Source organism: Oncorhynchus masou, chromosome 2 (assembly GCF_036934945.1).
Source record: "Oncorhynchus masou masou isolate Uvic2021 chromosome 2, UVic_Omas_1.1, whole genome shotgun sequence".
NCBI lineage: Eukaryota > Metazoa > Chordata > Actinopteri > Salmoniformes > Salmonidae > Oncorhynchus > Oncorhynchus masou.
The window spans coordinates 50,745,450-50,861,425 of record NC_088213.1 but is presented as its reverse complement, the minus strand read 5'-3'; the positions used below and the strand labels follow the sequence as shown (position 1 = coordinate 50,861,425).

Genomic DNA, 115,976 nt, shown 5'->3' with positions numbered 1-115,976 from the left:
GGCAAGCTATAAATAGCAAAGTAAAGTTCTGATACCCCCCAAAACTCCTTAAATATTAGTTCAAAGTATGTTTACTTAAGTCATTTACCCTACTGTTATTTTCAAAATAAAAATTCTAAACTTCAGTTTACAAAAATAAAATGGATTCGACAATGCTGAAAATCCAATAACAAGGTGTGGAGACCAAAGTTTGTGATTTTTTTATTTCAATTTGAGAAGAAACAGGGAATTATTTAAGAAAAGTGCAAGGGTGCCAATATATTTGGCCACTACTGTAGAAATATCCTTACACCTTTGATTAAAATACCACACACCTTTGTTTTTACCACACAATTCATACTTTTTGCTAAAACTAAACTAAAGGCTATATGCCTCCACTTTTCTTTATCCCGTTTTATTTAAAAAAAGTTACAAATACATAAGATTAGTCATAAGATTAGCAGTGTGGTTGAGATTAGGTTTAAAATCAGATATTAAGAAGAGAAATTGTAGAAATGTGCGGGGTTTATGACTTTGTGACTGTGGTAACCAGTGACGACCTTTTGGCATAGATAGTTAGCTAACAGTCATAAGTAATATGCCTTTTCGTAATTATATTATTCCTAAACCATACCCGGGGAAGAGGCCAAACTCTTTGGCCATGACTTAAAGTAGTGGGACGGTTCTTCTCTACACCAATTCCAAGAGGGTTCCTAAAACCGTTGCACTCAAAGAAGCCGGGCTGCTTGTAGCCGGAGTGGCTTTTTGGTTGAAGCAGAGACGAAGAGGAAGAGAGCCCAAACTCGTCTGAAGATTTGTCTCCCTCCACAGTAGGTGGCGCTTTTTCGCCGACCAAGGAAGGAGTTTTTGTATGCAGGTCGATGAGAGTGTCGAATTTGGTCACCAAAATACGAGTGTACTGACATAAGTAGGACACGTGACATCCTGGCAACTGAGAAAAAAACACTTAATTTCGGAGTTGTTTCGAGAATGCATATTCATGATTGAGGCAAGTAGCATAGCGTCTCTCTCCAATGAACACAGGAGGTTGACGTCAACAACCCTCATCGAATATTTAAGTTAAAGGCACAACGGGGTGTGGTATGGCCCATATACCACCACGGCTAAGGGCTGTTCTTAGGCATGACTCAAAGCCGTGGTATATTAGCCATACACCACAAACCCCGAGGTTCTTTATTGCTATCATAAACTGTTAGAGTTGCGTAAATTCGAATCTGGTATCAGGATAAATATAAAAATGAGTTACCGATTTTATACTATGTATTTGCTAAGTAATAAATGGCAAATGCAACTTCCGTATATAGGGCTCACTGTAATACCACGCAGGGCAGAACAGGGAACTGACAGGATGTATGTAAACAGTATTCTTTATACTGTGATAGACAGTTCCAACCCGTCTGTTTGTGAGTAGAGACTGGGCGTGGTTTAAACTTGCTCAGCCTATTGCAGGCGCTCAGGCGGGTCCCCGCGCTTCTGTTGATAGATTGTAATTGTTGCTCGTGAAGAACATCCAGGCTCTCATGCTCCATACCGTTATCTCGCACCTGGCTCCTGTTATCTAACAAAAGCCCGCTTGTTCTCGCAACACCCCGCTCTGAATGTGCCCCCCTCCCAACTAATTTGAACAGTTCCTGTCTTCATGCTTCTCTGTATTTTTCCATCATGAGAAAGTCCCATGGCCCTGATACTTTTAACAATGTTTCAAGTCAGCTATGTTGCATAACACATACATACATCCACACAAGCCAACAGCAGATAATATTCAATCATATATATGGTAATGGCTACAATGTAAAATACAGGATCCAACAAAACGTAATTAGGGCAGTAAAAATACATGTTTTGTCACACTCATTATATATGGTCTGATATACCACGGCGGTCAGCCAATCAGCATTCAGGGCTCGAACCACACAGTTTATAATTCAAAATAGGTTACAATAATTAGATGTATCCACCAATCCAAAGAAAGGATAGGCGGGAGCTAAACGGTGCGTCGTGCCGCTTTGTGGACAACGACTGCCATTGTTCAGGCGGATAGACAAGTCTCTTGTCAGTATATCCATAATCTTTGCTTGAAGAGAACGTTGTCAGAGAGCAGACTTTCGAAAAGCTTCTGGACAGTGCCTTCACGAACAGAAAGGGAAGAGGAAGCATGGCTTTAAACCTTACCATCAACAGTAGCAACCCTCCTTTAGGTAAGCGTGATAGTATTGTTTGCTAGGTAAAGCTAAAATATGGATAAGAATCTTTGGCGAGTAAAAGTAAGCTATCATGTGTCGCCTGACAGTGAGGGTCCGTGATGACAGTTCATTATAGCTACTGAGAGCTAGCTAGACTTCTGTTGTCGTGACACAATGTCGAAACTATCGCCAGGAAATAAGTAATTATATATATATGTGTGTTGATATTTAATGTAGTAAATTGATCCTAGCTATAGTTAGATATTTCAAGTTCTCAATGCATGCTGTAACAATAGTCGTTGGAAATGTCAGCTAAATAAGTCACAACACAGCTAACGTAGCTAGCTAGCTTAATAATGAAGCTACGCTAGATGGGAAGTGAACCAGTATTTGGACCGACGATGAATATGACGAGATCTTTCTGCCCAGAATGCTTCTAGTCATCTAACCATTAGACAGCTCTGCAAGCGTTGACTTACTGTGTGTCAACGCGTTCGTTACTCACCAAATACCTACCCTGCCTGCAACTATCTTCATTTACTTTTGTTTCACCCGGTACAGTACCTTCAAATATTCACACCCCTTGACCTGAACCACATTTTGTTGTTACAGCCGACATTTTTAAATGGATTACGTTTATATTGTGTCACTGATCTACACACGATACCCCATCATGTCAAAGGGGAATTATATTTTAGAAATGTTTACAAAATAAAATAATGCTGAAATATATTGAATCTGTAAGTATTCAGCCCCTTTTATGGCAAGCCTAAATAACTTAAGGAGTGAAAATTTGCTTACAAGTCAGATAAATTGCATGGACTAACTGTGTGCAATGGTGTGTAACATGATTTTCTTTTAATGACTACCCCATCTCTGTACCCCACACAAACACAGCAAAAAAAGAAAGGCCCTCACTGTCAACTGCGTTTATTTTCAGCAAACTTAACATGTGTAAATATTTGTAAGAACATAACAAGATTCAACAACTGAGACATAAACTGAACAAGTTCCACAGACATGTGACGAACAGAAATGGAATAATGTGTCCCTGAACAAAGGGGTGTCAAAAATCAAAGTAACAGTCAGTATCTGGTGTGGCCGCTAGCTGCATTAACTACTGCAGTGCATCTCCTCCTCGTGACTGCACCAGATTTGCCAGTTCTTGCTGTGAGATGTTACCCCACTCTTCCACCAAGGCACCTGCAAGTTCCCGGACATTTCTGGGGGGAATTGCCCTAGCCCTCACCTGCCGATCCAACAGGTCCCAGATGTGCTCAATGGGATTGAGATCCGGGCCCGTCGCTGGCCATGGCAGAACACTGACACTCCTGTCTTGCAGGAAATCACACACACAACGAGCAGTATGGCTGGTGGCATTGTCATGCTGTAGGGTCAGGTCAGGATGAGCCTGCAGGAAGGGTACCACATGAGGGAGGAGGATGTCTTCCCTGTAACGCACAGTGTTGAGATTGCCTGCAATAACAACAAAGCTCAGTCCACTGATGCTGTGAATACTCTGCCCCAGACCACGACGGACCCTCCACCTCCGAATCGATCCCGCTCCAGAGTACAAGCCTCGGTGTAACTCTCATTCCTTCAATGATAAACACGAATCTGACCAACCGCGACTCGTCAGTGAAGAGCATTTTGCCAGTCCTGTCTGGTCCAGTGACGGTGGCTTTGTGCCCATAGATGACGTTGTAGCCGGTGATGTCTGGTGAGGACTTGCCTTACAACAGGTCTACAAGCCCTCTGTCCAGCCTCTCTCAGCCTATTGCGGACAGTCAGAGCACTGATGGAGGGATTGTGCGTCCCTGGTGTAACTCGGGCAGTTGTTGCCATCCTGTACCTGTCCCACAGGTGCGATGTTCGTATGTACCGAACCTGTGCACGTGTTGTTACACGTGGTCTGTCGCTGCGAGGACGATCAGCTGTCCGTCCTGTCTCCCTGTAGCGCTGTCTTAGGCGTCTCACAGTACGGATATTGCAATTTTTTTTTTTTTTTTTTTTTTTTTTTTTTTTTTTTTTTTTTTTTTTGATGAGTTTACAAATATCTGTAAGGCCCTTCAAAGTCATGCCGGGATTTTCAAGCACAGATTCAACCACACACCAGAGGTTTTCTGACAGCTGGTGCAATTGAGTCAGGTTTGTGGGCCTACTTGCTCGCACATGGTTTTTCAGTTCTGCCCACAAACTTTCTATGGGATTGATGTCAGGGCTTTGTGATGGCCACTTCAGTACCTTGACTTTGTTGTCTTGAAGCCATTTTGCCACAACTTTGGAAGCATGCTTTGGGTCTTGGTCCTTTTGGAAGACCCATTTGTGACCAAGCTTTAACTTCCTGACTGATGTCTTGAGATTTTGCTATAATATATCCACAACATTTTCCTGCCTTCTATTTTGTCACGTGCAGCAAAGCACCCCCACCCCCACAACATGATGCTGCCACCCCCTTGCTTCACGGTTGGAATGGTGTTCTTCAGCTTGCAAGCAGCCCCGTTTTTCCTCCAAACATAACGATGGTCATTATGGCTGAACAATAATATCTTTGTTTCATCAGACCAGAGGACATTTCTCCAAAAAGTACAATCTTTGTCCTTGTGTGCAGTTGCAAACCGTAGTCTGGCTTTTTTTATGGCTGTTTTGGAGCAGTGGATTCTTCCTTGTATTGACATAACCTGAAAGGCCGTTCAGCAAGACTCGTTTTACTGTGTGTATCAATACTTTTGTACTGGTTTCCTCCAGCATCTCCACAAGGTCCTTTGCTGTTGTTCTGGGATTGATTTGCAGTTTTCACACCACGGTACGTTCATCTCTAGGAGACAAAGTGTCTTCTTCCTGAGCGGTGTGACAGCTGCATGGTCCTATGGTGTGTATACTTGCGTACTATTGTTTGTACAGATGAACGTGGTACCTTCAGGCATTTGGAAGTTGCTCCCAATGATGAACCAGACTTGTGGAGGTCTACAATTTATTTCTGAGGTCTTGGCTGATTTCTTTTGATTTTCCCATGATGTCAAGCAAAGAGGCACTGAGTTTGAAGGTAGGCCTTGAAACACATCCACAGGTACATCTCCAATTGACTCAAATGATGTCAATTAGACTATAAGAAGCCTCTAAAGCAATGACATAATTTTCTGGAATTTTCTAAGCTGTTTAAAGACACTCAACTTAGTGTATGTTAACTTCTGACCCACTGGAATTGTGATACAGTGAAATAATCTCTGTAAACAATTGTTGGAAAAATGAGTTATGCACAAAGTAGATGTCTTAACTGACTTGCCAAAACTATAGTTTTAACAATACATTTGTGAAGTGGTTGAAACGCATAGGTTGGAGTCATTGAAACTTGTTTATCTAAACTTCCGACTTCAACTGTAGGTATCTCAGTTGCATATTTGGTGAGTAAATGGCTATCTGGTTAATTAAAACATTTTGCGAAATGTTTCTTGCAAGGTCATAAGATGGCTGCATATTAAGTCATTTTCGCACATGGTTCAAGATGATCCAGCCACCCTAATCATAGACTGTTCTCTCTGCTACTGCACTGCAAGCGATACCTGAGTGCCAAGTCTTGGTCCAGAATGCTTCTTAACAGCTTCTACCCCCCAAGCCATGAGACTGCTAATTGAATGGCTATCTGGACTATTTGCACTGACTCCCCCATCCATTTTTACACTGCTGCTCCTCGCTGTTTTATTATCTATGCGTAGGTGTTAAGTGACTATCTACATGTACAGTACCAGTCAAAAGTTTGGACACATCTACTCATAACAGAGATAAATAATGAATTCTACATTGTAGAATAATAGTGAAGACATCAAGTATGTAAACACATGTGGAATCATGTACTAACCAAAAAAGCTTCACCTGGAATAGTATATTTTATGAGATTCTTCAAAGTATCCACCCTTTGCCTTGACAGCTTTGCACACTCTTGGCATTCTCTCAACCAGCTTCATGAGATAGTCACCTGGAATGCATTTCAATTGACAGATGTTTCTTGTTAAATGTTAATAATGTGGATTTTCTTTCCTTCTTAATGCATTTGAGGCAATCAGTTGTGTTGTGACAAGGTAGGGTTGGTATACAGAAGATTGCCCTATTTGGTGAAAGACCATATTATGGCAATAACAGCTCAAATTAGCAAAGAGAAACGACAGTCCATTACTTGAATGACATTCATGTCTTAAATCTGGAAAATGTCAAGAACTTTGTTTTTTTCAAGTGCAGTCGCAAAACCCACCAAGCGCTGTGATGAAACCGGCTCTCATGAGGACCGCCACAGGAAAGGAAGATCCAGAGTTACATCTGCTGCAGAGGATACGTTCATTAGAGTTACCAGTCTAAGAAATTGCAGCCCAAATAAATGCTTGAGTTCAAGTAACGACACATCTCAACATCAACTGTTCAGAGGAGACTGCATGAATCAGGCTTTCATGGTATAATTGCTGCAAAGAAACCACTACTATAGGACGCCAATAAGAAGAGACTTTCTTTTGCCAAGAAATGCAAGTAAAGGACATTAGACCAGTGGAAATCTGACCAGTGGAAATTACCCAAAACATACCTCCAGGCTGTGTAAGGGCTATTTGACCAAGGAGAGGGATGATGCTGCATCAGATGACATGGCCTCCACATCGCCCGACCTCAACCCAATTGATATGGTTTGGTATGAGTTGGACCGCAGAGTGAAGGAAAAGCAGCCAAAAGCAGAACTCCTTCAAGACTGTTGGAAAAGCATTCCAGGTGAAGCATTTTTGTTTACTACATGTTGCCATATGTGTTATCAGAGTTTGTCTTCACTAGTATTCTACAATGTATAAAAAAGAGATACCCCTGAATTTTATTTTATTTTACTAGGCAAGTCAGTTAAGAACAAATTCTTATTTTCAATGACAGCCTAGGAACAGTGGGTTTAACTGCCTGTTCAACGACAGGTTTCGGTTACTAGTCCAACGCTCTAACCACTAGGCTACCCTGAGTAGGTGTGTCCAAACATTTGACTGTTACTGTACATATTACCTTAACTAACCTGTGGCCCCACCTATAATTTAGCCCAAACAACTACCTCTTTCCCTACTGTATTTATTTTATTTTGCTCCTTTGCACCCCATTATTTTTATTTCTACTTTGCACATTCTTCCATTGCAAATCTACCATTCCAGTGTTTTACTTGCTATATTGTATTTACTTCGCCACCATGGCCTTTTTTTTGCCTTTACCTCCCTTATCTCACCTCATTTGCTCACATCGTATATTGACTGTGTTTGTTTTACTCCATGTGTAACTCTGTGTCGCACTGCTTTGCTTTCTTGGCCAGGTCGCAATTGTAAATGAGAACTTGTTCACAACTTGCCTACCTGGTTAAATAAAGGTGAAATGAAAAAAAAAAATGAAAAAACATTGACTCGTTACCCCCTGTATATAGCCTCGTTACTCGTTTTTTTTTTTCATTTAAAAAAAAAATGTTTTACTTGGTAAATATTTTCTTAATGTTGGTTAAGCTTGTAAGTAACCATTTCACGGTAAGGTCTACTACACTTGTTGTATTTGCATGTGACAAATAACATTTCATTTGAGTCTATATTTTTCTTTGGATAGTTGCTGTCATGGCGTTTGCAATAATAACTTGCTGATGCAGACGACATAAGAGACCAGCTGGAATTACTTGAACTGGTTTATGCATTCCAATCAGAATTTATCATTGGCCTGTTGATGGGAAGTTATTCACAGTTCAAAGCTGTTGAGTACACAAACTGTGAAACCACTTTTGTCACAGAACAATTTTGGCAAGTTTCTTAAGTATGCATACTAGCTAGTCTAAAATGCCAAACACGAGCATTCTGGATGATATCATAATCATGTTTGTTTCCAACATTTAGGGTTGTTTTTCATCAAGAAGTCCAGTTCTGCTTCGTGTTTTGTTTCCTTGCCTTGATACTAACGAGGATCGTGATACTGGTATCATCCCGGCCCTAGTTGACAGACATTTGTCAATTAGACCGACCGCCTCAATTCGGTCTTATGTTGCAACATTTGAAATCATGTTTTTTTCTTTTTACATTGGGTAAAAGTAGATTCAGATCAACAAAATGGTATATCAAACACTGCAGTTGAGGAACAGTGGGAAAGTAATTATGATTTGAAAGGTAATTAACTTGTAACCCTCCCTTTGATAAAAATGGCTCTTGAATGTTTTGGTACGCCTACCGGAGAGCTCTTCTTTGTCTACACCTATTAAGTAGGTGTAGACATGTAGGTAGTTAGCTAAACAGTAAACCACAATCCTAACCCACACCTACAGTACGAACGCATTGTCAAAGCCAGCCACCATGCATGTAACGCTGGAGTATGAATCTGCAGGTAGGTAAAGTTAACACCGAACCTAGTTGGTTAACTAGCTAACGTTCACTAACTTGCTAACAGTACGCTTTAACTTGCAAGCAAAACAACTTTCTGACAAAATTAGAAACTCATAATATCTGAAAATGTAGTTAGACTCTTACCCATACACATGGATGAATACTTCACAGCAGCGTGTCTTTTCTGGGCAGCAATGTTGAGCGCAGTAGCAACACTTCTGCAGTTTTCCATGGCTAATGTTATATTTTTCAAAAAAGCTGCAGTAGCAAGAATTGTCTACACATACTGAGCAGCTAATGTTATAGACAGGGTTGCCAACTAATTTTCAGGGTAAGTTGCTCGAGGCAGGTTGATTTGTTGCTAAATTACATTGTGATGTCATTGCGTGACAATGTAAAACTGCGTCATTATGTAGAATACACAATAACGTTACTCAAATTGACTGGTCATCTCTGCAAAAAAAATATGATTTGACATTTGTTCAGGTACAGACTGCGACTCTTTTCTGTACAATTTTGATTGAGACATGTTGATTCATGTTCTGTTCAAGATCGAACATTCATGACCAACTATATTCATTTGGTTTGGCTCGTCAAACCTGTACTACTGCTGCTGTCAGCAAACAATGATTTGCAATTTGCTGAAATTGCTGCTGGCCTGCTGCTGCCTGTGCACGACCTGAGCGCCTCCTGCTGACGTCACTCACAATGCACTTTTTCAGCCAGGCATGTGACTGAGTGTGTGACAGAGAATTGTTTTTGTGTCATTTAGAGGGAAAATGCGTGCATTTTAGCATTTGAGTCACTTCAAAAGTTCAAAATACAATTTTAAAAGTTGCTAAAATTGTTGCCAGGGTAGTCTGAAAAGTTGCCTAATCTAGCAACAAAATTGCTAAATTTGCATCACTGGTTATAGACCGAAGCGCGCTACATGGCAGACCAATCCGAACTCATCTCTAGGCATGTCCAGCCTATCCATTATCCTATCCATTGTCTGGCACACAACAATGTGAGAACATAACATTTTGTGTGTTTTGGAACTTGTTTAGTCTCTGGGGTGCCCCCTGGTTAGATGGTAACTAAGGGTTATGAAATCAACACACACACTTTCCACTTTATATTTAGGGCACTCTGTCAAGTAATCCATGCGTGATAGGACTGGTGAGGTCTTTAGTTTCCAATTACATTGTGATTACTTTCCTTGCCTGCAGGGGCGCTGTTGGCAGCCGAGCATGTGAAGGGCAGCGTGAACTTGTCTGTGGATGAGGGCAAAGACAACAAGCTCCGTGTCTCAGAGTGAGTACACAACTACCACAACACCTAGCAATGTCTTTTTCTTCACAAATGTTCTCGTGATAATGTGTTATTGATGTGTGAAGAGAGTAAAGGATTTGTTACATTTTATGTTTAGCTACTTGACTGTTTAGTGTTTTTTGCCGAAGTACCAATAGTGACAAGGCTTATATAAGGACGTTTTATAAGGCACTGACTGTGCAATAATCAAGCGTTTTGTCTGGCTGACAGTGGTTATTCTCTCCCTCAGGTCAGTGCAGTTCAGCGACGTGAACTCCATCACTCGCTACCTTGCCCGTGTGACTCCCACTCTGAGCTTGTACGGCTCCAACATGCTGGAACAAACTGAGGTGATAGACTAGCACTGCCACACTGATTCCCAAGTACTTGGGCTTGCCCAAAATTTACCCAGCATTATTAGCTCTCGCTGTGTTATGGCTACTCAACTCAGAGCTTGGAGGCCCCACTAAATACATTTTTTATATCTTTTATTTAACCTCCCTTTTCTCCTTAATTTTCATATCCAATTGGTAATCCCGTACGGACTCAGGAGAGGCGAAGGTCCTCTGAAACAGAACCCCCCCCCCCCCCAAGCCGCACTGCTTCTTGACACAATGCACACTTAGCCCAGAAGCCAGCCACACCAATGTGTCGGAGGAAACGCCGTACACCTGGCGACCATGTCAGCGTGCATGCGCCCGGCCCGCCACAGGAATTACTAGAGCCCGATGGGACAAGGACATCCCTGCCGGCCTAACCCAGACGACGCTGGGCCAATTGTACATCGCCTCATGAATCTCCCAGTCCCGGCCGGCTGAGACACAGCTCGATATCAAACAAGGATCTGTAGTAATGTAGTGTCTTAGACCACTGCACCACTCTGGAGGCCCTCACTAAATTAATTCTGCCATTCACTGCTATTTAATGGATCAACTTATTATTACTTGAGCCTTATCAGTTGCGATGCAGCTATATCCAAGGCATTTCAGATTGTGTGCCATTCGGTCCCCTCCTCCTTACTATTGCTCAACCGGTCTACTTTTCAATACCCTCCCCTTCATCCCCTCTGTCTCTCTCCAGGTGGACCACTGGATGGAGTTCAGTACGCGGCGTGTGTGTGGCCAGTCGGGCCTAGCTACGGCCCTAGCGGAGCTGGACATGGCCCTGGCTCTGCGCACATTCCTGGTGGGCCACAGCCTGACTCTGGCCGACCTGTGTGTGTGGGCCGCGCTCAAAGGTTAGTCTGTCCCAGTGACTCAGCTGACCCTAGCGGGCGTCTAACTACATAACCAAAGATGGATGGGGTCTTGTCTCTGGCTATGATTCAATAATATGACATGCAATTTTATCAAATCTATTACCTAACGTTTAATTTATTACGTGATTTAATTAAATAATGCAACAATTAAACCATTAATAACCTGTGGCACCACGGAAGCATTAAGTTTATTTATATAGAGTGGCTATCTCCTGAATCCACTCTCTTAAAGATACGAATATCTTTTATATCAATAGCAGTTAATTATTAATCGTCACCTCGATAGGTCTCATTCTGATTGTCGTAAGTACTTGGTTACTTGATAACCTGCTTGGTTATTTGCTTTATCTTGGCCAGGTCGCAATTATAAATGAGAACTTGTTCTCAACTTGCCTACCTGGTTAAATAAAGGTGACATTTTATGAAAACTTAGGACACTAAAGAGGCCTTTCTAGTTACTCTGAAAAACACCAAAAGAAAGATGCCCAGGGTCCCTGCTCATCTGCGTGAACGTGCCTTAGGCATGCTGCAAGGAGGCATGAGGACTGCAGATGTGGCCAGGGCAGTAAATTGCAATGTCCGTACTGTGAGACGCCTAAGACAGCGCTACAGGGAGACAGGACGGACAGCTGATCGTCCTCGCAGTGACAGACCACGTGTAACAACACGTGCACAGGTTCGGTACATACGAACATCGCACCTGTGGGACAGGTACAGGATGGCAACAACTGCCCGAGTTACACCAGGAACGCACAATCCCTCCAGTGCTCTGACTGTCCGCAATAGGCTGAGAGAGGCTGGACTGAGGGCTTGTAGGCCTGTTGTAAGGCAAGTCCTCACCAGACATCACCGGCTACAACGTCTCCTATGGGCACAAACCCACCGTCACTGGACCACAGGCAAAATGCTCTTCACTGACGAGTGGCGGGTTTCAAATCAAATTTTATTTGTCACATACACATGGTTAGCAGATGTTAATGCGAGTGTAGCGAAATGCTTGTGCTTCTAGTTCCGACAATGCAGTAATAACCAACGAGTTATCGAGCTAACAATTCCAAAACTACTACCTTAGACACAAGTGTAAGGGGATAAAGAATATGTACGTAAAGATATGAATGAGTGATGGTACAGAACAGCATAGGCAAGATGCAGTAGATGGTATCGAGTACAGTATATACATATGAGATGAGTATGTAAACAAAGTGGCATAGTTTAAAGTGGCTAGTGATACATGTATTACATAAAGATTTATTTATTTCACCTTTTATTTAACCAGGTCGGCAAGTTGAGAACAAGTTCTCATTTACAATTGCGACCTGGCCAAGATAAAGCATAGCAGTTCGACACATACAACGACAGAGTTACACATGGAGTAAAACAAACATACAGTCAATAATACAGTATAAACAAGTCTATATACGATGTGAGCAAATGAGGTGAGATAAGGGAGGTAAAGGCAAAAAAAGGCCATGGTGGCAAAGTAAAGGAGCAAAATCAATTAAATACAGTAGGGAAAGAGGTAGTTTGGGCTAAATTATAGGTGGGCTATGTACAGGTGCAGTAATCTGTGAGCTGCTCTGACAGTTGGTGCTTAAAGCTAGTGAGGGAGAAGTGTTTCCAGTTTCAGAGATTTTTGTAGTTCGTTCCAGTCATTGGCAGCAGAGAACTGGAAGGAGAGGCGGCCAAAGGAAGAATTGGTTTTGGGGGTGACTAGAGAGATATACCTGCTGGAGCGTGTGCTACAGGTGGGAGATGCTATGGTGACCAGCGAGCTGAGATAAGGGGTGACTTTACCTAGCAGGGTCTTGTAGATGACATGTCGCCAAACCCACTGGCTCCGAGTATGAAGCGAGAGCGTACAGGTCGCAATGGTAGGTAGTATATGGCACTTTGGTGACAAAACGGATTGCACTGTGATAGACTGCATCCAATTTGTTGAGTAGGGTATTGGAGGCTATTTTGTAAATGACATCGCCAAAGTCGAGGATTGGTAGGATGGTCAGTTTTACAAGGGTATGTTTGGCAGCATGAGTGAAGGATGCTTTGTTGCGAAATAGGAAGCCAATTCTAGATTTGACTTTGGATTGGAGATGTTTGATATGGGTCTGGAAGGAGAGTTTACAGTCTAACCAGACACCTAAGTATTTGTAGTTGTCCACGTATTCTAAGTCAGAGCCGTCCAGAGTAGTGATGTTGGACAGGCGGGTAGGTGCGGGTCGCGATCGGTTGAAGAGCATGCATTTAGTTTTACTTGTATTTAAGAGCAATTGGAGGCCACGGAAGGAGAGTTGTATGGCATTGAAGCTTGCCTGGAGAGTTGTTAATACAGTGTCCAAAGAAGGGCCAGAAGTATACAGAATGGTGTCGTCTGTGTAGAGGTGGATCAGAGACTCACCAGCAGAAAGAGCGACCTCATTGATGTATACTGAGAAGAGAGTCGGTCCAAGAATTGAACCCTGTGGCACCCCCATAGAGACCGCCAGAGGTCCGGACAGCAGACCCTCCGATTTGACACACTGAACTCTATCAGAGAAGTAGTTGGTGAACCAGGCGAGGCAATCATTTGAGAAACCAAGGCTGTCGAGTCTGCCGATGAGGATGTGGTGATTGACAGAGTCGAAAGCCTTGGCCAGATCAATGAATACGGCTGCACAGTAATGTTTCTTATCGATGGCGTTCAAGATATCGTTTAGGACCTTGAGCGTGGCTGAGGTGCACCCATGACCAGCTCTGAAACCAGATTGCATAACAGAGAAGGTATGGTGAGATTCGAAATGGTCGGTAATCTGTTGACTTGGCTTTCGAAGACCTTAGAAAGGCATGGAAGGATAGATATAGGTCTGTAGCAGTTTGGGTCAAGAGTGTCCCCCCCCTTTGAAGAGAGGCATGACCGCAGCTGCTTTCCAATCTTTGGGAATCTCAGACGACACGAGAGAGAGGTTGAACAGGCTAGTAATAGGGGTGGCAACAATTTCAGCAGATAATTTTAGAAAGAAAGGGTCCAGATTGTCTTGCCCGGCTGATTTGTAAGGGTCCAGATTTTGCAGCTCTTTCAGAACATCAGCTGAACCGATTTGGGAGAAGGAGAAATGGGGAAGGCTTGGGTGAGTTGCTGTGGGGGGTGCAGTGCTGTTGACCGGGGTAGGAGTAGCCAGGTGGAAAGCATGGCCAGCCGTAGAAAAATGCCTATTGAAATTCTCAATTATGGTGGATTTATCAGTGGTGACAGTGTTTCCTATCTTCAGTGCAGTGGGCAGCTGGGAGGAGGTGTTCTTATTCTCCATGGACTTTACAGTGTCCCAGAACTTTTTTGAGTTAGTGTTGCAGGAAGCAAATTTCTGCTTGAAAAAGCTAGCCTTGGCTTTTCTAACTGCCTGTGTATAATGGCTTCTAGCTTCCCTGAACAGCTGCATTTCACGGGGGCTGTTCGATGCTAATGCAGAACGCCATAGGATGTTTTTGTGTTGGTTAATGGCAGTCAGGTCTGGGGAGAACTAAGGGCTATATCTATTCCCGGTTCTAATTTTCTTGAATGGGGCATGTTTATTTAAGATGGTTAGGAAGGCATTTAAAAAAAAAAATATCCAGGCATCCTCTACTGACGGGATGAGATCAATATCCTTCCAGGATACCCCGGCCAGGTCGATTAGAAAGGCCTGCTCGCTGAAGTGTTTCAGGGAGCGTTTTACAGTGATGAGTGGAGGTCGTTTGATCGCTGACCCATTACGGATGCAGGCAGTGATCGCTGAGATCTTGGTTGAAGACAGCAGAGGTGTATTTAGAGGGCAAGTTGGTTAGGATGATATCTATGAGGGTGCCCGTGTTTAAGGCTTTGGGGAGGTACCTGGTAGGTTCATTGATAATTTGTGTGAGATTGAGGGCATCAAGTACAGATTGTAGGATGGCTGGTGTGTTAAGCATGTTCCAGTTTAGGTCGCCTAGCAGCACGAGCTCTGAAGATGGATGGGGGGCAATCAGTTCACATATGGTGTCCAGAGCACAGCTGGGGGCAGAGGGTGGTCTATAGCAGACTGCAACGGTGAGAGACTTGTTTTTAGAAAGTAGAAGTTCAAATTGTTTGGGTACAGACCTGGATAGTAGGACAGAACTCTGCAGGCTATCTTTGCAGTAGATTGCAACACCGCCCCCCCTAGGCAGTTCTATCTTGTCTGAAAATGTTGTAGTTTGGAATTAAAATTTCAGAATTTTTGGTGGTCTTCCTAAGCCAGGATTCAGACACAGCTAGAACATCCGGGTTGGCAGAGTGTGCTAAAGCAGTGAAAAGAACAAACTTAGTGAGGAGGCTTCTAATGTTAACATGCATGAAACCGAGGCTATTACGGTTACAGAAGTCATCAAAAGAGAGCGCCTGGGGAATAGGAGTGGAGCTAGGCACTGTAGGGCCTGGATTCACCTCTACATCGCCAGAGGAACAGAGGAGGAGTAGAATAAGGGTGCGGCTAAAAGCAATAAGAATTGGTTGTCTAGAACGTCTGGAACAGAGAGTAAAAGGAGGTTTCTGGGGGCGATAAAATAGCATCAGGGTATAATGTACAGACAAAGGTATGGTAGGATGTGAATACAGTGGAGGTTAACCTAGCTATTGACTGATGAAGAGAGATATTGTCTCTAGAAACATAATTGAAACCAGGAGATGTCATTGCATGTGTGGGTGGTGGAACTAATAGGTTGGATAAGGTATAGTGAGCAGGACTAGAGGCTCTACAGTGAAATAAGCCAATAAACACTAACCAGAACAGCAATGTACAAGGCATTTTGACATTTAAGGAGAGGCATGCTTTGTCGAGTGATCAAAAGGGTCCAGTGAGTAGAGAGGTTGGTTGGGGGTCATGGCGATTTAGACAGCTAGCCAGGCCATCGGTAGCAAGCTAGCATAGGATGGACGTCTGTTATTAGCCACCTCTTGCGTTCCGTCAGTAGATTAGTGGGGTTCCGTGTGGTAGAGGGGATTAATCCAAATCACACAAAAAACAAACAATAGATATAGTTAGAGGCCCAAGAAGAAAATAAATAAATAATAATAATTAAACATTGTTTTTTTACAAATTGTCCGATTTGTCTATTCAGATAGCTGTCTTATCGGCTGCTAACGGTTAGCAGGCCGCAGATGGGTGTTCAGGTAACGTCACAACGGAGGAGCCAGCCGGATAACTCCTTCGGGTAGATAACGTCGGCAGTCCAGTTGTGAAGGCCCGGTGGGGCTCCGCGTAGGCAGTAAAACGGGTCCGGATAGGTGCTTGTAGCCCAGGAGTGATTGATGGAACTCTTCAGCTGGCTAGCTCCGGAATAATTGATGTTTGCTCCGGAATCGACAAAAGCCGATAGTCACACGGATAGCAGCTAGCTAGCTGTGAGATCCAGGTATGAATGTCCAGAGTTAGCGGTTGAAATCCAGGGACATGGAGAGAAATTGGTCTGGTATGTTCCGTTCCGAGCCGCGCTGCGCCGTACAAAACTGGCGATAGATTTTCGAGCTAAAGGATAGCTGATGACCACAAACCGTGGTTTGCTGAATACTAACGATTTGCCAGTAAAGAGGCGAACTGGCTTCTGAACTGGCTTCTGAACTGGCTTCTGAACTGGCTTCTGAACTGGCTTCTGAACTGGCTTCTGGGCTAGCTTCTTGGAGGATTACAGATTTGAGATAAGTAATACTTTCTTATAAATATAAATTGGTGAGGCGGGTTGCAGGAGAGTGTTTTGAAGATGAGTTTATGGAAAATTAAAAAATGTATGTGAATAAAGTTGATATATATAAAAACAAGACGAGAACAAAAGACGTCTGAACTGCTATGCCATCTTGGAGACATCTACAGATGCAGTAGATGAAATAGAGTACAGTATATATGTATACATATGAGATAAATAATGTAGGGTATGTAAACATTGTTTAAAGTGGCTAGTGATATATTTTACATCAATTCCCATTAAGTCGCTCTGGATAAGAGCGTCTGCTAAATGACTTAAATGTAAATGTAAATTAAAGTTGCTGGAGTTGAGTCAGTGTGTTGGCAGCAGCCACTCAATGTTAGTGGTGGCTGTTTAACAGTCTGATGGCCTTGAGATAGAAGCTGTTTTTCAGTCTCTCGGTCCCAGCTTTGATGCACCTGTACTGACCTCGCCTTCTGGATGATAACGGGGTGAACAGGCAGTGGCTCGGGTGGTTGTTGTCCTTGATGATCTTTATGGCCTTCCTGTGACATCGGGTGGTGTAGGTGTCCTGGAGGGCAGGTAGTTTGCCCCCGGTGATGTGTTGTGCAGACCTCCCTACCCTCTGGAGAGCCTTACGGTTGTGGGCGGAGCAGTTGCCGTACCAGGCGGTGATACAACCCAACAGGATGCTCTCGATTGTGCATCTGTAGAAGTTTGTGAGTGCTTTTGGGGACAAGCTGAATTTCTTCAGCCTCCTGAGGTTGAGGAGGCGCTGCTGCGACTTCTTCACGATGCTGTCTGTGTGGGGGGACCAATTCAGTTTGTCTGTGATGTGTACGCCGAGGAACTTAACTTACTACTCTCTCCACTACTGTTCCATCGATGTGGATAGGGGGGTGTTCCCTCTGCTGTCTCCTGAAGTCCACAATCATCTCCTTAGTTTTGTTGACATGGGGTGTGAGGTTATTTTCCTGACACCACACTCCGAGGGCCCTCACCTCCTCCCTGTAGGCCGTCTCGTCGTTATTGGTAATCAAGCCTACCACTGTGTCGTCCGCAAACTTGATGATTGAGTTGGAGGCGTGCGCGGCCACGCAGTCGTGGGTGAACAGAGGGCTCAGGAGAGGGCTCAGAATGCACCCTTGTGGGGCCCCAGTGTTGAGGATCAGCGGGGTGGAGATGTTGTTACCTACCCTCACCACCTGGGGGTGGCCCGTGAGGAATTCCAGTACCCAGTTGCACAGGGCGGGGTCGAGACCCAGGGTCTCAAGCTTGATGACGAGTTTGGAGGGTACTATGGTGTTAAATGCCGAGCTGTAGTTGATGAACAGCATTCTCACATAGGTATTCCTCTTGTCCAGATGGGTTAGGGCAGTGTGCAGTGTGGTTGAGATTGCATCGTCTGTGGACCTATTTGGGCGGTAAGCAAATTGGAGTGGGTCTAGGGTGTCAGGTAGGGTGGAGGTGACATGGTCCTTGACTAGTTTCTCAAAGCACTTCATGATGACGGAAGTGAGTGCTACGGGGCGGTAGTCGTTTAGCTCAGTTACCTTAGCTTTCTTGGGAACAGGAACGATGGTGGCCCTCTTGAAGCATGTGGGAACAGCAGACTGGGATAGGGATTGATTGAATATGTCCGTAAACACACCAGCCAGCTGGTCTGCGCATGCTCTGAGGGCCCGGCTGGGGATGCCGTCTGGACCTGCAGCCTTGCGAGGGTTAACACGTTTAAATGTTTTACTCAGCTCGTCTGCAGTGAAGGAGAGTCCGCATGTTTTGATTGCGGGCCGTGTCAGTGGCACTGTATTGTCCTCAAAGCGGGCAAAAAAGTGATTTAGTCTGCCTGGGAGCAAGGCATCCTGATCCGTGACTGGGCTGGTTTTCTTTATGTAATCCGTGATTGACTGTAGACCCTGCCACATACCTCTTGTGTCTGAGCCGTTGAATTGCGACTCAACTTTGTCTCTACTGACGCGTAGCTTGTTTGATTGCCTTGCGGAGGGAATAGCTTCACTGTTTGTATTCGGTCATGTTTCCGGTCACCCGGTTTGTCTCACCAGGGGTGATGATCGGATTTGCGTTTATCATTGAAGGAATGAGCGTTACACCGAGGCCTGTACTCTGGAGCAGGATCGATTTTTGGAGGTGGAGGTTCCGTCGTGGTCTGGGTCGGTGTGTCACAGCATCATCGGACTGAGCTTGTTGTAATTTCAGGCAATCTCAACGCTATGCGTTACAGAGAAGACATCCTCCTCCCTCATGTGGTACCCTTTCTGCAGGCTCATCCTGACATGATCCTCCAGCATTGTCCTTTTTGAAGAATCTTTCTGGTCGTAATGTTGTAGAGCGGTTCTGGTAATGTACCCTGTTGTTATTAGGAGTTTCTGTCCTTTCTTGGGCCATGTTGAGTTATCAGCTCCAGCTGTAAGCGTACGTCTAGGAGGTATCACATCTTTAGGGAATAATCATTTAAAGTTCATACCACGTTGCCACAATCAGCGCTCGCTGTATTCTGGCTGGTCTAGTTGAAATGAACCATTTCTGCATGGTGATTGTCAGCTCCACGTTGAAATTCGCCCTATTAAACGTTTGCACACCAGTCCTGATGTCAATGGGAACTGAGGTTGACTTCTGTCAATGAGCTTTTGTACTGGGGGAGAGAAGGGTGTGTTTCATTGGTTGAGAACAATGTCTGTTCACTTGGGCGTGGCCACTGAGTGAGCATAAGTTTACTTATGAAAACAATTCTCTCATTTAGAAGCTAAAATCACATTTTATCTCCTTCCAAATAGTTTCATATTTAAATTGCACAATTCCATGTGAATCTGCTAACTAGAATGTGTTGATTTTCCAAGATACAATTTGTCCTCATATCATCATATATAATGTTCCAGACAACAACTGATCTGACATCGTATTCTTTAAGTACCAACGGACACTTTCAACTGGTTGAGAAAGGGAAAAATTGTTCCATTCTCCAACCTTGTGATGATACCCTACTTTCTCTGTGGTAACACAGGGCTTTCCAATTGTCCATTCTGTAGAGTGGAGAGAAAAGGGGGGAAAGGTTATTTATGGGGGGGGGGGGTTATAAACCTCACCCAACAGGTCAACGTAATGACAGGGTAGACAGTCATACATAATAGCGCAGGCAAATGTATATCTAAAAACTACACTTTGTACTTGTACTAAATGCACAGAGCTATATTGATAACATATATCTGATGTTGAGGGGTCGAGGCTAGGCATTGATCTTGGACTTGACAGTTGTATGTTCTTGCCCTCTCTCTTTCTCTCTCACACATTCACACGTGTGTCCGTACAGGTAGCAACGAGTGGCAGTCAATCCAGAAGCAGGCGGGGGTGTTCTCTCACGTGGCTCGCTGGTTTTCCTTCCTGGGCTCCCAGGTACCCTTTACTGCAGTGGGCAACAAGTATGCCAACAGCAAGGCCCCTCCTCACAAGTCTGATGTAAGTAACACAACTGCCAAAGGTTAACTCGCTGTATGTCTCCTCTTTGCATTGGAAATAATGGATTTCTGTCTGTAAATCCAATGTAAAGAGTGGAGTCCTACCTTGAAATCTGCACACTTCACACAAACTTACACTTAAATCAACCATGCATGCATTCCCAAATCCCTCTGACTTTATCCTCCTTTCTCTGTCTCTACTCTCTGACGAACAGGAGAAGAAGCAGGACTTGGGCAAGTTTGTGGAATTGCCAGGAGCCGAGATGGGAAAAGTGGTGGTTCGCTTCCCCCCTGAGGCCAGCGGGTGAGTGTCACCACTTGGCACAAAAACAACAGTGTTGTGTTCATTAGGAACAAACAGCAGAATGTATTTTTAACATTTAAAAGGGGAAATGTATAGCTGTTACTTGTATTAATATGTCTATTCCTCTCTCTCAGGTACCTGCACATTGGCCACGCCAAGGCTGCCCTGCTCAACCAGCACTACCAGGTGACATTCAAGGGCAAGCTCATCATGCGCTTTGACGACACCAACCCCGAGAAGGAGAAGGAGGACTTTGAGAAGGTATTCCCCCAAATGTCCCTTTTTTATTTTTGGTTAGCTAAATTGTTTCATATCAGTTATTTTCTCTTGATTTATAAACTATCAAGTGCGAAAATACTGTCTACATGCACGTTGAAGAATTGCTTACACATTAAGGCAATATAATGAGAGAAATAAAGTACCACGTCAGTTACAACGCATTTGGGAAAATCTCCATGCTGATACAGGGTGGTATTTGGGGTTGGGCGATATTACGATAGCATCGGTGATGATTGACTGTCTTTGACGGTGACAACATCGATGTGACCGGTGATAATTTAGTGTTTAGCCTATTTGAACTTGAATTGGTCTGCACAGTAAAGAACGGAGTCTTGTAGTGTAGGGCAGCAGACAAAGGCTATAGCTAATAGAAATAGGAAAATTACTATTTCAATAAATATGTTATAGGCTAGAGAACGCAAGAGGGGAATCTCGGCCAGACGGAGCGGAGAAATCCACCAAAGCGGCACAAAATGTCTAGTCAGAAAATATATTTTTTCCCCGCTGTCTGATGCATTATCAGTCGTAGGCTATATCCTAAACCGAACCTAATATTTTTTTATTATAATGGACACTCCTTAACTCTTTTCTCTAGCTGTTTTAAAAAACATGGCCTATATTCTCTTCTCTCTTAATTGGACTTTGGGCTACAGGCTACGCTTTTATTATTTTATGCATGTCTTTCTCCTGATCAAACAATGATTGTAAGGGAGTTCCATCTGTTGTTTGACTAGCCTAACAATGTAGCCATGGGACTAATAATAAGAGAGAACAAACAATATCAATAGCCTATAGAAACATTAAATGCCAAGTTTATTCAAGTTTATGCTTAATTAAGAAAAATGATTCATGCGGCCTATAAAATCCCTCCATGTGCGAGGGTGAAAACCAAATGGCCAATAACCTATCCTCCTCCTAGGCTCTTCATAGAAGATAAGTTAACTCTTAAGGATCTGCAGATATGCATATTCCTGGTACCATTTGAAAGGAAACACTTTCAAGTTTGTGGAAATGTGAAAGGAATGTAGCAGAATATAACACAATAGATCTAGTAGAAGATGATACGATGAAATAAACAACCAATCTTTTGTAAAAAAATAAAAATACGATCTTTGACATGCAAGAGAAAGGCCATAATCTATTATTCCAGCCCAGGTGCAATGTGTGAATGTGCAAAGTTTTAGACTGATCCAATGAACCATTGCATTTCTGTTCAAAATGTTGTATCAAGACTGCCCAAATGTGCCTAATTTGTTTATTATTAACTTTTCATGTTCAAAATTGTGCACTCTTCTCAAACAATAGCATGGTATTATTTCACTGTAATAGCATGGTATTATTTCACTGTAATAGCTTCTGTAAATTGGACAGTGCTTTTAAATTAACACAAATTTAAGCTTTCTGACCATATCAGATATGTCTATGTCCTGGGAAAGTTTCTTGTTACTTACAACCCCCAAACTAATTGCTTTAGCCTAAGTTAGCTCAACCATCCCGTGGGATGGACACCGATCCCAAAGAATTTTATAGTCTAATCCTACAGGTTATTTTCAAATCACGGCTTTGAAAGATGGAACAAACAATATTGTTTATTTACTATTATTTTACGAGGCAAATAAACTCTAGTTGTGAATACAGTCGACTGCTTCTATCCAGCCCATGATGTATAACCTAAGGCTGTTACTTATCAGACTGTCACTGCTCCATCATGTGTGCCCCACGAAGACAAACACTCTCCGTTTCATGCAGAAGCTCCTCCACCAGAAGGGAATATTAAAAAAGATGTGCTGCCATTTAGCCTCTGCCCAGGCTATCGACAACGTTCATTCGTTTTGGGGTAATAGGCCAACTGCCGTTTTTAGATGAGTATTGGGAGAGGGGTTGGCCAATAAGAGGCAATACATTCATCTATCAATGCTTTCTGGGTCCATAATTATAATAGGACAAAGGTTGACATCGCCCAACCCTAGTGCAATTCTGACCTGAGATCCTTGTGCCTTACTCAAATGTTCGTACAAGTCTCCATTGACATGTTTATTTAAACTTGGAATTGGATTCTAATGGCATGTTTGCACTGTAAGAATTGCTTGGCCTAAAGACAGACTTTTGTGTTTCCATCTCTGAGTATAACTGACCTGAAAAAAGACTCTGTGTGCCTTGAGGACTTAGTTTGTAATGAAACCCTTGAAAACTCTATCCACCTGTTCACCTGTTTATCACAGGTGATCCTGGAGGATGTGGCCATGCTGCAGATCAAGCCTGACCAGTTCACCTACACCAGCGACCACTTCCCTCGCATCCAGGGCATGGCGGAGCAGCTGCTGAGGGAGGGCAAGGCCTACATCGACGACACACCCCCAGAGCAGATGAAGGCGGCGAGGGAACAGCGCACCGAGTCCCGCCACCGCAGCAACTGTAAGGGGAATGGGAGGGGAGCAATGGCTGAATTTCACCCTCAATCCGTAGGCACTGTTAGATCTGAACTATTTCATATGATCATCTTCACCCCTCTCTCGCTCTCCCCCAGCGGTGGAGGAGAACCTGAAGATGTGGGAGGAGATGAAGGCAGGCACGGAGTACGGCCAGACGTGCTGCATGCGGGCCAAGATTGACATGGCCTCCAACAACGGCTGCATGCGCGACCCCACCCTCTACCGCTGTAAGAATGCCCCCCACCCCCGCACTGGCAGCACCTACAGGTAGGGGGACACGGCATGCTACCAACATTTTTTTTTTACTGGAATTAATGCACTTTTTAAAGTTATTTCACCTAATGCACTAGCAAATAAACGATTTCTGTTTATTTTTTATAAAGTCTTAAGGACAGGTTTTACAATACCATAAAAAACTCAACAAATCAAACTTTATTTGTCACATGAGCTGAAAACCAGATGTAGAAGGGGTTGACCTTGCTGTGAAATGCTTACTTACATGCCTTAACCAGCAATGCAGTTCAAGAAAGAGCTAAGAAAATATTTACCAAATAAACTAAAGTAAAAAGTATCACAATAAAATAACGAGCTTATATACAGGGGGTACTTGTACCGAGTCAATGTGCAGGGGTACAGGTTAGTCGAGGTGAGGTAATTTGTGCATGTAGGTAGGGGTAAAGTGACTGCATAGATAATAAACAGCGAACAGCAGCAGTGTAAAAACAAATGGTGGGGGGGGTCAATGTAAATAGTCCGGTGGCCATTTGATGAATTGTTCAGCAGTCTCATGGGGATATAAGCTGTTAGAGCCTTTTGGTCCTATACTTGGCGCTCCGGTACTGCTTGTCATGAGGTAGCAGATAGAACAGTTTGACTTAGGTGGCTGGAGTCCTTGACAATTTTTAGGGCCTTCCTCTGACACCGCCTAGTATAGAGGTCCTGGGTGGCAGGAAGCTTGGCCCCAGGAATGTACTGGGCCGTACGCACTACCCTCTGTAGTGCCTTGCGGTCGGAGGCTGAGCAGTTGCAATACCAGGCGGCGATGCAGCCTGTCAGGATGCTCTCGATGGTGCAGCTGTAGAACTTTCTGCGGACCCATGCCAAATATTTTCCGTCTCCTGAGGGGGAATAAGTGTTTTCGTGCCATCTCCTCGACTGTCCTGGTGTGTTTGGACCATGCTTCAAGGAACTTGAAGCTCCCGACACGCTCCACTACAGCCCTGACAATGTTAATGGGGGCCTGTTCGACCTGCCTTTTCCTGCAGTCCACAATTGGCTCCTTTGTCTTGCTCACATTGAGGGAGAGGTTGTTGTCTCTGACCTCCCTATAGGCTGTCTCATCGTTGTCGATATTCAGGCCTACCACTGTTGTCATCAGCAAACTTAATGATGGTGTTGGAGTTGTGCTTGGCCATACAGTCTTAGTTGAACACGGAATACAGGAGTGGACTAAGCACGCACCCCTGAGGGGCCCCAGTCTTGAGGATCAGCGTGGCAGATGTGTTGTTTCCTCAATTACTTCCTGGCGGTGGCCCGTCAGGAAGTCCAGGTTCCAGTTGCAGAGGAAGGTGTTCAGTCCCAGGGTCCTTAGCTTATTGATGAGCTTGGAGGGCACTATTGTGTTGAATGCTGAGCTGTAGTCAATGAATAGCATTCTCACATAGCTGTTTTTTTTGTCGTGGGAAAGGGCAGTGTGGAGTGCGATTGAGATTGTCGTCTGTGGCTCTGTTGTGATGGTATGAGAATTGTGAGTGGGTCTAAGGCAGGTGTGCCCAACCTTCTTTGACGTGAGATCTACTTCATTTGCCATCTTGATGAGATCTACCAGTCTCTCAACCAACCAACAAAATGTATGAAACGCAACACACCACTGAGTATGGACCTGCTGCTATGATACCTATTTGATACCCAAATATAATGTGGACCAAAAACATGTTTTCCACAATTAGTGCAACTCATTTAATTTCCTACCTTAGTGTGTTTTTTGGCATTGGGTGGAGGCAAGTAGTTTTTCATAGTCTGTAGCAGCTTGTTGCAAGTCTCATGCAGGCCACAAGTTGGTCATAGTAAATCTGTACTTGGACTTTATAATCTTCATGTGAGAAAATGCAGACATACAGAGGTAGGTTGATCCAAAAAGGGCTGATAAGTTGAGAGCACATCTTGTTATGTTGGGATACTTCTCTTCTTGCAGTAGCTCCCAGAACTCTTCCTTCATCTCAGTGGCTGGCCTGAATATCAGCTGAATGTCATGTTTAATGGTGAAATTCAGTTTCTGCTTTAGTTGTGTCCAACTGAAAAAGTGATCCCATTTTGGAGGCAATGACTTCCACATTTATGTCTGTGACGAATGGAAAGCACATATAAGTGGCAATAGGCTCAAGTGATGCAAAGTCAGAGAAACTACTGTCAAACTCAGATAAAATACTCTGGACTTGCTCCACGTAATGTGCATTGTAAAGCTGTGTCCTTGCCCTGTCGTTCAAGTTCTGAATGCATGTGTTGACAGAAGTGCAGGTCCTTAGTTTCAGCTTTCTTGTGAACAGTCGTAGTTTGCATTTAAATGTTCACAGAGCTCATCATGTCAGTTACATCTTTTCCTTGCAGTTCTCCATTCAATTCATTAAGCATGTAAGTTATGTCAATGAGAAATGCTCAATCCAGGAGTCACTGTGTGTCCTCTAACTGTGCATATTCTGCATGTTTGGAAACCTTGAGAAACTCCTTGATTTCAGGCAACAACTCACTGAAACTCCCACAACCGTGTGCAGCAGCAGGTCTGTGTTCTCTGCTTTCGTCTCTTCTAAGTGAATAGTAAATAGACTGCTACAAATAATATAGATGAGAACTCTTGGTAGATAATGATGTCCAAGATGGCGTAGCAGTAAGACGTGTCGTGTCCCTTGTCCCGTGTATATTTCGTCTTTTTTCGTTTTTACATATTTTTTCTTTGCATATCTTTTAAAACATTTTGCTAAACCTCAGCTTCCAAATACTCTCCTTCAACCCGCCTCACCCAATGTAGCTATTTTTTTTTCCTAAAGTATTTAGTATTTATATTTACTTCGGAACCGGAACCCCTCAACTGAAGCTAGCCAGCTAACTACCAGCTATGCTAGCGGTCTTCAGCTAACCGGTCATCAGCTAACCTTTAGCTCGGAAAGCTCTCGCCAGTTCGAACAACGCGACTCTAACCAGAGCATAACAGACCTATTTATTTTTTATTTTTTTATCCCCGGATTCCCGCCGCAAACGGAACATCTTTCAGCTGGATCTTCACAACTAGTTATTTAGCTAAACCGCAACCCCGGACGATTACTGCTGGCTAGCGCTTCCACCCACTTAGCCTGAAGCTAGCCCCGCCAGAGCACCTGTGCTACCACCGTAGCATACTCCTGGGCTACAATACCTACCACCGTAGCATACTCCTGGGCTACAATTACCCGGACCCACGACCGGTCTATCGATGTCACCGCATGAAGAGGAATAAACACTCACCCCATCGCGACGTCCCCCAAAGGCTAACTCTCTAGCCCTTGCTATCTCCTTGCTTGCTATTTCGGCCTGCTAACTGCCAGCTTGTTTAGCCCCGGCCTACTAACTGTTAGCTTGTTAGCACAGGCCTGCTAACCGTCTGAATCGCCTCCTCCCAAACACTCACTGGACCCATATTTACTCTCTTATCTCTTTTCGATTTTTAATTTGTTTATACCTTCCGGTAACCTGCCTCACCCAATGTGATACGGAATCGCTATTATTTTTAATTTTTAGAACACACTCAAGAACCTCCAGAAGCTAACTAGCTACAAGCTATTTAGTCATTGTTAGTTTTTTTTTACCTGGATAACACTCACTAATCCAGCTTCCCTGCCCCCTGGACACTGATCACTTGGCTACATAGCTGATGCACGCTGGACTGTCCATTAATCACGGTACCTCATTCTGCTTGTTTATGTTTTATCTGTCGGCCCCGTTGCCTAGTCAACGCCATTTTACCTGCTGTTGTTGTGCTAGCTGATTAGCTGTTGTTGTCTCACTTACTGTTTTAGCTAGCTTTCCCAATTCAACACCTGTGATTACTGTATGCCTCGCTGTATGTCTCTCTCAAATGTCAATATGCCTTGTATACTGTTGTTCAGGTTAGTTATCATTGTTTTAGTTTACAATGGAGCGCCTAGTTCCACTCTTCATACCCCTGATACCTCCTTTGTCCCACCTCCCACACATGCGGTGACCTCACCCATTACAACTAGCATGTCCAGAGATACAACCTCTCTCATCATCACCCAGTGCCTGGGCTTACCTCCGCTGTACCCGCACCCCACCATACCCCTGTCTGCGCATTATGCCCTGAATATATTCTACCATGCCCAGAAACCTGCTCCTCTTATTCTCTGTCCCCAACGCTCTAGGCGACCAGTTTTGATAGCCTTTAGCCGCACCCTCATACTACTCCTTCTCTGTTCCGCAGGTGATGTGGAGGTAAACCCAGGCCCTGCATGTCCCCAGGCACCCTCATTTGTTGACTTCTGTGATCGAAAAAGCCTTGGTTTCATGCATGTCAACATCAGAAGCCTCCTCCCTAAGTTTGTTTTACTCACCGCTTTAGCACACTCTGCTAACCCTGATGTCCTTGCCGTGTCTGAATCCTGGCTCAGGAAGGCCACCAAAAATTTGGAGATTTCCATACCCAACTATAACATCTTCCGTCAAGATATAACTGCCAAAGGGGGAGGAGTTGCAGTCTACTGCAGAGAGAGCCTGCAAAGTAATGTCATACTTTCCAGGTCCATACCCAAACAGTTCGAACTACTAATTTTGAAAATTACTCTCTCCAGAAATAAGTCTCTCACTGTTGCCGCCTGCTACCGACCCCCCTCAGCTCCCAGCTGTGCCCTGGACACCATTTGTGAATTGATCGCCCCCCATCTAGCTTCAGAGTTTGTTCTTTTAGGTGACCTAAACGGGGAATGCTTAACACCCCGGCAGTCCTACAATCTAAGCTAGATGCCCTCAATCTCACACAAATCATCAAGGAACCCACCCACCAGGTACAACCCTAAATCTGTAAACAAGGGCACCCTCATAGACGTCATCCTGACCAACTGGCCCTCCAGATACACCTCCGCTGTCTTCAACCAGGATCTCAGCGATCACTGCCTCATTGCCTGTATCCGCTACGGAGCCGCAGTCAAACGACCACACCTCATCACTGTCAAACGCTCCCTAAAACACTTCTGTGAGCAGGCCTTCCTAATCGACCTGGCCCGGGTATCCTGGAAGGACATTGACCTCATCCCGTCAGTTGAGGATGCCTGGTCATTCTTTAAAAGTAACTTCCTCACCATTTTAGATAAGCATGCTCCGTTCAAAAAATGCAGAACCAAGAACAGATACAGCCCTTGGTTCACTCCAGACCTGACTGCCCTCGACCAGCACAAAAACATCCTGTGGCGGACTGCAATAGCATCGAATAGTCCCCGCGATATGCAACTGTTCAGGGAAGTCAGGAACCAATACACATAGTCAGTCAGGAAAGCTAAGGCCAGCTTCTTCAGGCAGAAGTTTGCATCCTGTAGCTCCAACTCCAAAAAGTTCTGGGACACTGTGAAGTCCATGGAGAACAAGAGCACCTCCTCCCAGCTGCCCACTGCACTGAGGCTAGGTAACACGGTCACCACCGATAAATCCATGATTATCGAAAACTTCAACAAGCATTTCTCAACGGCTGGCCATGCCTTCCGCCTGGCTACTCCAACCTCAGCCAACAGCTCCGCCCCCACCGCAGCTTCTCGCCCAAGCCCTTCCAGGTTCTCCTTTACCCAAATCCAGATAGCAGATGTTCTGAAAGAGCTGCAAAACCTGGACCCGTACAAACCAGCTGGGCTTGACAATCTGGACCCTCTATTTCTGAAACTATCCTCCGCCATTGTCGCAACCCCTATTACCAGCCTGTTCAACCTCTTTCATATCGTCTGAGATCCCAAAGGATTGGAAAGCTGCCGCAGACATCCCCCTCTTCAAAGGGGGAGACACCCTGGACCCAAACTGTTACAGACCTATATCCATCCTGCCCTGCCTATCTAAGGTCTTCGAAAGCCAAGTCAACAAACAGGTCACTGACCATCTCGAATCCCACCGTACCTTCTCCGCTGTGCAATCTGGTTTCCGAGCCGGTCACGGGTGCACCTCAGCCACACTCAAGGTACTAAACGATATCATAACCACCATCGATAAAAGACAGTACTGTGCAGCCGTCTTCATCGACCTTGCCAAGGCTTTCGACTCTGTCAATCACCATATTGTTATCGGCAGACTCAGTAGCCTCGGTTTTTCGGATGACTGCCTTGCCTGGTTCACCAATTACTTTGCATACAGAGTTCAGTGTGTCAAATCGGAGGGCATGCTGTCCGGTCCTCTGGCAGTCTCTATGGGGGTGCCACAGGGTTCAATTCTCGGGCCGACTCTTTTCTCTGTATATATCAATGATGTTGCTCTTGCTGCGGACGATTACCTGATCCACCTCTACGCAGATGACACCATTCTATATACTTCCGGCCCGTCCTTGGACACTGTGCTATCTAACCTCCAAACGAGCTTCAATGCCATACAACACTCCTTCCGTGGCCTCCAACTGCTCTTAAACGCTAGTAAAACCAAATGCATGCTTTTCAACCGATCGCTGCCTGCACCCGCATGCCCGATGAGCATCACCACTCTGGATGGTTCCGACCTTGAATATGTGGACACCTATAAGTACCTAGGTGTCTGGCTAGACTGTAAACTCTCCTTCCAGACTCATATCAAACATCTCCAATCGAAAATCAAATCTAGAGTCGGCTTTCTATTCCGCAACAAAGCCTCCTTCACTCGCGCCGCCAAACTTACCCTAGTAAAACTGACTATCCTACCGATCCTCGACTTCGGCGATGTCATCTACAAAATTGCCTCCAACACTCTACTCAGCAAACTGGATGCAGTTTATCACAGTGCCATCCGTTTTGTCACTAAAGCACCTTATACCACCCACCACTGCGACTTGTATGCTCTAGTCGGCTGGCCATCGCTACATATTCGGTGCCAGACCCACTGGCTCCAGGTCATCTACAAGTCCATGCTAGGTAAAGCTCCGCCTTATCTCAGTTCACTGGTCACGATGGCAACACCCATCCGTAGCACGCGCTCCAGCAGGTGTATCTCACTGATCATCCCTAAAGCCAACACCTCATTTGGCCGCCTTTCGTTCCAGTACTCTGCTGCCTGTGACTGGAGGAATTGCAAAAATCCCTGAAGTTGGAGACTTATCTCCCTCACCAACTTCAAACATTTGCTATCTGAGCAGCTAACCGATCGCTGCAGCTGTACATAGTCTATTGGTAAATAGCCCACCCATTTTCACCTACCTCATCCCCACACTGTTTTTTATTTATTTACTTTTCTGCTCTTTTGCACACCAGTATCTCTACCTGTACATGACCATCTGATCATTTATCACTCCAGTGCTAATCTGCAAAATTGTAATTATTCGCCTACCTCCTCATGCCTTTTGCACACAATGTATATAGACTCCCCTTTTTTGTACTGTGTTATTGACTTGTTAATTGTTTACTCCATGTGTAACTCTGTGTTGTCTGTTCACACTGCTAAGCTTTATCTTGGCCAGGCCGCAGTTGCAAATGAGAACTTGTTCTCAACTAGCCTACCTGGTTAAATAAAGGTGAAATAAAAAAATAAAAATAAATAAAAAGTGTGGTCTACAGCGTATCTTAAGTTACTCTACCTCAGGTGAGCAATACCTCGACTTCTTTAATAGTAGACATTGTGCACCAGCTGTTATTGACAAATAGACACACACCCTCGCCCCTTGTCTTAACAGACGTAGCTTGTCAGGCCTGCCGATGAGTGGAAAATCCCACCAGCTCTATATTATCCGCGTCGTCGTTCAGCCACGACTTGGTGGGCCATAAGATATTACTGTTTTTAATGTCTCGTTGGTAGGATAGTCTTGATCGTATATCATTAATTTTGTTTTCCAATGATTGCACGTTGACCAATAGAACGGATGGTATTGGAGGTTTACTCACTTGCCTATGAATTCACAGAAGGCAGCCCGACCTCTGCCCCCTTTTTTTCTCCGTCTTTTCTTCACGCAAATGGGCCTGTTCCCAAGAAAGCAGTATCTTTGCACCGGACTCGTTAATTTGTTTTTTTCCATTTCGAGGTGATTAATCGCTGTTCTGATGTCCAGAATTTATTTTCGGTCATAAGAGACGGTAGCAGCAACATTATGTAACAAATAAGTTACAAACAATGAGGAAAAATAGCACGGGTTAGGAGCCCTTAAAATGGCAGCCATCCCTCCAGGCCATTCATTGGGCGTGGGTGAAATTGCTGTTTTAAAGCTAAGTTCCTGCAAATCAACACATTTTGCAATGTTATACTGTTACTCACTCAAGCGCAACAAAATCAGTGGGGCATCCCATGCAACAAATTGTTGATTCTCCCCAACTGTCTAGTTTTAATTCCTTTATAGATGATCTTATAAAAAATATATAGTTCCATAATTTTTTATACATACTTTGTATGGTTTTAGTCATTTCAAGGTTACACTGAAATATTTTTGCCTGCCCACCGCTGCTGAATGAATGTAGGGGAAACACTGGTATCACTCTTTGCTCAAGCCTGCCAACCATATGGTATATCCTGTTCAGCAGCTCACAAAGGTGCATTACAGGTTTCACACATTTCATAAAGACATACAGGGGGACAGTATAGAAGCATCCTCCTTTCCAAAATAGTGACTCAACCCTGTCTCTACACCTCCCCCAGGGTGTACCCCACGTACGACTTTGCCTGCCCCATCGTTGACAGTGTGGAGGGCGTGACTCATGCGCTGCGCACAACAGAGTACCACGATCGCGACGACCAGTTCTACTGGGTGATCGAGGCATTGCGTCTGCGCAAGCCCTACATCTGGGAGTACGCCCGGCTCAACCTCAACAACACTGTGCTCTCCAAGCGCAAGCTCACCTGGTTCGTTAACCAGGGCTACGTCGATGGCTGGTGAGTCCTCTAATATCCTTTCTACACGACAGGGTGTTGGGTTCTCTAGGACACACCATAGCAAAATTGTATGTAACTGTAAATGAAGACCGGTGTTCTAATTTGCCAAGTACAGGAAGTACCACTCTGTTTAAAAAAACAATCTCTCTGGAATAAATAGTCGCTTTCCGGTGATGAAGTAGATTTGAGATCCGTTGGTATAAGATAATCTTCACTATTTTCTTTCCCCTCTCCCTCAGGGACGACCCTCGCTTCCCAACTGTCAGAGGTGTCCTGCGCAGAGGAATGACCGTCGAGGGCCTCAAGCAGTTCATCGCTGCCCAGGTGTGTGTGTGTTATGTACAACCCCGTTTTGAAAAATGACTGTCAACTGCTTTCTAGTACTCAGTGGTTCCTCAGATCTTAATGAACTGTGTGTGTGTGTGTGTGTCTAAGAACCTTGGATGTTGATGTTCATCTGTTAAGGGAATTTTTATCAATGATGACTAATTATGTATACATTTCAATCAGGACTGACTAATCCGAATACTATTATGTTACTGTACATGTATGAATTTTCTCTCTTGCTCCCAGTATTGAATATAATGTAGTCAAGAGTTTAGAACAATGACAGTCAGTTCATTCATTTGTACCAAGGAACAATCTCCAGACTGTCTAGAATGCTTATCTACACTGACTGACCTTGGCTCTAGGCGAGGAGGGAAGGCTTGAGAGCTATAGAGCATTTCTACCAGTGTCAAGAAGAGATGGAACATTTAGAAAATGCTGACGTCATTTTCAGTTTATAACCTGTGGTAAAATGTGTATGAACTCAGTACTGTCTTGAATAAAGGCTGTTACTTGACTTTTTAAGACCAGACACTGTCCATTCCTATAAAATAAGGGTCTTACAAATCCTTATGAATTGACAGAGTGTTTAATTTAATCATCATCCCATCTTACTTTCAGGTTTTTGCCTATACCCCCCCCCCCTTTTATTCCCTTGTTGATTCCTTCTTTGAAATCTTATTTTGTTTTTTTCCCCCCACTCACCCAGGGTGGATCCAGGTCCGTGGTCAACATGGAATGGGACAAGATCTGGGCCTTCAACAAGAAGGTATGCATGCATGGACACTGATATTCCCATCCACATACTCCCTACATACCCATTTGGATTGATCCTGATTGAATCCTGCCCCTGGATCCTAATTAAATCCTGCCACTTTGAAACCCACTGTAGGGGTGAAGCTGGTCACCTCACGCCCATCCCATATATGAAAATTGGTGGCATGAGGGGAAAATACATTGTTGGTAGATTTGACAAGACTGTATTGTAGGTTTTTAGAAATGTTCAGTTATTTGAAGGTTTTGGTTGCCCAAATTGGTTGGCGCAAAATGAAATGTTCTGAATCCCTAAGGAAGCTTGTTTTACGTGCACACACACATGGTTCCTTTGATAGGGTGCCTACTCACAGCTTGCATTGCTGCCTTCCTTGTGCTGTTCTTTTTGTCCTCTGCTTGATTCATTTTCCTCCCTTCATCCCCCACTTTCCATCCTTCTGTCCAAGACATTCTACACAGGGACACCTGAAGTCAATCTTAAATGAATTATCCTTTATTGTCAGCAAGCTGAAGATGTTACAGTCAAACTTAGATGCATAAAGTACTGGTCTGAAATGAGCTCCACCGGGGCAGTCCCGTTAGATCTCTTATATTCTGATTACACAGACAAGCTACATTTGCATGATTTAGCTTCTTCATCATTAACGTTTGGTTCATGCATGTGACTGACCAATACTGGTTCATACATGTGACCGACCAATACCTCACGAGGCTTCTTCTCTCCAAGCCGAGACCTTGAAACTGAGAGAACCCTTTCGATTCTCAAAACAATGTTCTGGGTGTACTGCCAAATTGCTTATTCTAATAGTGAGGATTCCTCTCAGGCACGATGAATCAGTCACTTGCATGAACCCAGTCGAATTGGTTATTAGAAAAGCACAAACATATTTTCCTTCACATTCCCTCTTCATGACTTAGCTCTGTCAGTGCCTTAAACTTAGAGGGGCCTTTTAATGAAGAATGTACAACTTCTTCTTCTTACCTTAACTATAAGGGTCGGTTTCATAGACCTGGATTAAAAAGAATGGTCAATGGAGAATCTCCACTAAACTTTATTTTTATTCCACGAATAGACTTAAGGCCCATGGAAACCGACTACTGTTTGAGGAGACTAGGTTCCTGTCCAAATCATTAGCCTTTACGTTTGATTGATGTGATCATGAAGACTCTAACATTCATTGCAATCATATCCCCCTAATTTATACACTCCTCGCTACCTTTCAGAATTTCATGTAAATCTTGGCATCCCATTGTCTGTCTGCATGCAGTAACTGCCTCCTCTTAAATTTGTGCGCCTATGCATCTGGGCTGGATGACGTCATGCAAAAGTGCTCCTCCATGGTTAGGGGGGCTAGGTGTTGTCAAGGTGCCATTTTTTTGTGTCCAATATACAAACACCCCATTCTTCTAAACCATTAATGATTTAAACATTGCTATGTATGTCATATATTATATCTATATTATATCTAAAGACATTTATTTCCCCTCTAAGCCCATGATATTTGCAATGAGGAGGGGAGGGATGTAGTAGATGTACCCGATCCTGTCTGAACTTGTTTTACTCACTCCGAACCTCCAGTCTCTCTATCTCATTTGACATTGAACTGCATCTCACTTTCTGTTTCCAAGCTGCCAATTAGCTGTATCAAGGTACTCCTCCTCCTTCCCTCCATCTTTGTGCTTTCCATCCTGTCCCTCCCCCGTCTTCTCCAGTCTACATTTTTATTAATTCTACAACAATTTTGCTTAAATCCCACTCGGAGCAAATGTTAAGCTCATTCTGGAGTCTGACTCCTAGTCACTTTTGAGAAGAACATCCCTATAAAGTTAACTTTCTTCCCCTACCCCCATACTGCTCTCCTAGACTCTCCTGTCCCATTGCTTATGTGTCCCTGATTTTTCCGGCCACCTCCCATTCCCACAATTGGCAGCTTTGAGGTGTAGAGGTGACTAGCACAAGGAAAACAGTGGATTCCAGTAGTCTTCGAAAAGTGACTATTCACTTGCTTTTGGCAGACATATTTTGGAAGACTACTGGTATCTATAAACTCTGATTAGGAAAACCTTTGGTGGCACCGCCATACCTGTATATAACATGACAGCAGTGCATTGTTAGGCTGTGTTTTTACTTGGCTACAGGATGTGAAACATTCAAAGGTCCTCCTCTCCCCATGGTTATAGATGCTCCCATTTTGCCTTTAGTCTGTGTAGTTGGCAATACATACTGCAAAACTGGCTCCCCCTCTATGTTCTATCCTCCATGTCGTCCCTGTACTCTGCCACCACCCCCCCCCTTCTTTTCTTCCTTCAATGGTGTGTATGGTGAAAGTGTTTCTGTTTACTTGCCCAGAAAAATACTATTTTGACACTTGAGCCAAGCTGTACTGTGCTGGGTTGGGTATGTTCCTTTCACTTTGTTTCCAGCATGGTTCCAACAACTATGGTGGATGCATAACTAGGACAGCACAGTACCCCTCTGCTCTGTAGGCTCAGCTGGTTAGTGTGAAATAAGTTGAAGATGTTCCGGTCCAATTGAACTGTCCTCTGTGGACTAGTCTTCAGTCAGGATTTTGAATGAGTTTTTATGTCTACACAGGAAATCATTGCAATAATGAACCTTTTCCATTTCTGTGTCTGTAGATTATCGACCCAGTGGCCCCCAGATACACGGCCCTGTCAGGATCTTACTCAGTCCCTGTTGTCATCCCTGAGGCAACAGAGGAGATGAAGGAGGCCGTCAAACACCCCAAGGTACCCTGATGACAATTATTTGCACTGAAGTGGCACACTATTCCCGACAAAGTACAATACAAAAGCCAAAAGTAGTGCACTACATAGGGATTATGGCGTCATGTTGGAGAAAGCCTGACAAGATAGAAGTATTGCACTCCAATCTAGTGTTCAGCAGCCAAAGTATAACATGTATATTACTCTGACAATGCTAAAAGAGTTCCCCTCACAATCAAAATACCTCAGCCGAGTTGAGTGTATATGATGTACATTATCAACCAACTTTATCTTTCCCAAATTTATATAGTCAAATAAACCGCCAAATCAACCAAATATAGTCAATCATACCATCTGCTACTAAACCTGGCAAATGTATTTTTTTACCCTCCCAGAACACAGAGGTGGGGATGAAAGAGGTGTGGTACGGACCCAGGGTGCTGGTGGAGGGGGCAGATGCAGAGACCTTCACAAAGGGAGAGATAGTAACCTTCATCAACTGGGGAAACATCATCATCACCCAGATCCACAAGTAAGATTGTGATCCCATCTTAAAGTTCAACTTATAAAGCATACATACAGGCTTCATAAGCACCATACAAATGCTTCTCAAATCATCTATATGAGCATGTCATACTTTAAAAATGGTCTATAAACATTATGGATGTGCATATTTCCCTTTCAAGACCATTTGATACGTATCTAGATACATGGGCTCTGATACGATAACCTAATAAATGACATTGGTTGTCACTCAACTGATAAAGCCTATTTTTGCACAAGCCATTTTACAAATGTTTGAATGCTGAAAGTGACTGGCGGCCAACCTGCCATTGGTGAGCATGCGAAACAGTGCGCAGTTTGACTAGGCTACTGATGATATTTCCTGGGTTGTTCAGGATGCAAAATGACTTGTAGATCAATAACTGTCAACACAGTTACAAGCTTAGTTTGACACTAAAGTAGAGGACACATCAGTTGTCACAGAAGATGAGGGATATTTTTGGAAGGTTGAAAGAAAGTAATACAAGTAACAACAACAACAAAGTAATGTTTCAGTCGATGTTATGACCGATGCATGCTACATTTGGATCAGTTTGGGGTCCCGTGGACCAATGCACTCATCTTAAACATTTGGACTGGGGACCGATGCCTATTGGTGAATCCTTACATCCCTAATAAACAGTGCGTTATGTCAGTAGTTGTCAATCCTGGTCCTGTGGACCCATTTTTGTTTTTGCCTTGGCCCTACACACCAACTCATCATTAAGCTTTGAATCAGATCATTTGAATCATCTGTATAGTGCTAAGGCAAAAACAAAATTGTGAACCCTTTTGAGTCTCCAGGAACAGGCTTAAGAACCACTGCGTTATGTCACATTTGGCAATTCACCCAACCAATCTAATTTTGTTACATGCAGACCTTGCAGTGAATTTCTTTCTTACAAGCCCTTAACCAACAATGCAGTTAAGAAACATACCTAAAAGTAACAAATAAAGAGCAGCAGTAAAAAGTTTAGCGAGGCTATATACATGGGTGACTAAGCATGGATATTAACAGAGTAGCAGCAGTGTAAAAGAGGGTGGGAAAGCCATTTGATTAGATGTTCAGGAGTCTTACGGCTTGGGGGTTGAAGCTGTTGAGAAGCCTCTTGGACCTAGACTTGGTGCTCCGGTACCGCTTGCCGTGCGGTAGCAGAGAGAACAGTCTATGACTAGGGTGGCTGGAGTCTTTGACAAAACAAATTTAAGGTCTTCCTCTGACACCACCTAGTATAGAGGTCCTGGATGGCAGAAGCTTGGCCCCAGTGATGTACTGGGCCGTACGCACTACCCTCTGTAGTGCCTTGTGCTTGGAGGCAGAGCAGTTGCCATACCAGGCAGTGATGCAACCAGTCAGGATTAGAGGTCAACCGATTAATCTGAATGGCCGATTTAATTAGGGCCGATTTCAAGTTTACATAGGAATCGGAAATCTGTGTTTTTGGACAGCAATTTTGCTGATATAAAAATTTTTTTTATATCTTTATTTAACTAGGCAAGTCAGTTAAGAACACATTCTTATTTTCAATGACGGCCTAGGAACGGTGGGTTAACTGCCTCGTTCAGGGGCAGAACGACAGATTTTCACCTTGTCAGCTCGGGGGATCCAATCTTGCAACCGTACAGTTAACTTGTCCAACGCAATAACGACCTGCCTCTCTCTCGTTGCACTCCACAAGGAGACTGCCTGTTACGCGAATGCAGTAAGCCAAGGTCAGTTGCTAGCTAGCATTAAACTTATAAAAAACAATCAATCCATCACAATCACTAACTACTCATGGTTGATGATATTACTAGATATTATCTAGCGTGTCCTGCGTTGCATATAATCTGACTGAGCATACAAGTATCTTGACAGAGCGGTGGTAGGCAGAAGCAGGCGTGTAAACCATTCATTCAAACAGTACTTTCGTGCGTTTTACCAGCAACTCTTCGTTGTGCGTCAAGCATTGCGCTGTTTATGACTTCAACTCCCGAGATGAGGCAGGTGTAACTGAAGTGAAATGGCTAGCTAGTTAGCGTGCGCTAATAGCGTTTCAAACGTCACTCGCTCTGAGCCTTCTAGTAGTTGTTCCCCTTGCTCTGCATGGGTGACGCTGCTTCGATGGTGGCTGTTGTTGTTGTGTTGCTGGTTCGAGCCAAGGGAGGAGCAAGTAGAGGGACGGAAGCTATACTGTTACAATGGCAATACTAAAGTGCCTATAATAACATCCAATAGTCAAAGGTTAATGAAATACAAATGGTATAGAGGGAAACAGTCTTATAATTCCTATAATAACAACAACCAAAAACTTCTTACCTGGGAATATTGAAGACTCATGTTAAAAGGAACCACCAGCTTTCATATGTTCTGAGCAAGGAACTGAAACGTTAGCTTTCTTACATAGCACATATTGCACTTTTACTTCTCCAACACTTTGTTTTTGCATTATTTAAACCAAATTGAACATGTTTCATAACTTATTTGAGGCTAAATTGCTTTTATTGGTGTATTATATTAAGTTAAAATAAGTGTCCATTCAGTATAGTTGTAATTGTCATTATTACAACAAAAAAATAAAATAAATTGGCCGATTTTTAATTTTTTTTTAAATCGGTATCACCTTTTTGGTCCTCCAATTATCGGTATCGGTGTTGAAAAATCATGATCGGTCGACCTCTAGAAAGGATGCTCTCTGGTGCAGCTGTAAAACCTTTTAAGGAGTACCCGTGCCAAATCTTTTCGGTCTACTGAGGGGGAATAGGTTTTGTCGTGCCCTCTTCACGACTGTCTTGGTGTGCTAGGACCATGTTAGTTTGTTGGTGATGTGGAGGCCAAGGAACTTGAAGCTCTCAACTTTTCCACTAGAGCCCCGTCGATGAGAATGGGGGCATGCTCGGTCCTCCATTTCCTGTAGTCCACAATCATCTCCTTTGTCTTGATCACGTTGACGGAGAGGTTGTTGTCCTGGCACCACACGTTCAGGTCTCTGACCTCCCTATAGGCTGTCTCATCGTTGTTGGTGATCAGACCTACCACTGTTGTCATCAGCAAACATAATGATGGTGTTGGAGTCGTGCCTGGCCATGCAGTCATGAGTGAACAGGAAGTACAGGAGGGAACTGAGTGCACACCCTAGAGGGGCCCCTGTGTTGAGGATCAGTGTGGCCGATGTGTTGTTACCTACCCTCACCACCTGGGGGCAGCCCGTCAGGGGGTCCAGGATCAAGTTGCAGAGGGAGGTGTTTAGTCCCAGGGTCCTAAGCTTATTGATGAGCTTGGAGGGCACAATTGTGTTGAATGCTGAGCTGTTGTCAATGAATGGCATTCTCACATAGCTGTTCCTTTTGTCCAGGTGGGAAAGGGCAGTGTGGAGTGCAATCAAGATTGCGTCATCTGTGGATCTGTTGTGGTGGTATGCAAATTGAAGTGGGTCTAGGGTTTCTGGGATAATGGTGTTGTTGTGAGCCATGTCCAGCCTTTCAAAGCACTTAATGGCTACAGACTAATAAACCATAACATAATCCTATAGATTTGTGAAGCATTTATTTTGTGCTTGACGCTTTTATGTATGCTATATAAAGCCTTCATAAATGGTTCTTAATTTAAAGTGTGATCGGAAGATATTTTTTAGATGTGCAGCTTTTTACAGAAGGCTATTCCAGAGGGCTTTGACAAGGCAAGTGTTCACTTAGTCCCAGGAAACAGCAGTACCAGCTAAGCAGTGAAACACTAAATTCAACTAATCAAGATCACTTGATACGTTGTGTGTATATTTATAAAAATATATATTTTATTTCATCTCAGCCCCCGTTACCGCAGGAGGCCTTTTGCCTTCTAAGTAGGCCATCATTGTTAATAAGAATTTGTTAATAACTGACTTGCCTAGTTAAATAAATGTTAAAATAAAATATGCTGTGGCTCTCCACATGTACTAGCCTAGGTGTTATAGCTACACCATGTAACTAATATACAGTGCCTTCAGAAAATATTTAGACCCATTGACTTATTTCACATTTTGTTACGTTAAGGCCTTATTCAAAAATGGTTTTAAAAAAAATAAAAAATCCTGAGCATTCTGCACACAATACCCCATAATGAAAAAGTGAAAAGTTTTTTTGCAAATTTATAAAAATGAAAATAATGAAATATTGCATTTACTTAAGTATTCAGACCCTTTGCTATGAGACTTGAAATTGAGCTCAGGTGCATCTTGTTTCCATTGATCATTCTTCAATGTTTCTACAACTTGATTGGAGTCCACCTGTAGTAGATTGAATTGATTGGACATGAGATTTGCAGGTACACCTGTCTATATAAAAATCCCACGGTTGACTGCCTGTCAGAGCTAAAATCAAGCCATGAGGTCAAAGGAATTGTCCGTAGAGCTCCGAGACAGGATTGTGTCAACGCACAGATTTGGGGGAGGGTACCAAAGCATTTCTGCAGCGTTGAAGTTCTCCAAGAAGTAGGAGAATGGCCTTGGTCAGGGAGGTGACCAAGAACCACATGGTCACTCTGACAGTGCTCTAGAGTTCCTCTGTGGAGATGGTTGTCCTTCTGGAAGGTTCTCACATCTCTGCAGCACTCCACCAATCAGGCCTTTATGGAAAAGTGGCCAGATGGAAGCCACAGTAAAAGGCACTTGATGGCCTGCTTGGAGTTTATCAAAGGGCACCTAGAGACACTGACCATGAGGAACAAGATTCTCTGGTCTGATGAAACCAAGATTGAACTCTTTGGCCTGAATGCCAAGCTTTACGTCTGGAGGAAACCTGGCACCATCTCTACAGTGAAGCATGGTGGTGACAGCATCATGCTGTGGGGGTGTTTTTCAGTGGCAGGGACTGGGAGACTAGTCAGGTTTGAGGGAAAGATAAACAAAACAATGTATAGAGAGATCCTTGATTTAAAACCTGCTCAGGACCTCAGACTGGGGCAAAGGGTCACCTTCCAACAGGACAACGACCCTAAGCACACAGCCAAGACAACGCAGGAGTGGCTTCCGGACAAGTTTCTGAATGTCCTTGAGTGGCCCAGCCAGAGCCCGGACTTGAACCCGATCGAACATTTTTGGAGAGACCTGAAAATGGCTGTGCAGCAACACTCCACATCCAACCTGACAGAGCTTGAGAAGAATGGGAGAAACTCCCCAAATATACAGGTGTGCCAAGCTTGCAGCGTCATACCCAAGAAGACCTGAGGCTGTAATTACTGCCAACGGTACCTCAACAAAGTACTGTGTAAATGGTCTGAATACTTACTAATTTAGAAAATAAGTGTAAACCTGTTCTTGCTTTATCATTAGGGGGTATTGTGTGTAGATTGAGGGTGGAAAAAAATATTTAATACATTTTAAAATAAGGCTGAAACCTAACTGTGGAAAAAGTCAAGGGGTCTGAATACTTTCTGAAGGAACTGTATATTTTCCTTCTGTCTTTTTCTCACTCAATGTCACTGATGTGTCACATTAAAATGCATTGACTCTAAGTAAAATGTTGCCAAATGTATAATGATGGTAAAAAGACATGTCAACTTCCTAACTCCTACCCCCCCCCACACTCTACTTCACTTGATCTCTGTGATCCAGAGATGCCAGCGGTAAGGTCACCTCCCTGGATGGAAAACTGAACCTGGAGAACAAGGACTACAAGAAGACCACCAAGATCACGTGGCTGGCCGAGACCCCCCGTGCGCCCCTGCTGCCCACCGTCTGCGTCAACTACCAGCACCTCATCACCAAGCCTGTCATAGGCAAGGAGGACGACTTCAAGGAGTACATCAACAAACAGAGCAAGGTGGGTGAGCAAGGGTGGGATGGGTCAAGAGTGTGTGTGTGTGATTCAAGGGTGTTTGTCTATGCGATGTGTGAGGGAGTGTTTTTATTTGTAAAAATGTTATGAGAATTAAGTATATTTCTCCTTGGGGGATCAGGTTTTCAGCTTGACCGCCCCCAGCCTCTGGAATGCCTTCCCGGACCACTTCCTTTAAAAAGTGGCCTAATGACCGTTGGAAGGCTTTAGAAAGGCTTTCTGTTGATAGCAGTGCTCCTTGGTGGTGTTATCCCTTGTAGTGTCAGCTGGCCTGTCGAGTTTAAAAAAATATTGGATTTGGTGTTTATTTTATGCACTTTTAGAATATACTGTATAATGAAACGTGCTTGACCAATGTAATTTATTATTATTAAAGCATATCATTCTGAATAGAGCAGATATCATTGACCAGTATAGAGGAACACTCTTCTAATCCTTCGGAAGACTGAAAGGGTTTTCCTATTTCTCCTCACATCCCTCTATCACATTCTTTCTCTTCTTTGCATCTGTCTCACATCCTTTCTTTCTGTCAGCTGGAGGAGAAGATGCTGGGAGACCCTTGTCTGAAGGACCTGAAGAAGGGTGACATCATCCAGCTGCAGAGGCGGGGCTTCTACATCTGTGACCAGCCCTACGAGCCAATCAGGTTCTATCTCCTCTACAAGATATTTCACTCGTTGATTTAACTGTGTTTGGGCCAGTGGGAGGGATGTGTGGGTGGATGGATTGATGGTTTGATAGTTGGATGAGATAATAAATAAATGGATGGATATTCTCTAAAGGAAAAGCACAATGCCTCTTCAAAATGAAGTACTACTGCATTGTTCCAGAGTGTGTCTGTATTAATACACTGTCCCTGGTAACTAGACTAGACTTGGGCCAGAGGATTGGATGGGTGCTTCATTTCCTAAATGCAGAAGCACGTCGTTCCAGTGTCTGTATTACTAACGTGTCCCTGGTGTTGTCACCCAGTCCCCACAGCTGTAAGGAGAGTCCCTGTGTGCTGCTGTTCATCCCCGATGGCCACACCAAGGAGATGCCCACCACCGGCTCCAAGGAGAAGTGCAAGGCCACCACCACCACAGTGAGTCTTAATACTTACTCCTCTATTTCCCCTCTTCTAGAGTTCTCCTTTACTGCAACAGAAAGGAAATAACTACGGCTCATCTCAATAGTCTGAAGTGGCTTCCTCTGCTTGTCTCCTCATTTATCTGCACTGATCTGAAAATATAGGATAAGTCAAATCAATATAGCTGAGGCTCACCTGGAGATGTGCTTTCACCTGATTTTTCCGAAACACCCTGTATTCTTATAGATTCATGTAAATAATTTGATTATTGTAGATTTTGTTACATTTCTGTAATATAAGGAATGAACTCCTTGTCTACTCTTAGGTTCCCTTCCCAGCCACGTGCAAAGGCACTTCTATCTCTGCCCCAGCTAGCGATGCCTGCACTGTTTTCTCTGGCATCGTGGCTCAAGGTGAGAAGGTACGCGATCTGAAAACCGCCAAGGCCCCCAAGGAGAAGGTGGACCAGGTGGTAAAGGAGCTACTGTCACTCAAGGCCCAGTTCAAGCAGCTGACTGGCCAGGACTACAAACCAGGCATGGCCCCACCCGCCAGCTCCACCACTCAGAAGGCCGCAACCCCCGCACCTCCTGCTGACTCCATCTCCTGCCCCTTTGCTTGCATCACCCAGCAGGAGGAGCTGAAGTCAGAGAAGGCTTCCAAGGTTTGAGTATATTTTTCTAGTTTATCATCCTGAGTTGAAATCGCCTGCTACACAATTAGAAGTAGTTCCACTTTCTTCCACGAGTGGAAGATTAAACATTATTAATTTCCTTTTTGTTTTTGATGACTCTGTCGTGGACATTTCCTGTATTTACCAAATCATGAGAGCAAACCACACACAAGTCATAGTTATCACAAAGTCCATTTTTAATTATATGAGCTCCATCACAACCCTGTGACATTGCAACTGAGATCCTTTATAGCAAAGACACACATAGCCAGACAGCATTGGCATAATTTATCATTCAGCTTAGTTTAGGAGACAATGTTCTTTTCTCAAACTCAGAACCTAAACAAATCCTCACATCAACAGGCATATATCAAATCCATCCTATCTTGACAAGATCACATTGACTGGCACACAGACATTGTGGAGCCAAGAGATACACGCTTGACCTCTCCACTCTCTCCGGCCCAAGTAACTTAGTCTTGACATAGAACAGATAACTGCAACCTTGGCCACAGTATTATACAAAAATAAACATTCTGATGAGAAGTAACTTACAAACATATGATGAATATAAAACATCTTACCTATGTTACCAACTAATTCTGATTATTCCCCAACAACTCCTAGTCACAAGTTAAAATATTTTCTACCTGAAGAAATAAAAAATAGAATACTTTTTAAACGCTCTTGTTTTTTTCCTCACCCGGACCAGGTTGATGCTGTAGTCAAGCAGCAGTCGGATTTTAAAGCGGAGTTCCATCAGATCACAGGCAAGGAGTACAAGCCAGGGATGACCCCTCCTTCTGCTGCCCAAGCCAAGACTGCTCTCTCTGCCTCATCCCCCTCATCCTCTCCCTCAGGCCTATATGAACGTGTGACCGAACAGGGAGACACTGTGAGGAAGCTTAAATCTGAGAAATCAGCGAAGGTAAGGAAGACAAGTTCAGTAATGCTTTACTTTTAGCCTGCATGTGTTGGGAATTATGCGGTCATAGTACATTGTAAGACTTGTCTCATCTCTATTTGCTCCAACTGTTCATAACTGTTCTCTACATTTTACCATTGATAGAACATTACATCCCTCTAACCACTGTATTTGATCAATCTCTCTACAAAGGACCAGGTTGATGCTGCGGTGAAGCAGCTCTTGGAATTGAAGGCAGAGTACAAACAGGTGACAGGTCAGGACTACAAGCCAGGAACTGCCCCAGTTCCTGCTGCTACCTCGGTCCAGAGCACCCAAGCCCCCACAGTCACATCTGGCTCAGGCATCTATGAACATGTGACTCAGCAGGGTGACTTGGTGAGGAAGCTGAAAACCGAGAAGGCCCCCAAGGTGAGGCCAACAGGAAGGAATGATAGGCTCACATTCATTAGGCACAAGTTGGATAAAATGATTCATAAATGAATATAGATAAGATAGATATGCTTTATTAGCCCATATGTGATGGAAATGTTCCTTCTGTATTAACCCAACCCTCAGATATACATACACACACTAGTCTGGGGAGAGAATTGACATGCCTGCGCTATTTCAACATTCTTTACAATATGAACCCATCAGAGTCTAAGCCAGGGGAGGAGGTGGGGCGTTTTAAGGTCATACCAAGGATCATTTAGCTATTTGATTTGGAATTTTCCGGCCCCTTGAAATATCCAAAGAAATATATACACTAATTATTTGAGAAAATGATTTTTGGTCTTACTGCTATTAGCCCATACAGAGGCATTGGATAACATATTCACTACATGGAACAACAAATAGTCCTGACAACATATCAAAAGGAAGTTTGTTCTGAAGTGTCTCTTATATCTAAGAGATTTTTTTTTAAGTATCCTGATCTTTCTTATGTATTTAACCCCATATTTTTGGCATTAACAGCTTTATTAATTAATTTACGGTAGTTTAAAAGAAAGTGACATGAACCCTTCTGTTTTTGTCCCCTCCCTCTCAGGACCAGATGGACGCAGCCATCAAGCATCTGCTGTCTCTCAAAGCAGAGTACAAGCAGGTGACTGGCCAGGACTACAAACCAGGCATGGCCCCAGCCACCAGCCCTGCCCCTGTCCAGGCTAGCCCCGCCACCGAGGCTCAGTCTATCTCCTCCGTTAAGGCGCTCTTCTCCCAGGTGTCCCATCAGGGGGAGTTAGTGAGGAAGCTGAAGTCGGAGAAGGCTCCTAAGGTTAGTGAGATTTAATTTCACCTCATGTAAATCTATGCCCAAAAGTGCTGAAAACATGTTGACCAGAACAAGCTATTCAGATGAGGAATGCTGAAATTTTGGCGCATGTACAACTTAGAATAGCTAGCTAACGTTGGCAACTGTAGCTACTTGTACCAATGTTAAATGATAATCAGATTTCAATCTTAATATTGTTATTCAGGGATAGTCCTGATGGTTGAGTAATTAAATGCAACAGACCGCATAACTCAACCAATGTAAAATGGCATCCTTGTAACCAGGACCAGCTGGACGGTGCCGTGAAGCAGCTTCTGGCCCTGAAGACCCAGTACAAGACCCTCACAGGAGAGGAGTATAAACCTGTGGCTTCCGCCGGAGCCTCGGGCGGAGAGGACAAGAACCGCAAAGACCGAGAGAACAAGTCTGAGAAACAGGGAGGTGGTAGTGGCGGAGGAGGAGGGAAGAAGCAGCCCAAAGGAGACAAAGTCAAAGAGGTCTCGTTGGGAGGCGCAGGGGGAGGAGGAGAGGGGGGTCCCAAGAAACAGACACGGTGAGAGGGTTGGATGGGTGGATGAAGGGGAGAGTGGGAAGCAGAGCTGGATGAATAGAGATCATTGGTACTTTAATGGAGTGGAGATTTGAAAATGCAATGATAGATGGCAGAAATCAAGGGAGATGGTGATGAATGTCGGCTGAATGTGGATGTGGTCCTGTGTGACTCAGCTGGTGGAGCTTGGCGCTTGCAATGTCAGAGTAGTGGTTTCGATTTCCTGCTGGGGTCAGCAATACGAGAATGTGTGCACGCGTTATGATATTCTTACCTGTGTGGTTTGATCTGCTGTGCCATAGGCCCAAAACATTGCCCTTGGACAGTGCTGTACCGTCAGAGCCTTCAGAGGAAGCCTAAGAATATTTCAACTGAAAATTAAAGGTTTAAATGATTGAAAATTACATTAGTCTTGTCGATCATGATTCGTCTCTTGTGTTCAGAGTGGTGTCTGTGGTGGGGAAGGGAAAAATGAAAACAGGAATAGCTATCCAATCAGGGTTTTCCGTATCGGTATCTGAGGAGAAATCTTCCCCAGATCCTACCAGCAGGGCCTTGGATTGACGGCATGATTAGCCAATCCGATTTTGATATGTAGTGCCCTGTGACTCAGTTAGCAGAGCATGGCGTTTGCCACAGCAGGGTTGTGGGTTCGGTTCCCATGGGGGACCAGTATGAAATGATATGCACTCACTACTGTAAGTCACTCTGGATAAGAGCGACTGCTCAATGAAATGCTAAAATTGAAATCATGTAAATGTAGTGCAGTGGAACAGTTTATTTATTTTCAATGGACATGTATATTTTGTCATGGCATTTCTCGACTCATGTTAGTGACGACATTTGCCGTCTCTACTTAATCTCATTTCCGTATGTCGGTTGGTGTCCCCCATGGGTGCATTCCCATGGATTCAGGGCTGAGCTAGCAGACGGGTTGGTGCTGAAGTTGAGCAGTTTTCCCAGGCCCAGAGCTCGGTAGCTAGCTGGCTACAGTAGACGCTACAACATGATAGACTTTCTGTTTTCAACTTATTCATGGCTGGCTGTTGATAACTTTTCTACAATAGCATGATTTTTATCTTGGATTTAAAAGCAAAGGACGAACATCTTATGATTCACCATTTTAACTGTACCGGAAGATGGATTTCTGCTGAGTTTTTGCACTGTTCTGTAGGGATGAGTTTGATTAATCGATTTGTCTGTCTAATTCATCCGTATCTATTTGAAATAGGGAATTGAAAAACACCAATTGAAGTGATATTTTCCATTGCTGGGCAAAGTCGGCATAGATTTGACTTCTCTAGATACAATACATGGCTTTCCCTCTGCAATAGACAAGTCACCATGTCTAGTATGCATGCACAGCTCTTCCTATATTTTGGCCCCAGCAACCATGAACTAATCGATAAAATAGAAAAGGTCGTTGAACTCATCTGTAGTATACTGTGTGGTTTTCACACCTGATTGCTGTGTATTTTCCTCATGTAGACTGGGACTGGAGGCTAAGAAGGAGGAGAACCTGTCTGATTGGTACTCTCAGGTGAGTCTGTACACCAGTGCGAGTGATTATTATTTATTTATTTTGCCCCAGTTTTTGGACTAGGAGTCTTAACTCTACTAATGCCAGTAGTTTTGGGATTGTCACAAACCTCTCTTGGACTGAAGCCCAATTCCATTTCTATTCCTTGTACACTCCCCCTGGTGGATTTAAAAGGATGTGAAAAAGTATTTGGGAATAGGGCCTGGAGCTAGGGTGTGCACTTGCACACATCCTGTCCTTGATTTAACAATGTTGGAAAGTCCCTCCAGCCAATGATAACACCAATCTAGTGGTTTTAGATCTATTAGAGGATTGGGTAAAGGGCGGAGAATCGGAATGCAGCCATGGCTCAAGACAAGTGTCTACCTTCACACCCCTCCAGGTGATCACTAAGGCAGAAATGATTGAGTACTACGATGTGAGCGGCTGCTATGTGCTGCGGCCCTGGTCATACTCCATCTGGGAGTCCATCAAGGAGTTCGTTGACCGCGAGATCAAGAAGTTGGGCGTGGAGAACTGCTACTTCCCCATGTTTGTCTCACAGGCTGCCCTGGAGAAGGAGAAGTCCCACATCGCAGATTTTGCCCCTGAGGTGGGTGTTGCGAAGTGTGTGTGGGGTTGGATGGAGGGGGACGGGGGACGGGGTGGTGTTAGTGTTTATCTATCCCTATTGGAAATCCTGGCCCTCGCTTCTCAAGTGACGTGTGATCACCATATTTCTTGTCATACTGAAGATCCCCCTTTAAGTGGTTTGACATATTTTTAGTGAACTGTGTTTGTGTGTGTGCTGCCTTCAGGTCGCCTGGGTGACGCGGTCAGGGAACACTGAGCTTGCCGAGCCCGTCGCTATCCGACCCACTAGTGAAACTGGTAAGACAAACACACCTGACCACTTCTGTCAGATTTTAAAGTTAAACTTGACACATTGAATTTACAGATGCTTTTCACTAGGTCTCAAAGAACTATGTTGTACAGGTGTAAGTCACGACACAACTTATCTATGGATATTTTCATCCAAGGCGCTTACTACTTCTACCCTCTCTATGCCATATATGTATTAATTTACTAATTCACACCCTGACCAATGCATCCTTTGTCTTTTCTTTTTACAGTGATGTACCCTTCCTATGCCAAATGGGTCCAGTCCCACAGAGACCTCCCCATCAAACTCAACCAGTGGTGCAACGTTGTGGTCAGTGTCCAATCCACAAATGATAATTGTCATATTCACCATCACTGTTAGGGTCAGTACAATTTCAAAATGGAAAACCTACTGAAAATAGAAGACTTCAACCCTGTCCAGTATGTCAACTGTCTTTTTTGTCAGAACTGTTTAGGACAGTGGTCACCAACCAGTTGATCACAAGGCATTCCCAGTCGATCACCAAACATTTCTGTAGAAAAGCCAACAATAAAGGCTTGCGCTCCTTTTTTAAATGTTTTATTTGTGTTGCATTGTGAATAGTTGCACTTGATTCAGAAGCCCTGTGCACTGGGTATGCACAGTTTTCCCATTTTGAACCATTTTTTGTCTGAAAAGACAATCCGCCTACCCGATGGACCAGGAGATCTATGGCGAACTCGAGTACGCCTACAGCGCTGGCCAATTGGATCACTCAAATTATCGTGCCTGGAGAGCTTCCACGACCCTGGCCACAGCAAAGTTTGATAGGCTACTAACTACTAGTAAGATTGAAGCACTTAAAACAATGACCACAGAGAGACTGTCAAAGAATACAGGGGGAAACGTGATCTGACTGGGATCATTTTGAATTCCAAGTCGGAAACTGGGGTGTCTTTCTAGAGCTCGGACTTTCCGACCTGAAGATCACTGATGTCGAGTTCCCAGTTGTCTTGAAAGCACCATGACCATCAGATACAGTTACAATCAGTCCAGTAAAATAAAAAGCTAATTATTTCAATTCATGCCCCGCAGTGCCTTGCAAATGCTACTCCAACTGATCTATTTTATTAAAGCTTGAGTTTTGAAGTGTAATATGGTCTGAGAATAATAATATTTGCAGGCCAGGCATATATCCAATATGCTTTGATAATGTATAAGGCCTACTGCCCAAACCTCATTCCTACCGAATTGTTTGTATTAGGTTCATGTTGAATTTAAGTCATGCTTGCTGTTTGACTGCGAATGTATCTTTTCAGGATGTATCATGATTTTTACTATTTCTCTAATTTATCTTTTGCTTTCTCTCACTCACCCCCAGAGGTGGGAGTTCAAGCACCCCCAACCCTTCCTGAGGACCAGAGAGTTCCTGTGGCAGGAGGGACACACGGCTTTCGCCACCAAAGAGGAGGCCACCGAAGAGGTAACGAGGCCAATGTATTATTAACAGTCCATTTTCTCTTATGAATGTTGAGTAAAAAACATAGAACTTGTCATGTCTGGGGAGTGCATTCAAACAATGCTTAACATTGTTTTGTTTTTTTGTGGAAGTTGGATTTAGACGCATGTATTTGAAAGTTTGCAGTCTTGTCAAATTCAGTGTTTCCTTGACAATGGACCGCCCTGACCAAAATGGCTGCCACTGTGAACCTGTAGTCCATGGGCCCTGGATTTCTTTTCCATGGATTCTGGGGATAAATTTGTACTACACCTTGGTTACTGTTGCTAACTCTGACAAGCTTTGCCTTTTATTTTCCTGTGAAAATGGAGAAGCGCATAGTAATAATGCTAAGGGAACTCCCCAATGAGGTACTAAGTAACTTTTGGAGACAACCATCACTTATATCAGATTGGAGCAAACTAAAGGATCCTCAGTATGCCTTTTGAAGGCTGTATTCACAAAAAAATTATGCAGGAGCTTAACACAGCAAGCAAGAGGACTAGGATAGAGGCAAAGTCTACAGGTCCCAGTATAAGAGGGAGAAACACCACTAGCTGACCATCGAGGCAGAGGCAGATGACAAAGGAGGAACATTGTTCCTAAACTGCAGGGTAGGTCTCACAATCATTTAAAAACCAAACTCATACAAACTCAGCTAGCTGTTATGCTAACGTAAACAACCAACGCCCTCGCTTCAACAAATATACTGTTCTATGCTAGCTCCACAGGTTACTGCTCGCATGTTGTTGGGCTGATCCACACCTTGGACCTCTGGAGAGCCCCAGATAAAATTTCCACTACAAGCTTGCCACAACAGTTGCATAAGTCAAGAGGCAAGAAGACTGATTCCTATTGAAGCCTATTACAGCGGTCGGGGTGGCAAAAGTGAGTCGGAAAAGAAGACCAGTCTACTGCAGTTACAACTGATAGGTGAGCTACACGTTAATGTCTTGTTTACAACCTCTAATGCATGTTGTAATCAATCCAACCAAGAGGGTATTTTAACCTGGGCAAGTCCATTATCTTTCACTGTTAGCTACATATCAAAGAAACCCATGTTAGAAGTGGGCAGGTACTTACTGTATTGGCACAAATCTATGGTGAGCAGCAGAAACAGTATGGTATGCATAAACAATGTCATCATGTTTTCACCTTCATGTTTGCATGCTTATGTTCCTAGGACAGTGTCAAAGTGAACAGATTTACATTTACTGATGAATGTGTAGCTGGAAGTTGGACAGCATACTAACCACAAAGCTTATCTTGTTTTATGTTTCCTCATCTGGAATTGGGGATGTTACATGATACTACTTTAAACTTCTTAATTTTGGCTATTTCCCTTTCCACGTGCACCCTATGCTTCAAAATGTTTGTCATCTCGGTATTTGTAGGGAGGAATGTTCAGTCTAAGGCCAATTTCCTCCGTCTTTCTCAGTTACATGCACATAATATGATTATTGTGGATAGTCAGATTTATATAAGTTTGATTAAAGTGTGTACTTCTTTTCAAGAAGAACGATTTCCGTAATAACTCTGAGATCAGGCTACCTGATGGCACTCTGATAAATGCAGACAATTGGCAACCAAGATAAACATTCCACCATGTTATTTTTGGGAAGCATATTGGATTCTGAGTTTGGACATATAAAGTTTGTGAAAACTACTTCTAAGACTCATTCGTTCCGAACTCACTTCAGTCACACTAAAGAGGGAGGCTGGCTCGGCTGGTGCTAGCAAATGCGCAGATCAAACCCACCACTGGAACGCCCACTTAAACTATTTACATGTCCGGATCATTCTAAAGAGGGCTCAGAAAACAGGTGTTTTAATCAGCGTATGCTTACTTAGATTTGGACCTTAAGACAATTCAAGATAAGCAGAGTAAGATGTTTACATGACTATTGCATAATCTGCCTGCTTCCATCGTCAGTTTAATATCGAATTATCACTGTGCATGTAAACATGCTCATTGAGAAACCCCTCGTCTGCCATAGGCCCATCACCTCTCTTAAGGTAGCCACATTGAAGCAAATTTTGCAGTAGCTCTGTGATGTTACTGTTTACATAGGATACATTTCTGAGAGAGAAGTATTTTAAAGGGTGAATGCAAACATAAATGAGCCACATCAGTCACATACTATCAAGAGACTTCTGTGTGTTGATAGACTTGTAGATGGAATAAGTTTGGCTTTGAAGTTTTCAACCTCCACTGAGTAATCCGAAGGTTAGCTATGTTAACAAATACATGTAAAATCCCTTAAACAATGCCAACGAGCTCATTGTAAACTTTTTGTACAGTCTCTGACCTGAAGTATTGCGGGACAGGATACTGCAGGACAGGAAACCCAGCTCAAAGTCGTACAAGTAACAAAGAAATTCTACTAACAGTTTGCTGCACGCACAAAATAAATATTAGACAGCAAGGCTCTTGATCCAGGAGGGGACTCTCTGCTGTTACCAAGGAAATCTTTTTCTGAAGAAGCTAACCGCTTAGCTAGATGGTAATAAATTGACAAACCAAATGCACAACTGCTAAGCATTTAGCACATGTTATACAGTTAACTTCGTTATAAGATATCTAACGAGCTGGCAAACATTTAGTTGTGAATTCCATGCTGTAATTAGATCACCTGGTACATGCTGCACAACAGTGAGTGACTCACAAGGCTTCAGTCTCCTAGTTGTATGCTTGTAAACAAACACCATGTGACTGGGGACTACTGGTAAGCTTCATAATGAAAAATTATGTGACGGGTGAAATAATACAATGTTGTGCAATATGTTATTTACTGAAAGTATCTACAAATATTAAAATGTATAAAAACTTCAAATAAATAGTTTGAAATGTATTTAAAAACCATACCATGGTTATTTCCAAATACCCTGGTATATCTACACCCAAGCCTACTTTGCAGGAGCAATGAGCTTGGTTTCTCCATCTTTTACTCAGTGCAATCTAGTATTGCAAAGGTCGTTGGAAAGTCTCTCCTGTAGTTGTCTGGCATGTTTTCTGTGATGTTGTCCTTGTGAGGCCATACAGACAACTGAGCCTGTCCAAAATAAAGTCCATTGAATAAAGTGCTAACACTTTGTAAATCCATATGAAATGTACACGCCAAGATCTTTCAGGTCTTAAGTTTCATCGGCACAAGCAGAAACTGCATCTGCCAATCTACTCTTGTATGTCAAGGGGATAGTTGTCTGTGGGGATATGTTTCTGATTTGGTAATGTGAAAAATGTGCACAAGTTATTAAACTGACCATAAGTAAACCCAGTGCAGGTTTGGAAGAAGTTGGGGGGACACTGCTGTTATGTACTGACTCTGGCGTTAACAGGTTAGGGGTTTGAGTTTCCTGAAGAGCATGGATTTTTTTTCCTTAATACTAGTCCATTTCCTCATACTTTTGAGCTAGTAGAATCTTTAAGCTCATCCCTTCCTTTTCTTCTTCCAACTGGGGATGCTCCTCTATGTACTCTGGAAACACAAAATACACAATGAAAAAATTTGAATTTCTATCATACATGATTTAAACAAGTTGGTGCTTTGTAAAAGCTGTTTTTCCTCTGTTCTTTTGCAGCTCCCACTATTGGAGAACAGCACCACCACCATCCTCCTCCAACCCTATGGATGAGTTCCCAACATTTCCTCTGCCGTCAACAACCAAGATGTTTCTCTACAGTTCTGAATGAAAATAAGATATTACAACAGTGATATAATGATCTCCCAGTCTGAAGCACTGGAAAAAGAGACAAGATGGCAGAGCAACAACACCCGCCATGGTGTCTGCTCCCAGCCACTTACTTCGTCTTTTTAAGAGGTTGTGCTCCAAGGTAGCAGACTGACAGTCTTGCCACCAGCATGCTGAGGAAGAAGACCGTGCAGACCAAGGCGATGACGATAGACCTGGAGTTTGAGCTGCTGACAGCAGCACCGTATACTGAAGTCACTGGGCACAACGTGTTCCCATGTGGCTTTGTTGTCAACCCCCACTCCCTCCATTTAGGCATCTCCTGACAGGAAAGTCTAGAGAAATGAGAACCTAAGCCACGGCTTCTGGAAATAGTGCCCAAACAAAGTCAACTTTACTGGTAGTAAATCTCTCTGTCAAAGAGCTGATGGTACCTATGCTTACAAACCTAATCATGAGTTCCTCTACCATAGTATGGGACAAATGGGAATCACAGAGATGCCGTGGTGTGATTTTTATTTGTCATGTGTAAAAATGACTTTCACCTGGTGTGTCCACTTTAATGCAGAAAAGTGGGATAGCATAAAAAGCCAGCTGGACTGCTGATTATTATTTTTTTTTTAAGCATTTCTTGCCGGCCCTGTGCAGACAGTTCAACAAGGGAGGAATTATCATCTCCGGGATCCTCTGGTGATTTGGTTGCTGTCTCTCATGTGGCGTTAGTGGAAGCTGCATCTTGCACAGGGCTCTACGCTGACTTTTTTTTTTTTTTTTTTTTTTTTTTTTTTTTTTTTTACAAGGAGCCTTAATTTTTTTTTTTTTTTTAAATAGGCTGGCACAAATTTAGGAGCACAATGAAAAATGTGAGATGTTGAAGCTAGAATCTTTAATTTTTCTAAGCGCACTGGAATTCCTAAATAAAAATTCCAGGTTGCACAGCAAAATACTTAAGCGCATATGCAAGTAAAATGGCCGCACTGTAGAGCCCTGTTGCACATCAAATCTTAATCTGTAGATACAGGATGATTCATGTAATGTTATTCATCCAGATAATTAGTGTTAGGGTTATATTGTTTCAGTGGTCTTCTGAATCAAATGTGTAAATCAGACATTTGCTGCCTACATTGTACTTGTGATTACATTAAGTTGTGTATAATTTATGTATATGTGATAAACTTGCCCCCTGGTGTCTGTCGATATTTGGTAATGTATGATAGGTTTAGCAAAACCTCATATTACAGTACAGCAGCTGTATTTGGGTACTGAAGACTTGGATTCCCATCAACACATTGCGGAACGAAATTAGCCAGCAAAAGATTTGTGATACATGTAGTCTAACAAAGCGAACTAGCTAGCTAATGTTGTTAACAAGGTAGCTAGCTAAGTTAGCAATGTTTAGCTTAGTTATGTAATGTTAAAGTTGTTGCCGACCTTTGTCTAGCCATTTTTTTTTTAAATGTTAAATATATTGTGATATCACACATTATGCAAAAGATTAACATAGTTGCTTACCTTGGAGCAAACATATATGCATCCTTCGTTATTTTGCTTGTGTTCGACTGTGCATGAAGTTGTCCACAAAGCTTTTTCCACAATTAACACGTCTCTCCATTAGAGCTCATGGAAGCCGTGAGGATTTTCTCTGACATGTCCGAGTGGTTGGTTGGTTGCGGTTGTTAAGCTCTGATTGGACAATTGCTGTTCGAGAGCGGCGTTTAGTGAAGGGTTAATTAGGCCGAATACAATTACCATTATTGTCCATTTGCACAGAGATTGACATTGTTGGTGGATGATTTTAGTGATAACTTAATGTTAGGGTAGCTAATACCTCCCAGTTTCAGAATTCTTTTCCAGTTACATGCCTTCTGAATATGGTAGTATTTGTAATAAAAACTGACGACTCTTGTCCCTCCTCCTGTGTGTGTGTCCAGGTGTTACAGATCCTGGACCTGTATGCGCGGGTGTACGAGGAGCTCATGGCCATCCCCGTGGTAAAGGGCAGGAAGACTGAGAAGGAGAAGTTTGCCGGAGGTGACTACACTACCACCGTGGAGGTCTTCATCTCTGCCAGTGGCAGAGCCATCCAGGTACTCTTGAGGTTTGCACACATCACACTGAATGTGGATCTAGCATTCCTATGCCTATCGTTCAGCGTTGTGGTTTTTAGGGACAACTCACTGTAGACGTCTGACTCACAATTTTTTTACTCGATTCTACATGTAAAATCGGTGTGCACTTGGTTTGCAAATTACGTTCAGAGGTGTACGAATAAGTTATTGTTGTGTCTGAACCCTTTGAACGCTCCACTAGATGCATATGCGTTTTGTTTTGCCGAATGTCTTGCCTGCATTTTCCGTACTCGACACACATAATGGCATCAGAGGAGATGACTGCCGTTTTACCGTCTCCAAACCAATTGTGATATTGTGCTTTTTTCGTGTCATTTGTAACTTATTTTGTACATAATGTTTCTGCCACCCTCTCTTATGACTGAAAAGAGCTTCTAGATATCTAAAGTGATTACTCGCCTCCTACTGGACAAGGATTTTTCTTTAACACATCGTACGCAAAGGATTTACTATAGACACCGGACAAGGCCCAAATCCCTGTCATTCACATGAAGAGACTGAGATGTAGGTTGGGGTGCCTTGTAAGAATCTGACGGCGAGTGGGTAACCCACCTCTACCATCAGTCCAATTGGCCAACGTGCAATCATTGGATAATAAACTGGATGAGCTCCGATCAAGACTATCCTACCAACGGGACATTAAAAACTGTAAAATCTTAGTCGTGGCTGAACGACGACATGGACAACATACAGCTGCCTCCGGTAACAAGGGGTGACGGCCTGTGTCTAGTTGTCAATAACAGCTGGTGCATGAAATCTAATATTAATTAAGTCTCAAGGTTTTGCTCGCCTGAGGTCGTCTCGTGATAAGCTGTAGACCACACTATTTACCAATAGTTTATCTACTATTTACCATAACAAACTGTCACGAGAATTTTCAATCCCAATGATAATAACTGACAATCAATAGCTCTGACCAATCCCCGAGATCTGTAAGACCATGGGTTTAATAATAATTAGTCAAAGACTCAGCTTATGCAAAAAGAGAACATTCTAAAGTCCATTATACAAAGACATCCATTCTATAGCTGTGCACATACTTCCACACAAACAGAAGGTATCCTATGCACATACTTCCACACAAACAGTAGGTGAGTTTTATCTCTGTAGTTCTCACCACTGTGTATCACTGCCCAGCCGACAGTTCCATTCCCCTGAGATTAGGGAAACCTTGAGAAGTACTCCCTATGCTATCATAGATTCCTCAGAGGCCTAGCCAGGTAGGTAGAAACAGTTTTAATTGTTCTTCGGTATTTTCCTAGGCACCCACATACAAGTTCAAATCCTAAGCAACACCTTGCTCAGACAGTCTGTTTTTCCACTATACAGATACATTGTTTAACCTAATTCTGACTAAAACTACACACATCAGATTAGAATTTTATGATTCTAATCAATTTCATACAGTTATAAGGATTCAGAGTGGAATTATTTTATCATTATCTTTCAACATATACGTTATTTTATCACAAACCTATGCTGGCACTAAGACCACACTCAACGAGCTGTATAAGGCAATAAACAAGAGAATTCTCATCCAGAAGTGGCCGGGTACTTTAATGCAGGCAAATTTAAATCCGTTTCACCTCATTTCTACCAGCATGTTACATGTGCAGCCAGGGGGAAAAAAACTCTAGACCACCTTTACTCCACACAGAGACAAAGCTCTCCCTCGCCCTCCATTTGGCAAATATGACCATAACTCTATCCTCCTTACTTGTGCTTACAAGCAAAAACTAAAGCAGGAAGTAACAGTGACTCACTCAATACGGAAGTGGTCAGATGCTAAACTACAGGACTGTTTTGCTAGCACAGACTGGAATATATTCCTGGGATTCTTCTGATGGCATTGAGGAGTACACCACATCTGTCATTGGCTTCATCAATAAGTGCATCGACAACGTCGTCCCCACAGTGACTGTACGTACATACCCCAACCAGAAGCCATGGATTACAGTCAACATCCGCACTGAGATAGAATGTAGAACTTTTAAAGAGTGGGACTCTAACCCAGACACTTTATTTATTTCACGTTTGTTTAACCAGGAGTCTAGTTGAGAACAAGTTCTCATTTACAACTGTGACTTGGCCAAGATTAAGCAAAGCAGTGTGACACATGGCATAAACAGTCTATATACAGTGTGTGCATATGAGGTTAGATAAAGGAGGTAAGGCAATGAATAGGCCGTAGTGGTGCAATAATTACAATATAGCAATTAAACCCTGGAGTGATAGATGTGCAGAGGATGAATGTGCAAGGAGCGATAGTGGGGTGCAAAGGAGCAAAATAAAAAACAGTATGGGGATAAGGTAGTTGGATGGGCTATTTACAGATGGGCTATGTACAGGTGCAGGCATCTGTGAGCTGCTCTGACATCTGGTGCTTACAGTTAGTGAGGGAGATATGGGTCTCCAGCTTCAGTGATTTTTGTAGTTTATTCCAGTCATTGGCAGCAGAGTCCTGGAAGGAAAGGGGGCCAAAGGAGGAGTTGGCTTTGGGGTTGGCCAGTGAAATATACCTGTTGGAGTGTGTGCTACGGGTGGGTGTTGCTATGGTGATCAGTGAGCTGAGATAAGGCAGGGCTTTACCTAGCAAAAACGTATAGATGACCTGGAGCCAGTGGGTCTGGTGACGAATATGAAGCGAGGGCCAGCCAACGAGAGCATACAGGTCGCAGTGGTGGGTAGTATATGTGGCTTTGGTGACAAAACGGATGGCACTGTGATAGACTGCATCCAATTTGCTGAGTAGAGTGTTGGAGGCTATTTTGTAAATGACATCGCCGAAGTCAAGGATCGACAGGATACCCTCGTAAAAACAGACTGTTTGGCAGCATGAAGGATGCTTTGTTGCGAAATAGGAAGCCGATTCTAGATTACATTTTGGATTGGAGATGCTTAATGTGTATCTGGAAGGAGAGTTTACAGTCTAACCAGACACCTAAGTATTTGTAGTTGTCTACATATAAGTCAGAACCGTCCAGAGTAGTGATGCTGGACGGGCGGGCAGGTGCGGGCAGCGATCGGTCACGGAAGGAGAGTTGTATGGCATCGATGCTCGTCTGGAGGTTAGTTAAGTGTCCAACGAAGGGCCAGAAGTATACAGAATAGTATTGTCTGCATAGAGGTGGATCAGAGAATCACCATAGACCCTGTGCCCAAGAACACAAACCTGCCTAAATGCCTTCCGACCCATAGCACTCATGTCTGTAGCCATGAATGCTTTAAAAGGCTGGTCATGGCTCACATCAACACCATTATCCCAGAAACCCTAGACCCACTCCAATTTGCATACCACCCCAACAGATCCACAGATGACGCAATCTCTATTGCACTCCGCACTGCCCTGGACAAAAGGAACAGCAAGGTGAAAATGCTATTCATTGACTACAGCTCAGCCTTCAACACCACAGTGCCCTCAAAGCTCATCATTAGCTAAGGACCCTGGGACTAAACACCTCCCTCTGCAACTGGATCCTGGACTTCCTAACTGGCTGCCCCCATGTAGTAAGGTTAGGTAACAACATCCGCCACGCTGTTCCTCAACATGGGGTCCCCTCCTGTACTCCCTGTTCACCCATGACTGCATGACCAAGCACGACTCCAACACCACCATTAAGTTTGCAGACGACACAACAGTGGTAGGCCTCATCACCGACAACGATCAAACAGCCTATAGGGAGGAGGCCCGAGATCTGGCAGTGTGGTGTCAGGATAACATCTCCCTCAACCTGATCAAGACAAAGGAGATGATCGTGGACTACAGGAAAAGGAGTGCCAAGCACGCCCCCATTCTCATTGACAGGGCTGTAGTTGAGTAGGTGGAGAGGTTCTAGTTCCTTGATGTCCACATCACCAACTAACTGTCATGGTCCAAACACAGTTGTGAAGAGGGCACGACCACGCCTATTCCCCTTCCGGAGATTTGGGTCCTCAAAAAGATTCCTAGTGCGGCATCCCCAACGTAGCGTTGTGGACTGCTCCATTAATAATGAATGACTTCCGCCAGAACTCATCTGATGGGCATGAAAATTCTGGATCGAGTCAATGGCGTTTCAATGGGAGTAGGTGTGTGCAATATGTAAAATAGCTGGAGCCTTAATTAGACGATCAGACCTGAATTGAATGAAGCGCACACCAATTTGGAGGGGGGGGGGGTGGAAGTGCTGACTAACAGAGTAGTACACTTGTGTAAAAATGAAGAAGGATAGTCGCACACTATATACTCCCTATAAATTTATGGAGTAAACGCCTCGGGAGAATATTTATGGTGAGCAAGACGATCTTTATATATTTTTTTAGATTCTGACAGCCAAACATAAACTAGGACCTTGGATGAAACCCACTTTTCCTGGCCCCCTTGTAAGCAGTATGTAGGAAACTCTTCTAAAATAGCTGGAGCCTTCCACATGAGTGCTTATACCTATCAAGTTTATTCAGACATGTACAGACCAAAGGGGGAAAATATCTTGGAGCTAAAGGAGTCAACAAGTACTTCGCAGTCGAACTAAAGCACACAGTGGAGAAACATGCCTTTTTACAGATCTGGGTTCAAATGTAATTTCAAATACTTTAGTTGTGCTTGACTGACCTTACCTGTTGCAATTAACATATATAGAAAAGTCCCCAAAGTGCAAACCCCACCCACCTGGCACTCCAGGTAGGCTAAAGGAAAATATATATATATTTGAAAGATTTTATACCGTAATTTAACCCAGGCCTGCTTTTTAACAATAAGAAAACATCCAAGCTAAATGTTTCTCTTCCACTCAGGGTGCCACGTCCCATCACTTGGGACAGAACTTCTCCCGGATGTTTGAGATTGTGTTCGAGGACCCCAAGAAGCCAGGTGAAAAGCAGCTGGCATATCAGAACTCGTGGGGCATCACCACTCGTACCATCGGCGTACTCACCATGGTCCACGGTGACAACATGGGCCTGGTGCTGCCCCCCAAAGTCGCATGTCTCCAGGTACGTTTTTTTATTTTACCAGGAAATTCTTATTTACAATGATGGAAAAAGGTCAATCATTTAGATTTGTAAAACAACCCTTATAAGTATGAGTCAAGTAGTAAATTCAGTGCCAATTAAAATTGCTTTAACTCTGCATCTTTTCATGCTCCTCTTCTCACCCAGGTGATCATCATCCCATGTGGTATCACGGCCTCCCTGCCCGAGGCTGAGAAAGAGGTTCTCTTGGCCCAGTGCTCCAAGTACCTGGCTCGGCTGCAGAGGGGAGAGATCCGAGTCAAGGCAGACCTCAGAGAAAACTACTCCCCTGGCTGGAAGTTCAACCACTGGGAGCTCAAGGTAAAACCACAACTCCTGGCCATGTTTGGGTCACTTTGCAAGAGCGTGGCTCTAGCAACGCCAGGGTCGTGGGTTCGATTCCCACTGGGGTCGTACACAAAAAAGAAATCCCCTTTTAGGGGTTTGTAGCCTTGTCATTCAGTGCTTCCTTTACAATGGACCGCACTGGCCGAAATGACTGCCACCAGTAGTCCATGGACCTCCTGTCCCATCTTGATGGATCCTGTGGATATATTTGTACTACTGACAATTAGATGATTTCAGGGATGAACTTATCATCAGTCCAATATTAAGTGTCTAATCAAAGGGAAAGGTCTCACTCTATTTCTGTCTCTTTTTCTTTCTCATTCCCTCTTGTTCTCTCTCTCTCTATTCCCCTCTCTCCATCCATCCCTCTAAGGGTGTGCCCATTCGTCTGGAAGTGGGTCCTAAGGACCTGAAGCAGGGTCAGTGTGTGGCCGTGAGGAGAGACACAGGGGAGAAGATCACCCTACCCGAGGCCGACACAGAGAAGAGACTCACACAGCTACTGGAGGACATCCAGACCAACCTCTTCAAGAGGTAGAATGCATGTACAGTCACACACTCATACAAGTGTGTAGACACACACTTGAGGAAATCAAGGCCAACCTCTAGGTAACATATATACACATGCTTCACACACATACAGTTGAAGTCGGAAGTTTACATACACTTAGGTTGGAGTCATAAACTCGTTTTTTTCAACCACTCCACACATTTCTTGTTAATAAACTATAGTTTTGGCAAGTCGGTTAGGACATCTACTTTGTGCATGACACAAGTCATTTTTCCAACAATTGTTTACAGACCGATTAATTCACTGTATCACAATTCCAGTGGGTCAGAAGTTGGCTGTGCCTTTAAACAGCTTGGAAAATTCCAGAAAATTATGTCATGGCTTTAGAAGCTTCTGATAGGTTAATTGACATCATTTGAGTCAATTTGAGGTGTACCTGTGTATGTATTTCAAGGCCTACCTTCCAACTCAGTACCTCTTTGCTTGACATCATGGGAAAATCAAAAGAAATCAGCCAAGACTTCAGGGGAATAAATTGTAGACCTCCTAGTCTGGTTCATCCTTGGGAGCAATTTCTAAACGCCTGAAGGTACCACGTTCATCTGTACAAACAATAGTGCGCAAGTATAAACACCATGGGACCACGCAGCTGTCATACCGCTCAGGAAGGAGACGTGTTCTGTTTCCTAGAGATCAACGTACTTTGGTGTGAAAAGTGGAAATCCATCCCAGAACAACAGCAAAGGACCTTGTGAAGATGCCTTTTCAGCAATGCCTTTTCCAGAATGATGGAGCACCTTGCCAAATGGCAAAAGTGATAACGAATTGGCTCGGGGAACAAAACATCGATATTTTGGGTCCATGGCCAGGAAACTCCCCAGACCTTAATCCCATTGAGAACTTGTTGTCAATCCTCAAGAGGCGGGTGGACAAACAAAACTCCACAAATTAATCCAAGCATTGATTATGCAAGAATGGGCTGCCATCAGTTAGAATGTGGCCCAGAAGTTAATTGACAGCATGCCAGGGCGGATTGCAGAGGTCTTGAAAAAAGAAGGGTCAACACTGCAAATATTGACTCTTTGCATCAACTTCATGTAACTGTCAATAAAAGCCTTTGACACTTATGAAATGCCTGTAATTATACTTCAGTATTTCATAGTAACTTCTGACAAAATATCTAAAGACACTGAAGCAGCAAACTTTGTGGAAATTAATATTTGTGTCATTCTCAACTTTTGGCCACGACTGTACATGCTCTCTGTGCGTCTGTCTCGGTCTCTGTGTGTATCTCTCTCAGCTACTGCACTGGGGCTAATGTACACCACATACACACACACACACGTGAACTGTCGAATCCTGGACTAATATTAAATGTTTCTGTGTCGCAGGGCATCAGACGACTTGAACAAGCACATGGTGGTAGCAGACTCTATGGAACAGTTCCAGAAAGACCTGGACCAGGGCAGGGTGAGTTACACTGTTTATCTGTTATATATGTTGAACCTACATCAGAGATGAAGTCTTCATGGCCTGTGTGGTACAGCGGTTACAGCCACTCACCCCAGAACACATGTAAGCCAGAATCTTCATAGTTTCGTATCCGGCCCACTGCCCTTTGACTCACCCTTCCCTGTATATCACACTGTATTATCTCTTCAATAAAGCTAAAGAAAACTGACAGGAGTAAGAAACAAATATATAAAGTATTTTTTGGGAAGTGGGGCAGTCCCACTCCTGTCATTTTTCTTCACTTCTGGCTGGCTTAACTAATACAAACACACTGACTGTTTTATTTATTTTTATTTTTTGGGGGATGTCCACAGATTGTCCAGATCCCGTTCTGTGGAGAAATCGAGTGTGAAGACTGGATCAAGAAGACCACTGCCAAGTACGTATCACTCAAGTATCTCTCAATGGCCGCGATGCATATATACGTACATTGGGGAGAACAAATATTTGATACACTGCTCATTTCAGGTTTTCCTACTTACAAAGCATGTAGAGGTCTAATTTTTATCATAGGTACACTTCAACTGTGAGAGACGGATGTAAAACAAAAACCCAGAAAATCACATTGTATGATTTTTAAGCAATGAATTTGCATTTTATTGCATGAATATAAGTATTTGATACATCAGAAAAGCAGAACTTAATATTTCGTACAGAAATCTTTGTTTGCAATTACAGAGATCATACGTTTCCTGTAGTTCTTGACCAGCTTTGCACACACTGCAGCAGGGATTTTGGCCCACTCCTCCATACAGACCTTCTCCAGATCCTTCAGGTTTCAAGGCTGTCGCTGGGCAATACGGACTTTCAGCTCCCTCCAAAGATGTTCTATTGGGTTCAAGTCTAGAGACTGGCTAGGCCACTCCAGGACCTTGAAGCTTCTTACAGAGCCACTCCTTAGTTGCCCTGGCTGTGTGCTTCGGGTCGTTGTCATGCTGGAAGACCCAGCCACGACCCATCTTCAATGCTCTTACTGAGGAAAGGTTGTTGGCCAAGATCTTGCGATGCATTGCCCAATCCATCCTCCCCTCAATACGGTGCAGTCGTCCTGTCCCCTTTGCAGAAAAGCATCCCCAAAGAATGTTTCCACCTCCATGCTTCACGGTTGGGATGGTGTTCTTGGGGTTGTAGTCATCCTCCTTCCTCCTCCAAACATGGAGAGTGGAGTTTAGACCAAAAAGCTCTATTTTTGTCTCATCAGACCACATGACCTTCTCCCATTCCTCCTCTGGATCATCCAGATGGTCATTGGCAAACTTCGGACGGGCCTGGACATGCGCTGGCTTGAGCAGGGGGACCTTGCGTGCGCTGCAGGATTTCAATCCATGACGGCGTAGTGTGTTACTAATGGTTTTCTTTGAGACTGTGGTCCCAGCCCTCTTCAGGTCATTGACCAGGTCCTGCCGTGTAGTTCTGGACTGATCCTTCACCTTCCTCATGATCATTGATGCCCCACGAGGTGAGATCTTGCATGGAGCCCCAGACCGAGGGTGATTGACCGTCATCTTGAACTACTTCCATTTTCTAATAATTGCGCCAACAGTTGTTGCCTTCTCACCAAGCTGCTTGCCTATTGTCCTGTAGCCCATCCCAGCCTTGTGCAGGTCTACAATTGTATCCCTGATGTCCTTACACAGCTCTCTGGTCTTGGCCATTGTGGAGAGGTTGGAGTCTTGTTTGATTGAGTGTGTGGACAGGTGTCTTTAATACAGGTAACGAGTTCAAACCGGTGCAGTTAATACAGGTAATGAGTGGAGAACAGTTTTTCTTTAAGAAGCCCTCCTAACAGGTCTGTGAGAGCCGGAATTATTACTTGTTGGTAGGTGATCAAATACTTATGTCATGCAATAAAATGCAAATTAATTACTTAAAAATCATACAATGGGATTTTCTGGATTTTTGTTTTAGATTCCGTCTCTCACAGTTGAAGTGTACCTATGATATAAAAAATTACAGACCTCTACATGCTTTGTAAATAGGAAACACTGCCGATTTTGCAGGTTATCATATACTTGTTCTCCCCGCTGTACATGTGTATGATAAGTCTTGCAATTCTTTATAATCGCATATGCATTATCGTCTCTTAGTGAAGTGCTAGAAAATGTAGAATGAAGCTCAATACATTTGTCAACTCTCTATCCTGTCTCTTTGTCTCCCCTCTCCAGGGACCAGGATCTGGAGCCCGGTGCCCCCTCCATGGGTGCAAAGAGCCTGTGTATCCCCTTCAAGCCCCTCAAGCCCCTGCAGCCGGGCCAGATGTGTGTCAGCGGCAAGGAGGCCGCCCAGTACTACACTCTGTTTGGCCGTAGCTACTAAATACACACCTGAAGGGTGTATCTCAATCGTCTGAAATGGCTTCCTTTCCTCGTCACTTCTCCTTTGTCTGGGAAATGTGAAGAACAAGATTGTTGAAAACCAAGAAATTCTCTGGGTGTTTCCCCTATCATTTGAATGAGCAGAGATGAAGTCACTTCAGACTATTGAGATATACCGAGTCAACACCCCATAGTGTGTTCCCTTTCTTTCAGCCCTTAACCATGTTGCAAGGGTGGCCCAACTCCTCAAAAGTGACTAAAGAAAGGCACTCTCCGTAATCAACTTATCTCCCCACTTGCCCCAAATGTAACAAAAAAAGCATGTTTTTTTACCCGGTGACAGTCTTGTCCCTTTCTCCCTCCCACCCTAACTTATCTCAGGACCTTTAACAGGTATAAAAGATGTCCTTGTACTCAGGCAAGATGTTTTAGTACCTCCCCACTAACTGAACTGACATTGACCCCTCTCTGTCATAGCAATTGGGGGTGGTGAGGGTTGTTTCCTGGAGGTTTTCGACACGTTATTCGGGTGTACCAACTCATAGGAATACTCATAGCCCCTCTAGTAATTTAATATGATCTATGTCATAAACAGCCCTCAAAGCTCCAGAATGTGGTTAAAATAGCAGCCATAGACGCAGTAACGAGGTCAATGGATCTCAACCTAAACAATGGAAATGCGTAGAGAAAAGATCCCAACTCTTCTCATTGCCCCCCAGCAAAATGTTCCTACTTTTAGGCTGTTATGTGTTTCACACTGTTGAGGTAAAACAAATTATTAATAATCAACTGGATTTCAGTTAAAAACAATTGACTACCACCACCGATTTCTCTATGCTAGCTGTGCTACCAGCTTATACGAACGGGAGATAGCATTTAGCAGTTACTTCTTCTAAACCTGAAAAGGAACTACTTCTAAATGTTATGCAGCGTAAACATCCAAAAAATATCCAAATCTGCCTTTTAGTAACCACATTGTGGGCCTGCTACAATACATCAATAATGAGGGATTTGATGAATGTCCACTTTGTTCGATTTAGATTTGAATGTGCGCCAATCCGACGTCCTTTTTATTCCCCACGGTCTGCGTTCCGTTGACCTCTTTACCCCATCTATATTGGTCAGGGAGAAATCCACACCAGTCTAATTGAAATTGATGGCAGTAGAGGCATAATCCTGATTTTTCTTATGCAGGAAAATAAAAGTAAGGCATTTTGATTTCAGAAATTGTGTATTAGAAAATATTGTAATATAATTATAAGTATAGTTTTTATACGGGTTTATTGCGAATGCTGTGTATAAACAGCCTCTAAAACAGGGCTGTCCAACTATTCCTGGAGAGCCACCCTCCTGTAGGTTTTTGCTCCAACCCCAGTTGTAACTAAAAGGATTCAGCTTATCAACCAGCTAATTATTAATCAGTTGCGCTAGATTAGGGTTGGAGTGAGAACTTACTGGACAGTAGCGCTCCGGAAACATGGTTGGCGAGCCCTGCTCTATAATATATATGGAAAAAGACCATAAATGTCTGCATTTTCTTGGAAAGCTGTGAGTGTTATTATATGACACAATGTCAATACTTGTTGCATTTACAATTTTTTTAAAGTACTATCATCAACTGATTTGAGACATGCTGTGGATTGACAGCATTGTTTGAATGGAATGTTGTCATATTGGCAGTTAATTTGAAAAATGTATTGAATCATTCCTCTGAAGCTGGCTAGCTAACGAACATACAGTGCAGATACATTCTTCAAATTCATTATTTTACACTCGCACAACACTGGCGAACCATGGTTGACCACCTCCCTGACCAAAATGGCTGACCTTTGTTCCACCATAAGAAGGTTCATGTCCATTCTAGCATCCTAATTCTATTGGAATACGTACTATGACATACTTGTACTGTAATCTCTGATTTACTCCAACTCATGCAATTGTAGACCTTGTCTATAATAATAAAGGGAATTTCCACTGTATAGTTTCAGGTGATTTCTGTTGGGGAGATGCGTTATCATTTGAGTGCTTCTTTATCTGTAAATTATGGTCACTTTATATGAAAATGTGTGGATTCTTGTCCAAACAGGTGCACATCATTGTTCTATGGTCAGTGTGGAAAAGTGAAACTCCACTTTCTCAGAGATAATTTAAAATGGCGCCGGAAGAAATGGCAGCAGTTTTACGGGCGCCCAACCAATTGTGCTATTTTGTTTTTTACGCGTTATTTGTAACTTATTTTGTACATAATGTTTCTGCAACCATATCTTACTGTGAAAAAGAGCTGGATATTAGGACAGCGATTACTCACCTCGGATTAGCCAAAGACTTTTCTACAACGAGGACAACGCACGAGACATTCTCCAAACACCCCACAGGGCCAACATCCCCGCTATTTGCAAGAGGAAGCGACGCAGGTTCAGAGGACAAAGAGCCGGATGCCTGGGCAGGACCCGGAGAAGGCAACTGGGAAAGCTGCCTTTACCGTCAGTACTACTTGCCAATTACAATTATTGGACAATAAATTAGACGAGGCACGATCACGAATATACCAACGGGACATCAAAAACTAATATCCTATGTTTCACGGAATCGTGGCTGAATGACGACATGGATACTGGCAAGATAGAACAGCACACTCCGGTAAGACAAGGGGGGCGGTCTGTGTATATTTGTAAACAGCTGGTGCATGAGCTCTAAGGAAGGTTCTAGATTTTGCTCGCCTGAAATCGAGTATATTGCGATAAATTGCAGGCCACACTACTTGCCTAGAGTTTTTATTTTATTTTTTATATTCAGACTTTTCGTGGCTGTTTATTTACCACCAAAGACTGATGCTGGCACTAAGACCGCACTGTCAGCTGTATAAGCAAACAGAAAACCACTTACCCAGAGGCGGCGCTCCTAGTGGCCAGAGACTTTAATGCAGGGAAACTTAAATCAGAAAAAACAAATTTCTATCAACATGTTAAATGTTCAACCAGAGGGAAAAGAATTCTAGATCACCTTTACTCCACACACAGAAACACGTACAAAGCTCTCCCCCGCCCTCCATTTGGTAAATCCGACCACAACTCTATCCTCCTGATTCCTACTTAGAAGCAAAAATGAAAGCAGGAAGCACCAGTGACTCGGGCTATAAAAAAAGTGGTCAGATGAAGCAGATGCTAAACTACTGGACTGTTTTGCTATCACAGACTGGAACGTGTTCCGGGATTCTTCCGATGGTATTGAGGAGTACACCACATCAGTCACTGGCTTTATCAATAAGTGCATCGAGGACGTCGTCCCCACAGCGACTGTACGTACATACCCCAACCAGAAGCCATGGATTACAGGCAACATTCGCACTGACCTAAATGGTAGAGCTGCCACTTTCAAGGTGTGGGACTCTAACCCGGAAGCTTACAAGAAATGCCATGCCCTGCGACGAACCATCAGAGGCAAAGCGTCAATACAGGGCTAAGATTAGTATGATTCACAGCTGCTCCGACGCTCGTCTTATGTGGCAGGGCTTGCAAGCTATTACAGACGACAAAGGGAAGCACAACTGCGAGCTGCCCAGGGACACGAGCCTACCAGAAGAGCTAAATCTCTTCAATGCTCGCTTCGAGGCAAGCAACACTGAGTCACGCATGAGAGCATCAGCTGTTCCGGACGACTGTGATCACGCTCTCTGAAGCCAACGTGAGTAAGACCTTTAAACAGGTCAACATACGCAAGGCTGCGGGGCCAGACGGATTACCAGGACGTGTGCTCCGAGCATGTGCTGACCAACTGGCAGGTGTCTTCACTGACATTTTCAACATGTCCCTGATTGAGTCTGTAATATGTTGTGGAAATAATCAGAATTTGTTGGTAAGATGTTTTATATTAATCATATGTTTGTAAGTTACTTCTCATCAGAATGGTATTTTTGTATAATACTGTGGCGAGGTTGCAGTTATCTGTCCTAAGTTGCATGGGCCGCAGAGAGGGGAGAGGTCAAAGTGTCATGTGTAAACATATCTTTTGCTCCACTGTGTCTGTGTGGAGTCACTCCCTACTTTTCCCATCGGGGAAAGGAGGATGGCAGTGTCTGGAATCATTCTATGTTGCCCCTATCTTAACCTATAGGGTCACTCTCCTCTCCGTGAGTTTGTCCAGGATTGGTTGTATTTAGAATTGGTTCTATCTAAATGACAATTTGATATATATCATAGGGTGGGGGTAATGTCTTGGTACCATCTTGTACCAAGGACGAGATAAGAGCTTTGTTTAGGAGACCAAACTGAACGATAATTTATAGCCAACTCTGTCTGGCTAGGGGATACTCCTCTCTGAAGTAAAGTCTTTCTTTGTGTAAGTTCCTGGGACCTGTGGATTGTCATGTTGTCTGGGGGGGGGGGGTGGATCTTTGCTATAAAGGATCCCATTTGCCATAATGTTGGGACTCTCAACTTTTCATTAGGGATACTGAACTGTTGAAAGTCAAAATGCTATTGCAATGTGGAAGGGGCTCTCAGAGAATTCATTGAGAGACACTGAATTTATCTGAGAGTCACAGGATTGTGATAGAGCTGATATAATTAAAGATGGACTTAGTTATCAAACTCTGACTTGTGTGTGTGGTTTGCTCCCATGATTTGGTAAATAGAGGAAATTTCCACGACAAATACCAACATGTTTCAAGCAGACCACCATAGTCCCTGTGCCTAAGAACACAAAGGCAGCCTGCCTAAATGACAACAGACCCGTAGCACTCACGTCCGTAGCCATGAAGTGCTTTGAAAGGCTGGTAATGGCACACATCAACACCATTATCCCAGAAACCCAAGACCTACTTCAATTTGCATACTGCCCAAACAGATCCACAGATGATGCAATCTCTCCACACTGCCCTTGCCCACCTGGAAAAAAGGAACACGTATGTGAGGAACACTTACCCTCAAAGCTCATTACTAAGCTAAGGATCCTGGGACTAAACACCTCCCTCTGCAACTGGATCCTGAACTTCCTGACGGGCTACCCCCAGGTGGTGAGGGAGGTAACAACATCCACCATGCTGATCCTCAACACTGGAGCTCCCCGGGGGTGCATGCTCAGTCCCCTCCTGTAGTCCCTGTTCACCCACGACTGCATGGCCAGGCACGACTCCAACACCATCATTAAGTTTGCAGACGACACAACAGTGGTAGGCCTGATCACCGACAACAACGAGACGGCCTATAGGGTGGAGGTCAGAGACCTGGCCGGGTGGTGCCAGAATAACAACCTATCCCTCAACGTAACCAAGACTAAGGAGATGATTGTGGACTACAGGAGAAGGAGGACCGAGCACGCCCCCATTCTCATCGACGGAGCTGTAGTGGAGCAGGTTGAGAGCTTCAAGTTCCTCGGTGTCCACATCAGCAACAAACTAGAATGGTCCAAACACACCAAAACAGTCGTGAAGAGGGCACGACAAAGCTTATTCCCCCTCGGGAAACTAAAAAGATTTGGCATGGGTCCTGAGATCTTCCAAAAGGTACTACAGCTGCAACATCGAGACCATCCTAACTGGTTGCATCACTGCCTGGTACGGCAATTGCTCGGCCTCTGACCGCAAGGCACTACAGAGGGTAGTGTGTACGGCCCAGTACATCACTGGGGCTAAGCTGCCTGCCATCCAGGACCTCTACACCAGGCAGTGTCAGAGGAAGGCCCTAAAAATTGACCCCAGTCATAGACTGTTCTCTCTACTACCACATGGCAAATGGTACATGAGTGCCAAGTCTAGGACAAAAAGGCTTCTCAACAGTTTTTATCCCCAAGACATAAGACTCCTGAACAGGTAATCAAATGGCAACCCGGACTACTTGCATTGTGTGCCCTCCCCAAACCCTCTTTTTATGCTGCTGCTACTCTGTTTATTATATATGCATTGTCACTTTAACCATGTCTACATGTACATACGACCTCCAATTGGTCGACTAACCAGTGGTCCCGCACATTGGCTATCTGCATTGAGTCCTGCCACCCACCACCTGCCAACCCCTGTTTTACGCTACTGCTACTCTCTGTTCATCATATATGCATAGTCACTTTAACCATGTTTTCATGTACATACTACCTCAATCAGCCTGACTAACCGGTGTCTGTATATAGCCTCGCTACTGTATATAGCCTGTCTTTTTCTGTTTTATTTTTCTACTTACCTATTGTTCACCTAATACCTTTTTTGCGCTATTGGTTAGAGCCTGTAAGTAAGCATTTCACTGTCAGGTCTACACCTTTTGTATTCGGTGCACTTGACAAATAAACTTTGATTTGATTTTTTAAATTCAGTTTACAGATAAATCAGTGATAACTGGTATTCTGAAGTCAGGTGAATTTCTTATTATAATCAAATTAGATCTCGGCCCGGTTTCCCAAAAGCATCTTAAGGCTAAATTCATAGTTAAAACCCTTTATAGGAGCGTTATCTCTGGGCCTGGTTTCCCAAAGGCTTCTTAGAACCATAACAATGAACTTTGCCAAATAGATGCTTTTGGATACCCGGCCCTGAGCTGTTGCCTAACACCATTGCCACTAAAGTTGCACTTAAATGCTTGTAAGGTAACGACTGCCTCAGACCAGTTTTGAAGCAGTTAAATCGTTAGATGATCATTTACCCTTCCATGTTAATTTCTAGACATTAGATCTCAACTAAACATTGAGGGTTTGCGGTTTCCCAGACAGTTTAACTTTTTTTTAAATTCAGTTTAAAGACACATTGCTTAACTTCAGATTAATTAGTTCTAGACTAGAAGTCCTAGACTAAGGTAAGTATGGACTAACCAGTTAATCTTTGTGAATCCTGATTAGACTAACGATGTGCACTCGGTGCAGACCTGACGATGCTTCAAGAACCAATACGTAAGTATTGTGTGGAATTGGAGCAAGTCACCTAAACCAAACAATGGATGGAGGTAAAAGAAAATGTTAAAAGAATTTCAGCGACTTTGAAAGAAACTCCATGAAGCGAATTGTATCAAACCACTGAATTATCGAGAACAAACAGCATAATTCATCACCAGTAAACAAAAGGATGCTTCAACAATTTGAGGTAAGATACTTGTCGTGGAAATTACCATCAGGGACACCTGAAGTCAATATTAAATTAATAATTTATCAGCAAGCTGGAGAGGTTCCAACAAACTCATTAACATTTGTTTCAAGCTGAGACCTTGAAACTGAGACACCCCTTTCAGTTCTCAAAACAATGTTCTGGGTGTACTGCCAAATTGCTTATTCTAATATTGAGGATTCCACTCAGGCACGATGAATCAGTCTCTTGCACGAACCCAGTCGAATTGGTTATTACAAAAACACAAACTAATTTTCCTTCACATTCTCTCTTATCACTGATAAGGGGTAGCCTAGTGGTTAGAGAGTTGGACTAGTAACCGAAAGGTTGCAAGTTCATATCCCTGAGCTGACAAGGTACAAATCTGTCGTTCCCCTGAACAGGCAGTTAACCCACTGTTCCTAGGCCATCATTGAAAATAAGAATTTGTTCTTAACTGACTTGCCTAGTTAAATAAAGAAACAAGAAAAATAATTGTTACATTTTAAGGTAATCATTAGATTATAGCTTCTATTAAAGTACAATTAACCTGATAACCAAATAAACAATTTTGGACAAGCATACATCAATTGCGGGCATGGTAGGCCACTCCTCTCACTCCAGGCATTCATTCTTCTGGTGTTTTTTCATTTTATTCAGATAGTGTCTTCGTTCATGCAAAGGTTGCTGGCTTGGACTCAGGTCTCCGGGCAGAAGTGGTGAAGGACCATAGTGAACACCATTGTCGCCATTACTTCAGCCGGTTAGAGGGGGTGAGGCTCACACTGTTCTTGGTCAAATTCTCCTTTCCATGCATCTTGACACCATCTTTGGTCACCTTCGCCATAACCTCGAGAGAGGACAGACTGAAGCCGTGGCTATATAATAAGCCACATGGTTAGTCAAATTTCCTTTAATTAGACTAAGGGCTACAAATGTTTAGTTTGTACTAGTCCACAGCATTGTGTTTATTTCTGAGCCAACTCCACCAGGACCTCGATGACCCAATGGGTCTCGGTGCATTCAACATCAAGGAGGAAAGGGAGAGGCCAGGTGGAGAAGACCAAGACCAGGGAGCAGTTCTGGGTTTGGTTCAGAGAGGAGGTAAAAACATTTGCTTTCTTATGCTGTGATGAACCAATGTTACATCATGTGTGTTGGATAAACAAAAACAAACAGCTATGGCTAACTTTCTTTTGATGTAATTAGGTAATGGATCCATATCTTGTTGGCCTTCAGGACAGCCTAGACTGGAGGTTCCAACACTTGGAGATTCCAACACTTGGAGATTCTGGGGGCCTGTGTTGGGACCTGTGTTCTCTAGTGAGAGGATAAACACCTTTAACCTGACCCTCCTCTCCAGCTACTTCTTGAAAGCCCTAGAGGCTGCAAGAGTGGCCCTCTTACAAGCAACATGTGCCAGTTGGAACATTCAAGGTATGGCATGAGTTTGACAATCTTTTGAAGAGAACATTTTAGGCCAGTGTTGCCCAACCCTTTTCCCTGTTGAACTATCACTCCGTTGACTCTTCTTTAATGTTGTACATCTTTAAGCTTTTCATGTATTTCAGGGGTTGGACCAGGGGACGACAATGACAAAGCTTCCCTCACAGTTTGATGAGTGGGGGCAGTCTACCCCTGCCTTAGCAGGCCGGCATCAATCGCACTGACTATACAAGTCTTCTGTTAATTGTGAGGGACTTATCTGCAATGAAATGAGGAAGAACATTTACATGTGAAAGTTGATCCTCTTTGTCCCTCTCCCTTGTCTTATTATTCCTTCTGTTATTGTAGGTCAAAACAGACTTGAGGAACAGACTGTAGGGAGAGCATCAAGCCGCCTGCATGCAGGGCTCCATCAACGGCCCTCCCATCAAGAAGCTCAATTACAGGAGGGCATTGGAAATCTTTTTCCAAAAGCCCAGAAGAATAAAGTGCTTTGACAAAGGCTGTAAACTACAGTTGAAGTTGGAAGTTTACATACACTTATGTTGGAGTCATTAAAACACATTTTTCAACCATTCCACACATTTCTTGTTAACAAACTATAGTTTTGGCAAGTTGGTTAGGACATCTGCTTTGTGCATGACACAACTACTTTTTCCAACAATTGTTTACAGCAGATTATTTCACTTATAATAACTAATAATTCACTATCACAATTCCAGTGGGTCAGAAGTTTAAATACACTAAATTGACAGTGTCACGTCTGCTCCCAGTCGTCCCTTCCCCTGGCCCTTGAGGGCGCCAGATTACCCTGCATCACACGCTCCTGCCATTCATCACTCACACCTGCCCTCCCTCTTCACTCTGCTGCATTGCGTTGTTTTTGTCTTTGTATTTGTTTTTGATGCTGTTCCTGTCTCGTCTCTGTCCGTAAGAATTAAATGTTTAATTCCCCGTACATGCTTCGTCTCTCCAGCGTCAACTCATGTGACAGACTGTGCCTTTAAACAGCTTGGAAAATTCCAGAAAATTATGTCTTGGCTTTAGAAGATTCTGATAGGCCAATTGACAAACTTTTAGACAATTGGAGGTGTACCTGTGAATGTATTTTTAAGGCCTACCTTCACAATCACTGCCCCTTTGCTTGACATCATGGGAAAATCAAAAGAAATCAGCCAAGACCTCAGAAAAAATTGTAGACCTCCACAAATCTGGTTCATCCTTGGGAGCAATTTCCGAACTCCTGAAGGGACCACGTTCATCTGTACAAACAATAGTACGCTAGTATAAACACCATGGGACCACGCAGCCGTCACACCGCTCAGGAAGGAGATGCATTCTGTCTACTAGAGATGAACGTAGTTTGGTCCGAAAAGTGCAAATCAATACCAGAACAACAACAAAGGACCTTGTGAAGATGCTGGAGGAAGTGGGTACAAAAGTATCTATATCCACAGTGAAACGAGTTCTATATCGACATAAACTGAAAGGCCGCTCAGCAAGGAAGAAGCCACTGCTCCAAAACTGCCATAAAAAAGCTAGACTACGGTTTGCAACTGCACATGGAGACAAAGATCATACTTTTTGGAGAAATGTCATCTGGTCTGATGAAACAAAAATAGAACTGTTTGGCCATAATGACCATCGTTATGTTTGGAGGAAAAAGGGGGAGGCTTGCAAGCCGAAGAACACCATCCCAAATGTGAAAAATGGGTTGGCAGCATCAGGTTGTGGGGGTGCTTTGCTGCAGGAGGGACTGGTGCACGTCACAAAATAGAAGGCATCATGAGAAGGGAAAAATATGTGGATATATTGACGCAACATCTCAAAACATCAGTCCGGAAGTTAAAACTTGGTCACAAATGGGTCTTCTAAATGGACAATGACCCCAAGCATACTTCTGAAGTTGTGACAAAATGGCTTAAGGACAACAAAGTCAAGGTATTGGAGTGGCCATCACAAAGCCCTGACCTCAATCCTATAGAACATTTGTAGGCAGAACTGAAAAAGCATGTGTGAGCAAGGAGGCTTACAAACCTGACTCTATTACACCAGCTCTTGTCAGGAGGAATTTGCCAAAATTCACCCAACTTATTGTGGGAAGCTTGTGAAAGGCTACCCGAAACGTTTGTCCAAAGTTAAACAATTTAAAGGCAATGCTTCCAAATAGTAATTGAGTGTATGTAAACTTCTGACCCACTGGGAATGTGATGAAAGAAAAGATTAAATACATCATTCTTTCTTCTATTATTCTGACATTTCACATTCTTAAAATAAAGTGGTGATCCTAACTGACCTAAAACAGGGAATTTCTACTTGGATTAAATGTCAGGAATTGTTTAAATGTAATTGGCTCAGGTGTATGTAAACTTCCGACTTCAAATGTATGTCTGAAGTAGTTTTTTGTGATTAACATGAATTCGTTGGCTCTAATTCATGTTCAGTCAAATGTTCCTCTGTTAATTTTGTTAAGATAAACTTTTTATTTCTCAGAAACAAGGTCTCTGATGTGTTTCTTTAGATAGCTGCAGCACTTAAGCTTAAATTGCATCCTGTATACTATAATCCTTTTACCAATACATTGTTGAGCTCATTTCTGAGGGTGGAAATTAATTTGAGAGATTTTTCCTTTTAAAAAGTCCCCAAAACCTAGCTTTTCAGTACATATTTTGTTTTGGGGTGGGGGAACCGTTTGAACGTGTGATAATCGATTGTGTAGTTCCGTTGCCAAAAACCAGGTCAGGTAACCAGTTCTTACAAACAATAATGTGCAGTGCTACTCGAGCGGCTATCCTTCTCCTTACTATAACGGCTAAGACTGTGGTGAAGGCACTAGTGAAGTTCTTCTCTACGTTTGAACTCCCTAAAGTAATCCAAACTGATCAGGGAACCAACTTTGTCATAACTGTTCTCAAATGTGTAAAGACACTGTGTCTTTCCCATCAGGTCTCCAGTCCGTGTCATCCGGAGAGTCAAGGGGTTCTCGGACGCTGGCATCAGACGCTAAAGGCGATGCTACGCAAGTATTGCATGGACAGCAGTACCAATTAGAATGAGGGGGTGCCCTTTGCCCTATTTGCAATCAGGGAAACAATACAAGAGTCCTTAGGTTTCAGCCCTGCAGACTAAATAACTTTTTTGCCCGCTTTGAGGACAATACAGTGCCACTGACACTGCCTGCAACGGAAAAATGCGGTCTCTCCTTCACTGCAGCCGAGGTGAGTAAAACATTTAAACGTGTTAACCCTCGCAAGGCTGCAGGCCCAGACGGCATCCCCAGCCGCGCCCTCAGAGCATGCGCAGACCAGCTGGCTGGTGTGTTTACGGACATATTCAATCAATCCCTATACCAGTCTGTTGTTCCCACATGCTTCAAGAGGGCCACCATCGTTCCTGTTCCCAAGAAAGCTAAGGTAACTGAGCTAAACGACTACCGCCCCGTAGCACTCACTTCCGTCATCATGAAGTGCTTTGAGAGACTAGTCAAGGACCATATCACCTCCACCCTACCTGACACCCTAGACCCACTCCAATTTGCTTACCGCTCAAATAGGTCCGCAGACGATGCAATCTCAACCACACTGCACACTGCCCTAACCCATCTGGAAAAGAGGAATACCTATGTGAGAATGCTGTTCATCGACTACAGCTCGGCATTCAACACCATAGTACCCTCCAAGCTCGTCATCAAGCTCGAGACCCTGGGTCTCGACCCCGCCCTGTGCAACTGGGTACTGGACTTCCTGACGGGCCGCCCCCAGGTGGTGAGGGTAGGTAACAACATCTCCTCCCCGCTGATCCTCAACACTGGGGCCCCACAAGGGTGCGTTCTGAGCCCTCTCCTGTACTCCCTGTTCACCCACGACTGCGTGGCCGCGCACGCCTCCAACTCAATTATCAAGTTTGCGGACGACACAACAGTGGTAGGCTTGATTACCAACAACGACGAGACGGCCTACAGGGAGGAGGTGAGGGCCCTCGGAGTGTGGTGTCAGGAAAATAACCTCACACTCAACGTCAACAAAACTAAGGAGATGATTGTGGACTTCAGGAAACAGCAGAGGGAACACCCCCCTATCCACATCAATGGAACAGTAGTGGAGAGAGTAGCAAGTTTTAAGTTCCTCGGCATACACATCACAGACAAACTGAATTGGTCCACTCACACACAGCATCGTGAAGAAGGCGCAGCAGCGCCTCTTCAACCTCAGGAGGCTGAAGAAATTCGGCTTGTCACCAAAAGCACTCACAAACTTCTACAGATGCACAATCGAGAGCATCCTGGCGGGCTGTATCACCGCCTGGTACGGCAACTGCTCCGCCCTCAACCGTAAGGCTCTCCAGAGGGTAGTGAGGTCTGCACAACGCATCATCGGGGGCAAATTACCTGCCCTCCAGGACACCTACACCACCCGATGTTACAGGAAGGCCATAAAGATCATCAAGGACATCTACCACCCGAGCCACTGCCTGTTCACCCCGCTATCATCCAGAAGGCGAGGTCAGTACAGGTGCATCAAAGCTGGGACCGAGAGACTGAAAAACAGCTTCTATCTCAAGGCCATCAGACTGTTAAACAGCCACCACTAACATTGAGTGGCTGCTGCCTACACACTGACACTGACTCAACTCCAGCCACTTTAATAATGGGAATTGATGGGAAATGATGTAAATATATCACTAGCCACTTTAAACAATGCTACCTTATATAATGTTAATTACCCTACATTATTCATCTCATATGCATACGTATATACTGTACTCTATATCATCAAATGCATCCTTATGTAATACATGTATCACTAGCCACTTTAACTATGCCACTTTGTTTACATACTCATCTCACATGTATATACTGTACTTGATACCATCTACTGTATCTTGCCTATGCTGCTCTGTACCATCACTCATTCATATATCCTTATGTACATATTCTTTATCCCCTTACACTGTGTATAAGACAGTAGATTAGGAATTGTTAGTTAGATTACTTGTTGGTTATTACTGCATTGTCGGAACTAGAAGCACAAGCATTTCGCTACACTCGCATTAACATCTGCTAACCATGTGTATGTGACAAATAAAATTTGATTTGATTTGCTGACCTTGAGTTTGGACACACCCCACAGGGTCCGCTAAAAGTTTTGAAGGAGCATATCCTATCTCCTACACTCAGTAGCGACCCTAAAAATGTGTTGGATTATGTCCGTAAGATGCGGGAGAGACTGCACGCCGCATGTGCGTTAGCCCAAAGGTCTCTCTCCTTGTCTCAAAAATGCATGAAGTTACATTATGACAAAGAGGCTGTTGTTCGATCTTTTGCACCAGGGGGATCAAGTTTTAGTTTTGTTGCCAATCCCTGGCTCATCTCTGTCGGCACGTTTTTCTGGGCCATATCTTGTGGATAAGAAACTCCATGACACCAATTATGTGATAAAGACCCCAGATCATGGGCATTCTTCCCGTGTGTGTCATGCTGAAAGCATATTATGTGCGTGATTCTCCAGACAGTTCCTCAGGTAAGCCGGTCCATGCCACCGTCTCCAGTGTGGCTGCGGTGGTGCTGAAGCCTGGCTGGGACCTAGAGGAGGAAAATGGAGGACTGGTTGGAGTTACGCCATACGTTACAGCAGTGTGAGAGCTTATGTAATTCAGAGACGCTGAAAAAGTTACCCTCTCAAATGAAACGTTTGAATAACGATTGGATAACGATCAAACTAAGGAAATTATCCTATTGATAAATAGTTTTCTCAATGTGTTTCAGGGCGTTCCAAGTCGCACGTCCATCTTGGAACATGACGTGGATGTGGGGAACGCTGCTCCTATATGTCAGCATCCATTCCCGGGTTAATCTTGATACTCCCCATCCCGGATCCGGGATCGTGACTAAAGCTTCAGGCTCATTAGCATAACGCAACGTTAACGATTTCTGAAAATCGCAAATAAAATGAAAATAATGCGCCTGCTCTCAGCTTAGCCTTTTCTTAACAACACTGTCATCTCAGATTTTCAAAATATGCTTTTGAACCATAGCAATTGACTAATTTGTGTAAGAGTATGCTAAGCTAGCTTAGCATTTTGAGTAGCATTTAGCACGCAACATTTTCACAAAAACCAGATAACCAAATAAATAAAATCATTTACCTTTGAAGAGCTTCGGATGTTTTCAATGAGGAGACTCAGTTACATACCAAATGCGCAGTTTTTCCTGAAAGCGTCTGTATGTAGGAGAAATCGCTCCGTTTTGTACATCACATTTGGCTACCGAAACGAACCGAAAATTCAGTCACCTACAACGTCAAACTTTTTCCGAATTAACTACATAATATCGACCGAAACATGGCAAACGTTGTTTGGAATCAATCCTCAAGGTGTTTTTTCACATATCTCTTCATTGATATATCGTTCGTGGAAGCCTGCATTCTTCGCTAAATTCCATGGAAAAATACTTGCAGCTGACTTTTGCGCACCAATTTCGGCACAGGACATCGGGCGGACACCTGGTAAATGTGGTCTCTTATGGTCAATCTTCCAATGATCTGCCTACAAATACGTCACAATGCTGCAGACACCTTGGGGAAACGACAGAAAGGGCAGACTTACTCCTCTCGCATTCACAGCCATTTAAGGAGACAATGGAAAACAGAGCCTCAAAAATCCTGCTCATTTCCTGGATGCCGTCTCATCTTGGTTTTGCCTGAAGCTCACGTTCTAGGGCACGCACAGAAAATATCTTTGCAGTTCTGGAAACGTCAGAGTGTTTTCTTTCCAAAGCCACCAATTATATGCATAGTCGAGCATCTTTTTGTGACAAAATATCTTGTTTAAAACGGGAACGTTTTTCATCCAAAAATGAAATTGCGCCCCTAGAGTTTCAACAGGTTAACACTGAGAAAAGGGAGGTAATGAAAAGTGAGGTAGCTTATTTATTAAAGAATGACATGGCAAAGCCCAGTAACAGCTCCTGGAGTTCCCCGTGTATTCTGGTTCCTAAGCCTGACGGTATGTCCCGCTTATGTATGGACTATCGTCGCGTAAATGCCGTTACAAAGTCTGATTCTTTTCCTTTACCTCGCTTAGATGACTGCATTGATAGAATTGGCTCTGCTGCTTACGTTAGTAAGTTAGATTTGCGAAAAGGTTATTGGCAGGTGCCTCTGACTTCTTGAGCTTCGTACAATGCCCTTTGGAATGTGTACTGCACCTGCTACTTTTCAGAGCCTAGTTAACATTGTGTTTGCAGATGTGCCAAATTGTACTGCTTACCTTGACGATGTGGTGATTCATTCGTCTACTTGGTCTGATCATCTCACCACCTTGAAAAGTGTGTTTCAGCGGTTGGAGAATGCTTCTTTAACCATCAATTTGGCCAAGTGTGAGTTTGGGAAGGCTACTGTGACTTACATAGGGATGCAGGTGGGACGAGGTCAAGTGCGCCCAAGAACTGGCAAAGTGGAAGCAATTGTTGCTTTTCCTGCTCCCACGACTCGCCACCAGTTGCGCAGATTCCTGGGGATGGTAGGGTACTATTGTACGTCCTGTAAGAATATTTTGACGGTAGAAGCTCCCCTTTCATCTCTGCTTAGTCCCAAAGTACCATTTAAGTGGTTCCAGGACTGTAACTATGCTGTTGAGTCCGCCAAAACACTACTTTGTAGTGTCCCAGTGCTTGTAGCCCACAACTTTGACAAACATTTTATGTTGGAGGTAGACGCTAGTGTAGTGGGGGTGGGTACGGTTCTCTTGCAGGAAGATGAACAGGGAGTGGATCGGCCCGTCAGTTACAATTCTCCCATAAGTTCAACTCGTGTCAGTCAAGGTACTCCACCATTGAACAAGAGACGCTGGCTTTATTGCTTGCTTTACAGTTTTTTTAGGTGTTTGTGGGCTCCAGTGCCTTGCCTGTAATGGTCTTCACAGACCATAATCCTTAGTTTTTCTTAGGCAAATGTACAATCAGAACCGCCGCCTTATGCGGTGGGCTCTGATTGTACAAGGATACAATATACAGATGAACTATGTGAAGGGATCGGTAACTGGGGATGCGTGATGGTTTTTATTGTTGCAAACTGGGAGTTTGCAGGTTTTGGGGTGGGTGTGTTACGTTCCCCAGTTTCTGTGTTGTGGGATTGTATGTATGTATATATGTTCAGGATGGTTTCCTGGACTCCAAGCAGCTGATTGGTCGGCCCCATTGCAGATTGGAGCTCTGACCCCGCCCTCTCGTCAGGGGATAGAGCTGTCTGCAATTACCGACTCCTTCTGCAGCTTTAAAAGCCAGTGTTCCTTTGTTAGGTGAGAGAGCTTCTTTGTATGTACTGTGTTTCATTGTTGGTCTGTATAAGTTGTTGTAAAGTATTTAGTAGCCGGTCCTACAGAGGTATGTGTTTGTCATAGGGCTTCGTGTTTTTGGTTTATTCAAATTGTTCACTGAGTTTGGTGATTTATTCTGGTTTTTGTTCCCAGGGGGGAAGGCACCTTGGGAGTGTTTAGGCAAGAGGCCTGCGGTCATACCTGTAGTATGTATTCTGTCTATGCACACTAGGTAAGACCTGGGCGGACCACCCCCTCTATTTTTGTTAGCGCGACAGGTGGCGTTAAGAATAGGTAAGTAGTGGGTAGGTAGGAGAGGGGGCTCTTTAACTTTTACTTTCTTTGGTTCCGTCCAGCCCCTTTTCCCCACATTTAACATGTTCAGGAAATAAATTCCCCGTTAATGGTAATATTCTCTGCCTCTCATCCTTACCCGCACTTACAATCCCATACCTCTTTCACTCCACGGGGAGTTGAGTGTAGCAGGGCCTTGCGTTCCCTCCTCCAAGAGGCGTAGGTAACACTCATTATTTAAAGACATTTCAAATATTCTGTGTACCAGGTTTACATTTAGGTTTTTCAGTACATTTCTTATCAAGATAATTTATATGTGTGCAACCATAACTCGGACAATAGAAACTTTCGAAACTGTCATTTGTGTACCCTTTAATGTGCATCCATCTATCATGTGGAAAAACCCACTAAAACCAAAATAAAAATACACCACACAATAAATCCAACACAGTATTAACACCACTAACAAATATTCATAACAGGTGGGTTCTGTGTGGCTGCTGGTATGTGTGGTAAAACATAGGGTAAAAACAAACTGGCCAGACCTTAAATAATTTGGGAGCTCCCTTAACAACCGGATCCGGGTACCTTTATACTAACTGTTCTCCCAAGACACCTGCCTCAGAAAACATTTCAAAGGGAGAGATACAGAATCATTGGTAAACTCAAACTGCCCTGGAAGAAAGAAAATAAACGTGCTTAAACACTATGCTACATATTAATAAGTCCTAAAAAATCTTAATCGAGTTTACTGCGTCTTGGTCAGGAATTATTGATAACCATGCGTAAACAGAATCATACTTCAGACACATCAGATGATAGTGTCGCGTTAAGCAGAAAAGGCACCTTTTAAAGTAAACAATCCCAGAGTCCCTTTTTTGTAATCTTGTCATTTTGACCTGTTGCATTGACAGATGTCCTGTACTGACTGTCCCTGTGACATCAACTTGTCAAAATATGGAACCTGTTGCTTAAAAAATCTGCTAGGTCCTTCAAAAAGTTGGTGCATTTACTTGGATCAACTTCAATTTTGGACACAGTTCCACGTAATGGGGGGAGGATGGATGATATTACCTTGTTACTGAAATCACCGGTGCTACCCAAACTATAGATTTGAGTAATAATAATTGGAAATTGTCAAAAACGTCTCATTCAATTATTCATACCCAAATGTCCCACTGCGTCCCTTACAGCCTGTATGAGTTCAGTGAGTAGCACTTCAATGGCGTATTATCTGTTTGTCCACAGGAAGCTTATCTCAAACCCAAACACCAGATGGCACCCTCTAATATAATGCCCCAAGACTCAATCCCTCTGTTCGTCATGTGACCTTGTATTGAAACATTTACTTTTTCAAATTACTAACATATTGAATTATTGGAGTGATATCTGAAAGCCACTAATATTACCATTCACTTTGTTATTTTCACTAGTCTCCATATTTTTCCTTCAACTAAAACTCTCAAGACCCTCCCAATCACTACTGCTAATACACATGGACCACTCTCAAACAATGTACTGCTTTTACTCCTATTGTAAGTTTGAACCTTTTCACACGTACCAACAAACGGGTGTGATCATTCTACAGTGGTCCCTGGAGCATACGATCAGCAACAGTCAGCATTTGAGCTAGCCACGCTGTTTTTTCACAGAAACATTTTGCACAAATACAGTCCTTACAAAGTTATGTCCTGAATGTGACAAGTTTAATTTTGCATGCAATGTTCAGACATTCACAGAAGTAGCAACAGCAAACACAATCATCCAAACCTGTAAAATGTCAGCTACATTAGTCTTGAGGAAATATTGACGTAATACAAGCAGTAATATTTAGATAACTCTCGGCTGACTGAAACCATGAATTAGCTAATAGCAATTACTATTTATAACTCATAACATCACGGGTCAGCTCAACATTGATAGAAATAATTGAGTAAAACACTTTCTAGAAATCGTAAGTAATCCGATGATGGATAGTTTGTGCTCACTAAATATATATATATATATATATATATTCTTACAGCGTTTCTGCTACATGTAGAGTTGAAGTCAGAAGTTTACATAACCCTTAGTCAAATACATTTAAACTCAGTTTTTCACAATTCCTGACATTTAATCCCAGTAAAAATTCCCTGTTTTAGAGCAGGTAGGATCACCACTTTATTTTAAGAATGTGAAATGTCAGAATAATAGAAGAGAGAATGATTTATTTAATCTTTTATTTCTTTCATCACATTCCCAGTGGGTCAGAAGTTTACATGCACTCAATTAGTTTTTGGTAGCATTGCCTTTAAATAGTTTAACTTTGGTCAAACGTTTTGGGTAGCCTTCCACAAGCTTTCCACAGTAAGAATTTTGGCCCATTCCTCCTGACAGCTGGTGTAACTGAGACAGGTTTGTCGGCCTTGGTCGCACATGCTTTTTCAGTTCTGCCTACAAATGTTCTATAGGATTGAGGTTAGGGCTTTGTGATGGCTACTCCAATGGCTTGAATTTCTTGTCCTCAAGCCATTGGGCCACAACTTTGGAAGTATGCTTGAGGTCTCTGTCCATTTGGAAGACCCATTTGCAACCAAGCTTTAACTTCCTGACTGATGTCTTCAGATGTTGCTTCAATATATCCACATAATTTTCCCTTCTTATGATGCCATATATTTTGTGACGTGCACCAGTCCCTCCTGCAGCAAAGCACCCCCACAACATGATGCTGCCACCCTCGTGCTTCACGGTTGGGATGGTGTTCTTCGGCTTGCAAGCTTCCCCCTTTTTCCTCCAAACATAACGATGGTCATTATGGCCAAACAGTTCTATTATTGTTTCATCAGACCAGAGGACATTTCTCCAAAAAGTATGATCTTTGTCCCTATGTGCAGTTGCAAACCGTAGTCTGGCTTTTTTATGGCGGTTTTGGAGCAATGGCTTCTTCCTTGCTGAGCGGCCTCTCAGGTTATATCAATATAGGACTCGTTTTACTGTGGATATAGATACTTTTGTACCTGTTTCCTCCAGCATTTTCACAAGGTCCTTTGTTGTTCTGGGATTGATTTGCACTTTTCGGACCAAACTACGTTCATCTCTAGGAGACAGAATGCATCTCCTTCCTGAGCGGTGTGACGGCTGCGTGGTCCCATGGTGTTTATACTTGTGTACTACTGTTTGCACAGATGAACGTGTGGTACCTTGAGGCATTTGGAAATTGCTCCCAAGGATGAACCAGATTTGTGGAGGTCTACAATTTTTTCTGAGGTCTTGGCTGATTTCTTTTGAATTTCCCATGATGTCAAGCAAAGAGGCAGTGAGTTTGAAGGTAGGCCTTGACATACATCCACAGGTACACTTCTAATTGACTCAAATGATGTCAATTAGCCCATCAGAAGCTTCTAAAGTCATAAAATCATTTTCTGGAATTTTCCAAGCTGTTTAAAGACACAGTCAACTTAGTGTGTGTAAACTTCTGACCCACTCGAATTGTGATACAGTGAATTATATGTGGAATATTCTGTCTGTAAACAATGTTGGAAAAATTACTTGTGTCATGCACAAAGTAGCTGTCCTAACCGACTTGCCAAAACTAGAGTTTGTTAACAAGACATTTGTGGAGTGGTTGAAAAACAAGTTTTAATGACTCCAACCTAAGTGTATGTAAACTTCTGACTTTAACTGTACATTTTACATACATGGCACTTTTATACAAAGCATTCAAATAAAAGTAATACATTACCAAACATAAACTCTTTAATTCCAACCCTCAGCCATTCTCAACCCATCACACCTATCAGCATAGACCACCCTCGTTTGGTTTCCATGTGCCATGTATTTTGTAATTGTGCTGTGATGTTTTACCAAATTTTTTAACCTTTCTAATTGTATAGTATCCAGAGATTGTGAGCTAAAGATGAAAACCTTTCCTACAAGTATTATTATATTATTTATTGACTGACTATGGCTTTCCAAATCACCCAACACTGCTATTTTTAATTTTAAGTGTATGTTGTGATTTTTTTAACCATTCCTGAACCTGTGACCAGAAACAAGCTACACAGGGACAATACCAAAATAAATTATATGATTCTGTCTCTTCGCAGCAAAATCTACAGAGCTGAGATTGTTGTGTGCCCCATATACAGTGGAGAGAACAAGTATTTGATAGACTGCCGATTTTTCAGGTTTTCCTACTTACAAAGCATGTAGAGGTCTGTAATTTTTATCATAGGTACACTTCAACTGTGAGAGACGGAATCTAAAACAAAAATCCAGAAAATCACATTGTATGATTTTTAAGTAATTAATTTGCATTTTAATGCATGACATAAGTATTTGATACATCAGGAAAGCAGAACTTAATATTTGGTATTACTTTGTTTGCAATTACAGAGATCATACGTTTCCTGTAGTTCTTGACCAGGTTTGCACACACTGCAGCAGGGATTTTGGCCCACTCCTCCATACAGACCTTCTCCAGATCCTTCAGGTTTCAGGGATGTCCCTGGGCAATACAGACTTTCAGCTCCATCCAAAGATTTTCTATTGGGTTCAGGTCTGGAGACTGGCTAGGCTTCTTATGGAGCCACTCCTTAGTTGCCCTGGCTGTGTGTTTCGGGTCATTGTCATGCTGGAAGACCCAGCCATGTCCCATCTTACTGAGGGAAGGAGGTTGTTGGCCAAGATCTCGTGATACATGGCCCCATCCATCCTCCCCTCAATACGGTGCAGTCGTCCTGTCCCCTTTGCAGAAAAGCATCCCCAAAGAATGATGTTTCCACCTCCATGCTTCACGGTTGGGATGGTATTCTTGGGGTTGTACTCATCCTTCTTCTTCCTCCAACACGGCGAGTGGAGTTTAGACCAAAAAGCTCTAATTTTGTCTCATCAGACCACATGAGCATCTCCCATTCCTCCTCTGGATCATCCAGATGGTCATTGGCAAACTTCAGATTGGCCTGGACATGCGCTGGCTTGAGCAGGGGGACCTTGGGTGCTCTGAAGGATTTTAATCCATGACGGCGTAGTGTGTTACTAATGGTTTTCTTTGAGACTGTGGTTCCAGCTCTCTTCAGGTCATTTACCAGGTCCTGCCGTGTAGTTCTGTGTAGTTCTCTCACAGTTGAAGTGTACCTATGATAAAAATTACAGACCTCTACATGCTTTGTAAGTAGGAAAACCTGCAAAATCGGCAGTGTATCAAATACTTGTTCTCCCCACTGTACATATGAAATGAGTAAAGTATTATGTAAACATTATAAAATGACCAGTGATTCCAAGTATATATATATAGGGCAGCAGCCTCTAAGGTGCAAGGTTGAGCAACCGGGCGGTAGCCAGATAGTGATGGCTATTTAACAGTCTGATGGCCTTGATGATCCAAGATGGCGTAGCAGTCAGACGTTTTGTTGTGTCGTGTCCTGTGTATATATTTGTTTTTTTTAAACATATTTTTCTTTGCATATCTTTTAAAATGTTTTTCTAAACCTCAACATCTAAATACTCTCCTGCAACCCGCCTCACCCAATGTAGCGTGGATCTGCTTTTTTTCTAAAGTATCTATAATTACTTCGGATCCGGAACCCCTCAACTGAAGCTAGCCAGCTAACTACCAGCTATCAGTCAGCAAACCATTGCTAGCGGTCATCAGCTAACCTTTAGCTCGGAAAGCTCTCGCCAGTTCGAACAACGCGACTCTAACCAGAGCATAACGGACCTATTATTTTTATCCCCGGATTCCCACCGCAAACGGAACTTTTTCATCTGGATCTTCACAACTAGCTAACTAGCTAACCGCAACCCCGGATGACTACTCCTGGCGAGAGTTCCCATCCACTGAGCTTGAAGCTAGCCCGGCCAGAGCTCCTGTGCTACCACCGAAGCATACTCCTGGGCTACAAAATCCGGACCCACGACCGGTCTATCGATGTCACCGCATGAAGAGGCATTAACAGACGTAACCCCCATCGCGACGTCCCCCAAAGGCTAACTTTCTAGCCCTTGATATCTGCTTGCTTGCTAATTCGGCCTGCTAACTGCTAGCTTGTTTAGCCCCGGCCTACCAACTGTTAGCTTGTTAGCACAGGCCTGCTAACTGTCTGAATCGCCGCATCCCCAGCCAGCCCATCCACTCACTGGACCCATATTTACTTTCAATCTCTTTTCGATTTTTAATTCGATTATACCTTCCGGTAACCTGCCTCACCCAATGTGATACGGAATCGCTATTATTTTTTATTTTTAGAACACATTCAAGAACCTCCAGAAGCTAACCAGCTAACTAGCTACAAGCTATTTAGTCATTGTTAGCCACTGCTAGCAGCTTTTACCTTCAGCACAGCCAGACAGTTTTTTTAGCCTGGATAATACTCGCCAGTCTAGCTTCCCTGTCCCATCCACCGCTGCCCCCTGGACACTGTGATCACTTGGCTACATAGCTGATGCCTGCTGGACTGTCCATTAATCACGGTACTCCATTCTGTTTGTTTATGTGTTATCTGTCGGCCCCAGCCGCACTCAGGCTCTGTGTGTAGTTAATCCGACTCTCTCTGCCTAGTCAACAGCATTTTACCTGCTGTTGTTGTGCTAGCTGATTAGCTGTTGTTGTCTCACCTACTGGTTTAGCGAGCTCTCCCAATCAACACCTGTGATTACTGTATGCCTCGCTGTATGTCTCTCTCAAATGTCAATATGCCTTGTATACTGTTGTTCAGGTTAGTTATCATTGTTTTAGTTTACAATGGAGCCCCTAATTCCACTCTTCATACCCCTGATACCTCCTTTGTCCCACCTCCCACACATGCGGTGACCTCACCCATTACAACCAGCATGTCCAGAGATATTATCATCACCCAGTGCCTGGGCTTACCTCCGCTGTACCCGCACCCCACCATACCCCTGTCTGCGCATTATGCTCTGAATATATTCTACCATGCCCAGAAATCTGCTCCTTTTATTCTTTGTCCCCAACGCTCTAGGCGACCAGTTTTGATAGCCTTTAGCCGCACCCTCATACTACTCCTCCTTTGTTCCGCGGGTGATGTGGAGGTAAACCCAGGCCCTGCATGTCCCCAGGCACCCTCATTTGTTGACTTCTGTGATCGAAAAAGCCTTGGTTTCATGCATGTCAACATCAGAAGCCTCCTCCCTAAGTTTGTTTTACTCACTGCTTTAGCACACTCTGCTAACCCTGATGTCCTTGCCGTGTCTGAATCCTGGCTCAGGAAGGCCAGCAAAAATTCTGAGATTTCCATACCCAACTATAACATTTTCCATCAAGATAGAACTGCCAAAGGGGGAGGAGTTGCAATCTACTGCAGTGATAGCCTGCAAAGTAATGTCATACTTTCCAGGTCCATACGCAAACAGTTCGAACTACTAATTTTAAAAATGACACTCTCCAGAAATAAGTCTCTCACTGTTGCCGCCTGCTACCAACCCCCCTCAGCTCCCAGCTGTCCCCTGGACACCATTTGTGAATTGATTGCTCCCCATCTAGCTTCAGAGTTTGTTTTGTTAAGTGACCTAAACTGGGATATGCTTAACACCTCGGCAGTCCTACAATCTAAGATAGATGCCCTCAATCTCACAAAAATCATCAAGGAACCCACCAGGTACAACCCTAAATCTGTAAACAATGGCACCCTCATAGACGTCATCCTGCATTTCTCAACGGCTGGCCATGCCTTCCTCCTGGCTACTCCAACCTCGGCCAACAGCGCCGGCCCCCCCGCACCTACTCACCCAAGCCTCTCCAGGTTCTCCTTTACCCAAATTCAGATAGCAGATGTTCTGAAAGAGCTGCAAAACCTGAACCCGTACAAATCAGCTGGTCTTGACAATCTGGACCCTCTATTTCTGAAACTATCCGCCTCCATTGTCGCAACCCCTATTACCAGCCTGTTCAACCTCTCTTTCATATCGTCTGAGATCCCCAAGGATTGGAAAGCTGCCGCAGTCATCCCCCTCTTCAAAGGGGGAGACACCCTGGACCCAAACTGTTACAGACCTATATCCATCCTGCCCTGCCTATCTAAGGTCTTCGAAAGCCAAGTCAACAAACAGGTCACTGACCATCTCGAATCCCACCGTACCTTCTCTGCTGTGCAATCTGGTTTCCGAGCCGATAACGGGTGCACCTCAGCCACACTCAAGGTACTAAACGATATCATAACCGCCATCGATAAAAGACAGTACTGTGCAGCCGTCTTCATCGACCTTGCCAGGGCTTTCGACTCTGTCAATCACCATATTCTTATCGGCAGACTCAGTAGCCTCGGTTTTTCGGATGACTGCCTTGCCTGGTTCACCAATTACTTTGCAGACAGAGTTCAGTGTGTCAAATCGGAGGGCATGCTGTCCGGTCCTCTGGCAGTCTCTATGGGGGTGTTCTCTGTATATATCAATGATGTTGCTCTTGCTGCGGGCGATTCCCTGATCCACCTCTACGCAGACGACACCATTCTATATACTTCCAGCCCGTCCTTGGACACTGTGCTATCTAACCTCCAAACGAGCTTCAATGCCATACAACACTCCTTCCGTGGCCTTCAACTGCTCTTAAACGCTAGTAAAACCAAATGCATGCTTTTCAACCGATCACTGCCTGCACCCGCATGCCCGACGAGCATCACCACCCTGGATGGTTCCGACCTTGAATATGTGGACACCTATAAGTACCTAGGTGTCTGGCTAGACTGTAAACTCTCCTTCCAGACTCATATCAAACATCTCCAATCGAAAATCCAATCTAGAGTCGGCTTTCTATTCCGCAACAAAGCCTCCTTCACTCACGCCGCCAAACTTACCCTAGTAAAACTGACTATCCTACCAATCCTCGACTTCGGCGATGTCATCTACAAAATTGCCTCCAACACTCTATTCAGCAAACTGGATGCAGTTTATCACAGTTCCATACGTTTTGTCACTAAAGCACCTTATACCACCCACCACTGCGACTTGTATGCTCTAGTCGGCTGGCCCTCGCTACATATTCGTCGCCAGACCCACTGGCTCCAGGTCATCTAGAAGTCCATGCTAGGTAAACTTCTCCTTATCCCACTGGTCACGATGGCAACACCCACCCGTAGCACGCGCTCCAGCAGGTGTATCTCACTGATCATCCCTAAAGCCAACACCTCATTTGGCCGCCTTTTGTTCCAGTTTTCTGCTGCCTGTGACTGGAACGAACTGCAAAAATCGCTGAAGTTGGAGACTTTTATCTCCCTCACCAAATTCAAACATCTGCTATTTTTAGCAGCTAACCGATCGCTGCAGCTGTACATAGTCTATCGGTAAATAGCCCGATTTTACCTACCTCTTCCCCATACTGTTTATATTTATTCACTTTTCTGCTCTTTTGCACACCAATATCTCTACCTGTACATGACCATCTGATCATTTATCACTCCAGTGTTGTTGTCTGTTCACACTGCTATGCTTTATCTTGGCCAGGTCGCAGTTGCAAATGAGAACTTGTTCTCAACTAGCCTACCTGGTTAAATAAAGGTGAAATAAATAAAAATATAGAAGCTGTTTTTCAGTCTCTCGGTCCCAGCTTTGATGCACCTGTACTGACCTTGCCTTCTGGATGAAGCGGGTTGAACAGGCTGGCGTGAACAGGCCTTGGCTTGGGTGTTTGATGTCCTTGATGATAGTTTTGGTCTTCCTGTGACATCAGGTGCTGTAGGTGTCCTGGAGAGCAGAGAGTGTGCCCCCGGTGATGCGTTGGGCAGACCGCACCACCCTCTGGAGAGCCCCGCGGTTGCGGGCTGTGCAGTTGCCGTACCAGGCGGTGATACAGCCAGACAGGTTACTCTCAATTGTGCTCCTGTAAAAGTTTGTGAGGGTCTTCAAATCATACTTTGCCACATGTGCCGAATACAACAAGTTTAGACTTTACTGTGAAATGCTTACTTACAAGCCCTTAACCAACAGAGCAGTTCAAGAAGAAGAAATATTTACCAAGTAAGCTAAAATAAAAATGTACAATAAAATGTAACACAAGAAGAATAACGATAATGAGGCTATAAACATGGGGCACCGGGACCAAGTCAGTTTGCAGGTGTACAGGCTAGTTGAGGTAATCTGTACATGTAGGTGGGGGCGCAGAGACTATGCATAGGCAACAAACAAACAGTGAGAAGCAGCAGTATACAAGAGGGGGGGGTGTCAATGTAAATTGTCCGGTGGCGATTTTTATGCATTGTTCAGCAATCTAATGGCTTGGTGGTAGAAGCTGTTGAGGAGCCTTTTGGTCCTAGACTTGGCTGTCCAGAATTGCTTGCCGTGCGGCAGCAGAGAAAACAGTCAATTTTTTGGGCTTTCCTCTGACACCACCTGTTATATAGTTCCTGGATGGCAGGAAGCTTGGCCCCAGTGATGTACTGGGCTGTTCGCACTACCCTCTGTAGCGCCTTACGGTCAGATAACGAGCAGTTGCCACACCAGGCCATGATGCAACCAGTCAGGATGCTCTCGATGGTGCAGCTGTAGAACATTTTGAGGATCTGGGGGCCCATGCCAAAACTTTATAGTCTCCTGAGGGGGAAGAGATTTTGTCGTGCACTCTTCACAACTGTCTTGGTATGTTTGGACCATGATAGTTCGTTGGTGATGTGGACACCAAGGAACTTGCAACTCTCGACCTGCTCCACAACAGCCTTGTTGATGTTAATGGGGGCTTGTTTGGCCCGCCTTTTCCTGTAGTCCACGATCAGCTCCTTTGTCTTGCTCACATTGAGGGAGAGGTTGTTGTTCTGGCACCACATTGCCAGTTCTCTGACCACCTCCCTATAGGTTGTCTCATCGTTGTCGGTGATCAGGCCTACCACTGTTGTGTCATTTGCAAACTTAATGATGGTGTTGAATTCGTGTTTGGCCATGCTTTCGTGGGTGAACAGGGAGTACAGGAGAGGACTAATTACACACCCCTGAGGGGCCCAGTGGTAAGGATCAGCGTGGCAGATGTGTTGTTGCCTACACTTACCTCCTGCAGGCAGCCCGTCAGGAAGTCTAGGATCCAGTTGCAGAGGGAGGTGTTTAGTCCCAGAGTCCTTAGCTTAGTGATGAGCCTCGTGGGCACTATGGCGTTGAACGCTGAGCTGTAGTCGATGAACAACATTCTTGCTTCTGGTTGGGAAATGTACGTACAGTCACTGTGGGGACGACGTCATTGATGCACTTATTGATGAAGCCGATGACTGAGGTGGTGTATTCCTCAATGTCATTGGATGAATCCCGGAACATATTCCAGTCTATGCAAGCAAAATAGTCCTGTAGTGTAGCATCCGCGTCATCTGACCACTTCTGTATTGAGCGAGTCACTGGTACTTCCTCCTTTAGCTTTTTCGTGTAAGCAGGAATCAGGAAGATAGAAGTGTGGTCAGATTTGCCAAATGGAGGGAGGGGCGGAGCTTTGTATGCACCTCTGTGTGTGGAGAAAAGGTGGTCTAGGATTTTTTTCTTTTTTTGGTTGCACATGTGACATGCTGGTAAATATTTGGTCAAACTGATTTAAGTTTGCCTGCATTAGAGTCCCTGGCCACTAGGAGCGCCGCTTCTGGGTGAGCATTTTCTGCTTTGCTCATGGCCTTACAGAATTGGTTGAGTGCAGTCTTAGTGCCAGCTTCGCTTTGTGGTGGTAAATAGACGGCTACGAATAATACAGAAGAGAACTCTCTTGGTAGATAGTGTGGTCGACAGCTTATCAAGGTACTCTATCTCAGGTGAGCAATACCTTGAGACTTCTTTAATATTAGACATTGCGCACCAGCTTTTATTGACAAATAGACACACACCCCCACTCCTCATCTTACCAAAGGTAGGGTCTCTGTTCTGCCGGTGCATGGAAAATCCTGGCAGCTCTATATTGTCAGGTTTCTTTGTTCAGCCACGTCTCGGTGAAACATAAGATGTTACAGTTTTTAATGTCCTGTTGGTAGGATAGTCGTAATAGTAGGTCATCAATTTTATGAAGCATGGAGAATGGAAGGCATTGGGAGTTTACTCGCTCGCCTCCGGCTTCTCAGAAGAATCCCCTTTTCCGGCGTCTTTTCTTCACACAAAAGGAGTGGATCTGGGACTTGTTCCAGTGAAAGCAGGATATCCTTCTTGTCGGACTCGTTAAAGGAATACGTTTCTTCCAGTCCATGGTGAGTAATCACTTTTCCGATGTCCAGAAGTTTTTTTTCGGTCATAAGAGACAGTAGCAGCAACATTATGTACACAGTAAGTAAAAAAATAAGTTACTAGGGGCCAAGTCGAATTTCTTCATCCTCCTGATTTTGAATAGGGCCTTCTCCACCACACTGTCTGTGTGGGTGAACCATTTCAGATTGTCAGTGATGTGTAAACTGAGGAACTGAAAGCTTCTTCAGCTTCTCATCGATGTGGATGAGGGCGTGCTCCCTCTGCTGTTTCCTGAAGTGCTCCCTCTGCTGTTTTCCTGAAGCTCCTTTGTTTTGTTGACGTTGAGGGAGAGGTTATTGTCCTGGCACCACTCCGTCAGGGCCCTCACCTCCTACCTGTATGCGGTCTTGTCATTGATGGTAATCAGGCCTGCTACCGTTGTGTCGTCTGCAAACTTAATGATTAAGTTGGAGGCGTGCGTGGCCATGCAGTCATAGGTGAGCAGGGAGTACAGGAGGGGGCTGAGCACGCACCCTTGTGGAGCCCTTGTGTTGAGGGTCAGCGAAGTGGTACCTTCACCACCTGGGAGCGGCCAGTCAGGAAGTCCAGGACCCAGTTGCACAGGGCAGGGTTCAGATCCAGGGCCACAACTAAATAATGAGCTTTTAGGTTACTATGGTGTTGAAGGCTGAGGTATAGTCAATGAACAGCATTCTTACGTATTCCTCTTGTCCAGATGGGATAGGGCAGAATGCAGTGGGATTTCATCATCCATGGGTCTATTGGGGTGGTATACAAAATACAGTGGGTCTAAGGTGTTGGGTAAGGTGGAGGTGACTAGCCTCTCAAAGCACTTCATGATGACAGAAGTGAGTGCTGTGGGGCGATAGTCATTTTATTCAGTTACCTTTGCTTTCTTGTGTACAGGAATAATGGTGGACATATTGAAGCAAATGGGGACAATAGAATGGTATATGAAGAGATTGAATATGTCCGTAAACACTCCAGCCAGCTGGTCTGCGCATGCTCTGAGGACACGGCTAGCGATGCCATCTGGGCCGGCAGCTTTGCGAGGGTTAACACGCTTAAATGTCTTACTCACGTTGGCCAAGGTGAATGAGAGCCGACAGTCCTTGGGAGAATGCCGCGTCGGTGCCACTGTTTAATCCTCAAAGCAGGCGAAGGTGTTTAGCTTGTCCGGGAGCAAGATGTCGGTGTCCGCGACGTTGCTGGTTTTCCCTTTGTAATCCGTGAATGTCTGTAGACCCTGCTTCATACCCCTCGTGTCTGAGCAGTTGAATTGTGACTCCACTTTGTCTTTGTACTGACGTTTTGCCTGTTTGATTTCCTTACAGAGGAAATAACAACACTATAACAGCGTGTTTAAATGTGGTGGTTCTTCTTTCAGTTTTGCTCGAATGCTGCCATCTATCCATCTATCCATGCTGCCAACTTCCCCTATACACATCCTGATGAACTCAGTCACCGTGTCCAAGTATACGTCAACGTTATTCTCAGAGACTACCCGGAACATATCCCAGTCAGCGTGATCAAAACAATCTTGAAGTATGGATTCCAATAGGTCAGACCAGCATTGAATAGACCTTAGCACGGGTACTTCCTGTTTGAGTTTCTGCAAGGGAGGAGCAAAATGGTCATTATCAGATTTTCCGAAGGAAGGGCCTTGTAGGCGCCCGGGAAGTTGGAGTAGCAGTGGTCGGTGTTTCAGCAGCGCGAGTACCACAGTCAATGTGTTGATAGAACTTCGGTAGCGTTCTCCTCAAATATGCTTTGATAAAATCCTCAGATACAATAAATGCGGCCTCACAATGTGTGGTTTCCAGTTTTGCAGAATGCCCATTTGATTGGGAGGTATTCTAGGTCAGGTGAACAAAAGGACTTGGGTTCCTGTACGTTATCCCAATCACATCTTGAGTAGTTAATCATGAAACATACACCACCTTTTTCCTTCTTCCCATTGAGTTCTTTATTCCTGTCTGTACAATGTACTGAGAATCCAGCTGGCTATACGAACGGCGAAAGTATATCCTGAGAGAGCCATGATTCCGTATGTCTCTCTGGATGCAGATCCTCGCCCTGAGCTCATCTACTTTATTGTCCAGAGACTGAACATTAGAGAGTAATATACTCTGAAGCAGTAGATGGTGTGCACGCCTCCTGAGTCGGACTAGAAGTCTTCTCCGAATACCTCTTCAGGTATATACTCTTCATTGATTAAGACAAACGTGATGTAAAATAGTCTAAGATACAGCACATGTAAACATGAAAAGAAGTGTGTATGTTTTTTATTTTATTCTAGAAATTATTTAAAAAATGACTTTGAGGACCTCTACCTCCTGAATGTTTTGGCATTCTTGTCCAAAAAGTTACTTCCTGACCACTTCTACCATGGGCAAACAAGTATGGAAGTTTCATTCAAATCAAAAGGTTGCAGTCAAAAAGACAATTTAATTCACATAGAACAACCCAGAAGTGTGGGATAACCATCTTCAAGCCGATATTAAAATGTCATGGCATTAGAATGTTTCTCAATGTTTATCTTTCTGCAGCTTCTCGTGAGCAGATGGATGAGCGGTTCTGTCATCTGCAGGAGGAGTGTACATATAAGGTGTGCATGGATAAGGAGATACCAAGATGGCATAGCAGTTCAGACGTCTTTTGTCCTCGTCTTGTCGTGTCCCGTATATATATATATATTTACAACTTTTTTCATAAATTTTTTTATTTAAATTTTCCATAAACTCATCCTCAAAACACTCTCCTGCAACCCGCCTCACCAATTTATATTTATAAAAAAGTATAAAAAAGTATTATTTACCTCAAATCTGTAATCATCCAAGAAGCTAGCCAGAAACTCCAAACTCCAAGAAGCTAGCCAGAAACTAGCCAGAAGCTAGCCAGGAGCTAATCCAGAAGCTAATCACAAGCTAGGTCAGAAGCTAGCCAGAAACTAGCCAGAAGCTAGCCAGAAGCTAATCCAGAAGCTAATCAGAAGCTAGTTAAAGCTTTCGTCGGTTCCGGAGCGAACATCAGTTGTTCCATCAATCACTCCTGGGCTGCGGTCACCTATCCGGACCCGTTTTGCTGCCTACGCGGAGCCCCACCGGGCCTTCACGGCTGAACTGCCGACGTTGTCTACCCGAGGGAGTTATCCGTCTGGTTCCTCCGTCGCGAAGTTGCCTGGGCGCCCATCTGCGGCTGCTATCTGAATAGATAATCGGACAATTTTATTTATTTATTTTTATTGTTATTGTTATTTTTTTCTTCTTCTTGGGCCTCTAGCTATATCTATTGTTTTTATTTTTGTTGTTGTTGTGTGATTTGGATTGGTCCCCTCTACCACACGGAACCCCACTAATCTACTGATGGAGCGCAAGAGCTGGCTAATAACAGACGTCCACCATATGCAAGCTTGCTAGATGGCCTGGCTGGCTGTCTGGATCGCCGTGACCCCCAACCAACCTCTCCACTCTCTGGACCCTTTTGATCACTCGACTAAGCATGCCTCTCCTTAATGTGAATATGCCTTGTCCATTGCTGTTCTGGTTAGTGTTTATTGGCTTATTTCACTGTAGAGCCTCTAGTCCTGCTCACCATACCTTATCCAACCTATTAGTTCCACCACCCACACATGCAATGACATCTCCTGGTTTCAATGATGTTTCTAGAGACAATATCTCTCTCTTCATCACTCAATACCTAGGTTTACCTCCACTGTATTCACATCCTACCATACCTTTGTCTGTACATTATACCTTGATGCTATTTTATCGCCCCAGAAACCTCCTTTTACACTCATTTCCAGACGTTCTAGACGACCAATTCTTATTGCTTTCAGCCGCACCCTTATTCTACTCCTCCTCTGTTCCTCTGGCGATGTAGAGGTGAATCCAGGCCCTACAGTGCCTTGCTCCACTCCTATTCCCCAGGCGCTCTCTTTTGACGACTTCTGTAACCGTAATAGCCTTGGTTTCATGCATGTTAACATTAGAAGCACACTCTGCCAACCCGGATGTTCTAGCTGCTCATCTGCGTGAACGTGCCTTAGGCATGCTACATGGAGGCATAAGGACTGCAGATGTGGCCAGGGAAATAAAATGCAATGTCCGTACTGTGAGACGCCGAAGACAGCACTACAGGGAGACAGGACGGACAGCTGATTGTCCTCGCAGTGGCAGACCACGTGTAACAACACCTGCACAGGATCGGTACATCCAAACATCACACCTGCGGAACAGGTACAGGATGGCAGCAGCAACTGCCCGAGAGGCTGAGAGAGGCTGAACTGAGGACTTGTAGGCCTGTTGTAAGGCAGGTCCTCACCTGACATCACCGGCTACAACGTTGCCTATGGGCACAAACCCACCGTCGCTGGACCAGACAGGACTGGCAAAAAGTGCTCTTCACTGACGAGTTGAGGTTTTGTCTCACCAGGGGTGATGTTCGGATTCGCGTTTATCATTGAAGGAATGAGCGTTACACCGAGGCCTGTACTCTGGAGCGGGATCATTATGGAGAAGGAGGGTCCGTCGTGGTCTGGGGCGGTGTGTCACAGCATCATCGGACTGAGCTTGTTGTAATTTCAGGCAATCTCAATGTTGTGCGTTACAGGGAAGACAATCTCCTCCCTCATGTGGTACCCTTTCTGCAGGCTCATCCTGACATGACCCTCCAGCATGACAATGCCACCAGCCATACTGCTCATTCTCTGTGTAATTTCCTGCAAGACAGGAATGTCAGTGTTCTGCCATGGCCAGCGAAGAGCCCGGATCTCAATGGCATTGAGCACATCTGGGACCTGTTGGATCGGAGGGTGAGGGCGAGGGCCATTCCCCGCAGAAATGTCCAGAAATTTGCAGCTGCCTTAGTGGAAGAGTGGGGTAACATCTTACAGCAAGAACTGGCAAATCTGGTGCATTCCATGAGGAGGAGATGCACTGCAGTACTCAATACAGCTGGTGGCCACACCAGATACTGACTGTTACTTTTGATTTTTACCCCCACTTTGTTCAGGGTCACATTATTCCATTTTTGTTAGTCCCATGTCTGTGGAACGTGTTCAGTTTATGTCTCAGTTGTTGAATCTTATGTTCATAATAAGTTTGCTGAAAATAAATATAGTTGACAGTGAGAGGACATTTCTTTTTTTAATGAGTTTATGATGACTGAATTGCACATTGCCAATATTCAACCAAGATTTTGAACATATTAAATACCTGGTTTGCATACCCATTCTTGCCTTAGCATTTACTGGTAGATATCATAATTTGGAACATCTTTCCTACTGCTTTCCTCAAAGCAACAACCAGGTCAAATGTCATTAGTCACATGCGCCAAATACAGCAGGTGTAGACCTTACAGCGAAATGCTTACGAGCCCCTAACCAACAATGCAAAAAAACATCATACGAATAAGAAATAAAAAGTAACAAGTAATTAAAGAGCAGCAGTGAAATAGCAAGACTATATACAGTGGGGCACCGGTACAGAGTCAATGTGCTGGGGCATTGGTTAGTCGAGATAATTGAGGACTATGTACATGTAGGTAGAGTTATTAAAATTACTATGCGTAGATGATAGCAGAGAGTAGCAGTGGTGTAAAGGGGGGGGGGGCAATGCAAATAGTCTGGGTAGCTATTTGATTAGATGTTCAGGAGTTTTATGACTTGGACCCAGACTTAGCACTCCGGTACCGCTTGCCGTCTGGTAGCTGAGAGAACAGTCTATGACTAGGGTGGCTGGAATCTTTGACAATTTTTAGGGCCTAGCCGTTCCTCAGCTATTGTATGTGTGTTGAAGTCTCCTACCACTATTAGCTGCCAGTGTACAGTATAGCGCATGTGCCATTTTCTGCTATTGCTTGTATACATTTGCTGCTATTTATGTCATATCATAAACATATCATATCACAATGCTCGTCCAACAGATCGAGGCCATGGAGAGGCCCCCCATGAGGATGCTGTCACCCTAGCCAACCAGCCCAATGACAGAGGTGCAGCGACAACGAGTGCCCGAGCCTGCCCTACGACTGCTACCGAGGCCCATGTCATTCCAGTAGCCGGCCAAACTCCACACTAGACCCCATAATATAACTTCTTTTTTTTTAAAGGGGCGTGTTTACCAGAGGAATAAATATAAAGGAGAAATTTTCTAGAGCCAACTCATTACAGGAGAGGCTGACAGTGGCTAAATCAGAGTAGAACATGGCTTGTAAAAACCCTTGAGCAGAAAACATTTTAAAATGTCTCAATTTAATTAAACAGGGATTAGTATTTTGGTATTTCGTATCTCTAGTACATACTATGGGATAATGAACACTGCGATCATATGCAAATACTAGACATATTTAGTTGTTGTAAGAATTAAATCAATCAAAAAGAGTTAACCAGATTTTTCACATTTGGCCGTGTGGGTTTTGAGATCAATTGAGTCAGATTAAAATCAATGCATATACTCTTAAATTGATTTGAGGCCGGGGATAGCCAATGCAGATTAATACCCCCTAAATGCCATAGTCAAACTTCAGAAAAAGTGTTCATTGAAGCACAACAATCCTTAGCTAGATGTAAAATGGGGTGACTAAGACTTCCTCGCCAAAAAAGCATAAACATTATTGACATATTTTATTGTTTTAGCATAGATTAATTCCGACAGTTGAGGCAGAAATGGGTTTCATCAGACAATAACACCAAGGTAATATTTATGAATGTTAGACTGCACATTGTAGCAGAACTAGTTTCGAGCTATCCCATTTCCCTTTGCGAGACACGAGACAGATCAGGGCAGGTGGAATCTACGTGCTATCTCACGTAATGACTGAGAGCGATGAAACAACGGAAGCCCATTAATTTTCAATGAAGGAAACTAAGTGGGCGGGGGAACTTTGTGCAATGCGAGCTTGGATGAGGGACATGAACAGGGAGGGTCCAACGTTGGAATAAGCGGAACTTTATTCAAATACTCTGCAACATCGTGTCGTGATTGACCAATCGAAGCTCACTATAGTTTCCAGCCCCTACCGGATTGGCTGTTGATACTGTACCTAGCACTACCTTGCCTGCTTGCTAGCATGAGGGCGATGCAAGCGTTGCCAAGGATCTTGGCTGTTAGACAATGGCCCACTCTAGCTATCTAACACTATCAGTTTACAGAGTCACGTGTCATGACTCTCCACTGTAACCTCCTCCAAGGATCAGGTTACAGTGGATCAGCATTCAATGAAGCCCTCTAACCCGCAGAACGGGTTGGGGGGATTGATGTGGGGCTTTTATGACACCTCATGTTGATCGTAAATTGTAAGCAGCAGACAATTCCTTTTGGTTTCCAGTTTGGGCGAATAAAATGTATCTTTGTTACAGAAGAGTTTGCTGCCCAAAACTTCAACATCAAACAATGAACACTGGGACCATATATTTCAACATCCGTATACTGTCCTCCTCTTGCGTTAATGGTGCAACTTTACATCAATAACACTCAAAGCATGATCTCCATATTCACAAGATTTATTGAGTTGAAATAGAGTGAAACTGAAAAAAAAGACAACAATGTCTGCATAAGACGATATAATCTGTCCTTAAATACAAACTAGATATGAACGTAACCTGATATTTTGCTGACACTGACAGCTAGCAAAAGCTAGGCTAACATACTGTAGCAATTAAGTCAAGCAGGTCCGAGATACTGTTGTGAAGAAGCCGGATTTGGATACAAAAAGATTTCCCAAGCTTTAAACATCCCAAGGAGCACTGTGCAAGTGATAATATTGAAATGGAAGGAGTATCAGACCACTGCAAATCCACCAAGACCTGGCCATCCTTCTAAACTTTCAGCTCATACAAGGAGAAGACTGATCAGAGATGCAGCCAAGAGGCCCATGATCACTCTGGATGAACTGCAGAGATCTACAGCTGAGGTGGGAGACTCTGTCCATAGGACAACAATCAGTCGTATATTGCACAAATCTGGCCTTTATGGAAGAGTGGCAAGAAGAAAGCCATTTCTTAAAGATATCCATAAAAGTGTCGTTTAAAGTTTGCCACAAGCCACCTGGGAGACACACCAAACATATGGAAGGAAGTGCTCTGGTCAGATGAAACCAAAATGGAACTTTTTGGCAACAATGCAAAACGTTATGTTTGGCGTAAAAGCAACACAGCTCATCACCCTGAACCCTCCATACCCACTGTCAAACATGGTGGTGGCAGCATCATGGTTTGGGCCTGCTTTTCTTCAGCAGGGACAGGGAAGATGGTTAAAATTGATGGGAAGATGGATGGAGCCAAAAACAGGACCATTCTGGAAGACAACCTGATGGAGTCTGCAAAAGACCTGAGACTGGGACGGAGATTTGTCTTCCAACAAGACAATGATCCAAAACATAAAGCAAAATCTTCAAAAAAAACATATCCAGGTGTTAGAATGGCCAAGTCAAAGTCCAGACCTGAATCCAATCGAGAATCTGTGGAAATAACTGAAAACTGCTGTTCACAAATGCTCTCCATCCAACCTCACTGAGCTCGAGCTGTTTTGCAAGGAGGAATGGGAAAAAATGTCAGTCTCTCGATGTGCAAAACTGATAGAGACATACCCCAAGCGACTTACAGCTGTAATCGCAGCAAAAGGTGGCGCTACAAAGTATTAACTTAAGGGGGCTGAATAATTTTGCACGGCCAATTTTTCAGTTTTTGATTTGTTTAAAAAGTTTGAAATATCCAATAAATGTGGTTCCACTTATTGATTGTGTCCCACTTGTTGTTGATTCTTCACAAAAAAATACAGTTTTATATCTTTATGTTTGAAGCCTGAAATGTGGCAAAAGGTCGCAAAGTTCAAGGGCGCCGAATACTTTCGCAAGGCACTGTATGCTGAGACGTTACATCGGAAGGAGGTGTGAGCTCTTCCTCCCCGCCGTGGTCTGTAGGAAAGTCTGCTTTTTTGACCCAGATGGGTGGTCCTGGATGAAGGGCGGCGTTACGACTCTCGTTCTCACATTCTGCGCAGCTAACACTTGACTTGCAGTTCTTGGCAAAGTGACAGGAGGATGAACAACATCTAAAGCCTATGCCATTCTCTTTCAGGAAAGCCTTGTGTTGGTCCAATGGTTTCTCACAGAAGATGCGGCACTTCCAAAAGGGGTGAGGCTTCTTGTGAATAGGGCACTGCCGTTTGGAGTTCTCGGTTTCTTGATAGGCTTGTCTGAGTCGGAGGAGGTAGTGGGGGATACCTTTTGTTTTGTGAACCGAGACTTCTCTCTGTGTAACGGCCGTTGTTGGTGGAAGAAGGTGACGACCAAGGTGCAGCGTGGTATATGTCCATATTTATTAATTGAACATGAAAATAACTAAGAGAAACGACCGAAAACAGTTCTGGCGGGTGCAGACACACAACCGAAAACAAGCACCCACAACTCAAAAGTGAAACCAGGCTACCTAAGTATGGTTCTCAATCAGGGACAACGACTGACAGCTGCCTCTAATTGAGAACCATACCAGGCCAAACACAGAAATCCTAAATCATAGAAAAAAGAACATAGACAACTGTCGTAGCAGAATCAGAATTAGTTGGGTAACATCAATAAGATGTTTTATTTTCATAATATGCTTGTGAGATACTTGTCATTTAGAATGTATTTTGTTGTACTATAGTGTTGGCCGTTTGCAGTTATCATTTCTCTGTCAGGGCTCAGTTACTTGGGCCCCAGAAAGGGGAGAGGTCAAGCTTATCTTTATATGTAAACATATCTTTTAAACGATGTGAAGGGATGATTGAGGGGGAACCAATTATCTCTTGGCTCCACAATGTCTGTGTGCCAGTCACTCCCTACTTTTCCCATCGGGGAGAGGAGGATGGCAGTGTCTGGAACCATTCTATGTTCCCTCTGTTGCCCTTATCTTGACCTGGAGAGTCACTCTCCTCTCCGTGAGCTTATCCAGGATGAGTTATATTTGGGATGGGAGTGTCTAAAATTACAATTGATATATACCATTGGGTGAGGTAATGTCTTGGTACTATTTTGTACCAAGAACGAGATAAGAGCTTTGTTTAGGAGACCAAACTGAACAATAATTTATAGCTAAATACTGTCTGGCGATGGGATACTCCTCTCCCTCAAGTAAAATCTGTCTTTGTATAATGTTCTTAAGATCTGTTATTTGTCATGTCGACTAGGGGGGTGTGTCTTTGCTACAAAGGTTCTCAGTTGCAATGTGTAAGCACTCTCAGAGAATTAATTTATAGACACTGAATTGATTTGAGAGTCACAGGGTTGTGATGGAGCTCATATAATTAAAGATGGATTTTATGATACCTCTGACTTGTGTGTGATTTGCTCTCGTGATTTGGCAATACAGGAAATTTCCACTACACAACCCACCCAACTCACGCCCTGACCACACTAAAACAAAGACATAACAAAAGAACTAAGGTCAGAACGTGACACTGTCTGCTCTGCTTCCAGGGAACATTGTCTGCTTTAGCAGGAACATTGGCAACAAGGTTGAAACTGGGGTCGTTCCTGATTCTGGCTTGCTGGATGACAAAGACAACAAAGGAGGGAATGGAACACGATATTGTTGCTTGTAGTTGGAACCAATGGAGATTAATTTCTCTTGTAACCCAAAGGGCAGTTTCTGGAGTATAGGGTTAACACCTTGAGCTGTATGGAGAAAAGCTTGGCCAGGGAGGTCTCCTTCGGCCTTGGCAGACTGAAGCTCAAACCCCCTCATCCTTGTTGGAGGTCTTGGGGGAACTGTTGATTCGTTTGCTGAGTGCACTCTCTATCACCTCTGGCGAACAGTAGCATTCCTCAAGATTAGTTTTATATCTTCAGCAGACTCAAACAAGCCACTAAACTAGAAGATCTATTTCTTCACTGTAGGTTAAGTCTAAGCCTCTCATGTGAAAGGAGCACCGCCAAGCCCTGTAGCTCTCCGGTTGGTCATCAACTTGGAGTAGACCGGTGGTGATGAGCGAAGTACCTCACGAAGTCGGTAACGTTTTGGTTCTCACTTTGGGGGTCTTCCCATGTGCGCTTGTAAATTGGAGCAGGTGGATGACTCCTTTCATTGTGCATACCTCTTTGGGTCCAACTGTTGTTCTAGGCCTTCTCGAAGGGAACCGTGTACGCTAGAGGTGAGGTGAAACTGCTGGGCTGGCCTTGACTCCGGATTAGGGAAACGACAGTAGTGGTGTCAACAGGAGGGGAACTGATCTCAGGCTTGAGATGCTGTAATATGGTGTTACGTCCATCTTTGGCCTGTAATATCCCTGTCTTGTCTCGTCATCAGAGGATGGCTCTATTCCTGTCATTGGCTTGTGAGGATTTCGTAGGATTTAGCTTGCTCCGTGAGATACTCCTTAGTTCGCTGTGTGGGGTGGAGTCGAGCTTGAGGCTGCAGCTACTTTTCTGACTGCTTAAATCAGCAGTGGCCTCTAGAGCCTCGGCTTCAGCCACTGCTGCAGCCGCTTCCTTTTCCTCTATCAGCACATCCATAGATGCTTCTAACTGTCCTTTTTCTATTTTCATTCTTCATTCTTTCTCCGCAAAGGAGAAACAAGCTTTTGCAGCTTCTTCTTTTGCCCTAGCTATAGCGGCTGCGGCTCCTGTAGATGAACAGCTTGAATGGTGGGATGAGGTTGAGGCACGAGACTTGGTATTGAAGGTGGATGCCTGCTCCCCCGCCATAGTGTGTTGGAGGTTGTCTGTCCACTGCTGTAATTGTCGTAGGCCTCTCTTGGCGTTGTGACCGATTAGCAGTGTCTGTTGCTTGATCCAACTTGTGGTCCTGCCCGCTAGAGTGCTGTCATTTCTCAATACTGTCCTCCGTATGCATTCCTGTGTAAATTTTGACAGCAAGATAAACGCCTTTACATCAATAACCCTCAAAGCATGATCTCCATGTTCATAAGATTTATTGAGTTGAAACAGCATGAAACTGGAACACAAAAACAACAATGTCTGCATAAGACAATGTAATCTGTCCTTAAATACAAACTAGATATTAAAGTAACCTGATATTTTGCTCACACTGACAACTAGCAAAAGCTAGGCTAACATACTGTTGCAATTAAGCTAGTGCTGTACATCTATTCCACAAAGTAAACACATCCAAATTCCACAAATAATGCTCGGAAACTAAAGATATATGCAAAAGCAATGAAGATACTCACTGACAAAGCCTCCTAAGGCATATACAGTGGAGCAAAAAAAGTATTTAGTCAGCCACCAATTGTGCAAGTTCTCCCACTTAAAAAGATGAGAGAGGCCTGTAATTTTCATCATAGGTACACTTCAACTATGACAGACAAAATGAGAAAAAAATCCAGAAAATCACATTGTAGGATTTTTAATGAATGTATTTGCAAAGGATGGCTGTTGGCCTGTGGGCTTGTAGCTGCGCTAAAGCGGTGCTAACAGAGCTCCACGTTCGTGTCCCTAACTAGAGAAAGTATGGAATTAGTTTACGGGCATTGCGGTGACATTTTTTTCCGGGCTATATCCTGTATGCAACACCCTGTATATTTGGTTTAGAGAACAAAGGCAGTGAATTCAAACAACAGGAGGAGATGTCGAGACATTTTGTATGCATGTATTGCCTTTTGATTTCCTGCACCCTCAGGTTTAGCACCTTGGTGGGGTGTCGGATGTAAATTGATAGACCGGGGTAGGGGCACCGGGCGCTGATTAGAAATATCAATGTTTAACCCGGGGGTCGGTCTTGACATACTGTATTCTATCTGGGGTGTTTGAATTTCAATTCGGATTTGAAAGACCTGTGTGTTAATGAATCGAAAGTGCCCATTTTAAGAGACGCCATCACACTTTTTGATGGGGGGGTAGGCAGATATCTGGACATACTGTGTGCATGATAGTGCAAACCTTGGTTTCAAACAATCCCCTACAGAGAGAGAGGAAAGGCCTTGAGTGCAGATGCCTGGGCATTGTTGTGTTTGAAACACACACACCTCGTGTTTTTGAAACACTCGCACAGTCTTTTTCTCCTGGGGCATGCTTGGTGATAGATGGAAAGGACATATTCCTATCGTTAAAGGGTGAGAATACTGTTTTAAATTCCTTTTATTTAATTCCAAAATTTTTAGTACAAACTTTTTTAAGACGTACTAAACTTTAATTGTCTTTAATGTTGTAGGAAAGACTATAAAATAATACATTTTTTATTATTTTTTAGAAGACATTGCATCTCTCTGCGACAGACTGGGGCGAGAGAGAAAAGGAGAGATCCCCTTTCGTTAAAGGGTGAGATACAATTTTAAAACCATTTATTTAATTCAAAATATTAAGTACAACCTTTTTACTATTCCTTTCTTACAGATATAGGTCCTGGTTAGCCCTGACCATTATCCGTTTCCAATTCACGATCGCTAAGATGCTTGCACACTCCATCAAGGCTCCGTAAATTTTCCCTCCATGGGTAGATAATCCGTCCGGCATGTAAATCCTGGGTATGCCCACAGCATTAATTAATAAGATGGGTAGAAAATGAATCTGTTTAAGTCATAAGTAAAGGCCTTTCATAAAGAGGCTGTCATGATTGACTGTGACACATATTTAACCCGTATTGCTTGTTACAGAAGACAACTGTTGTACATTGAATATCCACTAGCAGATTTTTGTAGCATCTCCAACATATCTGTCATGTTACTGTGGTCTTTTTAAAAGTCAATAAACGTGCGTAAAATGTACACTTTTTCACTGTAGATTTGTTTAAGCCCACCAAGAAACACCTGATTTATCCCACAGCATTAATGAATAAGATGGGTAGCAAATTATTCTGTTTAAGTCATAAGTAAAGGCCTTTCGAAAAAGGGGCTGTCATGATTGACTATGGCACATATTTAACATGTATTGCTTGTTACAGAAGACTACTGTTGTCCATTGAATATCCACTAGCAGATTTTTGTAGCATGCATCTCAACTATATCTGTCATGTTACTGTGGTCTTTTTTAAAGTCAATAAACATGTATGTAAAGTGTACACATTTGTTTCACTGTAGATTTGTTTAAGCCCACCTAGAAACACCTGATTTATCCCACAGCATTAATGAATAAGCTGGGTATAAAATGATTCTGTTTAAGTCATAAGTAAAGGCCTTTTTAAAAAGAGGCTGTCATGATTGACTGTGGCACATATTTAACACCTATTGCTTGTTACAGAAGACTACTGTTGTACATTGAATATCCATTCATCCTTGTTACACCTTTGTGTTGGCTCTCTACAGTGCCTTGCAAAAGTATTCGGCCATTCTAACACCTGGATATGTTTATTTTTGAACCATTCCATTGTAGATTTTGCTTTATGTTTTGGATCATTGTCTTGTTGGAAGACAAATCTCCGTCCCAGTCTCAGGTCTTTTGCAGACTCCATCAGGTTTTCTTCCAGAATGGTCCTGTATTTGGCTCCATCCATCTTCCCATCAATTTTAACCATCTTCCCGGTCCCTGCTGAAGAACAGCAGGCCCAAACCATGATGCTGCCACCACCATGTTTGACAGTGGGGATGGTGTGATGAGCTGTGTTGCTTTTACGCCAAACATAACGTTTTGCATTGTTGCCAAAAAGTTCCATTTTGGTTTCATCTGACCAGAGCACCTTCTTCCACATGTTTGGTGTGTCTCCCAGGTGGCTTGTGGCAAACTTTAAACGACACTTTTTATGGATATCTTTAAGAAATGGCTTTCTTCTTGCCACTCTTCCATAAAGGCCAGATTTGTGCAATATACGACTGATTGTTGTCCTATGGACAGAGTCTCCCACCTCAGCTGTAGATCTCTGCAGTTCATCCAGAGTGATCATGGGCCTCTTGGCTGCATCTCTGATCAGTCTTCTCCCTGTATGAGCTGAAAGTTTAGAGGGACGGCCAGGTCTTGGTAGATTTGCAGTGGTCTGATACTCCTTCCATTTCAATATTATCGCTTGCACAGTGCTCCTTGGGATGTTTAAAGCTTGGGAAATCTTTTTGTATCCAAATCTGGCTCTAAACGTCTTCACAACAGTATCTCGGACTTGCCTGTTGTGTTCCTTGTTCTTCGTGATGCTCTCTGCGCTTTTAACGGACCTCTGAGACTATCACAGTGCAGGTGCATTTATACGGAGACTTGATTACACACAGGTGGATTGTATTTATCATCATTAGTCATTTAGGTCAACATTGGATCATTCAGAGATCCTCACTGAACTTCTGGAGAGAGTTTGCTGCACTGAAAGTAAAGGGGCTGAATAATTTTGCATGCCCAATTTTTCAGTTTTTGATTTGTTAAAAAAGTTTGAAATATCCAATAAATGTCGTTCCACTTCATGATTGTGTCCCACTTGTTGTTGATTCTTCACAAACAAATACAGTTTTATATCTTTATGTTTGAAGCCTGAAATGTGGCAAAAGGTCGCAAAGTTCAAGGGGGCCGAATACTTTCGCAAGGCACTGTATGTCTGTACATAGTGTGAAATGTGGTTTCCCTAAAGTTATTACACCCTAAACCTGAATCTGAAATTACCTTTAAGATCTTTCTTTGGGGTTCTAATCTCCCCGGTGTACATGCACCGAACATCCATAGGCTGGAGCCACCTGGAAGCTCTGTGCATGTACATATAAAGAGAACTAAATAGGAAACTCAACAGTGTGTTAGGCCGAGAAACATTATTTCGATGGCTGTTTTATTGTTGTTGAAAGCTTGAAATGTACACAATGAGAAGGGACCTTGTTTCTAACACACACACACACACACACACACACACACACACACCCTCCCAGACATTCCTGCTTCATAGACAACAGCCCTAAGGTCAATAAAACAGGGGGTGTGGGGCCATTCTCTTTCAGAAGTTCAAACACAGAACCCCTCAGTTCAACCAGGTACCTAGACATCAATCATCATGACAACTTCAAAGGAATAGATACAATATATGCATAAATTAGCACACCCTCTAACGCGTGAGAACATGAAAAGGATGCCCATATATGGGCATAAGCACGTGATCAGTTCCCGCCAGGATGTCCTGACCGGATGCCCAAATATGGGCATGCACACGTCATCATGACATAGGGTCATAAATCAAACGTTTGACATGCGCCGTCTACTTTATTCTCTCTAATGTAGGCCTGCCTACATTCCAAGAGACTTTTGAAAAAAAACATGCAAGGTTTGACATTAACCTGTTTATCCACTTGTCCTTCAGACAAGGTGGTGACTGGAAATGGTGTTGTGTTGTTTGATGCAAGAAACCACTTCACAAAGGAAAATGATTTATTATTCCCATACCATTATTACAGAGAATACGGCAAATTATACTTACCTCTGCCTATTGGCTAATTAGCTTATTCAAGCCTGTCTCAAAATACTGCCAGCTTAACCCTGGTGTTTGGGTCTGTGGGACCCATTTTCAATGTTTGCTAAAATTAATATTATACAATGAATAATTTTTTCAACCTGAGACACACTGGCCTTGGCTCATTTTCTGTTACAAACATGTAAAATAACAAATTTTCATTGAGCTTTCATTCATTGAGCACTGTGCAACCCCTACACATTTATACAACAATAAATTATGTCCACTGGAGGGTAATAAAAGTGTGGAAAAGTGTGTGTGTGTGTGTGTAGGTGAAAACAACAAAAAATTAAACAAAATGATTTGCTGTGTACCTTCACTCTGTCTTCCTCCCTAGGCCTGCTGTTTCAACATCGTACCAAGAACCTGTCTGTCTGCCTTCCTGTCTCCCACTTTTCTCACACTCTTTACCTTTTGTAGTGTGTGAAACTACACAATGTCTTGTACGAAACTGCACATTGTTATTACAATATATTATTTTGATACATTGTAAAAAATGCAGTATTTTCCCACGCTCTACCCCAGCCAGGTGCTGATTGGGGGAGGGACACAACAAATAAATTGCTTTGCATGTATAAGTCCTGACTACAATCAATCAGTATGGCAAAAATAATCTCTGCTCAGAGGGCCTTAGAAATCATTTTTGCAGAGAGAGAAGCTGGTGTGGAAGGAGCGTCTTCCACTTTGGAAGGTGAAGAACTTTCTGAATTTGAGGATCATGTCTCTGTCAATTCAGAGTCTGACAGTGAGTTGGGAGAAGAGGATGAGATTGACCCTCAGCCAGCCCCAGGGCCAGCCCGTCAGCCTGCAGTAGGATAAATATGGATGTCAAAAAATGGTGAAACTGAATGGTCTTCTTTCCCAAGGAATGAGCCACCCTGCATGGCTGCCAATGGGATAAGGATAAAAACCAGGGCTGTTGCGGATGGCAGTTACTCATGTGCAGCACATTTAAAAAAGTGTATATATATTTCACCTTTATTTAACCAGGTAGGCTAGTTGAGAACAAGTTCTCACATAAAGTCTTCTTTTGAACTGTTCATCCCAGACATCATCCAGAAGATCACTCTGGACTGCACTCACTTGGAGGGAAGGTGTGTTTTTGGAGAGAGATGGAAGGAGATGGACCAAACTCATTTACATACATACTTCGGGGTTCTTACCCTTGCTGGTGTTTTCAGATCCAATGGGGAATCCACAGAATCCCTGTGGGATGCAGGAACCGGCAGAGAACTTTTCCACATTATTTCCAGTGTTATCCGCTGTGATAACCGAGACAACAGACCAGTTAGGCGACAGAAAGACAAGCTAGCGTGTTGACCGCATTCCCATGTTTTTACAACCCTGGGTCCAACGTTACTGTCGATGAGCAGCTTATGCCATTTATGGGCCGCTGCCCCATGAGGCAGTACATACCATCTAAACCCGCAAAATATGGAATCAAGATCTGGGCTGCCTGTAATGCTGCTTCATTATATGCGTGGAACTTGCGAGTGTATACGGGGAAGCCAGATGGAGGAGCCCCTGAGAAGAACCAAGGGATGCGGGTTGTCCTGGACGTGACACAGGGACTCCGTGGCCACAATTTCACATGTAATAACTTGTTAACTTCGCACAAGCTGGAACAGGTGCTCCTCAAGAGGAAGCTGACGATGGTAGGAACAGTATGAAAAAACAAGCCAGAGCTCCCACCTCAGTTGTTGAATACACGGAACAGGTCTATCAATTCCTCTAAGTTTGTGTTCACGACTGACACGTCCCTAGTGTCCTACGTGCCAAAGAAAGCCCCAAAAAAATGTGGTACTCATGAGTACGCTGCATAGGGATGGGAGAATCTGTGGCCAGGAACATCAAAAAACAGAAATCATAATAGATTACAATGCCACAAAAGGAGGGGTGGACAATTTAGACAATCTGGATGACTGGCTACAGCTGCAAAAGAAGAACCCTATGCTGGCCACTTGTGATATTCTTCAACATCTTGGACATCTCAGAGTAAAACGCGTTTGTCATCTGGATGGCATTGAACCCAGATTGGAACAGAGGGAACCTCCAGAGGAGACGTCTCTTTCTAGAGGAGCTGGTCAAGGCATCGGTTCGACCTCAAATCCAGAGTAGGCAACATATCCCAAGGACAACAGCTTCTGCAGCCATCGTGAGGAGGATTCAGGAGGAGGATGCTGGTGCCCCACCCACCCGACCCACAGAACCAACAACTCCAATACTGGAAGTGTTAGCGATATTGTTGCGTGTGTATATGTCTGACTCTCCTACCTTGGCCTGAGAAATACTGCACCAAGCAGCTTTGTATAATGTGAAAATATATGACTGATTTCTTGATCTATTTTAGATTAATTCGGACGATTTTGAGGAAATGTATACTGGCTATGGTGTTGCTTCGGCATCTCAAGAGGGACAAACAGTAATAATGCAGTAAAAAAAAGGAAGCATGCGAGGCACAGACGTTCGCTTCGCCAAGCTGAGTTGTGCTAAGAGCAACTGAACAAAGTATGCGGTCGCCTTTATGATCAGCGGTGCTTAGCGTAGCCTTCTGAGTAGATTTGTAGGCATTGGTTAATTTTGTTGAAGCAAAGATCAATTATTGTACTATGCCTTATAGCACATGTAACATATTGCTGATAAGAAGGCTGAGTCTTTTTGAGCTTACCGGTGATTTTGACTCTGTCACTGGCACGCTGGATAAGTGTGCTCTTCACGGATGAATCCCGGTTTCAACTGTACTGTCCATCATGTTGGCAAGTGGTTTGCTTATGTCAACGTTATGAACCATGGTGTTGGTGGGGTTATGGTATGGGCCGGCATAAGCTACGGACAATGAACACAATTGCATTTTATCGATAGCAATTGAAACGCACAAAGACACCGTGACAAGATCCTAAGGCCCATTATTGTGCCATTCTTCCACTGCCATCACCTCATGTTTCAGCATGATAACACACGGCCCCATGTCGCAAGGATCTCTACACAATTTCTGGAAGCTGAAAATGTCCCAGTTCTTCCATGGCCTGCATACTCACCAGACATGTCACCCATTGAGCACGTGTTGGATGCTCTGGATTTATGTGAACAACAGCGTGTTCCAGTTCCCACCAATATACAGCAACTTTGCACAGCCATTGAAGGAGTGGGACAACATTCCACAGGCCACAATCAACAGCCCGATCAACTCTATGTGAAGGAGATGTTGCACTGCATGAGGCAAATGGTGGTCACACCAGACACTGACTGGTTTTCTGATCCACGCCCCTACCCTTGTTTTTAACGGTATCTGTGACCAACAGATATATCTGTATTCCCAGTTGTGAAATCCATAGATTAGGGCCTAATTTATTTATTTTGGCAGATTTCCTTATATGAACTGTAACTCAGTAAAATCTTTGAAATTGTTGCATGTTGTGTTTATATTTTTGTTCAGTGTACGTAAATGCATTGTTTATATATTTTGTCTGTATATTCTGTATATTGTCTGTATTTTACGTTTATTGTGTACATTCTGTTAATTGTGTATATTCTATTTATTTTTGCAGCAACATTTGACCATGTAAAATTCCTGGTACATGCAAATGTACTTGGTGAATAAAGGTGTTCATGATTCTAAATATTATTTCCATTATACCCATTTTCACCAGATTTGACCTTTGACCATCGAAAATGCCCTTAAAAATCTAAATTTAACTGACAGCAGATCAATTATGGATGACAGCCTGTAACAAACATAAATTCAAGCACTCCTTTCAGGCTGGTCTACTATTATACTGGGTTATATTTGTAAATAATTTCACTTGTGCATGCACTAGACTAGTAGGCTAAATCGTATTTTGTTGTACTATGCCTTCATCTTGTGGCAACATTAATAAACTAACTTCCAGCAGTCTTCATTACTCCATATATCACGGAAAGTTACTGCAAATGAATAAAAGGTTAGAATTATTTTATGAGCCGTGAAAATATAGCAAGGTACAAATTAAACATACATTTGCATTTCTATTGAACTGCGGCGCTTTGAATTTCTGTACAGTCGTACATAATA

General features: G+C 43.6%; 1 protein-coding gene, 1 non-coding gene and 1 pseudogene across 2 annotated transcripts; all 3 read left to right on the top strand.

Moving 5' to 3' along the window:
• Window positions 1-2,001: 2,001 nt before the first annotated feature.
• LOC135506238 (bifunctional glutamate/proline--tRNA ligase-like) lies at window positions 2,002-68,312 on the top strand. The gene is made up of 34 exons (XM_064925762.1): window positions 2,002-2,198; window positions 9,763-9,847; window positions 10,095-10,194; window positions 10,925-11,081; window positions 20,101-20,246; window positions 20,461-20,549; window positions 20,684-20,810; window positions 23,051-23,243; window positions 23,356-23,527; window positions 32,090-32,323; window positions 32,563-32,647; window positions 33,360-33,419; window positions 36,065-36,175; window positions 36,547-36,683; window positions 42,265-42,472; window positions 43,021-43,133; window positions 43,460-43,571; window positions 43,882-44,220; window positions 44,942-45,157; window positions 45,347-45,565; window positions 46,185-46,412; window positions 46,694-46,962; window positions 48,448-48,499; window positions 48,882-49,091; window positions 49,297-49,369; window positions 49,612-49,691; window positions 50,722-50,823; window positions 56,463-56,618; window positions 61,434-61,631; window positions 61,797-61,970; window positions 62,371-62,531; window positions 63,900-63,978; window positions 64,335-64,399; window positions 66,186-68,312. Exons 1-34 carry the CDS (start codon window positions 2,156-2,158, stop codon window positions 66,334-66,336), a joined length of 4,944 nt encoding a protein of 1,647 aa, XP_064781834.1. The 5' UTR covers window positions 2,002-2,155; the 3' UTR covers window positions 66,337-68,312.
• Window positions 50,981-51,115, top strand: LOC135506497 (small nucleolar RNA SNORA5). Its single transcript, XR_010450521.1, has one exon. It is a non-coding gene; the product is annotated as a small nucleolar RNA SNORA5 (small nucleolar RNA).
• Window positions 62,095-62,222, top strand: LOC135506503 (small nucleolar RNA SNORA5; annotated as a pseudogene).
• Window positions 68,313-115,976: the final 47,664 nt, after the last annotated feature.

Excerpts from the sequence above, each read along its gene's own strand:
- LOC135506238 (XM_064925762.1), top strand. The coding sequence starts at position 2,156 with ATGGCTTTAAACCTTACCATCAACAGTAGCAACCCTCCTTTAG. Across the intron at positions 36,176-36,546 it reads AGGCCGTCAAACACCCCAAG|AACACAGAGGTGGGGATGAA; the intron begins GTACCCTGATGA and ends TTACCCTCCCAG. Across the intron at positions 56,619-61,433 it reads CCAGTGGCAGAGCCATCCAG|GGTGCCACGTCCCATCACTT; the intron begins GTACTCTTGAGG and ends TCTTCCACTCAG.